This window comes from Mercenaria mercenaria, chromosome 15, assembly GCF_021730395.1.
Source record: "Mercenaria mercenaria strain notata chromosome 15, MADL_Memer_1, whole genome shotgun sequence".
Taxonomy (NCBI): Eukaryota; Metazoa; Mollusca; class Bivalvia; order Venerida; family Veneridae; genus Mercenaria; species Mercenaria mercenaria.
In genome coordinates, this window is record NC_069375.1 from 26,132,271 (window position 1) to 26,276,449 (window position 144,179).

General features: G+C 35.5%; 5 protein-coding genes and 1 long non-coding RNA gene across 8 annotated transcripts; 4 read left to right on the forward strand and 2 right to left on the reverse strand.

Annotated features, from left to right (window-relative positions):
* Positions 1–16,424: 16,424 nt before the first annotated feature.
* LOC123549312 (exonuclease mut-7 homolog) lies at positions 16,425–45,801 on the forward strand. Of its 2 annotated transcripts, none has more exons than XM_045337290.2 (15): positions 16,425–16,935; positions 18,656–18,853; positions 20,231–21,592; positions 23,477–23,550; positions 25,211–25,407; positions 26,378–26,641; positions 28,806–28,942; positions 32,059–32,168; positions 33,300–33,402; positions 33,863–33,994; positions 36,106–36,284; positions 40,449–40,607; positions 41,499–41,552; positions 42,128–42,256; positions 45,101–45,801. In XM_045337290.2, exons 1-15 carry the CDS (start codon positions 16,806–16,808, stop codon positions 45,524–45,526), a joined length of 3,654 nt encoding a protein of 1,217 aa, XP_045193225.2. In that variant the 5' UTR covers positions 16,425–16,805; the 3' UTR covers positions 45,527–45,801. The 2 variants fall into 2 exon arrangements, with proteins under 2 accessions (XP_045193225.2, XP_053380810.1); XM_053524835.1 differs by lacking the exon at positions 16,425–16,935 and adding an exon at positions 17,513–17,602.
* A 14,851-nt stretch (positions 45,802–60,652) lies between these two features.
* LOC123549329 (dolichol phosphate-mannose biosynthesis regulatory protein-like) lies at positions 60,653–61,959 on the forward strand. Its single transcript, XM_045337342.2, has 3 exons — positions 60,653–60,799; positions 61,416–61,521; positions 61,854–61,959. The coding sequence occupies exons 1-3, from the start codon at positions 60,698–60,700 to the stop codon at positions 61,907–61,909; spliced, it is 264 nt and encodes an 87-aa protein (XP_045193277.2). The 5' UTR covers positions 60,653–60,697; the 3' UTR covers positions 61,910–61,959.
* Positions 61,913–86,857, reverse strand: LOC123549316 (uncharacterized). 2 transcript variants are annotated; one of them, XM_045337305.2, is made up of 10 exons: positions 86,690–86,857; positions 80,126–80,242; positions 79,233–79,306; positions 78,305–78,368; positions 77,288–77,366; positions 74,023–74,091; positions 73,576–73,647; positions 65,291–65,432; positions 64,378–64,468; positions 61,913–62,908 (listed from the first exon to the last, which is right to left on the reverse strand). In XM_045337305.2, exons 2-10 carry the CDS (start codon positions 80,202–80,204, stop codon positions 62,820–62,822), a joined length of 759 nt encoding a protein of 252 aa, XP_045193240.1. In that variant the 5' UTR covers positions 80,205–80,242; positions 86,690–86,857; the 3' UTR covers positions 61,913–62,819. The 2 variants fall into 2 exon arrangements, with proteins under 2 accessions (XP_045193240.1, XP_045193249.1); XM_045337314.2 differs by lacking the exon at positions 86,690–86,857 and adding an exon at positions 86,576–86,597.
* A 104-nt stretch (positions 86,858–86,961) lies between these two features.
* LOC123549324 (ubiquitin-related modifier 1-like) lies at positions 86,962–98,300 on the forward strand. Its single transcript, XM_053524836.1, has 5 exons — positions 86,962–87,035; positions 91,730–91,800; positions 92,789–92,870; positions 95,929–95,977; positions 96,700–98,300. Exons 1-5 carry the CDS (start codon positions 87,007–87,009, stop codon positions 96,766–96,768), a joined length of 300 nt encoding a protein of 99 aa, XP_053380811.1. The 5' UTR covers positions 86,962–87,006; the 3' UTR covers positions 96,769–98,300.
* Positions 98,301–111,299: 12,999 nt separating this feature from the next.
* Positions 111,300–119,369, reverse strand: LOC128548739 (uncharacterized). The gene is made up of 4 exons (XM_053524136.1): positions 119,359–119,369; positions 114,346–114,515; positions 111,903–112,791; positions 111,300–111,540 (listed from the first exon to the last, which is right to left on the reverse strand). The coding sequence occupies exons 1-4, from the start codon at positions 119,367–119,369 to the stop codon at positions 111,300–111,302; spliced, it is 1,311 nt and encodes a 436-aa protein (XP_053380111.1).
* Positions 119,370–121,091: 1,722 nt separating this feature from the next.
* LOC128548682 (uncharacterized) lies at positions 121,092–123,612 on the forward strand. The gene is made up of 3 exons (XR_008367228.1): positions 121,092–121,173; positions 121,791–122,043; positions 122,462–123,612. It is a non-coding gene; the product is annotated as an uncharacterized LOC128548682 (long non-coding RNA).
* The last annotated feature ends 20,567 nt before the right edge of the window (positions 123,613–144,179 follow it).

Sequence of the window (144,179 nt, forward strand, 5' to 3'; positions counted from 1 at the left end):
ATAGAACGTTCTAGCAATGCGGAAGTTCTCTCGAGTGGATAAATATGTGTCTCTACTTCCTGATTTAAACGTAGTAGCTGATGTGTTTACATTGTATTAAGAGGTTATGAAAAAGGCTACTTGTTTTTTCAGTATGGGTTTTAAAGTTTCTTATGACTTTTTAATGAAATATATTTTGTATAAAATTTATATAAAATATATGGGTTTTTTGGTTTGTTAATACCTTTGCAAGTTAAATCAGAGGTATTTACAAAGTTTAGTCAAACCTGTGGTTTTTGAATCGTCCGGCATTGACCAGTCCTGACCAAGGGTCAAAAGGTCAAGTGGGATCGAATGCTCGCACAAACAATTACTATACTACTGATTATAAAGAAAACCCTGACTTACCATGAAGTATACACCCTGAATTACCAATAAAGCCATATTCGACTTTTCCAATAACGTTTTCGTTATTGTTTTCTGTTTATACATATTCATTTAAATATTTTAGTATAATTATGCTGGGCTTCATTTATTCGAGTAGAAATGAACCGGACGCCATGCGGCAATTTGACGTCATAATTTACTTCATAATACTCTGTTATTGGTCCGCGCGTTAACTGTTGTTTATCGTGGAATATTCAGAGCTTGAATTTCTTCTTTGTTTAACTGGCAATCAAATGAAGCCATGTTAGAATGTTGCGTATATTACACCCCATACTTCTCTCAGCAGACTTAAAAATATAGTTTTACTAAATCGCATAAAATATACTCTTTTATTATGCTGTTTTTATACGCCAGAAGGGATGTGTTTTGTTATACCCTTAGTGTCTGTCTGTCCATCCGTCCGTTAGCAATTTCGTGTCCACTCTGTAATACTTGAACCCCTTGAAGGATTTCAAAGAAACTTGACACAAATGTTCACCACATCGAGACAACGTGCAGAGCGCATGTTCTACATGGCTCGCTTCAAGGTCAAGGTCACACTTATGGGTCAAAAGTTATATGACTTTGTGCCGTGTCCGCTCTGTAACTCTTGAACTGCTTGAAGGATTTTAAAGAAACTTGGCACAAATATTCATCACATCAAGACAACATGCAGAGTGCATGTTTCAGATGGCTCGCTTTAAGGTCAAGGTTATACTTAGGGGTCAAAGGTCATACCTGAACCCCTTGAATGATTTCGAAGAAACCTGACACAAATATTCCCCACATCGAGACAACGTGCAAAGCGCATGTTCTGGATGGCTCGCTTTAAAGTCAAGGTCACACTTAGGGGTCAAAAGTCATATGACTATGTTTCGTGTCCGCTCTGTAACTCTTGAACTGCTTGAAGGATTAAAAACAAAACTTGGCACAAATGTTCATCACATCGAGACGACGTGCAGAGTGCATGTTCTGGCTCGCTTCAAGGTCAAGGTCACACTTAGGGAGTAAAGGTCTTACCTTCGGGCGTTGCGCATTGCGGTGCTTTTGTTTTATATATTTTTACCCGCCCATGCAAAAACATGCAGAAATGGCAAGTTGGTTTTACAGACGGGTGACAAAACGTGACATCTGCGATGTGACAGGGTACAGCTATGTGTTATTACTGAAGAAATGAACATGAGGAAGATTAGTGCGAGACCGATATGACGATCACAGGCGGAAACGGGTCACTGCCTACATCGCTATAGTCGCAAGGGCACCAATTTTCTGGATCGTGTCGTGACCATTGACGAAACGTGGCCATATCCGTTCGATCCCAGAACTAAAGAGCAGTCGCGACAGTGGAAAACTCCGAGCTCCCCAACTCCGAAGAAAGGGACAAATTTCAAAGACGTTCAACTTCTTTGCCGACCGTAAGGACATGATTTTGTAGTATGCCGTTCCAGTTGAACAGACCGTCATCGCTGCGTACTGCGGAAATGTAGTTTGATTTACTTATCATCAAAACTTATTATTTTAAATATTATTAACTATTCTTTTTATCTTACAGATGCTTTGTTGGTTTTTAGAAATGCAGGATATAAAGATAAAGAACAAAATTTTACAATTATATTATGTGGAAATGATACAATGGGTTACATGTCCTCAAAGAGCGTTACTAAAAAAAGAGCGCCGTAGATAATCTTGAAGATGTTCTTCTCCATCAGGACAACGCGCCTATGCACATTGCTCAGACCACTTTGCTAAAGATAGGAAATCTCGGATTCAAGCTCACTGAGCATCCAGTGTTTTCCTTTCACCCAATGGATTTTCGGGTATTTCCCGCTGTCAAGTCGGCTCTGAAGGGCTACAGGTTTGATTCCTTTCTGAAACTGTCCCGCGCTGTGCACGGTGTAGTCTCTAGGTTTGAGTGTATTTTAATACTGACATGTTCGACCAGTGGTTTGTTAGATGTGAGAAATGCGTTTCTTGTAAGGACGTTTACTTGGAAAAGTGACTCGAGCACTTGTTGAACTGTTATTACACGACGTTACCTTATGCAAGGTGCCCTGATAACTAATCTGATACTAGCTTTGTGTTTATGTAAATATGTTCAATGTTTGATGTACTATTGTCATGAAATTTCCAGGAACAGTGCAATTAAGATTGGACAACTAAACATATAAATTCTACGATGTTGTGGAAAGTTATCAACTACCTGACGCAAGAAAATCTAATTGCACGAAACAACAAAATTTAATGTACTTAGCCAGTTCTTTATTAAATGATCATATTAACTTTCTTTTAATACAAAAAGAAATTCGTTATTATTTCTGACATCCTGTGACAATCAAACTGCATACAAACTGATAATGATATATCCAGGGCCTTCTGAAAGGCTACCTTTCTATATATAGCACAAACTTGTTTTAAAATAACAACCTTTTACAACTTTCATTTACCACACTTGTTTGTAAGTAGTATTCTGTTTTTGAAATATCTATGAAAAAAATCGTAATTGCATACAAATAAATCCACGCTTGTCTGAAAATGTTAGCCTTTATTTTGTCAGTATTCACTATATATATTGGCCTTCATAACCTTTAACCGTTGAATAGAATGCTGATATATATATTTTAGCCGACAACCCCAAGCATTCAGAGAAGTATTTATTGCTATTTTTAATCAAATCTACATTTCTTAAAACGTAATATTATGCGGATGTTATTAAAATGGATAATATATATGCCCTAAATTCTAATCAAATGACTCTGACATTTAGGTAATCAAAAAGTAAGAAAACACGTCTAAATGTTACGGATCAGAAATCCAGTAAAGGAATTCCATCTGTGAGGGTCTTGAGATACACTGTAAATACCACCACTCATATACCTCACGTTAACAGTATCACCAATACTCAATTTTACAACTGCTTCAGTATTTCCACATGCATTACTGCCGAACCCAAGACCTTTCATATATAATTGATTGTTCAAAAATATACCGTAAACGAGACTGTACGAAGAAGAAGTTGTGCATAAATGAACATTGAAATGGTAGACGCCATTAACTGGGGTGTAGAATGTTTCGTTAGAAGAGTGGTAGGCTGCGCCCTCATTCAGTACGGTTGCAGAAAATATAATCGCTTCATTGTCACGTCCGGACGTTTTTGTGACAGTTCGGGCCATGAAACTAATGACAGGTCCATAATCTGCAAATACACATAAAACAAGCCTTCATTATCACTATATAACTGTTGTTTTCACGCCAACATTAAATCGCCCCCATTGGATGACGCACGTATTGAGTGTAAAATGTACTCACTAAAGGTTAGGGTTAGGTTTAACATAGATTTAATAGTGTAAATTCTATGCGTGCGTGCACTCAATGCGGGAGGTTTAATGCCGACCGTTGTTTTCATCATCATCATCATAATCATCATCATTACTATCATCAACAACAACATCATCACATCATCATCGGAATGTCCACTTTCACCACCACCACCAAATACACCATTTTCGTTATCATCCAACCTAATTATCATTATTTGCAACAGCGGTATCGTAATATTCAATCTGTAGGTTCTAGCGAAAAGATATTTCTTGCGAACAAGTAAGTATTGTAGGGCGGTGTCGGGTTTGCATAACTAAAATAAACCCTATTATCGAACTGACCTTGTGGGCATATATATTTGATTTCAGTTTCGTGACGACTGCTCAAGAAATGTAGCTCCAAATATGGAAAGAATGAGAACTATATAGCAGGTTTTATTTAATCAAAGGCCATTTCAGTAATCTTGTATACTTAATATCTAACATGTCTGTGTTCCTGTAGTTATTCTATGTGACTTTCACGAAGACTACTCAAGATATGAGACCTCTAATTTTGTTAACATGTGAAATATGGTCACAACTCTGGAGCTATTAATGTATTTTGTTTGAACTCTTGAACATTTAATTTCTTTGTATGTCCCTTATATGCTAGTACTTGTTAAATCCATCAGTTTTGACAATTTCAATGGTACAAACTCTGTTTTAATTACAATACAATACAATTTTTATTTAAAGTCGGCAAGATATCATAGCAAGAAACATAATCTCGAGAAGAGCTTTTACGAGGGGCGTTCAATATGTAATGTTACTCCGTATGTAGTTCCGTAACCGCTGGTTATTTTTTGATGCGGTTTTCGGCACATTATAGAGCAATTTATTGGGAACACAATGCTATATAAATTAAAAAAATCGGCAGATTCAAAGTAAAAATGTAGTCATTTTAGTGAGGTGTACTCGGGTATACTGGACCATAATTGTAATTTAGGTTTGTCCTGGGCATCTAGAGTCTCAGAAAAATAGAATAACTTGTAAAATCACAAAATTCTATCATTTTTCTACGAGGTACAGCAATTTGTGATGCGCTTGCGTTTGTTTTAAACTATTTATTGCATTTTTAATTTTACAACACAACTAAAAAATCTAAATTCGAGGTTGATTCCATCTGGAATGGGTGTTGAGAGCGAATAATCAAAGTTGTAAGAACCAGTTTCGCAATCGAGAATTAAGATACTAGTATCAACTTAAAATACAAGTATTTTTTAAACGATGATTACCGCGCCTAACAAAATTGCAGAGGCTTATTTTACTCACCTTATCATTTTTCGAGTAAAAATATACACACTGAATTTAAAACTGTTATAAACTTTTTAATTTTAGTTTTTGTGAAGATCATGATTTGTTTTATCTGTTTAAACTGAAAATTGAACTATAGTTCTAGTTGTTGAATAGTATAATCAAGGAATTGCATATTACAATCTCAGTATTTTGGACATAAAATTGTCCAGTATACCCGAGTATACCTCACTCAAATGATTATACTTTTACTTTGAATCTACCAATTTTTATAGTTTATATAACATTGTGCTGCCACTAAATTGCTCTATAATGTGCTGAAAACCGCATCTGAAAATAACAAGCGGTTACGGAACTACACAAGGAGTAACAATACATATTGAACGCCCCTCGTATAACGTCTGCTATAACATATATTAAATGAACATATAAAAAGAGCTGAAAAACACACACAAATATAAAGGATATACAGCACACAAATGCAAAGCAAAGCATAGTATTATACAAGCAAAGCAAAAGTAAAAACTGATTGGATTATGCTAATCATTTCCAGAGGTCTAAAAATCAATTAAGAACCTAAGGTTAAGAAACTGAAAAGGAAAAACTGACACAAATGTGTAGACTAAAAAAGTGCTAAGAACGTGTATCCCTTCAAACCAGGTTTGAGGAGAACAGATTAGCATGATCTTCTCAGATTTGGACTAAAACAAGCATATATAATTTTAAAATTACATTTTGATCGAATTCTATATTTTCATGGTCAGTTTCTGTGTCGTACAATGTTTTAAAATGTTCATACAAATCGTTGGCTGTTAGGGTTTCGGCTTGTTTTGATTTTTTTCGCATACTGACGTCTAATTTTATTCAAAATATTCGAGGCTGCGGTTTAGGTATATTGGAATACAACAAGTAGTGTAGCACATGGAGACTGGGTGATTTCACGTGACTTTTACCGATATGCGATTGGCTTATCGCATTTATGGAACGCCGTTTTTGCAATATAGCTGGCACTTTATATGATATATAGAGAAATGTTTGTTACCTGAATTCCTCATTCATTATTTCATATATTTTATTCAAACTTTCAGCAATGATCAATATTGATACCTAGTTGTGCATAAGGGTTTTTGTGTTAATTGCTCTTCAATTTCCTGGATTATGGTCCTGTGTTGTCAACAAAGTCCAGGTGAAGGCATGAATCACATTTGTGAAAGCTCTAGTAAAGACTGTCAATATAGTCAAGGAATGTGGCCAGTCGAGCTAAAAGTTATGTTATACATGAAAGGGAAATATAGTTATTTTTGCTCAAAACAACAACTTTCAGAATTAAGAAATACACATTTCATAGATCTACTTGTAAATCATGTAGAATGGAGTAATATTTCCTACATTAAAGCGTAATGGTATAAGAATAAAAAACAAGTATGTTATTCACCCATAAGTTACTTTTTAGGCTGAGTAGTCACACAAACATCCATAACAATTTCTGGTCTATATAACTTGTGGCCGCAGGAAATCTTTTGGCTTGTTTTATTGAGATTACTTCTTTCTTGACAACTATATATTTTTTCTTTTTCATACGTCTTGTTTTATTACATTGATTTTTATAGTCACATGCTCTCTGCGATATTCATCATTGTTTTTATTTTTAATAAATCTATTTCTAGCTTTTTTTTTGCATTTGCTTTAGCAGAATAGCATTCTTCGTTAAACCAACGTTTTCTTTTTATTTATTTTAAATTTTCTTGCATTTTTACTCGGTATGTAGGTTTTCCCAAACACATCATAAGAACAATCGTGTAGTATACTGAAAAACGATTCAGATATATCAATGTCTTCGCATTGGTTAATTTTATCATGAAGATTTTTAATGTTATCTCTTTTTGTTACTAAAAGTTGGTTACATTTTGTATCATCCCATTTTATAGTTATTTTCAGGAGAGTATGGTGTATTTCTTTTACTCGGGAATTTAAAGTGTATCCCACTATGATCAGAAAACTCATTCGGGGAGACTATTTCAAAATAAGATATACAATCAAAATCATTTACATGTAACAATAAATGGTTGAAAGAAAATCAGCCTAGAGGGAATACAGCGTAGTATAAATCGTATAAAGATTCCAATAGCAAGTTTAGGTCTGCTCACAGAATCTGTGTTATGAAATATATGTAAGAGCAAGAACATGAAATAGATACGGCTGCAGAAATTGACAGTTGTGAGTTTTGGAAATTAATTAATAAACGCAGGAATAAACCCAAACGCAACTCTTCGCTTGAGATGGTTTTCAAGGATGTCCGTTATACAGATCCGCAAGCAATTAACTCATGCTGGAGAGACTATTTTGCAGATCTTTATTCCCCTACGGAAAGCGAAGATTTTAACGAGACGTACAGACAGAAAATTACCAGTGACATCTCTTCTTTACTCCAAAACTTAAAAAATAAATACGGTAATCATTATATAATAGACAGAGACATTGTATTAAAGGCTCTTAATTCGTGCAAGAAAGGCAAAGCCTGCGGCAACGACAAAATATACTATGAAAATGTTATCCATGGCGGAGAACTTCAGTTAAGTGTTATAGTAAAACTATATAATTGCATGCTTAAATTTTCGCATACACCTATGGAAATGAAAAGGGACGTTATCATCACATTATTTAAAGGTGGGAACAAGAAGAAGAACGACCCAAATAACTACAGGGCAATCACATTTTGTTCTATCCTTCTCAGACTATATGGAAAAGTTGTTGTCCTGCTCTTGAATAGTGACGATAAACTTCCCTTTAATCCTTCACAAGGGGGTTTCAGCGTAACGTTAGCTGTGTGATGGCGTCACTAATGCTGCGTGAGAATATTAGTTTTTCTGCAGAGAACCACTCTACACTATATGCTTGTTTTCTGGACGCTAAACAAGCATTTGATCGTTGTTGGATTGACCTTCTCATGTTAAACATGTATAAAATGGATATTGGCATAACACTCTACAAGTCTATATTATCGTTGTATGAAAACAGTTACAGCAGTGTACGATCAAACGGATACCAATCTGACTGGTTCCCAGTCTTAAAAGGCACCAGACAAGGCCAGTGTTCAAGTCCACACATGTACTTGGTTTTCATAAATAAATTAATGAACAAAATTGATTCTAGCGGTTTCAGTTTTAAAATGAACGCAATAAATTGTGGTTGTCCTACTTCAGCAGACGACATGGTGATCCTGTCATATACCAAAAATGGATTAGATAAACTCCTCGAATTATGTTTTCAAAATTCGTTAAATGAACGTTTTATTTACAACCCATTTAAATGTAAAGTAGTTGTATTTAATGAAACTACACCAAGAAATCGCAATTGTATACTTGGAAATAATGTAATAGAAGAAACAGAAAACTACATCCACCTTGGAAAAAACTGTGAAAAGAACTTGTCATTAGACCATAATGTACGTGAATGCTGCAATAAGTTGCGAAAATCATTCTTTAGTCTTGTGGATTGTGGAGTTAATAGCAATCGCTTTAACCCGCTTACGTCAAAGAAAATATATTAATCAGTTGCCTTTCCCAAAGCTCTCTACAGCAGCGAGGTATGGAATACTTTAACAGAATCACATATCACAATGTTGGAAAGAGCCAACGCGCAGTGCGTCAAATTCATACAAGGACTACCTAAATATACTCGCACTGATATAGCTTTGAGCTGTCTTGGTATTTTACATATAACAATTCTTACAGACAAAAGCAAACTTTTACTTTTCGGTCAGTTATGCTTACTTAACTCTAAGTATAACATTAAAAAAGTATTTAGCCAAAGACTTATATCGTACATAAATAACCCATGAAAAAGTAAAGGGTTCATGCCAGACATATATAGAGTCTTAGGGAAATATGGCTTATGTAATGTGTTGTCTAATTATGTACATGATGGCTCTTTCCTTAATGATAATAGATGGAAAACAACTGTTAAAAGGCAGTTAAAATGAACAATGATTTCGAATGGAAATCAAGAATATGTAGTGATAATGTACTATACAGATTTTTTAACAATACACTACGAATATATTCCTTGTAATCTATGGAAATTCTGTCAGATTTACAGAAACTACCACTATGAAAGGGATAACGACAGCAGGCCGCGCATGGTTGCAAAATGCGCATGCGTCAATTGGTTACTTTTTATAGATGTCGGAAATTCCAACATTTATACATATCATTTAAGTTCCATATTGTGACGTATCCTACCGTACAATATGACTTAGTAGGATTGTCAACGTTATGTAACATACAACAAAATGATTATTAGCCTGATTTGTCTCTTTTTTCCGTTTATGTGGCCTTGAAAACTATCAAGTGGACACGTCTGCGGATGAAATAACGATGTAGTAGTTTCATTTAACTGGAACTGGTTAGTGCAATCTGAATTCGTATATTTTTTCTTATATACATAGGTTACACTTACACCAGGAAACTGCAACGTTTAATGCAATTTTGTTCAAAATAATTAATTACCTTGAAATAGAAAGTTTTGAAGTATGGTTCAAAATATTTAATTCATGTAAAGCAAGTAGACAAACATACAAATAAACAAAAATCGCCAGCAGAACATTTAAAATAATGTTTCAATATAAAACATATGCAACAAAACTCCCTGTAACTTAGTGTTTCCTTTTGTAGACATCATTGCTTTCAAGTTAAAATTGTTAGTTAGACATGCACTTCAATGGAAGCAAAACAGCATGTATTTCCTGAACCAAATTATGATGTTTATTTGATTAAAATTCTAATCTTACATATCTCTTTTAAAGTTATTTTAGCCTTTAAATTCACAGTCATTGCCCTTATGATAACTAACGAGAAAAATGAATGCCGTTCTCTAAAATTCAAACTTTGTTTGAAGTGGATAAAATGTGTAAGGGACCGGGTAGTTCTGTCAAAAGAGTTCGTCCAGTAAGCGAAAGGCCCCGGGTTCGAATCTCCTACTTTTGTGATTGATCAGTAAGCACCATGACACACATCAAAAAAATGCTTCATGGTCCAGGGGATTTGACAACATTATATACAATATTACAATCTAATTAACATGTAGAAAACATATTTCTAACCCGCCTATTTTTGTGATTGGTCAGTAAGCAGCATGACATACATCAAAAAAGGCTCCATGGCCTAGGAGATTTGACAAATACAAATATACATATTTCACTCAGGTCAAGGTATTGACACCATGAGGCAAACAATTGTTAACAAATTTCAAGCTCATAGTGTACAAAAAGCAGACACGGGAGAGTACCGAAAAATCATATTCCAAAACAATTTAAAAACTAAAACTTTGCACATGTACATACACACACACATATACATATACATACATGCACATGAATACATGCGCACATGCACACACCTATACATATAAAGACATTTGGTCGTTATATAAATGTCTCAATAATTTCCTTAATAAACAAACATATTTTGTTATACTCTGACTGGGATACATGTAAAGGCATTTGGTCATTACATAAATGTCTCAACAATTTCCTTAATAAACAAACATATTTTGTTATACTCTGGGATACATGTAAAGGCATTTGGTCATTACATAAATGTCTCAACAATTTCCTTAATAAACAAACATATGTTGTTATACTCTGGTCATTACATAAATGTCTCAACATTTTCCTTAATAAAAAAAACATTTTGTTATACTCTGGGTGGGATCGCAGTTTATGTTCATAAGCATATCAATACAGTGAATATATAATATAATATAATTAACACGTAGACAAAGGGATTATATTCTAGCACATTGACTGTAGGTGTTAATTGGTCACACAATCGTCCAGTTTACTATTCAAAATTAATTGAACAGGATAGGACAGTTGAATTAGAGTAGACAAATCAGTGTCTGTCAAGTTTTAAATATGTATTTTTTATACGCCCGTTTGAAAAACGGGACGTATAACGGGAACGCCCCTGGCGGGCGGGCGGCGTCCACAGACTTTGTCCGGAGCATATCTTCTTCATGCATGTAGGGATTTTCATTAAACTTGGCACAATTGTTCACCATCATGAGACGGAGTGTCATGCGCAAGAACCTTGTCCTTTGGTCTAAGGTCAAGGTCACACTTAGAGGTCAAAGTTCAGATTCAAGAATGACTTTGTCCATAGCATTTCTTCTTCATGCATGGAGGGATTTTGTGTAACTTGACAAAATTGTACACCATCATGAGACGGAGTGTCATGCGCAAGAACCAGGTCCCTAGGTCTAAGGTCAAGGTCACACTTAGAGGCCAAAGGTCAGATACAAGAATGGCTTTGTCCAGAGCATTTCTTCTTCATGCATGGAGGGATTTTGATGTAACTTGGCACAATTGAACACCATCATGAGACGGAGTGTCATGCGCAGGTTCCTTCTTTAGAATTACTTCCCTTTGTTGTTACTATAAATAGCTTATATTGTAACTTTTTCATTACTAGTCGTAAGGAAAAATCGAGACCCCTTTTTTGTAGTACAACATGCATGTTACATCCAATTTTAAGGTGCATTTCTCTATCTATTAAGGATTTTTTGTGTGGACTTAGAATTTTTTTTTGTGGGTTGGGGGGGGATTTTTTTTTTCTTTTTAGATTAACTTCCCTTAGTTGTTACTATAAAGAACTTATATTTTAACATTTTTATAATTGACCGTAGGGAAAACCCAAGACCACTTTTCTGTGGTACAACATAAATGTTACTTTCAAATGTTAGGTGTATTTTAAGGTATCTCTACCTGGTAAGGAATTTTTGTGGACTTAAAAAAACAAAAGAATTACAATAATTACTACACAACCACAAAATTAAAATTTCATTTGCAAATACAGGTGCAAGTGTAATGAAATTTGCTGTGACGGACGTATATTGTGACATTTTGGCACTCTTGTTATGTATTAGAGCCTCATATGTACATGTGTGCATACTATATTGTACAAGTATGAGTAAAACCAAATAAAAAGTGCATCAAGAGTTTATATGAGGCTATTACACATGTAAATATACTGAATGGTCATAATAATCCTACTATAGTATCAATGGAACAGTATCAAAATATACTCAGGAAAGTTAAGACGTACCCAAGTAATAAGTTAAAATGTACCCAAAATGTTATAATTTATGAATATAGCTGCATTATATAGCTACAAAGATAAAACTTTCACAAAATACTGGTGTATTTCTTTTATAACTAAACTTGATAGCCAAAATGTATCATTCAGTAAACTCCTTGGATTAAACATCCGATAATGAATAAATGAGAATTAGCACCTCTAATCAATTAGTAGATTAGATAATCCGTTTATTTTGTATTTGTTTATTCGAACATTTTATGACAACTAAGACTTAAGATAATATAAAAAGATGCAATTAATATGTCTATAAATTAAAGCCTTTTAAGTTCAAATCCTTTTTTAATGTACTTTATTTATCAAATTTTATCATGTTATATTCAGCCAATACTAAGTAATATAAATGCAATCATTTTAATATGTTGATGCAGCTTTAAAACTTTGACATTTTTCTCAATTAACCATAAATTTAAAACAAGTATGTTGACAGCAGACTATATAAATACCCAAGTTTCTGTCAATTAACCACGAAACAGATCAACAATTACAATTTACTACTGAGTTCATAAGAACTATGAGCTGAGCCATGCGAAGATGTGTCTTCAGACAAAATATACTAGAATATTCAGCTTCAAAGAGTTCTGTGCTGATGTCGTTGCCATTTCCATAATATGAACAATATTTATTATTAATTTAAATACTAAATTAATATACTCACCGAGAACATTGGAGCAAATTAAAAAATAACCGAAATACAATCAAACTGAGACACATTATATCCTGGGTATGCAAAAGCACGCTCTCTATCTAAATACTGAGACAAATGTTTTGTCTGACTATATATGTCCTATCACTAAAGCCATTCTTAGGATTCCAGAAAAATATTGTAATAAATCACAGATATCAATGTATTAAAGCATACAGAGTAAAGATAAAATTTAATAAATTGCTTAAATCTTATACTTGCCTTTAAAGCTCAATTTGTAACTAAAAAAATCTGATAATAATTGATCTACTCATTTAATCTTTTAACTAAAAAGATTAAATAAGTTTTTCATTTTACTTGTTATTATCGCAGTAATCAAATATAATGAGCAAACGGTTATCAGCACTCGATTGAAATATATATATTCTGAAAAGGATAGATGATATGATAAATACGAACTATATAAAAAACAAACAAACTTTGATTTTTTAACGAGATGCAATTTTTTTTTCAATTGTCGCTTTATAACAGCAGAACATTAAATTAGTTAACTTAGAAATATTTTAATTAATTTTCACATATTTTTGAAAATAAACAATAAATAATTTGTTCTCTCTAATTGTTAAATATAATTATGATAAATTTACCATGCAAGTTTGGGTTAATTTGAAATAACTACACGAAATTTGAATCATCAGCACAGATCTATAGTCATTAATGTGCTGTTAATGAGCAACATAGTCCATGTGGTCTGCATTTTCCAATACCTAGTATATTCTTTGTGGATCCCCTATATAGCTCTACTAGCCTGCACCCCTCTTTCCCTTTGTGGTCTGCGTTTACCCTGTGCCGTTAAAGTAGCATGCCTCCAGATCGTTCAACAACAAAAAAATTTATTTTTTTGTTATCTTGAAATAAATGCTATATATTTCTTAAGAAGGCTTTAAAACTTAATTACTGACAAACTTTATGATTTAATTTAAACATATTTTATTCCTATCTTTTTATGACAACATATACAATGTACATATACAGAAAATATACAAAACATTCTAAGAAAGGCAAAAGGGTTGGACCACAAGTCCATATAACATTAGTAGTTCGGTCCGTCCCCGAAGGTATATTTAAAGGAAAATTTTATGTTATTGATTGCATTGTATTCTTATAAAAAAAAAATGTAATTGGAAGAGAACAAAGTTAAGCGAAATGAATAACAACAATGTTGGAGAAAAAGTAGAATGACTTAAATGTAGAAATTAAGAGAAAGTGAAATAGATGGAAATATAAGGAGGGAGAGTCGAGAGTCTTGGGTCGTAACTTGGAGTGAGGTACAACTGCATTAAGTTTATATAATACGGCAGCAATCAGATATCTTAACGAAAACGATTTGTATGTTTGATATATTTTGTACTTCTAAAATATTAGTGAATTTTCTTCTTCAGTATAATTTTCATCTCCAAACAAAAGAGTACGCGTATTCAGTGGATGAAAAATACGTGTGGCATTAAAAAGCTGTATTCTCTGTCAAGCATAATGTTTACATTTAATGAGAAAATGTTCAGCATCTTCAATATCTTGACCACAATCACATGCAGCATTGTCTCTCAAATGATTTCTATATAAATCAGCATTTAAATTACTGCATTTATTATACATTTGAGCATGGAAAACCGAGTACAGCCTTTCGCCAATACAAAAATATGTAGGTACAAATGGAGGTTTCTATTTTAGTTTACGTTTTGATTTAAAAATATGAATCGCGGATGACTCTCTTATATCGGATTCTAAATCGTTCCATAAAGAAGAAGCTGATGGAATAAACGAGTTAGCAAAAATTTGCGAACGACGAGCAACTGTTATATAATCATTCCTGTTTCTTAGAAGATAGGGCACATCATTGGCAACTGTATCTGGAATTAGATTTAATAGGTAATGTACGATGTTTGGCTTTATACATGGTAACAAGTTTCTGAATGTTTCGTCTATCGAACAGAGATACCCAACCAATTTCATTAAGAAGACGTTCGATAGAAACAGACCTCGTAAGACCTGTGACAATACGTGCAGCCTCATATTGGAGTTTTTCAAGAGAATGTTTTTCGTAATCTGCACAGCCATCCCAGACTATTGATGCGTATTCTAGAACAGGTCTCATGTAGGATATATAAATCTGATTTAACGTTTTTCTTTTTAGTTTGAACTTTAATGCCCTCACTGACCCTAGAATTTTTGAGGCAGATGAAAGTATATTATTGATATGATCGTGCCATTTACCCTCTGATCTAAAAGTAACTCCTAAATGTTTATGACTGTCAACATAATTAAGAAGAACATTATAAAAGTAAAGAGAAGGTTTAACTTCAGATCCGAGTGTAAAAATACCACTTCTGTTTTATTCGGATTAAAAGTTACTAACCAGCGCTTGGACCATTCAGCTATTTTATTTAAGTCGTCATTTAATGTACTTTCCATAGAAGCAATATCAGAGGTGGAAACTGCGAGAGAACTGTCGTCTGCAAAGAGCCGTGTTACACTAATTAGGTTGTCTGCAATGTCATTGACATAGTTTAAAAATGATAAGTGCCCAAGTACAGAGCCCTGTGGAACACCTGCAGTGACATACTTACAATCAGAATAAGAAGAACCTACAAATACCTTTTGATTGCGATTACTTAGATAATCTTGAATCCATTGCAAAATTTGCCCTTTAATTCCGTTTTGTTTTAGTTAAAAAAGTAATCCATCATGCCAGACACGGTCAAAAGCTTTTGAAATGTCACAAAAAAACCCATACATGTTGAAATTTTATAATCGAAAGAGTAACAGATTTGGTGATAAATGTGTAACAGCTAATATACAGTACAGTGCCCTGGTAAAAACCTGATTGCCTCTCGTAAATTAACTTATTAGCAAATAGATGGTTGTAAATGTGTTTAAACATAACTCTTTCCATAACCTTATCAACACATCTGATTAAAGATATGGGTCTATAGTTTGAAGGACTATATTTTTATTACCTTTCTTAAAAAGCGGCATAACTAGGCCAATTTCCAGATTGCGGGATATTTTCTTTCGGATAACGACCTATTAAAGAGAATACACAATGGCTTACAAATTGAGTCTTTACATTCTTTTAACATTCTGTGACTTATTTCATCGGGCCCAGATGTTTTATTTAAAACGAGAGAAGATAAGATATCAATAATTTCTTGTTCTTGAATATGAAAATCCTGTAAGACGTTATTAGTTTCTGGGAAAAAGTCTGGAAGGTTTGTTCGTGAGTCATCAACTGTAGATACAAAGTAATCATTTAAACAATTCGCTTTTTCGGTATCTGACGTATAAATTACATCATTGCCATCGGTGACACTTAATAAACTTTATGTTACGGAAACACATGAGAATTTGCTGTTTTTACTACTTTTTACTATACAAATCGAAAAACGTTTGTCACGCTTTTACTCCAGGTAAACTGTCTTGATTATAAATATCTATAGTTTGAAGTCATTATTCACTACTTCAGCTATTGGTTACGACGACGGGAAAATTTCTTTATTGCCGCGGCGGTCCGGGGTTCGATTCCCTGCGCGGTCATATTTTTTTCTTGATTTGGAACTTTTAAAATATTTTAGAAACAAAAATATTCTAATGGCCCTAATGTTCATAATATGACAAAACTTCAATTTGAAAGAAAGATTATTTTTTAGCCAAATCTGGAGGCATGCTGCTTTAAAATTGTTACAAAAACTAACATTACACGTCAGAATATAAAAATGGGGTGAAACGTCTTTTCCAAAAAAAAAAAAAAAAAAAAATAATAATAATAATAATAAAAATAAAATAAATAAATAAAAAAAAGAAATTTTAGGGTGAGATAATCCGGTGAATTGTTATGGGGTGAAATGCCATTCCGTCTCGGTCACGGGTTTTAGCCCTCGTCTTCACAAAACAACAACAACAACAACAAATCACGGGAACTTTTGGCCCGAAATGATCATTTGTTTTCACTTGCTATACGTATTCCTTAGAGATAGTGCTTCATTAAAGAAGAAGGTGTGCATAGACAAATCAGTGCAAGCGTCGGAAAGGCATTTCCTCAGAATCGAAACTGTATTGAATGGTAATTATCTGAACAATGTATTACAGAATCCGGATACACAATATTTGGATATTCATATTCATATTGTGCTGTTGAAACCGGTGATTTAATTAATTTTACTATGACTTGGTATAAATGGAGATGGCATTATTTAAAATTGCAGCACATTGGTCTGACCTTTAAATGAATATAAACCACTAAATCCAAAATTCTACTTTCATTTTAGGAATTCAAGTTGTTAGAGGTCCAGTAGTCAATATCAGGGATTGAATTTAGCGGTTGCTAACTCGCGAAATTCGAGTAAGAATAAAAAATGCAAGTAGAAAATCATGGCACTCAAATATTTTCGCAATCACATTCGAAAATCTTGGAAATCGCACAAGCTGTCCTTTTCTCTTTAAAAACTCCTTTGGGATAGTTAATGTACCAGTAATCAAATGACTGCTTGTAGACGCTTGTCGCTTTATACAAATGTAATTTTTAGATTTTCTAAGTAAGTGTCTAGACAATTTTTATTTTCGTTTTGGTCGGTGATTCGCAAAGTTCTGTAGAAATGGATAGGAAAATAAGTTTCTTGCAAAAAGGCCCGCGGAGACCGTAAATGCTAGAAACACTCTGGGCAGTGACCTGAAAAAAACCTAAAACTTCCGAGTCCAGCCAGAAATTCAAAGAATCATCGAGTACTATGGTTAGTATCGTACTTTCGAAACCAAAAAGTCCCTGGCCTGTATGGACCATGAACTTTATTTATATAAAACCAAACAACAACAAAACAAGTCAATATTTATTTATTGTCGGTAGATAAAATAACTGACCGCTTTTAAATAATTGCTAGTCGAACCCTTCATTTTGCTAGTGAAAAAAAATGGCACTAGCAAAAATTTGCTAGTGGAAAAAAGTTAAATTCGATCCCTGCAAAATACTTGTGTGTGTATTGTTATGTACTGTACTACCAGTGTATATGACAATTGCCGGGGATGAGCTGTAATTAATTGTCATAAAGTTGCCATAATTGTTGTTTGTTTTTTTTGTGTGAGAGCTCCCTGCAGATTTTATTTTTTATGGCCCGGCATCTACTGATGCGGGAGGCATACAGTGATCGTCCTGTCGGTTCGTTCGTTCGTCCATCCGTACGAGATTAACTAAATGGGACCGTTTCGTCTAGCATCAATACCCCTTACTAGAATGACTTGATACTGATGCAGACATAACCTGTGACCAATCGTCATTTTCAGACATCACTTGACCTCAGTTTGACCTTGACCTCATTTTGGACTTAGGTTGCTTCATACTGGCCATCTCTTGGTTAACCAAATGGGACCGTTCTGTCTGGCATCATTCAATACCGCTTACAAGAATGAATTGATACTAATACAGATGTAACCTGTGACCATTCCTCATCTTCAGACATCATCTGACCTCAGTTTGACCTTGACCTCATTTTGGACTTAGGTTGCTTTATATGGGCCATCTCTTGGTTAACCAAATGGGACCATTTCGTCTAGCATCAATACCCCTTACTAGAATGACTTGATACTAATGCAGATGTAACCTCATCTTCAGACATCACCTGACCTCAGTTTGACCTTGAACTTGACCCCGTTTTGGACTTAGGTTGCTTTGTATCGACAAGGATGCCACCGGGGGCGTCAAGCGGTAATTGAACGAAGCTCGTTGTTAATCAGTTAAATTCTTAATTCAAAAATTTGAAGACCATAATTATGTTTTTGTCTATTTCCAGCTGTAAACAAGCATAAAAGAAAAGACAGGCAGCGTGACAGAGGTCAACATACACGGAGAATCATGTACGAGGACCTCTACTCTGATTCAGACTCCGACACTGATGGTTTTGTGCTTTCATCAGCTGTCAATCCGGGCATGGCATATGATCATGAAGCAAGCCAGTTTGTTCCAGAACCTGTTGCTGTTCAGAAAACAGGTTAGGATTTTATCAAATTACAGCTCATTCCTGCTGTATGAACTTTTCATAGTCATCAGTTGATTTTATATACTAGGCAAAATATTAAACCATAATATAAAATACTGGAAGTAGAAAATAGAAGAAAAAATAGTTACAACAGTATGATATTGCCTATTAAAAATGATCAAACAGTAATTTGGGCATCTGAATAAGCCCATAACCTGTTGTTAACTCACCAGAGTTCAACATGCTCAAGGTGAGCTTTTGTTGTAAATCACTGTCTATCCGGTGTGATAATAATATTGTTATCTTTTGGGAGAAAAGAAATATCCCCAACCCCAGTATAGGGCCATATTTTTAACAGGTTGGGTCATTGGTGGGCTGGTGGTCTAGTGATAACATGCTTGACTGTCAATCCAGAGGTCCGGGGTTCAAATCCGGTCCAGGCACTGGAAATTTCTGAGATGCTCTTGAGTTTGTCCCACTTAACTAAGAGGCCTGTACTGGTTTATCCCAGGAAAGACTGCTTCGCGTGAATCGGTGCTATACACCGGGCACTTTAAAAGAACCAGACTATTCGCAAAGAGCTAGGCTAAGTTAGCTGGACAGGCTTGTATCTAAAAATGATTCCTCTCTATCTGTATAGGGGCTTTATCTCACTCTGTCCCTCTGGTCAGATCGCTCTGTACTTGTAGAGGATGAATTTCACACCCTGGTAGGCTGCATTTGCCATATGTAAAGCGCCTTTGAATGTGTTTATCATGAAAAGGGCACTATATAAATCTGGTATAATGATAATGTTATTTAGGTAAAGAAATGTTTAAAATCCATTTGCTGATCATTTTGCTGCTGACAGCTGTTGATCTGCTGAACAATAAAAAATCCATTTCTTTTTCTGTATAAGCAAGCAGGTTTTGTTTTTCAAAGATGAAAGTTTTGGTAACAACATGCCGAAGACCTACAAATCAATTTGGCACAGCCTAATGAAAACTTTAAAGGCTTCTTGTTAGTTACGGCTGCCCTGACTTTAAGATATTTTTACACAAAATGGTCCTATGTGAGTCTTAAACAAGATTTCATTCTATTTAGATTGTTAAAAAAAAACGTTTACTTGATTTTAAAATAATTTCACACAATTCTTCCTTGTTGAAACCTTACAAAAAAATTGTTTAACCCTTATCATGCTAGACACGGCTGATTATGCTTTTGCGACCTGTGAAGTCTGATCATGATCTGCACTTTTGGCCATTCTGTCAGTATCTTTTTGGTAAACACCCCTTTTTAACAGTTAATGGTACATTGTATTACCCAAATTGAAAGATGGATGGAGTTTTTTTAGAATACTTTTCTTTATATATACATGTAAATATACTGTACTTCATATTTATGTTACAGAGGCAGAGAGAACAACAGGTGCTCAAAAGAATGCTGTTCCAACTAATGTGAGACAGGGTTTTGAGAAACAATCACTGAGTCATCACCTTGCAGCACAGGCAACGCAGTATAAACCTGCTGGCAGAGGTTTTGGTAGAGGTCTTGCACCTGGTAAACTTCAGCAGGAAATTGGTGCTGGCAAGGTTAAAGCAACATCAGAAACTCCACAATCATTTAGTACTCATGGTAATGTTAATAAAGGACCTGCTTCATCTTACAAGTCTGGCTCATATGGTAGAGGCAGGGCTAGAAAAATTCAGGCACCTAATACTCAGGGAAATAAAAGTCCTGGACAAAGTGGTAATAAACAGTCTGATATGAATAGATTAAATGAAAATGATGAAGTTTGCAAACCTCCACAAGGTATTGGAGGCAGTTTTGATAAATTATTACCTGAATCTAGTGGTGCTCAGACAGATGAGGGACCAGGTTGGGAAGAAGAAACTGTATCAAGCACAGAACAGTATGTTGTCAAGCCGAAAACTTACGTTCCTAAACAGTTTAAATCAGAGACTGTCAACTTTCAAGATGTATGTGCAGCAAATCCTGATATATCAGCAAAGTGGTTGGCTCAGAAACTGGCACAAAAGCCGGTACAACAAAGTGAAGCAGAAATGCAGCAAATTATTACACATTTAGAACAGATGTGGACAGATGATACCAGAAAGGACAAGTCAAATAGGGATATTGCGCAATACTTGTCTAATGTGTTCTCCAAGTCAGTTAATCCATTTGCTTTAGTGGTGTTTTTAATAGACAAAGCTAAGGACACCCATACTGCTAAAACTACAACATTGTCCTTTCTGATTATGAAAGAGTTTGATAAATGGTGTAAAATGAATAGAAATAGACTGGATATTGAAAAGCTGATCTCCAAAGACATTCAGATGCAAATTTATGATATTTGTACTAGAAATCACTTGACAATGTTTGATATGGCAGTAAGATGTTTTCACCTTTGTTACCAAGGTAACGATCATTTTCTTCCAAAGATTCGTGATTTCGTAAGCAATAAGAAATTCAAGGAGGCAGCACAATGTACGGGCAAGCTCGGGCTTCAGCACCATTTTGATATGAGTGAAATAGTGCTGCCATTGATACTACAGGATAAAATTAACTTGCTTGAGACTTATGTCTGCGGGTTTCCTGAGCATCAAGAGACACTTGTCCAGTATCTGGACCATCTATGTGATAAGGAAACAGACTTGGAGCTTGTGCAGAATTCTATACCAAAGGTGACGGGCGTGAAGAGAGAAAAGTTTCAGAAGAAACCGCTCAGTAAACTGGCAGTGAGACTGCTGAAGCTTTATAAAATACCTCAAGGTAATCTATACATACTTTGACCAGTGATATATGTAAGAAATAACACTCCAGTGAATTAACCTAATTAGTGAAAAAATGCTCTGTCTGTGAATTTAATTTAAAGTCTATTGTTCATGGAATGTTGTAGTAGGTACATATTTCGGCATAGTTTGCATATCCAAAAATAGTGGCATGAGAGCAACATCCCTACCATTTGTCTTTCACAAAATTATCATCATTTTAAGAATGTAATTGTGTAACTGAATTCTTAACTGCAACAGTGGACTATTTTTATCCATGAAATGTGGGTTCACCAAATATTTGATATGCAGATTCCAATTATGAACAGAGTACTCAGATTCATAGTTTTGCTAAAATGCTGTCTTGTTGGGACAGAAATTAGTGGGTTTTAAAGACAAGATGAGTGTGTATTTATTATGCCCCCCTTCGAAGAAGGAGGGGTATATTGTTTTGCAGATGTCGGTCGGTAGGTCTGTCTGTCGGTCGGAATGTAGACCAATCCGTTTCCGGATGATAACTCAATAACGCTTATGCCTAGGATCATGAAAGTTGATAGGAAGGTTGGTCATCACTAGCAGATGACCCCTATTGATTTTGAGATCTGAATATCAAAGGTCAAGGTCACAGTGACCCTGAACAGTTAAACGGTTTCCGGATGATAACTCAAGAATGCTTGGGCTTAGGATCATGAAAGTTGATAGGGAGGCTCAGGTTGGTCATGACCAGGAGATGACCCCTATTGATTTTGAGGTCAGTATGTCAAAGATCAAGGTCACAGTGACCCGGAACAGTTAAACGATTTCCGGATGATAACTCAAGATTGCTTGGACCTAGGATCCTGAAAGTTGATAGGGAGGTTGGTTATCACCAGCAGATGACCCCTATTGATTTTGAGGTCAGTAGGTCAAAGGTCACAGTCACCAGGAACAGTAAAACGGTTTCCCGGCGATAACTCAAGAACGCTTTGATCTAGGATCAGGAAAATTGATACTGAGATTGGTCATGACCAGCAGAAGACCCTTATTGATTTTGAGGTCATTAGGTCAAAGTTCAAGGTCACATTGGCCAGGAACAGTTAAACAGTTTCTGGACGATAACTTGAGAACGCTTGAGCCAAGGGTCATGAAAGATGATGCAGAGGTTCATCATGACCAGCAGATTACCCCTATTGATTTTGAGGTCAGTAGGTCAAAGGTCAAGGTTACAGTGACTGGGAACATTTAAACCGTTTGCAGACAATTTCTTGAGTGCATACAATTTCTTGAGAACACTTGGGCCTAGGATCATGAAACTTGATAGGGAGGTTGATCATGACCAGTAGATGACCTCTATAGATTTTGAGGTCAGTAGGCCAAAGGTCAAGGTCTCATTGACCCAGAACAGTTAAACCCTTTTCGGACGATACCTTGAGAACGCTTGGGCCTAGGATCACGAAACTTAATAGGGAGGTTGATCATGACCAGCTGATGACCCCTGTTGATTTTGAGGTCAATAGGTCAAAAGTCAAGGTCACATTGAACAAGAACAGTAAAACTTTTGTTTACAGTGAGCAAATAATTTCTGTTCCTTGTGCAATTACTGAATGCATCAAAGGGGCATTTCGTGTTCGACGAGCTCTTGTTTATTGAGGTGTCTTTCTCATGGGTTGATGTTATAAGGCAACTCACAAAAATTGGTACACCTTAATTGATAATGAATTCACATTTTGTGCTGAATTATTAATGCCAATATTTAAAAACGTATTTTCTGTTTTTGTCAGTTGTGTCAATAGATGTATTTAAAAACTTATGTTAGTTTTGAATCATTGAGATAAAAAAAAACATATACCTTGGTAAAAAGAGCAGGTTTATTAGGAGATATATACATGTATAAATTATGTTTCAGAGAAGTGCCCAAATATTTCCAATGCAAGGTTAGTCGGTGCTCTCAGGTATCTGCTGCACAAACGCTATATAGAGGTAAGATGTTACAGGCAGTACAGAACTTTTTTGTTTTAATACTGTTTAATTAGAATTTTTTAGAATGTCAAATTATTTTAACTGGAACTATTTTCAGCTGTATTAATTTCATTGCACAAAAGACTCAGTTTGTGTCCAGTAGTTTAAAGCTTGTTCCTGCCTTGTTTCTGAAGAAAGACTGATACATGGAAAATCTGAAAACATGCATCAAATTGGTTTGGATCACTTTGTGTTTTAGCAACTTACCTTACCTTACCCTGCTAAATTTCTATAATGAACTTGTCCATCTTTCAATTTGGACAGTACCATTAACTGTTAAAAGGGGTGGTTACGAAAAAGATACTGACTGAATAGCGAACCGTTCAGATCTTGATCAGACTGCACAGATGTGCAGGCTAATCATGATCTACACAGGTTGCAAAAGCAGAATCAGTCTTGTCCAGCATACTAAGGGTCAAAGTGTCATTGTTTAACATTACCTTTAAGACTAGTGTCTGAAAAGTAGAAAGAATGAAATATGCTTCATAAATAAAAAGAAACCACTGTTTGATTCACCTTTTCCATAACAAGGTTTTTCCTTGATTTCTCATGAAATACAAGGCAATACCATTAATGTTATAGGTAAATTCCAAAGAACTCCGAAGGTGGTAGTAGGAATGTTTGAAATTTTCAAAATATCTTGATCAATTTTGAATTTATCGTCAATAGGTGATTTTGATGGGGGTATTTTCATTCGTAAATTTCAGCTATTTTTGACTCCAATTTTTCTGTTTTAAATAATGAATAATAATTATTAATAATAATGATAAATTAATAAAGTTTGATTTTATTTTGTGAATGGACTGATTGTTTCAAAACTTCCAGGATATTTTAGTCTGCATAAAAATAACATTTTCATTGAAAAAAAATTCTTAAAGTTTCAACTTTTTCTTGAAACATTGATTTGCCTGATTTTTACTGGGAAAGATACACTTTTGGCAATTTTGACATTATTCAAGGAATCTTAATAATCAAAAAGATCTTGCTACCACCCTCAGAGACCTTTACATTGACATATTGTTTATACCTGGATCTTGCAAAATAAAGCATCAATTCTTGAAAAATACTGTTACAAATTAGGTGTTACTGTAAGGTAGGTAATACATGCTTGCCCAAATAAGTTAATGGTAATAAAAATGTTATTTATGTATCATAATATTTGAAAAGACCATGATGCAGATTACTATTTTGTCGCGTTCTAATTTCATGTAAACTATGCCAACATTCAAAGTTTTTCTAGTTTTGCTTTTACCCTTAGCCTGCTGGCGGCAAGTGATTCTGCCTTTGCGACCAGTGCAGACCAAGATCAGCCTGCACATCCGTGCAGTCTGATCATGGTCTGCACTGTTCGCTATTCAGTCAGTAATTTTTCACTGAACACCCCTTTGAATAATAAGTGGTATGGCCCAAATTGAATGATGAACCGATCCATTTTAAATATTTAGCAGGGTAAGGGTTAAATTAAATCCTAAGTCTCTCCACGTACAATGCTACTATCCAGATGGTTCCAGTCCACTACTGTGTTTACGAAAAAAGAATTCCTTAATTGAACAACTGCTAAATCCATACTTTGGATGAATTCATGATGAATTATGTATTTACATTTGAATTATTTAATTAGAAAGGTATGGGAGCTGGCAGCTGGGAGGAGATGGTACGCGGAGCTGTTGGGGATAATGACTACATGAAGGAACAACTGATTGAGCAACTTGCTCTTTACAACGAAGTTATGGAGGCAGCTAAATGGGCAAATGTGTATAAACTAGATGACTCTGTGATACCCGAGACTGTGAGAAATGCCAGGGAAGATTTACTCAGGTATGTTATCAGATTATATGTATGAGTTTAACTATACTCAGTTCCAAAAGAAAGTGTGCACTTTTTAAGTTTAAATATTTCAAAAAATTCCCCGACGTTTTTGTTTCATTTTTTCTTACACTGACTCTCCGGTATAACTCAAAATCTAAAATGCACACCAATTTGTTTACGAACTGATTTAAATTTTGGTACCAAACATTATAAGTTTTCATGAAAATAACCGAGAAAAAATAACAGAAAACTAAGTGCACACTTTCTTTTGGAACTGAGTGTAATCACCTTTCACACAAACATGATCCCTACTATTCATCTATGATTATATTCAGCCTGATAAAGGTTAAGCAGAAACTGTTAACACAGTGAACTGTGAGGACTGAAGCATGTGTACATGAGTATATTATATTAAGGTGTTTTGAAGTGTTGATTTCGTAAAATACAGACAAAACAATTTTTGTTGCTGTAAATGGTGTAACAGTTTGGCAAACTGTTGAAACTTTTGGAATGATAATCTTTATATGTCAGTTTTGAGGAGCATAGATTGGTTTTACGTAGTACATTTTGTGTTGTATGTAATTGTTTGATGGTCGTTGAATAAATCAAAAGTTAAACCACCAGCAGTTTTCTGTTTAACTGCAACTTTTTGTTATGCACACACAGGTTGATTGATTTCATTCTGTGAAAGACTTGAAAGAGTTATGAATTTTTGATGAATTTTAAGGAATTTTGAGTTAAACATACTTTTAATTTTAAGGTGAGTTAAACATACTTTTAATTGTGGGCAGATAGTTTTGATTATTGACCAGCAAACCATTCAACAAACCTCTAAATACAATGTAGCAAATTCTTGGCTAGATCAGTCTTTCCATAAATTTAAGTCTATACAGCAACAGTCTCTGACCAACAGTGATCAGTCTTACCAGCACTATTGCTCTACATAGTTTTCCACTATAATATATATGTCTATATTTAGAAATGAAGAGAACTCTGTACAGGGGCAAGCATCTACCCCACAAGATTCAGCATTCGGTGATGGAGAGGAGGACTGGGAGAGTTCGTGCTTCACAGAAGAAGAGATCAACATTTCTTATTACCAGCTGAAACTGCCATTAGAGAGTGTAGAGATAGTAGACACAGTGGATAAATACAAATATTGTATGGCCTGTATCACACAACCAGGAAGTATTGTCGGTATTGATTCAGAGTGGAGGCCTGCCTTCTGTGGACAGATTCAAAAGTAAAACTTTAATTTTGTTATGCCCCCTTTCAAGGGAATATATTGTTTTGTTTATTGTCTGTTGGTCATTATGTCCATCGGTAGATCATTTGCAGTCTGATCAGGGACTATTGAATGCTTGGTCTCACAATGGTCAAACTTCAGAGGATGATTGCCTATGGTTAGTAGATGACCCCTATTGTTTTGGAGTTAGTATGGCAAAGTTCAAGGTCACAGTGATCTCCAGACTGAAAATGGTTTGTGATCAGTAGTTATGGGATGCTTTGGCCTACAATAATCAAACTTCATAGGATGATTGCCTGTTGTCAATAGATGGCTTCTATCTTAAAAGGTCAAGTTCATAGTGACCTTGAGACTGAAAACAGTTTCCACTCACTAACTAATGAAGGCTTAGGCTTATAGTCACAAAACTTTCTGTTATTTTGAAAGGGGGCATACTAACTTTATAGGATCATTGCCTGAGGTTGTAGATGACACCTATATTGTTTGAGGTCAGTCAGTAGGTCAAAGGTCAGTGTCACAGAGATCTCAGGACAGACAATTTGACATGCCATCATTGAGGGCATACACTCTTGTTTGAATTGTATGGGAATTTAAGGGTGCAGTTCTTTACTTTAGAATCAAACGTTATAGATTTAAAATCTGTGCCATATGTTTTATTAATAAAGTTGAAGATATGACATAGGCTTAATAAGGGTCCACTAGACTCAGAGGTCACCAGTTTGATCTCTGAAGAAACACAGTTATCTTTTTAATTATATAAGAGACTGATTCTTTAGTCATTATAATTGCTGGCTTAAAGGAAAAGTTCATAATTCAATGTTTTTTAGCCATTCTTGGTGGGTAAAATAAGCTACATTCCCCTCCTCAAAATGTATGTGATTTCACCTTTTTAGCTCACCTGAGCCAATGACCTACGGTGGGCTATTGTAATCACTCACTGTCTGGCGTTTTTCCGCTGTCCACACTTTCCTTTTAACAAAATCTCCTCCTAAACCACCTGTGTAATTTTGATGAAACTTCACAGGAATGATTCTTGGCTCCCCTTTAAAAAGAATTGAATTCCACACAGAACTCTGGTTGTCAAGGCAACCAAAAGGAAAAACTTTAAAAATATAGTCAATAACCGCAAGGCATAGAGCCTCAATATTTTGCATGTAACATCATCTAATGGTCTTCTATGAAGATTATTCAAATTAGACCCCTGGGGTGAAAAGAGGCCCGGCCCTGGGGGTATTAAATTTTACATAGACTTCTACAGGAATTTTTTTTTAAAAATCTTCTTGTCTGAAACTGCAAGGCCGATTCTTTTGATATTTGGTATGTTGCATTGTCTAGTGGTCCTCTACCAAGATTATTCAAATTATGCCTCTTTGTTGAAGAGAGGCTCCACCCAGGGGGGTTCTAAGTTTTACAGAGACTTGTATAGGAAAAAACTTTAAAACTCTTCTTGCCTGAAACTGCAAGGCCTAGGCTTTTAGTATTTGGTATTTTGCATTGCCTAGTGGTCCTCTACCAAAATTATTCAAAGTATGCCCTTGAGGTGAATAGAGGCCCTGCCCTGGGGGTCCCAAGTTTTTACATAGACTTATATAGGATTTTTTTTTTAAATCTTCTTGTCTGAAAGTTCAAGGCCTAGGCCTTTGATATGTGGTATGTAGCATTGCCTAGTGGAAATAACAAGATTGTTCAAATTATGCCCCTGGGATGAAAAGAGGCCCCAACCCGACGGTCACTTGTTATATGAGTTATATAGGAAAAAATACTTCAAAAATTATCAGATCATATTTCCAAGACTGTTTAATCATAATTACCTGATGACCCCAAGTGATTAGGGGTCACATGACTGTGAGCTTGACCTACTAACCTACTTTCTTGTTTGTTTTAAGATACAGCCTTGAAATTTTGATGACATGTACAGTTTTGCATACCTATCTTAAAACTGACGCCTTTCAGTGACCATGACTGTGACCTGTTGACCTACTGTCTTAATATTTTTGCATCAGTTTAACATCTGAAACATGTAGCTCATATTACTCAGGTAAGCGATCCAGCATCATCATGACCCTCTTGTTTTATGAAAGTTTCCTTTCAATTTTTTTTCACATTCCAACCAATACGCTTACTTAATTTGTTTTCAGAAAGGAAGGTTGCTATATTTCAGGGTAGCGTTGTTACAGCTGGCTGTGAAGGACAGGGCATTTCTGCTGGATATCTTAGCTCTAGACAAGCTCTTTACTGACAATATGTGGCAAGCTTTTGTTGAAGCATTCTTTGGTTCTGATGATGTGCTTAAATTAGGTAAGTCTTTAGCGTATCAAAAAATAGCATGATTTTATGAAGATAGTTAAATGTATTCATGAATGTCCTGCATGTTACATTTAGACTGAGGCTTCTTCAAAGGGTTGAAAATATAAAAAGAGAAACTTTGCCTTATTACTGGTCCTACAACAACGAAAGCTAGGCAGTTGTATCTTTTGAATAAGTTGCTGTAAGTTTGATTACACTGCCCCAAGTCAGTTTCTTAGACTGTACAGAGTGAATCAGATTTAAAAACTGGCTGTTAGATGTTAACAGGCTGTTACCTGGTGTCATTTTGAAAATTTCATTATGACTTCCTTTTATGTGTTAATGACAGTATTTCAGTTATCTAAGGTGACTAGATAACAAGCCAGTGTTCTTTTATTGAATGGTTCTCTACAAGTAACTGTGTCCGTTTCATTTTACTTATTATAAATGATAAAAGTTTCTACATTTTGGCACTGTTCTACTCAAGCCATCGTGTGAAGAGATGTTAAAGAGATGTATTAAAGTAAAAGTATAAACTGTCCTTTTAAATGAAGTATCATTAAGCTACCAGTCAAAAGAATGACACATTATCGCTGCATAAGGCAGGTAGCTGCTTAAAGCAGGTGACTGCATAAAGTAGGTGACTTCATAAGCCAGGTGACTGCATAAAGTAGGTGACCTCATAAGGCAGATGACTGCATAAGGTAGGTGGCTACATAAGGCAGGTGATTGCATAAGGCAGGTGACTTCATAAGGCGGGTGACTGCATAAGGCAGGTGACTGCATAAAGTAGGTGACTGCATAAGGCAGGTGACCTCATAAGGCAGGTGACTGCATAAGGCAGGTGGCTACATAAGGCAGCTGACTGCATAAGGCAGGTGACTTCATAAGGCAGGTGACTGCGTGAGGCTGGTGGCTACATCAGGCAGTTGACTGCACAAGGCAGTGGCTACATAATGCAGGTGACTCAATAAGGCAGGTGACTGCATAAGGCAGGTGACTTCATAAAGCAGGTGGCTGCATAAGGCAGATGACTGCATAAGGCAGGTGACTTCATAAGGCAGGTCGCTACCTAAGCAGTTGACTGAATAAAACTGGTGACTACATAAGGCAGGTGGCTACATAAGGCAAGTTGCTACATAAGACAAGTGACTACATAAGGCAGGTGGTTACATAAGGAATGTGGCTACATAAGGCAAGTTGCTACATAAGGTAAGTGACTACATAAGGCAGGTGGCTACATAAGGCAAGTTGCTACATAAGGCAAGTTGCTACATAAGGCAGGTGGCTGCATAAGGCTGGTGACTATATAAGGCAGGTGGCTGCATAAGGCAGGTGGCTGCATAAGGCAGGTGGCTACATAAGGCAGGTGGCTGCATAAGGCAGGTGGCTGCATAAAGCAGGTGGCTACATAAGGTAAGTGACTACATAAGGCAGGTGGCTGCATAAGGCAGGTGGCTGCATAAGGCAGGTGGCTACATAAGGCAGGTGGCTACATAAGGCAGGTGGCTACATAAGGCAGGTGGCTGCATAAAGCAGGTGGCTGCATAAGGCAGGTGGAAAAAAGAACTGAGGCTGCATAAGGCAGGTGGCTACATAAGGCAGGTGGCTACATAAGGCAGGTGGCTGCATAAGGCAGGTGGCTACATAAGGCAGGTGGCTACATAAGGCAGGTGACTGCATAAGGCAGGTGGCTGCATAAGACAGGTGGCTGCATAAGGCAGGTGGCTACATAAGGCAGGTGGCTGCATAAGGCAGGTGGAAAAAAGAACTGAGGCTGCATAAGGCAGGTGGCTACATAAGGCAGGTGGCTGCATAAGGCAGGTGGGTACATAAGGCAGGTGGCTGCATAAGGCAGGTGGCTACATAAGGCAGGTGGCTGCATAAGGCAGGTGGCTACATAAAGCAGGTGGCTACATAAGGCAGGTGGCTGCATAAGGCAGGTGGCTACATAAGGCAGGTGGCTGCATAAGGCAGGTGGAAAAAAGAACTGAGGCTGCATAAGGCAGGTGGCTACATAAGGCAGGTGGCTGCATAAGGTAGGTGGCTACATAAGGCAGGTGGCTGCATAAAGCAGGTGGCTATATAAGGCAGGTGGCTGCATAAGGCAGGTGGCTACATAAAGCAGGTGGCTACATAAGGCAGGTGGCTGCATAAGGCAGGTGGCTACATAAGGCAGGTGGCTGCATAAAGCAGGTGGCTACATAAGGCAGGTGGCTGCATAAGGCAGGTGGCTACATAAGGCAGGTGGCTGCATAAAGCAGGTGGCTGCATAAGGCAGGTGGAAAAAAGAACTGAGGCTGCATAAGGCAGGTGGCTACATAAGGCAGGTGGCTGCATAAGGCAGGTGGCTACATAAGGCAGGTGGCTGCATAAGGCAGGTGGAAAAAAGAACTGAGGCTACATAAGGCAGGTGGCTACATAAGGCAGGTGGCTACATAAGGCAGGTGGCTGCATAAGGCAGGTGGCTACATAAGGCAGGTGGAAAAAAGAACTGAGGCTGCATAAGGCAGGTGGCTACATAAGGCAGGTGGCTGCATAAGGCAGGTGGCTACATAAGGCAGGTGGCTGCATAAGGCAGGTGGAAAAAAAGAACTGAGGTCAGTTTGGGAAGATAGCTGACTGGCTGCTTGATGATAGTGGTGACATTATAGCAGATTAAACTGCATAATTTTGCAATACACAATAACGTTAAGTGAAACTTTTACATATGGTGGCTGATTTCTGCCATTTCGTGTGTTCTTGTCGGCAAGGCGAAGTGTCGGAGTAACGAAAACACGAAAGGTCGAAATAATGCTTACCTGTCATGTGTTCGCCTTTCAACATTCGAGGCGAATACACGAAGTAACAAAACATTGAAGGTTAAATAATACAAAAGTTCGTTATTTCGCCTTCAATGTTTCGTTACTTCGTGTATTCGCCTCGAATGTCAAAAGTCGAACACATGACAAGTAAGCTGTTTTCAACCTTTCATGTCTTCGACATTTCAACCCGCCGACATGAACAAATATGCATTATTTCGACCTTTTGTGTTTTCGTTTCTTCAACATTTCGCCTCACTGACACGAACACATGAAATGGCAGAAATCAGCCACCATGTTTACACAAATTTATTTAATTTTTTTCAGGTTATGGAATAGAATCAGATTTGAAGATGATTCTAAGAACATTTCCTTGTATGAAAGATGGTATGGTTAAAATGAAGAGAGTAGTTAATGTAGAACTCCTGGCGAAAAAGGTATTAATGGATTTTCTCTTATCAGCTCGCCTACAGATCTTTACGCTAAAAATGAAATTGAGTCCATAGTCTATATCTAGCATGCTTTGAGAAGCAGCATTTTATGCATTCGTGTTCATTTTTAGCTCATCTGATTTTTTGGAAAAAAAATGATGAGTTATTGTCATCACTTGAGCGGTTGTCGGCGTCGGCGTCTGCGTCGGCGTTGCCTGGTTAAGTTTTATGTTTAGGTCAGCTTTTCTCCTAAACTATCAAAGCTATTGCTTTGAAACTTGGAATACTTGTTCACCATCATAAGCTGACCCTGTATAGCAAGAAACATAACTCCATCTTGCTTTTTGCAAGATTTATGGCCCCTTTTGTACTTAGAAAATATCAGATTTCTTGGTTAAGTTTTATGTTTAGGTCAACTTTTCTCCTAAACTATCAAAGCTATTGCTTTGAAACTTGGAATACTTGTTCACCATCATAAGCAGACCCTGTACATCAAGAAACATAACTCTATCCTGCTTTTTGCAAGATTTATGGCCCCTTTTGGACTTAGAAAATATCAGATTTCTTGGTTAAGTTTTATGTTTAGGTCAACTTTTTCTCTTAAACTATCAAAGCCATTGCTTTGATACTTGCAACACTTGTTCACCATCATAAGCTGACCCTGTACAGCAATCAACATAACTCCATCCTGCTTTTTGCAATAATTATTGCCCCTTTTGGACTTAGAAAATCATTTTCTTGGTTGAGTATTATGTTTAAGTCAACTTTTCTCATAAACTATCAAAGCTATTGCTTTAAAACTTGCAACAGTTTTTCACCATCATAAGTGGACACATGTACATCAAGAAACATAACTCTATCCTGCTTTTTGCAAAAATGATGGCCCTTTTTAGACTTAGAAAATCATGGGTAGGACAATATTTCTATTATACAAAAAAAATCAGATGAGCGTCAGCACCCGCAAGGCGGTGCTCTTGTTTTTACGCGAGTTCCTCATGGGGTAAAAGTATGGCATTGTTGTAGTTTGGAAAATTGGTATTTCTTTTCCTGTTGTAACAATTTGTGATTGCTATATTTTGTTCATATTTAGCATTTAAAATCTGCAAAATTAATCAGACATTAATTCTTACTCTGCAGTTTGTGTTGAGTGATATTACACCAGTATTTGATGAAAATGATGATAATGATAAAGTTTGCAGACAGCAAGACACGGCTGATAATGACAACAATGAACTGTCAGGTTTGTTCATCTTTATATACATTTGACCTTGACAGCTGAGCATTACAAGTCTGCTGTCTTGTAATCATTATCCTTCTCAGACATTGGCAGTCTGCAGACATGTAATCATTATCCTCCATAGTCCTTGGCAGCTAAGTGTTAATGTCTGCTGACAGGTAATCATTTTCCTCAGTTCTTGCCAGCTTAGTGTTTGACTGCCAACATGTAATCATTTTTCTCCTCAGTCTTTGGCAGCTGAGTGTTTAAGTCTGCCGACATAAAATCCAGCAAAATCTAAAGAAAATTTCTATTATAAACACTAGATTGTTAACAATTTTATTGATATTAATTGATTATTGACAGTTTTGTCATGGACCATATAGGTAGGGTGTACAAAGTCCTTGAATACATATGTATTTCTCTGTAGAAGTCTTTATGACAAAAACTTATATATATAGAGTCTGAAATTTTATATTTGAAGGATTCAGTGCATCAGAAGAAAAAGGTTTGAGTGAGGTGGTTAGGAAATGTTTTGGTAAACCATTAAACAAGTCGGAACAGATGTCAGACTGGGAAAGAAGACCTCTGCGTGTGGAGCAAATTAGATATGCAGGTAGGAACAGTTAGATATTCTATGTGACTAAATTCTCTGTGAGAGAATCTCAGTAGAAGTATAACTTGGACATTGTACAGCTTGGCCTCGTGGTTAAAGCATCCACATGGGAATCTAAGGTCAACGGCTTGAGTCCCTCTTGGAGCTGTTCTGACCTGGTCAGTTACTGAGCTGCCGGCTAGGTTAAAAAATGGTTTCGAGTTAGTTACCAGTTGCCTGCCTGCCTACATAAATGGATAGGATTGGGTAGGCTAATGTCTGCTGCATTATGTGTCAAATCTGGAGCCTTTTAGATGGGGTGTCACTAAAATAGAAAAGAAAATTCACTACATATACTGTGTTAACAATTTTTAGCTCGACTATACGAAGTATAAGGAGAGCTATCCTACTCGCCCCGGCGTCGGCGTCGGCATCTTTCCGCGTCCCCACCTTGGTTAAAGTTTTGGTGCACTTTCTCTTTTTTCAACTTATCTCTGTAATTACTTGATGGATTAGATTCAAACTTGAAATACTAATTCCTCAACATCATCCACATCATCTGACATAAGGGCCATAACTCTGGCACCAATATTTCATGAATTATCCCCCCCTTATCACATAGATTTTCAGGTTAAACTTTTGATGCACTTTCACTCTATCTCTGTTATTACTGAATGGATTTGATTCAAACTTAAACTAGTTGTTAAACATCATCACCCACATCATATGACACAAGGTGCATAACTCTGGCACCATTTTTTCATGAATTATTCCCCCTTTTTACTTAGAATTTCAGGTTAAAGTTTTGGTGCACTTTAACTCTACCTCTGTTCTTACTGAATGGATTTGATTCAAACTTAAAATGTTGTTCAAAATCATCACCCACATCATATGACACAAGGTGCATAACTTTGGCACCATTTTTTCATGAATTATTCCCCTTTTTACTTAGAATGTCAGGTTAAAGTTTTATGCACTTTCACTCTATCTCTGTTATTACTGAATGGATCTGATTCAAACTTAAACAATTGTTCAACATCATTACCCTTATCATATGACACAAGGTGCATAACTCTGGGGCCAATTTTTCATGAATTATTTCCCCTTTTTACTTAGAATTTTAGGTTAAAGTTTTGATGCACTTTCACTCTGTCTCTGTTATTACTGAATGGATTTGATTCAAACTTATAATAATTGTTCAACATCATCACCCACACCATATGGTGCAAGGGGCATAACTCTGGCACCAATTTTTCATTAATTATTCCCTCTTTTTACTTAGAATTTTAGGTTAAAGTTTTGATGCACTTTCACTATGTCTCTGTTATTACTGAATGGATTTGATTCAAACTTAAAATAGTTGTTCAACATCATCACCCACACCATATGGTGCATAACTCTGGCACCAATATTTAATGAATTATGCCCCTTTTTGCTTAGGATATACTTATATAGTGTTTTGATACATTTTATCTTTACCTCTCTTATTACTTTAAGTTGATATTTTTGACATAGACTCAGGCTATTGTGCAATATCTTCATCCACAATTGGAGTCATTAAACACTCCAGTGACAGCTCTAGTTTCCTCAGATGTGCCCAGTTTCACTATCCAGCATCGAAATAGTCGAGCGCGCTGTCTCCTGTGACAGCTCTTGTTTTCTTTCTAGTATTTGCTGAAATGACTCTCTTGTGTTTTGTATTTAAAAAAAGCTGCAAGTCACCTACTGTTTAAGAAATAAAGTTCTGGTCTTTTTTGAGTACAATTATTTTTCTCTGTATGTGGTGGGCTGAGGTAGTGTTTTGTGACCAGCTTGTACTTGATTATCAATGATCATGTTTGTAATAGTCTGTTGAATAAATTGCCACTACTTGCATTTTTCCGACAAAGATACAAGGATGTAAAACAGTAGATTGGACTTTTTGCTTTATTGTATAAATAAGTTTGGATATAGGGGACCAGGAAATAAGTTTGGATATAGGGAACCAGGAAATAAATTTGGATATAGGGAACCAGGAAATAAATTTGGATATAGTGAAGCAGGAAATAAATTTAGATATTGGGAACCAGGAAGCCTTAAACTTTTTTGATGATGGATGTAAAAGCCTTATAATTACTACATTATCTTTCCAGCTTTAGATGCGTTTGTACTGCTGGAATTGTATGATTTACTGCTGAAGTTGGCACGGCAACAGAATTCAGATATTGACATGGAGCCTATGATCTCAATGAAATGGTTGAAACCAAGCAAAAATGAGAAACGTAGAGCGAAGCAGAGGGGTGAACATAAACAGAAAGCTCATAAGAAACTGGTAAATGCTAATACAGAGGTGGTAGTGTGAACTGGATGTTTTGCTGCAGAAACTCCATAGATGTTTTGTGTTAAAATCAGCAAGCACCCTTGTAGTCTGTAATATGTGTATGAAAACTCTTTATTTTGATTGAAAGTGGATATAATTACTGTCCTTTACAAGTTTCCAAAATATACTGTTCTCAGGTTTTCATTGTATCATTGGTCAGTGAAATATACAAAAGATTTTGATTGGTTGACCAGTTCATTTTATACCCCTAAAATGATGTTATTGGTGGATATATAGGGGCCATCTTATGGATGGTGAGTCAGTTGGTTGGTTGACCATGGATTTATGTGAATATTTATACCCCTGAAAATGAAGCTAAAGTGGGCATATAGGAGTCATTTTATGGTCTGTTAGTTGGTTGGTTGGTTTTGCAGTCAGTCAGTCCATTGTAAAAATATTATGGATTGAACTGCTTTCACATTTTTAAAGGATTCAAGAAATACCATGTTTATCATGAAGTGTAGAATGATGTGCATGACATGCTTTGTTCTGGGATGGGCAAAGGTTGGGGCCTTGAAGACCTCCATCCCTCAGCAGAATGTATGTTTAGCAAACAACTTGCAGATTTTTTTAAAGAGATTCCAATGAAACTTTATACACATGATCACCATGAAGTGTAGATGTATATGATGCATGCTAAGTTCTTGAAAACTCCTTGTAAATGGCTAAAACCCGAAAAAAATGAAAAAGTGTAATAATTTTAAAGAAAACTGCCTGAATTTCATCTAAAACTACTTGAAAAACATTCTTTCAGCAACTTATTGTGTGAAAAGAAGAGATTCAAAACAGAAAAAAATGAAGATAATTTGAAAGCAAATGTGGTATTGTGTCACTTATATATATATTTGCTAGGCACCAGTGCTTGAAAAGTACCTGAATCTTGTGTCAGATGTTCTTTATGAACCATGGATTCCAATGAAACTTCATACATATGATCACAATGAAGTGAAGATGTGCATGACATATTTATACCCTAGATAAAAGGTATATAAGAGTCATACAGAGTCATGCATGTCTGTCTGTTTGTCTGTTTGTCCATCCATCCATCGTGTCCGCTTCATATCTTCTTAACCACTAGGATGACTTTCATTAAACTAGCACTTGAACATAAATGGTCAAATAGCTTATATTTATGTTTGTTCCATATCTTCTTAACCACAGGAAGGATTTTCATTAAAAAGTTTGTGGCACAAGCTACTTCCATATTTTATTTTCTGGAGTGGAGGAAGATGGGGTTTGGGGCAGTCTTTTCCCAAAGCTGTCATCCTGCAAAGTCGTGATTGTGGATATTAATCACATTTAGTGATAGCTTTTTAGCTCCACTATTCGGAGAATAGGGGGGCTATTCTACTTGCCCCAGCGTCGGCATTGGTGTCGGCGTCAGCGTGAGCTTTCTTGGTTAAATATTTTTGGCAACCTTTGTTTTTCTGTCATATCTTTGTTAATATTGCTTATATCTTACTGTAAGTTCACATAAACATTGTCCAGCATACAAACAAAATATGTGCAGGGGCTGAGCCCTTTATACCTAAGGCCAAGGTCACCAAGGTATTATACTTAGGTTATTTTTAAGGTTAAAGTTTTTCAGCAACCTTTGTTTTTCTGTCATATCTTTGTTAATCCCCCGCCACGAGTGGAGGGGGGTTGTAGGAATGGTCTCCGTCTGTCCTTCCGTCTCGTCCTTCCGTAACATTTTTTGTCCGCTCTGTATCTCCTAAACCCCGTGAAGGATTTCCATGAAACTTGGGTCAAATGATCACCTCATCAAGACGATGTGCAGAACTCATGAGTCAGCCATGTCGGTTCAAGGTCAAGGTCACAACTCAAGGTCAAAGGCTTGAGACTTCCATTTCGTGTCCTCTCTGTATCTCCTAAACCCCTTGAAGGATAATCATGAAACTTGGGTCAAATGATCACCTCATCAAGACGATGTGCAGAACCCATGAGTCAGCCATGTCGGCTCAAGGTCAAGGTCACAACTCAAGGTCAAATGTCATGTTTTTATTTCAATGTAAATGAGATGTGAAACCCAAATTTGTAGTACTGTTTGGCGCCATATAACCTATACAGTGTTGGTGCGCCGTAAAACCCAAATAAATAAATAAAATAAACAAGGTCAAATGTTTGAGCCTTCCATTTTGTGTCTGCTCTGTATCTCCTAAACCTTGCAAAGGATAATCATGAAACTTGGATCAAATGATCACCTCATCAAGACGATGTGCAGAACTCATGAGTCAGCCATGTCGGTTCAAGGTCAAGGTCACAACTCAAGGTCAAAGGTTTGAGCCTTCCATTTCGTGTCCGCTCTGTATCTCCTAAACCCCTTGAAGGATAATCAAGAAACTTGGGTCAAATGATCACCTCATCAAGACCATATGCAGAACCCATGAGTCAGCCATGTCGGCTCAAGGTCAAGGTCACAACTCAAGGTCAAATGTCATGTTTTTATTTCAATGTAAATGAGATGTGAAACCCAAATTTGTAGTCCTGTTTGGCGCCATATAACCTATACTGTGTTGGTGCACCGTAAAACCCAAATAAAATAAATAAAAAAAACAAGGTCAAATGTTTGAGCCTTCCATTTTGTGTCCGCTCTGTATCTCCTAAACCTTGCAAAGGATAATCATGAAACTTGGATCAAATGATCACCTCATCAAGACGATGTGCAGAACTGATGAGTCAGCCATGTCGGCTCAAGCTCAAGGTCACAACTCAAGGTCAAAGGTTTGAGCCTTCCATTTCGTGTCCGCTCTGTATCTTCTAAACCCATTGAAGGATAATCATGAAACTTGGATCAAATGATCAGCTCATCAAGAGGATATGCAGAACCGATGAGTCAGCCATGTCGGCTCAAGGTCAAGGTCACAAGTCACAGTCAAAGGTTTGAGCCTTCTATTTCATGTCTGCTTTGTATCTCCTAAACCCCTTGAAGAATAATCATGAAACTTGGATCAAATGATCACCTCATCAAGAGGATGTGCAGAACCCATGAGTCAGCCATGTCAGCTCAAGGTCAAGGTCACAACTCAAGGTCAAAGGTTTGAGCCACAATCCGTAACAGCGGCGGGTGATATAGCTGTCTTTTAGACTGCCTTGTTACTATTGCTTATATCTTACTGTAAGTTCACATAAACATTGTCCAGCATACAAAAAAAATATGTGCAGGGGCTGGGTCCATTATACCCAAGGTCAAGGTCACAAAGTTGTTATACTTGGAATTATTTTCATGTTAAATTTTTTCAAAAGCTTCGTTTATAGACATATCTTTGGTACTTTAAAAGATAATGGCTTGAAATTAAAAAGATTTCTGTACCATCATCATCTGCATGTGTGGTAACAATCCCAATAACTCTATATTGTGTTCTTGACAGAATTATGCCCCTTGGTGTATCTTCCTTTTAAGTAGAGGTCTCTTATTGAGACATATATTCATTTTACTGTCAAATCGCCGAATAGTGGAGCACACTGTCTTACGGACAGCTCTTGTTATTACCATTCTCACTCGGGACAATGGTCATATTTACCAATTTACACCCAAAGTCTTAGATATATCATACCCACCAAGTCTCATCAGAAAAAAGCATTTTATCTCAAGAATCCTGAAAACAACAAAAGAATTTCATTACATTTGGAAATAACTCGATTTGCTAGACACATATTTAAATAATGTGAAGATTTTTTTGGCAAGGAGGTTAAGTTTGCTATTTTCAAGTCACTTGCTCGTAACTGCTGAGGATTCAAACCCAACAAGAGGGCAGACTTTTTCTGTGTGAGAAAGCCTTTTATCTGACTTGCAGAAGTTAACCCTTACCCTGCTAAATTTCTATAAGGAACTTGTCCATCTTTCAATTTGGACAGTACCATTAACTGTTAAAAGGAGTGCTTACCAAAAAGATACTGACTGAATAATGAACAGTGTAGATTTTGATCAGACTGCATGGATGTGCTGGCAGATCATAATCTACACTGGTCGCAAAGGCAGAATCACTTGTGTCCAGCATGATAAGGGTTAAGTTTGTTTTCGAGAGGTGCCTGCCATTCACAGAAATAAAAACCAGAGATACACCTGGGGTCTTTTAGAATAAACTGGAATAAAAATCTTGTGTTTTTCTTCAGCCTTCAAGACAGAATCCAATAGAAGGTGAGCCAGGATCTCCAAAGTCACTTCGGGTGGTTGTAGACACGATGTTACAAGGACTGGGGAAGCAGTTGAGAAGTTGTGGTGTAGATGTATTCATTACAGAGCCTTATGCTGACCATGATAGAGCTGTACAGGTAAATACCATGGTTCAAAATTTATTGAGTTTGGGCACAAATTTCAAAACTCCAGAAGCCTGCCCATTAGTGCAGTAAGTAAAGTATGAAAATTCCAATTGGGATGTCGTAGGTTTGAATCACAGACACTATGCATGTTTTTTTTATGATGATTGACTGAAGACATTACATCTAAGGTCATTAGGCCTCTACCTCGTGTTTATGTGGGGAAGTTATCAGTTTGTTGCATAGAACAGCTATTTTAATGAAAACATTTCTATATCAGATTTGCTAGGTGTATTTTCCAGCTCTGAAATGAAACAGGTTGAAAATAGAACTAAAAGAGTTCTGAATAGGAACTGCTGACCCTTTATGTTAAATTGTGTTAGCAGATAGAGGATATTACATGAGTGTCTTTTCATATTGAATTTATTAAACGAGTTGAATAAAAGATAAAATGCGAGGCTCTGCCGAGCATTTTATCAATTTTATTCGACGAGTTTAATAAATTCAATGTGGAAAGACAGAAATGCAACATTCTTTTTATCAGATGTGAGCTTTTCCTGCTGAAACATCAAAATTTCTTCTTTCTTTGCCTATTATAGACCATGTAAATTCAACCAAGTAACATTTCAGACAAGTTCTAAACTGGGTCATCTGGGATCAAAAATAGGTCACTTGGTCTAATTATCGAAAAACTTTGTAAACACTTTAATGGCCACATTTTTTACCTGATCTTTATAAACTTTATAAGACTATTTGGCTCTGTGAAGTCTAGATCAAGTGAACTATGCAAGGCTTTCAGGTGAACGATACAGGGTCTTCATGTCTGTCTTGTTTAGATAACTGCCACACACTAACTGATTAAACTTGAAAATGTTTTATATTGTCACTTTAAATAAATATTTACAGATATCCAGGAAGGAAAACAGGATTGTACTAACAAGTGGAATGCCTTATGATATGGTAAGGCATTAATTGACTTGTGCTTAAGATGACAAGACATTACATTTGAAATCTAGCAAAATGTTACTGCTGCATCTGTGCCAGAAATTGAATTTTACCAGTTGATATCTGTTGTGCTGCATAAATCACATGTCTGCTCTGAACACTAATCAATCAAACCCACATTTGGTCTAGGGCCATTGCAGAATTTACAAAGGCAGATCAAACAAGAGTAGAGCAGTTTAAATGTAATTATTGAATAATATATGGTTATTGTGGTCATAACTTGGACAGTAAAATTTCAAATAGACTGGTCATACCTTGTGTGTTATTTGTTTATGCTGAATAGTGTATATTCAAATATTTACTAGGCTAATAATCAAGAGATTTGGGGAGTTGTGGGCTAGCGGGTAAGGTATTGGTCGCTCAACTTTTGAAATCATGAATTTGAGCTCTGCTGGTATCACAGCCAATTCATATGACATGATTTGTTTTTCCAGGAAGCAAAATCTAGAGTGATTCAAATAAGTTTCATACTTCCATTACAATGGAACTTAAATAGATAAAATAAAATAATATATTTAAAAACATTACAGATAGTGGGTCAGGTTGGTTATGACATGTGTTACAATGTGATGTGTGATACAGCTAGGGACCAGGTTGTCGAAGTTCTCAACCATTTCAACATCAGAGTACAACAGCAAGATACCTTTAGCAGGTGTCAGGTAAAATAATAAAATTCAATCAGAGAGTTGTTGATATTAAGTAAAGCTTCATCAACAGTAAAGGTTGACTGCTGGCCTTATAGTGAAGTAAGACTATCATACCAGCATTTTTATACACCCTGGAAATTTTAAGGGGAGTATACAGTTGCTACTTTGCCTGTCAGTCTGTCCCAACATTCTGGTCTGGGCTGTTGCTTAGAAACACCTGGCTGGAATACAGCAAGCTTCACAACCAAGAAGTGATATGCACATGGTCAGAAATGGCCCTTCACTGGTATTTTTTGAGTAATATTTGTCCACACTACTCCTATACCATTGATGCATTTTGAAAGAAACTATAGGAATGATTGGTATGAAGCTTTGCCATGCTAAATTTAGGGTTTTCTGGTGGAATGACTTTCTCTGAGTTATGACCCTTTGACATTTAGACATAAAGCCTATATAGAGATTTTTGCGCAGACTTCATCTCTTTGCCGTCCACAGTTTCAAAGAAATTTCATAGTAAGCTTCTCTACCAATTGGAGATGTGCATATTATCAGCCTGTTCTGGCTTTATCAGTTTTCAGGGAGTTATAAACCTTTGATTTTGCTACATATAGTATACTGTAGCACTTTTCTTGTTTTTCCTTGTCTGGAGAATAACTCAAAGGGTACTGAATGGCTTTCATTGACACTAACATTCAATAGAAACCAGTTACATGAAGTGCTGGGTTTATATTTCTGTCACAAGTTCTCAAAGAAATAAATCTCAGTTGGTACATTACTTAAACAACCTGTGTTACACTTATGTATAGGAAGCACTATTTGGGAGCATCCATTAGTTACACCAGTCTTGCTGTGCATGTTGTAAGGGGTTTGCAGTTGGGCAGGATATCGACCAGAGTGAAAAATATGTGCATGAGTTGAAAAAAAGGCAGAGTAGCAAATCAAGTGTTGATGTGTATTTCAAGCTGTAAAGTATATTAGATTGAAATATGTGTTTAGCCCACCAACTTAAACAATAGGGAGAGTTTTGGACTAATATTCGACAGATTGCAAGTTCAGTTATATATAGTTTTGGCATTGTCTGTCCGTCTTTCCTTCCGTCCATCCGTAGCCATATCTAGGAAATGGTTGGGAATATTTATATAAAACTTAATGTACATGTTCACCACTATGAGTTCTTGCGGCCCGTCAAATTTCAGTCAGATTGCCCTAGTAACACCAGAGTTATGGCCCTTAGAAGTTTCTAGCGTTAACTATATAGGGTACTATAAATATGGCAATTTCTGCATCATAACTTTTGATATATTTGACCTAGAACTATGAAACTTAAACAGAATTTAGATCACCATAATGTGGTTATGTACACACAATTTCGTCCGGATTTATGTGTAAATTAAGAGTTATTGCCCTTTAATTGTCTAAAAATCCACATATTTGTACATAACAAACTTACCATTTGGCAGAATTTCATTAAATTTCTTTCATTCTTTTCCATGAACATTTATTGTAAACATGTGAAGTTGTGTACCCACACCTGGTCACCCCCTTACCTTGATCACACCCCTCCCGCTCCCCACCCAAAAAAAAAATTCCTTATTTTAGATTTTTTTCAAACGAACTTCATATACATGTTCACCACTATGAGGTTATGGGGCCCATCAAGTTTCAGTCAGATTGCCCAAGTTACACCAGAGTTATGGCCCTTAGAAGTTTCTAGTGTTAACTATATAGGGTAATATAGATCTATAGATATGGCATATGAAACTTAAACAGAATTTAGAGCACTATAATGTGGTTGTGCACACACAATTTCATACGGATTTCTTTTGTAACTTCAGAGTTATTGCCCTTTAATTGTCTAAAAATCCACATATTTGTACATAACAAACTTACTATTTGGCAGAATTTCATTAAATTTCTTTCATTCTTTTCTATGAACATTTATTATAAACATGTGAAGTTGTGCACCCACACCTACTCACCCACTTGCCTTGGTGATACCCCCTCCCCCTACCTCCCTCCTCCAAAAAAAAAAAATATATTTTTTTTTTCATTCCTAATTTTAGATTTTTTCAAACCTTCCATGAATATTTATCAACATACAAGTTGTACCATTCCCCCACCTCGCTCCTCCACCCAGTCATGCCCACCATTGACCCCCCACCCCCAACTTCACCCATTTTTTTTTTTTTAATTTTTAATTTTCCATCAATATTTATAATCAACATGTGAAATTTTGTTTCCTCACCCGTTCCCCCGCAGCCCCATCCCCTAAAAAAATATATATACATATATCTATATATATATACATATATATATTTCCATTCCTTTTTTGTTTTTTTTTTAAATGTTCAAACCTTCAACATGTTAAGTTGTGACTGCACAAACCTTGCCCTCAGCCATGTTCAATATATCTTACTTGATTGTGTTCTCTTAAGGACATCTGCTCTTTTAAGTTCAAGTGTACATGTTAAACAGCAACACCTAGTGCTAAACCACTCAAAGACAATATTTCGTTCCAGTTAAACTTCAAGCTCACATATAAATTCACTGCATTTAATTTTAAAAGCAAAGCTTATTACAGTAAGCATATCCCATTCAAAATAAATTCTTTAGTCAGAATCAAAGTATCATACATTTATTATGTACTCTTTAATTAAACATTTGTTTTCTGTTAAATTGATTTTGACTAATGGAATTATTTGCTTCTTATTAACATCCTTAACTTTTTGCCAGATATATTTTTTTGCCATTCCTCAACACAAACCCTTTCATCGGGGGTTACCAATTCATCGAATTTGCTTGTTTCCCTTAAAAATTGTTGCAATATAGTATACAATCAAACAATTACGTTTTCAGGTCTGTAATGGAGATGTGTACTTGACGATTCCCTCCAAGGATATGGAGCTGCTATCTCAGCAGAAAATTCACTTGATTTATAGTCAGTCCACTGCAAGTCCTGGCCAGCCGTTACACGAAAATGCCCCGCTACCAGAACTTGTGACTAATTTGCCTAGTAAGTCAGAGATGGAAGCAAAGTTTACTGAATATGGAATAGACTGGTTATCTGCCACAGTGCTTGGAAATGGTGCTGCAGTACAAACCGAAACTGTGCCACAGTCTATTTATAGTAAAGTGAACACATTTTATTGTTGTGCAACATGCGGAAAAGTATTCTGGGAAGGGACACATTTTGAACGTGTTTGTGAACAGTTCTCTCATGTTCTAGGAATGCAGTCCAGTGGTCCAACAGTTTATGAGATGTTAAATGAGAATTTTACTTGATGGATGAAAGGAAGTTCTTAGAGGTAGACCGTGAATGCTTAGTGTTTGATCTTAACTTTTTTGATTACTTTTGAATTTATTGTCAAAAAAATATTTTTATTAAAAAATCTTCTCATTTTGGACATCAGAAAGTCCAAAAATTTCAAGTTTTACTTTATTTTATGACAGGTTATTGTAAAATTTTCATGATTTCTTTAACATTTCCTTTAAAAATTCTGTAAAAGTTTGGGGGAAAAGCATTTTCTGTTCTTCAAGGGTTTGACTTTGAAAAAATTAAAAAAGATTTGGCATTAAATTATTTTATCAAATAATTTTAAAAACCCAAAACGTTCTTATTACCATTGTAGAAAGATGTAAAGTTTTAAATGAAGATAAATTTTGAAGAAATACCTTAGGATCAAATTTGATCAAGCACTAGCCCTAGTGAAAATTATTTTTTTTTATTTTGTAAACTATAAACAGAAACTTTGATTTTTTTTTTTTTTAAAATTTTTTTTATTCCCTTAATTATTTTTAGGGAGACTTCAAGCAGTTTCTCACCAGGTGTACGCTTCTTTCACGTTGTAAAAGCACTTAAAGATGCAATGAAATTTTTCATCTTCATATTTGATGTACATTTCTATCTTGTTCAGAACATTAAAATTGAATTTATTTTGTTATTAACTTCTCTCTGAATTTAAATTACCTTATTGTCCCGATTTGTTTGATTTTACCTTGCACTGTCAAAGTTAAGGTCGTATGGCAACTTTCTAGTTTCTAAATTCAAAGAGGACCATTTTGTGTCTCATTCAAAAATTATTGCACCTGGGTAGAACCACCAGCTTTCCTACAGTCATCTGAAGAGCTTTTTTTCAGGTAAAAGCAGGATCTTGAACCTACAGAACTGAATGGCAAAGGATTCAATGTCAGTGACTGAATCTTGGTCGTGGAGGACTCTCATTGTCATATAGGAAAAACAGCATTATTACCTATTGTTACTAGACTTGATGTACAGCAAGATTATTTGGAAATATAGCTTGGACATTTTTATGCCCCGAAAGGGAGGCATATTAGTTTTCAACGTCCGTCCGTTCGTCACAATTTTAAAATTTTTTGCTAAAAGGCACTTACTCTCAAACCACTGCACCCAGGACCTTCAGACTTCACAGTGTGTACTTATTGAGTACACGACCCCTCTGACTTTGGGGTTTCACCAGGGAAAGGCAAGGCACTGTGGGGGCATTTTCACCTTTATGACGCTCTTGTTCATTCAATAATGTTGTAGAGGGAGATATGCTCTCAAACTTTGTAGGTAATAACAACGGAAAAAATTCTGCTTACTTTTGGGGTGTTTGTCAGGGTTTACTTCTTTTTAAAATGGACAAACCCCATCAAAAAAAACCCATAAGATCAGAATTGCATATTTTGACTGAAATTGGTGTAAAGCAAGCTTGTTCGGAAACCTAGCTTTTGGATTGCGTTTGGATCTGCTAGGCAGGTCAAAGTCAAAAATAAAATAAAAAAAAACCTGTTTGGGAATGAAAAAAAAAAAGTTTTTGCCCAAACTTGGTGTAAAGAAGTTTTTTGTCGGAACCTAATTTTGGTTTGCATTTGGGCAATTAGTAAGGTTTAACTCACAGTTACAAAAAAAGAAAGTATTTTCCAGCCAATAAATTTAGTTCGGATTTACATATCACCACTGTAGGTGTATAACAAACTTGTATTGAATGTACATGTAGTTTGAGCTTCTAGGGTCAACTTCATTGTCACTAAGCATAGCAAAAAATTTCAGATTGGAATGATCTGTTCTGACCAAACTTGGTGTATATCAAGTTTATACAGAGACACACTTTTGGGGGCAGTGTTTAGGGGCAAGGTCAACAGATCCCGGTCAAAAGAAAAGTATTTCCTTCTTACTTTTGCATGGGGAAAAAGCACCAGAGATTTATATTTTTTTTTTTTTTTTTGTGAAAAAAACCCTTTTAAATAACCAAAAAAAGAAATGGCCATTATTAGGGGTCAATGTTTTTTACAAAATTTGTAAAGTTGGTGGACGGTGTTGTTGTCTGCTGTCTTTGTCTTATCCCCAAATTTCATAAACATCCTAAAGCTATTGTCAGAATTTACCTGGCTTGGTCTGTAGCATCCTGGCAAGGTTCTCTCTCAGGTTTGATAATATGGTTCTTCTCTTGACATCTAGGGGTTGCTAGAAGCTAAAAGTAGTAAAACTATAAAAACAACATTTTTTTCTGATATACTTAATGCTCTTCTCAAAATTTTTCTGTTTATAAAAGGTTTTTCTCCAAAATGTTGGGGGCATTTGACTTTAGAGGGCATTGGGAAAAAAAAGAAATACATGTACTTTTTTAAAAACCTTCTACTCAAAGAAAAAAGATTGATAGATCCTTTTCCCGTAGCAGTTATAAGATCCTTTTTAAAATTTTGTTTTCAAATTAGAGCACTGACCCCTTTTAGGAGTTGTGGAGCTATAAAATTTAGAAACCTTAAACATCTTTACTTGCGAAGGGTTTTATGGGTTTCACAACGTGGTCGTTGCATCTGTAAGGTCCATTTTGAAAATTTGTTTTAAATGAATGCACTTGGTATTTCTTGGGCAGAAAGAGCTAATTTAAAAATTAAAACTTTTAAACAACTTCTCCTCTTGAACCGCCTGAAAAGTCTTCATCAGACATGGTCCGTAGCATCAATATATGGTTTTTCAAATTTGTTTATTTGGGGTCACTTGGCCGCTTGAAGGGCTGCTTTAAGTAAAAAAAAAAAAAAACCCCCTTTTCATTAACTGCTAATGGATCTTAAACTTCTTTAGACCTGGGGGAGAAAGGGTCTCTCCAAATTTGTTTTTAATTAGGGGCACTCAATGGCTCCTTTAAGGGGCTGTTATAGGTAAAAATAAACAGTCAAGTATTTTCATGCAATACAAAATTTCCTACTGGAAGGCAACTAATTTTCACAAAATGCAGTTTTAAAAAATAATGATTGGGACATGTATTTGTCAATGTTATAATATTATTGCCTATATATAGTTTTGTAAAAAAAAAACTTATAACACAATGTTTGGATTAAAATTTGCATGTACAAGAATCTCCAGATGTTAAATGCTGTATAACATCTTTAAAATTTAAAAAAAAGAAATTGGAAATTCCACGAAAAACAGGTTTTTCAAACCCTTGGGATAAGCCAGCAGGGTTTTGTTTAAAAAAGGGTCTGTTTTGTAGGGGGAAGAAAAGATTATTCAAATAATACTGAAAATCTGTAGAAAAAATTATCAAGGTCCAGATATCTTCCGTTGCTTCCAAAAAAAAAAGAAAGTGGGTAGGGGAGGTAGAGTTACGAATATTAAAAAAGAGTTTTAAAAATTATCAAAAGTAAAAAAGTGGTCAAATTTCTATTCTGATTTTTAAAAACAAGCGTTAGTCGTAGGCCATGATTAAAAACGCTCCACCAAAAAAAATGTTATTTTGTATTTCATGTGGTATTTATAATGATTTTGCATAAAAAAATGAGAAATCTATTAGTTGAAAAAGACAGTAAATATATAGGCCAAGACAAAATTTTAAAGTAGGGAGTTGCACGAATTGATATATTGGTTTAGACCACAATTGTTTCAATGAGCATGATAGTTATTTATTATGTTTTAAAACCTATATGAAAAGCGTTTGTCTAAATAAATATGCAGATGAAATTGCCTAAAAACATTAATTCAAGGATGGCCCCAAAAAGTCCACTTTTCCTCTTGTAGTAAGCTGTTTTTCAGAATGTTTTTTTCACGAAGTTCATTGGGAAAAAAAAAAAAGTAGGACTCGTTGTGGTTGGTCTTTAAGACTATTCAAGACGAGTGGTATAATCTGTATCAAAAATTATACATATGGTAAAACTTCAAAAACGAAAAGTAGGTCATTAGGTCACGATTAAGATAATCAGTGCCAACATGGCTACTCAAAGGATGACAGTTTCTACTTATGTACGGTAAACAGTTTTTTTCTTCACCTAGAGCTGTTCAACAAGCCTTTATTAAACTTTTGAACTAAAATTGATTGCTAAGCTGATACAGGGTTTACAAGTTAGCATTATTCCGAACCACATTTTTAAGACACTCAATCTGCAATATCCCTTAGCTCCTTCAAAAACATCATACACAGGAAATACACTGCCCATTCTTGGCGCGACCCAATTACAGTGCAAATACAAGGATAGGTCATTAAATGCTGAAATTTTGGTCGCTTATTGGTAGTGTTTGCAGTAATGTGTGTACGTGTACGTCAGGTCCCTCGACTAAATCTTTAACAAGAATACGTGTAGCTGTAAAAGATTTTCTTTGAAACCTTGGACATGGCAAAAAGTGGCCTTTTTCGTTATCGCTCCCTGGGCAAATGGTTCGATTTCGCCACAGTGTGTTTCCCTTTAATTTTTTGCAACCCAAACACAGTTCCCAAGCATTTCCTTTTCAATCTGTGCAATAAGCTTGCTCTGTTTCATTAAGGTCTTTGATGCAAAAGCTAGGGGGTTTTCCGTCTTCTAGACTAAAATGCCTAAGCCTTTGGAATGGCTTTAAAACTTGTAACCTTATTGTTCATTTTGGGTCATAGTAAGCCAGTACAGGTGATTTTTGTAATCATTTTTTTTAAACCCTTTTTTAAAATGGCCCCCTCTGTGCACGTCACAGGGGAAATTTTTAACGTTTTTTTTCCTTAATAGAACACGCAAAATACTTGTAGCTTCGCTAAATTTTGGCGCAAATTTTGGGAAAAGTAGGTGCCCATTCCTAAGAATTTTTTTTTAGCCCGGCCCACAAAATTGCAGGGGGTTTGCAAATCCAAAATTTTGCGGCCGTCTTATCTGGGTCGCTTTCTGTCCGTCAGGGGAAAAAATCATGTGCCCAAAAGCGAAAATTTTACACTTGTTGGTTTAAACCTAAACCCCATAGGTTTTAAACCCGTAACAAAACTTTTGTTAGGTTTTCTTATGTTCCCCCCAAATAAGTATATCGTCCAAAAACCCGGGGTTTTCATCCTTGTAGGCCTTCAAATGCTCGTCTATTTTTTTTTAAAAAAGGGGTTTGGAGTTTTTAATTTTTCCATAGGCATTTGGGAAAAATTCGGTACCGCCCAAAAAGGTGTGTTCAATGTCGTAAAGAAGGGATGAGGTTACCCAAGAAATCACAGGGCAGTTATACCCTTTTTGTTGCATAAAAAAACCCCTTTAAAAGTATTTTGGCATTGTGGTTTTGCTGTTTTTGTCATCGGGGGTTTACGCAGGGGCAATGTGGTTACGTATACTAATGCAAACAATTTTTCGGGGTTTGGGCCTGAAAACAGAAAAGGACGGGCCAATACTGTAATCATAGGGCCCAAACTATCCTGTGATAAAGACATCGTTTATAGGGGACACAAGTTAGTAATCCCAGTTTCAATGCGAAATGAAATGACAAAAGCTGTTCATATTGGCCACATGGGTGTCGACATGACAGCACGACGTGCTAGAGATACTAGCATCATGTTTTGGCAAGGGATGACTACACAAGTTACAGAACATGTGCAATCATGCGCCCTTTTTGCAAAGCACAGGCCTTAATACAAGGGAACCCCTTTTCATCCCCCCGAAGTACCCCGAAACCCCCGGCCAAAACGTGTTTATGTGCTCTTTATATGGAACGGTCAAGAGTTTGTTTTAGTTGATGGTTTCAGCGACATTTCGAAATAGTAGACTTGCTGACGGACACGAAAAGCATTACGGTTGTCAGAAAAATGGAAGTTCATTTCAGTAAATTTGGTATTCCTGAGAAATTTAAAAACAGACCCAAAACAGGACAAATCAACCCGGGAAAAATTTTTAAATCATTCCTGAAAGAAGGAAAATTTTTTTCATGAAGCACCGAGTCCCCCTTTATTAAAATCCCATGGTTTGAGTTGGGAAAATTTTCGTTAAAATAGCTAAAAGTTTTCTTCAAAAAATTTAAAAAATGTTTTTTTCCCCCTTAGGGGTATGGGGGAAAAAAAACCACTTTTGTGTGCCTACTCCCACAGCGCAACGTTAAAGGATAGAAAACAAAAATATTTCTGCCTTCCACAAATGAAAGAAAACCCAAAAAAAATCAAAAGATTATCATGATAAAATCGCATAAACCCCCTTTCCCGGCTCAAGTCGGCCAAGGGGGCACTATTCAAAAGAGAAGGTGGGAGGGGCCCGCCGGGGGAAAAGGGCATTTCCCAGCCCTAACTGCCATTCATTTTAATGTTGAAAAAATCTGATTGGGGGGTATTTTACCGTCGTAACCCCCAAATAAAAAAATATAGAAAAAAGTTTTGAGCAAAAAAAATCCAGAAACTTTGATTCGGTGTCCAAACTTTGCAAGGAAAAAAGTGCGCATGCAAACCCCTTTTGAACCCCCAAAAGTTAATAGAATTTTCCCGGGGAAAAAACCCCAAAAAAACTCCCCCATAAAAGAACACCAGTCCTGTAGTAAAAAAGGGAAGGGGCGTGAGGGGCAAAACCGTCGAGATAAATGTTCGGCAGCCAGAAAAATATTGGCTAGGACGTAAAAAGGTGTCTTTTTGGTGGTTTTTAAATGAGAAAAAAAATGTCTTTCGGGTAAGTTGACAAATTTACCCTAGGGCGGATATTTTTTCAAGTAAAATATGGAGTTTTCCTTTTTAATTGTAAACATTTTATGGCTGCATTCGGGGACCCAAAACTTTTTATTTCCTCCGGACAAATTTTCCCCCAGCTGGTTTCCTGGCGCCCTAAAAAAATTATTGAAAAGCTTTATACGGAGAAAAAAAGTTTGTCGCTCAAGGCCTTTTTCAAGATTTTTGTTTAAAAAAACTGTACAAGTTCAATCAAATTTAGGATAGCCATGCAAGGCTTTAGAATTATAACTTCTTTCTAACGACTGTACAACACAAGTGCAGAAACATTTTATTGTCGGTTTTTTTCTTGTTTAAGCCGATTTCAGTAGGCCTACCTTAAATTACGGAGAACTTTAAAACAATCTGGTCTCTATTCGGGTCACTCTGTACTGTGTAGGAGTTACTAGCATGATACCATTCCAATGTACAAGGAAAGTCACCACAAAACATTTGGATAGCCGAACCGTTTTCAGTTGTGACGTGCAAGCTGGCAGTTCATAAGTAATAGTTATAGTATGTGTGAGAGTGTTACCAGGATATATCAGAGCTAGGGGTAATCGAGGGTATTTTTCTCTGCACATATCGTCGAGGCCGGTAGGCCGAGACAGATATGTGCAGAGAAAAATACCGAGATGTACCCCTAGCTCTGATATATCCTCGTAGCACACGAGCATTACATATTATAACTGTTTTATCGCATAGTTTTATCATTAAAATTTATATATTATTTTCATTTAACTTTGTTTATTATTATTTTTACACTTTCCCTTTCTGCGCCTCGATGACTGAAACACTAAAACTTTTGTATTACAAAATGTGTTCCCCAGATAAAAGTATCCAAAAGATTTCTGCATTGGTTTTAAATTTTTGCATTTCATTGGCCAAACATATATTGTAAAACTTGCTGTTTTGTTTGTAAAAAAAAACAAAGAAAAAGAAACATTTGAGAAAACATATATTTCATGTATTTCTGAATTTGGCAATAACTATTGAGTCTTTGAAATATTCTAGTTACATTTACGCACACTTTATTTAAGGAAGTGTCTAGGGGTACGGATCCGTACCTCTAGAATCTGATTCTAGAGGTACGGATCCGTACCTCTAGACAATCCTGTTAGGGATTTTCTAGGGGTACGGACCTCCTTTTTCTAGAGATTTAGGGGTATATATATCTTAAATTTTGTTGAAAATGAAATAAAATATAAGACTTAACCAGTGTTCACTTAAAACTTGGATCTAAATGGTTTACCAGCGTTCACCCGATTGTTTACCTTCTCTTTCAAAAACTAAATAACCGAGGAACTCCAAATGAATACACTGTTCCGTGCCGATTACTTACAAAATATTAAGTGCGCATGCGTGGAGCGCGAACTGAAAAAAAAATACGATCACAAAGAAAATTTTAATTTGGCATTTTTAGTACTTTTTAGAAAACAAATTTTTGACTCTTATGGATATATTTTGAACTTTTAAACATTTATTCATTCACGACTTTATACATAAAAGAAGGAAAAGCGTTATTTGAAAATTTATCAGCTGTGATCTGGATAACGAGACGCTTGGTTTATATATCACAGGCACCTAACTGACAGAGATCGAATCTACCCGGTGTCGAAGTAAACATTAACCGGTGTCTGAAATAAACAAATCATCCAGCATGATGAACCTTCGAATAGTTTTTACAGTATTACTGTACCTATGGTTAGTGTCATCGCCAAGCAACATCGGCAACAAACCAACACGAATATGTATAATACATCAGGTTACGTTCCATACCCAAATTCAAAAACTATCCAAACCGGAAAAGATATATTTACAAAACAAGAACACAATTTAAGCTTCATACGGGAACTGGACTTGTCGACTAGAAATATGCTCTACTATCACATCAAACACAGTAGAAATATTCCATCCTCAATCCCTATTGAATTTAAACAAAAACATCACAAACTTTTGACCCTAATATTACTGAGTGGTGATATTTCTCTTAATCCAGGACCTATCCGCTTTCCATGTGGAGGATGTTATCGACCTGTGGCTTCGAACCATCGTGCTGTACAATGTGAGGCTTGTCTATACTGGTGGCATATAAAATGTGAAAATCTCACTCCATCAGAATACTCAAATCTATGTCAAAGTGATGAACCTTGGACTTGTAAAAACTGTACAAATTTTCATTTTACAGACTCCTTCTTTGATTCTTCTGCCATTTCCGAGGACATAAGTCATACCAGTCATCTTGATGATTCTACTCGGATTCACAAAGAAAACCCATTTCAAGAACTTTATGAACTCAGAAAGAAACACCCCAATAAATTCATTACTGCACATTTAAATATTAATAGTTTGAAATATAAATTTTCAGAAATTCATGATATTCTATTAGATAAAATTGTTGACCTCTTTTTTATATCAGAAACTAAACTTGATTCTACCTTCAGAGATAACCTTTTCCAAGCTGAGGGGTACAGACTTGAAAGAAGAGATCGAAATGCTTATGGTGGCGGATTAGTTTCCTACATACGTAGTGACATCCCAGCCAGACGCAGAAAAGATCTAGAATCAAACAATTTAGAAAACATTTCTTATGAGGTAACTTTGAATCGTTCTAAATGGCTTATTTTATGTGTTTATAGACCACCAAATATGCATGAAGATGATTTTATACAAAATATTTCAATCTCACTAGACAAGTGTATATCTTTATATGACAATTATATGTTAATTGGTGATTTGAACTTTGACCTTTTGAATGAAAACAAAGGAAACCCACTTGTAAATCTAATGGAAATGTTTGACTTAACAAACTTGATAAAAAAAGCTACTTGTTTTATGAAAAATTGTACTCCATCTCTTTTAGATGTAATTATTACAAATTCCAAGATGCTATGTTTGAAAACCTTAAATTTTCCAACAGGTGTAAGTGATTGTCACAACCTAGTATGTACAGTTATAAACAACAATACTCCAAAGAATGAAAAGCAAAAAATTGAGTACAGAAGTTTTAAAAACTTGAATATTGAAGCACTTAATAATGATCTTTCAAACATTAATATACAACCTTTTGATCCAAACAAAAATGAACAATCTTGTATAGACAGTATTTATGAGAAATTTGAATCAGATGTTACAGATGTTTTCAATAACCATGTTCCTATTAAAGAAATGTACAGAAGAAGTAAACAACTCCCATATATGAATAGAGAGTTAAGGAAGGCTATTTACAGCAAAAAAATGCATTACCATAAATTTTTGAATTACAGAACTTCCAAAAACTGGGAAAAATATAGAAAACAGAGAAATTACGTAAATAAACTTAAAAAGAAATCGATAAATAATTATTTTCAAGAACGTTGTATAGGTGGTTGTAAGGAAAATGATTTTTGGGATACAATTAAACCTTACTTGTCAAATAAATCAAGTACTTCGCAGTCGAAAATAATTTTAACTGAAAATGAAAAAATTGTGTCCGAAAATAGTGAAGTTGCAGAAATTTTTAATGACTTTTTTGTAAATGTAGCAGATAGTATAGGGAAGGAATATATTTTTGATAAGAATAACCATCCAAGTTTAAACAAAATAAAACAACAAAATATAGATACTAATTTTAGTTTTAAGAGTACTGACTCTGTGACAGTTTCTAAAATTATTGACAAGTTTAATGTTAAAAAAGCCACAGGAGCAGACAAAATATCAGTCAAACTATTAAAATTAGGTAAGCAATCACTTGTTGAACCAATAACTAGCCTGGTCAATCTTTCAATCTCAACACAGGTATTTCCAGATAAACTTAAGCAAGCCCAGGTTACTCCCCTACATAAGAAAAATGATACAATGACAAAATCAAATTATAGACCAGTAAGCATCTTACCAATTCCATCTAAAATATTTGAGAAAGTTATGTCTGTTCAGTTATCAAATTATTTTGACAAAATCTTTGATAATTTTTTATGTGCATTTAGGAAAGGCCATGGATGCCAAACTACTCTTTTAAAATTACTAGAAGATTGGAAACACGCTTTAGACCAAAATTTGTATTTAGCTGCTATCCTAATGGACTTATCAAAAGCATTTGATTGCCTACCCCATAACATTTTATTAAGTAAATTATCCGCTTATGGCTTATCCGAATCAGCAACAACTCTCCTTCAGTCATATCTTACTGGTCGTAAACAACAAATCAAAATTGGTAATGTGGTCAGTACATGGAAAAACATAAATAAAGGTGTCCCTCAAGGTTCTATTTTAGGCCCCTTACTTTTTAACGTTTTTATTAATGACATTTTCTATTTTATACAGAAAGGAACACTTTACAACTATGCAGATGATAATACATTATCTTTTAGTTCACCTGATTTTACTGAAGTTAAAAATGTATTAGAACAAGAAAGTCAAATTCTTATTGAATGGTTTAATTTTAATTGCATGCAAGCAAACCCGGATAAATTTCAGGCTATAGCCGTTGGAAAAAGAACTTTCGAAAAAAAAAACAATTTTTAACATAGGTCCAGCTGATATTACCTGTGAGGAGGTTGTTAGACTGCTGGGTGTAGATATAGACTACCAGTTAAATTTTGATTTTCATATAAGCAACATCTGTAAAAAGGCAGCAAGACAACTAAATGTTCTAAAAAGAATTGGCTGTAACTTAAGTAAATTAAATAAGCTTACTATCTTCCATACTTTTATACTTTCAAATTTTAACTTTTGTCCAATGTCCTGGCATTTTTGTTCAGAAAATAATACCAAAAAAATGGAAAAAATTCAAGAAAGAGCGCTAAGATTTGTCTATAACGACTACGCCTCCTCATATAATGACCTACTTGCTAAAGTTAATTTACCAAGCTTACACATCAGAAGAATGAAAACCATGGCAATTGAAACTTTCAGAATATTAAATAACTTGGCTCCTCCAGTTTTATCAGAATTAGTACAAAAAAGAAAATCCAAATATAATTTCAGATACACCAAAATTTTAGAAATCCCTAGAGTGAAAACAACTAAATTTGGTAAGAATTCATTTAGGTATGCTGCCCCTGTGCTGTGGAACTCACTACCGGAAAGCTATAGAACTTGTTCAAACTTTAATCAATTTAAATCTCTTATGTCTTGTTGGAATGGTCAAAACTGTAATTGTATTGCCTGTAACTCCTCATCAAACTAAATTATTTTTTTCCTTTTCTAATTTAATCACAGCACAGGTGCGTATACCTAAATAATATTAAGTGTTGCCCTGTGCCTTAGTATGCTTTATTTTTAGTTTGCTTCTCCTTTTGCTTGTTTCATTTGCATATGATTTGTGTTTATTACTCTGAGCTTAGTGTTTGCTTTTGTAATAGTTTTGCATATCATTTTGTGCTTATTATTTTTGTATTGTGCTTGCTTTTGTGATAGTTAGAGCAACTTTGCAGTCAGCAACTACATTTATTTTATGCATGGTAACTTATTGCATGTCCTCATAATATCCTTTCTGTTTTTATATGTGTCGTATTGTTTTATATGATTTCACTGATTGTTTAACCATGTTCCTTAATATTATATTCAATGTGTTTGCTCTCTGTGAGAAAGTTGCTGATCAGTTCCTTTCAAATCTGATTTGAGGGGATAATTGATTTTTTAAAACCATTTTTCTTTTCTGTCGCACTTTTGTGCTCGTTTTGCTAATTCAGTTTTTTATTTACATGAAGTTCTTATAGAAGTTTTTAGGCCTATGGTCAGGATCAGCAGCTTTTCCACAGCTTTAGATGGGCTTAATTTGTGTGCTTTTTAGATATATAACATTTTCTTTTACAGCTATTTATATTCTTGTTGACCTCATATATATTTGTTAATGGTCGGTTAAAAAGCTCATCAGAGCTTATGTTTCATATGTTTGTGTCTTGCCGACTTGAAATAAAACTTATTGTATTGTATTGTATTGTATTACTTTGTTGTAAAATAAACTGTTGATAACAGATAAATGAGTGCATGTAACCCTTAAATGAATTCTATTTGAAATTCAGCAGAAAAAATAAATTGAGCATAATAATATGCACCTGTTTATTTAACAAGATATAATGATAATCGGCACGGAACTGATTGTTTAATAATCAATTAACCGACATTAAGTAAAGAAAACTGTTTGTGAAAACGTCCCTTGTATCTCGTAACGGCTACCAAATGTGTGGAAAACATAAATACCCTAAGGGTTAATTATCATTAAAAATAGTTTTTCCCCAACATATTTAACATTATTTTGTTTAATCTTGATATTTTTTCTGCCAGTTCATGATTTATTTGGTGTTCCTCGGTTATTTACGTTTCGAAAGAAAATGTAACAAATCGGGTGAACGGTGTTTTCTGTAAACCATTTAGGTCCAAGTTTAAGGTGAATTCTGATGAAGTCTTGTTTGTTTTTTTCATTTTCAACAAAATTTGAAATGTAAATGACCCTTAATCTGTAGAAAATCGGAGGTCCGTACCCCTAGAAAACCCCTTACAGGCTTGTCTAGAGGTACGAATCCGTACATCTAGAATCAGATTCTAGAGGTACGGATCCGTACCCCTAGACACTGGTTATACACATTAACTACAAGTACGTAGCACAATAAAATAAATTTCATAACCATATACTTCATTAAATTTGTTGTATCAAATTCTTTTAGCTTACTGCTATAAAAGACAGGATTACGGAGAGCAAGTAGTCTCGAGTGGATGGATGGATGGATGACGACAGAGATTCCGATGACAAATTCTACCCAACCATTTTAGACAAAAAGCTGAAAAAAATGTTTACGAGCGAAAGGTATATAGGCCTTTTACCCCGTAAAAGATATAAAACAGTTGTAGTTTTATCTAATTAAAGATATAATCTCATTCTGCTATTTATGTATCTGTATCTAGTCTGTTTTGATTAACCTAAACGGGAAAATGTACAAGTGCATTATTTTCGGATAGGAAGTGTCTAGGGGGTAAAGGTAAATTTTATTTACCGTCGCTTTGTGAAACAATTAACATAAGCTCTGTAGAGCTTTTGAGCGACCCTATTTAAGAACAGTTAAAACCATCCTATTTAAGAACAGTTAAAACCATTTATACCTTACCCCCAGCAATTTGCTGGTACCCATTTACATCTGGGTTGACTGAGGCTATCATGATAAACTTTCAACATCGTAAAGTGCCTTGCCCAAGGAAACACCGCAATGTGAGTAGCCAGGATTCGAACCAGGGGCCTTCACCTCCATAGGAAAGCGTCTTAGCCTTCTCGACCAATGGTAATCAAATAAATTAATTAAATTTATCAGTTTTTGTTTGCCTTAGATAGCATCAATATTTACCTGTAAACAAAATTTATGCTATGCTAAATTCAAACCTTAGTCTCTCCAGTTTATTTCAACAAGTAAAAACAAGTGACAAATATTATAATGACCAACTGCTGAAAACGAAGAAATAAGTTACCAAAGTTTACAAAATTAATATGTATACCCGACAATATTTCAAAAATTCCGGTGAATATAACTCACTTCGAAAACTTCATATTACTGGAAATAACAAATAATCAAGGTTACAATTAATAGATTGCAAAAGACTTTAGACTTGGTTACTGCAAACCTCGTAGGATTGTTGATTAGCATGTGAATTAAATTTTGTTACAACAGCATGTAAGAAAATAATTACATGTACAAATGAAACATGACAGAGTAATATCCTTTGTGGGCTGTTTTTGGTCAGCATGCATGTACGTGTGTAGGATGTGTCGACTGCTATAAATTCACACAATTTATATTTAAACCAGTAGAATTAATTAACAGAGTTACAGAATTACATAACATCTCCTACAAACCCTTACTACTATACCAGCAAATGCCTATCATCTATCATCTTTGGACCAGGTAGCCCGCCAGCTTAGCTCAATAGGTAAGAGCGTTGGTCTACGGATCTCGGGGTCGCGAGTTAGATCCTCAGGCGGGGCGTATGTTCTCCGTGACTATTTGATGAACGACATTGTGTCTGATATCATTAGTCCTCCACCTCTGATTCATGTGAGGAAGTTGGCAGTTACTTGCGGAGGACAGGTTTGTACTGGTACAGAATCCAGGAACATTAGTTAGGTTAACTGCCCGCCGTTACATGACTGAAATACTGTTAAAAAATGGCGTTAAACCCAAAACAAACAAACAAACTTTGGACCAGGTTGCCTACTCATTTGGATTATTTTGTATGCATTGTAGGATACAGTCTACTGAAATCAAATTGGTATTTATTTATTGCCAGTAATCATATATACCATTACAACCTGTATGGGTTTTTAAGCCCTTCCCCCCCCCCCCCACCCTTTCACTCCCAAATATCGAGAGGCGCACTTGCATGTAGGTTCATCTTTTAGTCTGTCCACACAATTTTTTGTCTTGCATACCACAAAAAGTGTTTGACCTACATACTGCAAACCTCATAGGATTGTTGATCAGCATGTAAAGCTGTGCTCCTGGGGTTTTGTTTTGGATTTCACTCAGCTAGACCAATGTCCAGGGTTATGGCTCTTTGACTAAATAGGCATAAAAGAAATATGCTCTATGTATTTCAGATGACAGACCAGCTGTTTGGAGCTTGTCTCCTGGCAGCGACTGGATTGGCTTTTACTTACTATACTTTACTGGTTGTTGTTATGGTAAGCATGCAGCTTATTGTTAAATGAACTGTTTTGTTATTTTATAACTACAAAGTTTTCAAAGATAGCAATACTTGCCAACTTAGATAGTATTCAACCATTATTTCAGCCGCAAGGAAAGCATTATACACTTCTGTACTATATACTTATTAAACAGCAGTGACGAGCCTGAGGTGGTCATTAGCACGAGTCAACCTACATGCATGTTGCACGAGGTTTTAGTCTGACTGCAAGTATAGGCTTAGATAAGGAATGTTATTGCCATTTAATGAGTTTTGTTATCTACCTAAACATAATCACTTGATTGCTTCATTCAGCAAATCATATCAAATGTAGACATTAACATTTCTATTTCCCCAATGACATATCACTCATCCCCGGCTCGATAAAAGCAAGTTCACATGCCTACTTACAGTTCTATTATTCACTTCCAGTTATTTGGACTGGGTTACAGGAATCTGTCCTATGCAGTTTTGTTTACTATTTATAGCAAAGTGTATAAGAAAGATACATATTGATAACTTTTAAATTTGACATCAGTTTTGGTTAGAATTAGAAGCACAAACTTTAATGTCAATTGTGATGTAATTAAAGCTGGTACTGTATCTTTTAACAGCCTTTTGTGGACGAGGACCAAGACTATATACATGCCTTGTTTCCAGACAGAAAGTTTGCAGTTGCTCTTCCACTACTAGCTGGTGTCATTGGACTTCTTGCCATAGGTAACTTGTAGAAGATTCACTATTTGGAATTAAAAAAGATATGGTCATTTACTTGGTTTTTAAAATTGACCCCAGCCCCTGAAACAAGTTTTTATCATGGGAGTCTTCAGGAAAACACAGTAGAGAATGGAAAATATTTTACAATATAGATTTTAATGAAACATCTTAGTTTTATATTCAAGTATTTTTCTACCTTGTGGTCACAATACAATTTCTGTAGCATGAGATAGTATATTTTGTTTTTGTACATGTATGTACTTTGATTGTCCTTTCACTGTAATTTTGGACCCGCTGCAATGTTGCTGATATTGTGACGTTCTATTTATTTTCAGGCTGTTTTGTGTCAGTTGTTCTCCTGAAATCAGGGTCCAAACAGAAGACAAGCTAACAGTGTTTTTCATTGTTTACTTTGTATAATAATAAAGTCTAATATGCAAATCTGATTTGTTGTAATCACACCAATACAGTTAATCAAGACATAACACAAGCGCGTTACTGCTCACATTCCTTTATTCCAGTCAAAGAATGTAGACAATCCAGTTTTGAAGGTTTTGACAAGAGGAAAAATAAAATTCTCTGACCAGATCAAGATTGTCAGTGAAACGTTCCCTCGTCTCTTACTACCGACATAACTCATTTACTGTGTGTTCTTTTGTTATTTACAAGGCTCCTACTGGCAACCGTATTTGTGCCCTCCAAAAAAAAGTTATGCAATTATTTTACTCTGCAGATATTGTTACAATGTCATTTAAGAAAATTTAACATACGTTAATGTACCTTCCCAAGGACATAAATTTTCTTATCACTGTCTCAAAATAGACATGTTATCGGAAGCCACAAATTTTCTGCAATGAAATAGAGCCCATTTCACAATATCTTAAGCTGTTACTCTGCAGATATTGTTACAATGTCATAAATTTAAGAAAATTTAACATACAATAATGTACCTTCCCAAGGACTTATAAATTTTCTTATCACTGTCTCAAAAAAGACATGTTATCGGAAGCCACAAATTTTCTGCAATGGAACAGAGTCCATTTCACAATATCTTAAGCTGAAGGACTAGGTAACACAGTCAATACTCTTACCACTTGTGTATCCAATAATCACTTTATTCATGCAGTTTTCATCTGTCAGAAAGTGTGCAGTTTTTTTTAACTTCCACTGATCTTGAAAGAGAAATACATCATTCCATCCTCACTTAAAAAACAATGATATTCTAGTGCAGATATCTGTCTGAAAGTCTAGTATTTTGTTGTCAGATCTATAGCTGAGAAATATCCCATTCTTCCTCACTTTTATCCTAACGGTTCAGCAGGTGGAGTAGGGAACTCAGAGAGATGTTGAACAGTAGCTCTTGGACTGCCCATATTTGGAAATGTTTTCTCTAAAAATATAATCATTAATATGAAGTAAAGGCAACCAGACTGAAACGATCATAATGGTACCTATTACCTAACACTTTATATGAAAAGAAACATTTTCTTCAAATACATTCACAAATAATGTACAAATACTTGAATCAGACAATGAGTAAATGGATTGCCATGCATTACAAAGTCCCCTACTGGATGGTGACTAAGTTTCTCAACTCCAGCATAACCTAATGACGTGATATCTGTCAATCATGTATATACAATATTAAATTATATTCACAATATGCTCATGTTTATCAATATAAATTAATACATTCTAATAATTTTTTGCTCCATTTTCCCACTAATTCAACAAGAGTGTCAGACTGTCGCAAAATACGCCTGTCATCGAACTTAAGCCCACAGACTTTGTCAGCAAGTCTGGTGAAAATCAAAAGAAAACTGTTCGACTTAAGAGTGCGGACAAGGCTAAATTCACAGCTTTTTCGATTATTTCAAGGGCCATAATCCAAGTGCCTGGGGCAATTTGGCTGGTTATCAAACTTGACTGAGATATTATGCTCACAAACATTGTCAACAAGTTTGGTGAAGATTGGATGAAAACTGTTTGACCTAGAGAGTGGACATGCTTTGGATGCCGCTGCCGCCATGGGTGTTCACATAATTACGCCCGCTCTTTCATAGACGGGCGTGTAAAAATGAAATGTTAAGGGTTTGGAAGCTGTGCAGGGCACATAATCTTCAAATTGGGAACACCTCCAATGTAACTTTTACCTTTGAGCTAGGGGTCTGGGTTTTGTGCATGACATGTCTTTCCAAGCAATTTTGAAATTTGAACAAGGATGACAGTTACTGACTGGCACGAAAGTGCAGACAAAATGAAATCATAATCCTTTAATAGTCCCTGGGGACTTAAAATATAGTAGAAGTAATGTGGTGTGGGAGATATATTGATTTACTCCTGTCTGTGTGTGTCCGTCCCTCAGTCAGTCAGTCTGCCACATATCTTGTCCACGCTCTAAGTCGAACATTTCTCATCTGATCTTCACCAAAATGAACAGAGTATGTTTGCCAGTAAGTCCTCAGCCAAGTTCGATAACTAGCCAAATCAGCCTTGGCACTTTGGAATTATGGCCCTTGAATTACCGAAAATATTGATGCCAGCAATACAGGTCTTGGTGCATGGTTGACTCGGATACATACATGTAATGGAGAAGAAATGCCAAACTAGATGATAACGCAGTTGTGGGAGACATGCGCTTTTCTCTAGTTTCTATTTGGTTTTTGACATTAAAAAGTTAATTTTGCATTCATATGGAGGATATGTCTGAAATAAAATTCCAAGGTTTAAATACAAGCAGCCAGGTTTTCTGCAATACTTCATACTGGGAAGAATTATTTCAAAAGCGAGAAACCTAATTGGCATTCAGTAAATAATAAATATGTATACAGTTTATCAATGTAATACAAACTACTATACCATGTAATTTTTTCAAAGCCACATCTAGCTGTTTATTGACTTTCATCAGTAACTGTTGCTGAGTATGAAGATTTTTCTCGTGTTCACAAACCTGAAAGTTTATACCAGTAATGATATAATGTGTGCCCTCACATTGTAAAACACAATCATGCAGAAAAATCATACTTTGCTGAATAACAATGTACAAAGTTGTAAATGTAATTCCTATGGAGGTTTTTTTTTTTTTGGGGGGGGGGGGGGGGGGTAGGGGATGGGGGTAATTCAAATACAGTTACATATTAAGGTTCAAGTGAGGTTTCTGTAACTTTACAATCTATGGACCATTGCTCTTCAATTTTTTTTATAGCAAATCGTTCAAAAGAAGTAGGAGTACTTTGTAGAAAAGGTGCCATGTTCAGATACATAAACATTCTTTGACCGCTGCTCTTCCAAATTTTTATACACGATTGTATGTACTTTGTTGTTTGTTTGTTTGTTTTGGGTTTAAGGCCGTTTTTCAACAGTATTTCAGTCATGTAACGGCAGGCAGTTAGCCTAACCAGTGTTCCTGGATTCTGTACCAGTACAAACCTGTTCTCTGCAAGTAACTGCCAACTTCCCCACATGAATCAGAGGTGGAGGACTAATGATTTTAGACACAATGTCGTTTATCAAATAGTCGCGGAGAACATACGCCCCACCCGAGGATCGAACTCACGACCCCGCAATCCATAGACCAACGCTCTTACCTACTGAGCTAAGCGGGCGGGTTACGTACTTTGTTGAGAAGTGGCTGTGGGTGGATTACAATATTATGAACTTGCCGTTCATAGGAGATATGATCAATGTCATGGTCTATTTTGATGAGAAAATGACACTGACTAAAATAGACAACACACTTCATTATAAATACTTTGTCAAAACAGTAACATACCAGCATAAATATTTTATTAACAGCTGTATCTGTCTGTTGTTTGACGAGACTGAGGTCAGCAAGGTCTGGAAGGTATCCTTTTGCTAACAACTTCTGCTCCTCAGATAAATCTGACGGCAACAACGTCAGGTTCTGTGTTTTACTGAAATATGATATCTTGATGTTTGAATTTTTTTTCCCACATGGATTCAATGCTATTTCTGCAACTGCTCAAGCTCATATTTTAGTTTGGTTTTAGTTAGGTTTAAAGTCACAATGACACAATTTAAGGTCATACGACAACATTCAAGCTTTTGCAGGTAGAGGAAGACCATAGGTAGTGTTTCCTGCAGGCCTTTTTAACATGGCGCAGCGCCATGCCCCGTTTGAAGTGCCGCCAAGGTGCCCTTCAAGCTGCCCGTTTGCGCCATGTGCCCTTTTATTTTATCAGGCTTTTGTATTTATCTTGAAAAGTGCCCTTTCAAAACCAGCCTGGATAGCCAATGTCCGCGGGGCATGTTCCGTGTATTGTATCGTCAATTAGCGGCTTTGATCAACAGGTCGACACGTGGGTGCATCAACCGTGAATGACCCTGATTAAGAACTGACAGGATTATGCAATCAATTACTGTTTTATGATTCTTTAATTGGAAACAGTAGATGAAAATTTGTTGTTTTTAGCACGTCGGCGGAGAAGCTACATTTAGCCTTTTTACGGAAGAGATGATTGAAAACGGTCAGTTAACACATGATTAAAGGATAATTATTTTAAAAGGTTGTAATCAATTAAAATGTAGATTGATTGTCGCACATTTTTGATGCGCTCATTAGGCCTTTAAAAATAAGATGTTGAATGTTTGCCCTTTGCCGATCGCCGACCAACCCATGAAAAATGACCAGACTCAAAATGTTTTACATCGATTTTATCTACAAGATATATTTTATTCCTTCACGGGTATCATTTATAAAAATAATACAAGATAAACATTTAAGCTTCAGAATGATAACAAATTCATTAAAATCGACAAATGTCTTGTTTAATAATTACGAAGTAGTACTTTCAAAAGCACATTCATGACGCGCCGACGCAGAAGTCGCCACCATCTTGAAAATTTGAAAACGTACATCGGTATGAAAATAACCGATAACATGCAATTAAGTTATAAAACCTGATCGAGATTTAAATGAATAAACTAAAAATGCAAGGCCTTAGTTTTGTTTTAGTAAATAATTTGTCAAAATAATTTTATAAGGCTGAAATTTAAGTTGAAAGTGCACGGCCGCATTCAAGCAAGCCGAAATTTTGAATTATTATTCGCAATGAACCATAGGTATTCACACGTATGTTTATTTTACTTAATACTGTATGATTAGATAGAAAAAAAAAACCAGATTCTTAGTCAATCATTGATTCAAACTATTGTCACAGACACTTGGGGTTCGGACCCCCACCCACCCCCACTCTCCTCCGCCCTTGGTTAAGTTTAGCCAATAGTTTTTAGCATTTTGCCATGTATTGAGCTTAGATGACGATCATAAAACGCATTTTGTAACATTTCAGCGTGTTTTAAAAAAAATGTATTTTTTACCATCAATGCTCTCAATACTACAAGATATGAAACATAGGACGAACAATGGGAACACTTGCTTGCGCTGGACCCCCGCTTTGTTTAGCGCATGTCATAAACCGGGTACCAAAATTAATACGCTTACGACTATGTCAAACCAGATTATCACTACTTACTGTCGCCGATAGTCCAATTTTGTGTACGACGATAAACGGGCAGAAAATGTGGAAAGCACGTAACTGCATATCTTGGTAAGTACTTTATAATGTGTTAAAAATCTTAATTGTTTTCCTAGTTATAAAATATATATTGCTTCATATTTGTGCAATTAAGCTGTACTTTTACGTTGCATGAATATAAAACGTGGATTGCACACAGGCCTTGAGGTTTATGTATATATGGAGATACCTGTCCTGTCGTACCGTTTAACCCTTTTCAGAGGCGTTAACATGTTAGTTTGGCAGCAAAATTATATATGATTTTAGACGGTAGTGCCAGGGTATATTTTACAACTTAAAACATTTGAAGGGATTGAATTGCATATGCATGTGTACATTGTGCAGTTGTAAGTTTTAAGTAATTCGGTTAATTTTTAAGTGTTTTTATTGTTTAATATAAGCGGCATGTATATTGTAGTATCATCTTCCATAAAGAGATATATATGCACTGAACATTTTGGCCCAAGCATGAACCTTGCCGAACACCCTGATCAGTATGAAATCCCCTTTGCGTCATCAAAGCATATTAAGCCACTATTTTTAATGACACCTCCTGAGGATGGTGTATATTGTGAAAGAAACATAACTGAAACTGATCCCACTTTTAGGTCACCTGTCACATAGTGCTTTTGTGATTGTCGTCCGTCCGTCCGTCGTCCGTCCACAATTTCTTTGTGAACACGATGGTGACCACGTTTTGTATTTGATTTTTATCAAACTTGCACTCAACTTGTATGGATATAGTATCTCGGTTCCTTTCGAAAACCGGCCAGATCCTATCATGGGTTCCAGAGTTATGCCCCCTTAAAGGGCCAGAATTTGCTAAGCTGTTTTTTGCTTGAGATCTCGATCGAGACAACATTTTGAAATCAACTTTAATCAAACTTGTACAAAATCTGTATCGGCTTAATAGCTCGATTCCTTCGAAAACTGGCCAGATCCCATCATGGGTTCAAGGGTTATGGCCTCTTAAAGTGCCAGAATTTGCAATTTTTGGCTATTAACACGATAGAGACCACGGTTTGCAATAAACTTTAATAAACTTGCACACAATTTGTATTTGGCATAATATCTAGGTCCCTTTTGAAAACTGGTCAGATCACATCATGGGTTTCAGACTTATGGTCCCTTAATGGGCCAAAATTTGCTATTGTTTGCTTGTGAACATGATAGAGACCACATTTTGAGATCAACTTTAATCAAACATGCACACAACTTGTATTGGCATAATATCTCGATTCTTTTCGAAAACTGGCCAGATCCCACAATGGGTTCCAGAGTTATGGCCCCTTAAAGGTGCAAAATTTGCCATTTTGGCCTTTCTATCCCTATAGAGACTTCATTAATGGTTAGATAACTATGGACTGATTTTATGTCAAATTACCTTCCCTTATTTCAAATTAAAATGTATATTTCTCCGTAACTAATGAAAATACTGATCTGAAATTTCATTTATGATATCAGATTGACTTGGACAATCAGTAAAGATACATATTGACTGAATTTATGATAAATTACCCCCCTTTATTTTTGTATGTAAAAGAATATACCTAGCAGCTTCTAATGGGATTGGTTTGAAACGTTAGTTATGTCTTCCATGATAAGACATTTCTATTTTACTTACTTTTCTAATATATTGTTGTAAAGGCATGTACTCTGTATGATTACCTCCCCTGGTTAAAAAAAATGAATTTATCTCAGTAAGTATTTATAGGACTCATTTGAAATTTCATTATTGTCATAAGTTGGACTTAGACTATCAGGGTAGATAACTATGGACTGATTATATCAAATTATCTCCCTTGGTTTCAAATTAAAATGGGTCTTTCTCAGTAACCAATGAAGGTATTGGTTTGAAATGTCATTTATGCCATTAGACGGACTCGGACAATCAGGGTAGATGGCTTTTGACTGAATTTATGACAAATTCTTTCCCTTTATTTTATGTAAATTAATATACCTAAGTAGCATCTAATGAGACTGGTTTTAAATGTTATTTAAGTGTTCCGGGGTAATGAATTGTCATGCTAGTACAAAAAAATGCAACATTTTAGCCTAGGACCCTCAAACTTGGTACGGAGATTGGCCCTGACTAGTATACCTATAGGTCAATAGTGACTGTTGCAAGAAAATATTTTATTCTTACGATATTTAAAGTGTATGCCTATGTGATCTATGTCAGAACATGATGTTATAATGAAGAGCAATGGTACTCAGGTGAGCGATATAGGGCCCTCTTGTTGACTTGTCTCCCCTTATGTGCAAAGCATTTCAGGGATTAACATAATACTTTTAAATTACATACTGATATAAATCAGTGAGACGGAGCGCAGTTGTATTACGTCAAAGTATATCAGTAATATAGAGGGGGTTTGGGGGGTGGGGGGTCATTGGTGCAGTGGATAAGATGTCGGTTGTTCATTCCAGGGTTCATGGTTCGAGCCCCACTGGGTCGCGACCATGGCCTTTCATATTAAACCGGTACTGCTTTTTCCAGCAAGCGGACTCGAGAGTGGTTCCAATAAGCTTGAAGCGTGAAGCTTTCATCACAATCGAGCTAAAACATAATAGTATGAACTAAGTATATAAAGTATTGACTCAATACTTTATTCATTTATGAATACAGTGAGTTTAAATTGTTGTAGAACACATTGAGGTCAAGTGCAGTAACTAATAACCATAAATATATATGACCCTGCTTTTAACTGCTTCCCAACCTTTCTGGGATAATTGCTGAGGGAAGCATCGATCCGTATTATAAGTTGCTTTGTCATTAATAGTTTGCGTATATTATCTGTCATGTTGTAGGGAACTTTATATTTTGTGGCATCATGGACTTTAGCTCACCTGAGTTATGACTTTGTGCTGCAGCAATGCCTGTACTGCATGTAATGGTAATTACCTTTTCTTTCTTGGCTATATGTTCTGCAAACTTAGACAGGGCGTATGATTTCCCCGTCCCACCTTGTCCAGTTAAAATATTATTGTGACCATTTATTGCAGCCGAGTAAAATAAACCTTGGCTAGCACTTAACATAATTGAAAACTTTTAAAAATACGTTTTTACCTGCGGCCTGAATGCCGCAGGTATATTGGAATGCAACAAGTAGTGTAGTACATGGGGACTGGGTGATTTCACGTGACTTTTTACCGATATGCGATTGGCTTATCGCATTTATGGAACGCCGTTTTTGCAATATAGCTAGCACTCTATATGATATTTAGAGAAATGTTTGTGACCTGAATTCCTCATTCATTATTTCATATAATTTATTCAAACTTTCAACAATGATCAATATTGATACCTTGTTGTGCGTAAGGGTTTTTATGTTAATTGCTCTTCAATTTCCTAGATCATTATGGCCCTGTGTTGTCAAGCAAGTCCATGTGAAGGAATGAATCACATTTGTGAAAGCTCTACGCTAGTAAAGTATTTCAATAGTCAAGGAATGCGACCAGTTGAGCTAACAGTTGTGTTATACATGAAAGGGAAATATAGTTATTTTTGCTCAAAACAATAACTTTCAGAATTAAGAAATACATAGTTCATATATCTACTTGTAAATCATGTAGAATGGAGTAATATTTCTTACATTAAAGAGTAATGGTATAATAAAAAACAAAACAAGTACGTTATTCACCCATAAGTTACTATCAAGAAATTCTGGTCTGTATAACTTCTGGCCGCAGGAAATCTTTCGACTTGTTACTTACTCTGGAGTGCTCCGATAGAAATACCTGTCCAAGGTGCAAACAAACCAGTTTTTCCGCTATGTAAACAAACCTCGTGTAACACTTGATGAAGCGATAATCCGGTATAATGTAGTCGCAACGGTATTAATTTTGGTACCCGGTAACGATATGCGCTGTACAAAGCAGGGATCAATTCGCAAGGAAGTGTTCCATAAAATTTAGATTAAATTCATTTATAGTATTTATTGATTTCTCGTCAGAAAAGAAATGATATTTGTCAGGACCGGTGTCATTTGACAGAATGGTAACACACACTTCGAATGATACCACTTATTCATTGGTAGGGGTTTATTCAAAAGTTTAATTGGCTATTGTTTCCATAGTGTCTGTGCCATGTTTCATATCTTGTAGTATTGAGAGCATTGATGGTAAAAAATACATTTTTTTAAAACACGCTGAAATGTTACAAAATGCGTTTTATGATCGTCATCTAAGCTCAATACATGGCAAAATGCTAAAAACTATTGGCTAAACTTAACCAAGGGCGGAGGAGAGTGGGGGTGGGTGGGGGTCCGAACCCCAAGTGTCTGTGACTATTGTATGTATCGCAGAAACTTGATAAAAATAGTGGCAGACGATCTAATCTAGCAAATTTCACAGCATGTACTTTTTACGTAGCATTCTACTTTCGTTTTCGTATGCCCAAAACAAAAGAAAAATGTAACTTTCCATGTAGATTTGTCTTCTAAATCTTACTGACAACGAAGAACAATGGGTTTAATCAGCGATATAGGTACACAGTCATTGATTACATGTAGATTTGACGAACTGCCTATGCTCTTAACGTAATTCAATGGTGAAATGGTATGTGATGATTGACAAAATAAAGTTGGGCATTGATAGTTGTTCAATAAAACTTGTTGCTTATTAAATTATCACCAGATATCTGTCTCTGAAAATGCAAGCCAGCACTTCATGTTGGTAACAAAATAAAAATGTTTGAAAGTATGGTAAACATTATCTAAGGAATAATACAAAATATCTACCCCATATCTGAGATATGAAAAATTCTCAAATGCAATGTGAAAATAGTATGTAAAATGGTGTCTGTAAAATGATGCCAGCAAGTGTACTTGGACGAATGCCCTTTCAGTGCCAAACCGCGCATTAAAAGTGCCCTTTTTCAAGGGAAGCACCATGCCCCTTTTAGAGTCTGCAGGAAACACTAATAGGAACACCTGTTTCAGGCATGGGCAAGCGCCTGGATAAGTCATCAACCTGCTTAAGTAAGCTGGATGGCTTTCTCTCGAGCAAATTTCTACGAAGTAATGTTTCAAACCCGTATCAGAAATCAGCGACCTTAACCACTTGGCCATGGAGGTTCCTATGCAAAAGCAGTCAACTACCTCCACAACAGTTCAAACTGGTTATCTACAAGTAACTGACAACATCCAATCAAGAAGCAGAGATGAAAGACAATTCACTACAGATGTGGTTTCTGTCAAATTGTCACCAAACATTTCCCCCACCCCTAGATCAAACTCACAACCTGGTAGCTACGTGTTCACTTCACTTAAACCAGTATCCTTTTGGTAACTTCTAAAGCCAGTAAAAATTTTAGGGCCAAAAGTTCTGACTAGCTGTCACCTTGACCTTGGGCTGGTGCAACTTGAACATACTTTTGCACGTAGCCTTGACTGGTGGAACATTTGACAGGAGTTTTACAAATATCCTTCAATGGGACAAGAATATACAGACCAGACATGAATCCAAGACTTGAAATGTCTGACCTTCAGCTGCGACCTTGATCTTGTGGATGTGAAACCAAAACATAAATTCATTAAAGAAATATTCAACTAAAGTTTCATATTAAAATATCCTTCAATGGCCCTGGGTTTGGAAGACATGTATCAGACACGAAATTTAAGGCTCAAACATTTTTCACCTTCGCTTTAATAAAACATTCTAGTTTGGAAGGTATGACCCAGACATGGAATCAGACTGATGGCCAGACAACGTAATGTGAAAACTAAATCTCTTCCATAAGAATATAAACAATGAAGCAAATTACACTGTTCAAAACCTCCAAAAAATGTGTAAATTTTTTCATGACTGATGAAAGACTTGTTCTTCTGTTGACTCCTATCTTATGTGACCTTGAAGCTGAAATAATTTCCCTGAAGTGTCTCATTCAAAGAAGGGGAGAACACTGTCAGTATTTCAAAATCCATATTATACACAACTTTCATTTTTGAAACAACATGTACAACAAGATATATTAAACTAATAAACACTGGTACCGACAATATATAAATATCCATGCAAAATATTTTTGTTCGCAATGAAAAAATCTCTTTACTGCACTGGAGCCTTTCAGAAACGTACTTAACAGTGAAAAAAGTACTTCTACAGAGGTAGTTTGGAAAAGTTGTATAAGTGTTACATGTCAAAGAATATTTTTAATTCAAACATTTAGGAATAATTTCATTTTCTTAAAAAAATCTATGACCCCCCTTTAACATTAAGTCTAAAATATAACGATATATTTATTTTGTTGGGTTAATGTCGCACCTACACAATTATAGGTCATATGGCAACTTTCCAGCTTTGATGGTGGAGGAAAACCCCCGGTGCCCCTCCGTGCATTATTTCATCAAGAGCGGGCACCTGGGTAGAACCACCGACCTTCCGTAAGCCAGCTGAATGGCTTTCTCATATGAAGAATTCAATGCCCGGAGTGAGGCTCAAACCCAAATCCATGAGGGGCAAGTGAATTGAAGTCAGCAACCTAAATATATGATATAATATCAATGTAAGTCTACAGTACCTTTCAGCTTCCTGTGTCTGTCTGTCAAGCTCTGCAAAATATTCATGCCAGTCTTGCTCTTCTTTGTGAAGGCTGAAATATCAAGTGGTTCTGAATGATCAATATTTCTAATAGACCGATGTATTTCTTCATTCTGACAGGTTCCTTTACACTTTAGAAATACTTCCAATTTGAGAGAGAGAGAGAGAGAGAGAGGAGAGGAGAGAGAGAGAGAGAGAGAGAGAGAGAGCTGAAATGGAAAACTACCATCATTTATTTACAACAATTTAACCATTCACCCACTGATGTACAAGATTGCTACACCATACTGTGCTTCCAAGCAAAGTCATCTACAACAGACTTGCCAGTAACAAGAAAGAATAATTAATCAAAAGTACTAAACTCTAAGAAAACTTAACATGGGTACAAATGTATTTAACAGTTTTACTACAGAACTAACAAAGATACCTATTTATTCTTCTTTCCATCATCTCAATGGTTTCATCCATATCTACATTGGCAGGGTTTGGTAATAATCTGAAATATGTTGCAAATTTCATATTAAAGAGAAAAAAATTGACGAAATATATATTAACAATGTCGTCAAGAATTGCCAGAAGGACAGTGCACTTGACTGTTTGAAAATAATTTCAAAGCACGCTGTGACTTGATAACCTGAAAATGTTTACCAAGTGTACTTGACTATATGAGAATATGAACCAAGCGTACTCAATGATTCGAAAATGTTTATCAATAGAAAACTGAAAATGATAGATAACGGTGACTGCAATAGAAGATTTCAGATCTTTTTTCACCTTCATTAGTGTGCAAATAAGGGGGAGTACTGTGAAATGGGAGTGTACTAAGAAACATTATGAAACACAACAGAAAAAGAAAGGCAGAAGTATGTGTGGGTCAGGGGGTGTATGAAAGCTACTAAGAAACAATGGGATATGGATGTTAGTGACGGAAATGTAAAAAAATGTAATTTTGCGAGAGGATGGTGTACAAGAGACACTTGAAAACAATATGCAACAATTTTATGCACTCTCTAAGTTCATGTAATGATCAATTGTCTGGAAAAGTACCTCTGGTAAAAGGAGGCAATCTTAAAACCAAGAACTTCAAGTATGATTTGCTTCCAAATTCTAAATTCAAAATTGCCAAATGGTGTACAATTTTTAGGTTTTTGCTATTGTATTATAGTTTTTCTACTTTGTAAGTGTTCATATGTATTTAAGCAAACAACAGCTACTTATAAATAGTTATTAAGCCTCAGCCAGCTGGCGACAAGTGATTCTGCCTTTGCGACCAGTGCAGACCAAGATCAGCCTGCACATCCGTGCAGTCTGATCATGGTCTGCACTGTTCGCTATTCAGTCAGTAATTTTTCAGTGAACACCCCTTTGAATAATAAGTGGTATGGCCCAAATTGAATGATGGACTGGTCCATTTTAGATATTTAGCAGGGTAAGGGTTAAGCTGCCGTCTGATATTTCCATATATATTATTCAACAAAATTCTTCATATCATCTTAATTTTCAACTTTTCCTTCCAATTTAGACAGATGTTGATGCTGTAACTAAGGTTACTTTTAAGTGATTAAGTTATTTGAGTTGTTTCCCTTTGGCCTTAGACCACTTTATTTCACATGACCAGAACTTGTTTTCAAAAGTTTTGTTGGTGGGCAGTTTAACTGCAGTTGTTTAGAACTGAATTTTGAACGAGTTGTAAACCACAAATGATAGGTTTCAAATTTAGTTTTATCTTTGATGATACATGTAGATGGTTTTGAAATGCCAAGGTCTCTGCTTATCTCAAATGATTCTGTTTATTTCACCATTAATCATATGCATTTTTTCCTAACTTTACAGTACACAATATAACTGAGTGGTTGAATGTTTATAGCAGAGGGCAGGACTGTTGAAAAAACACTTAATTCCATAAATTAAGTCTTCTGTTTATCTGTTATTTTATAGTACAGTCGACATTGTACTTGCGTCCACCTCTATTAAGTGATTTTTGTATTAAACAACCAGTCAGAATCCCTCCCGAACGTTTTCAGTATATAAATTCATTCCATTAAACGTCTTTTTTTATTAAACGACTAGCAACCACATTAATGTAGTCCCGACAGATAAAATATATTGACAAAAGTATCTATTAAGCGACTGGGTACCAAAATTCTACAGGGCATTTCTTCATCTGTGTAATTAGCGAGTACGTTTTGCACGTGACTGAATGCAATTAACCTTTGTATCAGTCAAACTGACAAACAATCTAGCCATAATTTTCATGGTTTGTGGACTTGGAAAAGTGTTCAGAGACTACTTCTTAGCAGTCCCTTGGGTGGTCTCTTAATACTATGTCGACTGTACTGATATGTACAATTTTAACAATTGTACAATTTGACTTTACGCCATTACACACATAACTCTTACAGAATGTTGACCAACCGTTTAGATTGTAAATGGTTTAGATATCTTTGACAGACTGATTCCATAAATCGGTTAGTTTTCTGTTTATCTACTGATATGTGCATTTGTAATGTTTTGATTTTAAGCCATTAGACACATAACTCTTTAAAAATACATAATGTTGACCAACCATTTAAGATTGTAAATGGTTACTGTGTTTGGGTATCTTAGACAGACTGATATCCCTTGAACTGTGTTTAGATATCTTTTCGATATCTTTGTTTAGATATCTTTGACAGACTGATATCTTTTGAATTGAGCTGAGATATCTTTGACAGACAGATATCTCTTTAACAGACTGATATCTTTTGAATTGAGTTGAGATATCTTTGACAGACTCATATCCCTTGAACTGTGTTTAGATATCTTTGACAGACTGATATCTTTTGAACTGAGCTGAGATATCTTGACAGAGTGACATCCCTTGAACTGTGTTTAGATATCTTTTATATATCTTTGTTTAGATATCTTTTGAACTGAGCTGAGATATCTTTGACAGTCTGACCTCTCTTGAATTGTGTGCAGGCATCTTTTGAACGACAGAACAGTCTTGAACTGAGTTAAGATATCTTTGACAGACTGATATCTCTTGAACTGGCTACAGATATCTTTGACAGATTGGTATCTCCTGAATTGAGTTAGTTATCTTTCACATACTGACCTTTCTTGAATAGATATCTCTGAAAAACAGAACTATCTTGAACCGAGTTTAGATATCTTTCACAGACTAATATCTCTTGAACTGACTTTAGCTATCGCTGACAGAGTTATATCTCTTGAACTGAGTTTAGATATATTTGAAAGACTGGTATCTCTTGAATTATGTTTAGATATCATCGAAAGACTAATCTCTCTTTAAAGTGATATTTATAATTAAGATATTTAATATGCTATACATATTCATTTCAGAGTGGTCTCGCATACAGTCATCCTCAAATGACAAGTTGATCTGGTTAGGATAAATTTTATCTAAGAAAGAGTTGTAGAAGTAGAGCATAGTCTTGGATATTTATCATCTTGAACTTATCCTGAAACTGAAAATGAAAAAAGGCCTACTTGCTTACATGGTACTGTGCCCTCACATTCAGATCGATAACATAAATATTACAGACATGAAAGGGTCTGCTGATGTCTTAAATTCCATGGAACTATTTTGAACACATCATTACAGCTACTAGGTATACACATCATACTGACAGCTCCTGCAAATTATGCAGAACTGAAGTTTAATTGTCGCAACTTTGAATTGTACTTACTTATCTGGTTGATGACATGCAAAATGAACTGCTTCCTTGTGTTCTTTGCTATCAACAACTTTCAATATTTCTTCTTTTACTGCAATTATAAATGCAATTAAAATGCTAACTAATTATTTTATTATAAACTTTTATTATATAGTCCAAATGTGTTTCTTTCAATATAACTTTACAGCTATTATACATTTTCTTCATTTCCTAGAAATCTAGTGCTGCTTTTCAACTGAATTTCAGCTACGTAACTGCAAGCAGTTGATCTAACCAGTGTTCCTTGATTCTGTACCAGTACTTAGTTGTTCTCCACAAGTAACTGCCAACTTCTCTACATGAATCAGAGGTAAAGTATGAATGATTTCAGACATGTCTGTTATCAATCATCACAGAGAACATATGCCTTGTCTGGGGATCGGACTTACCATGGGATCTGTAGATCTGCCCTTTCCCTACTGAGTTAAGCAGGCTGACTCCTAGAAACCTACTGACATGGAAAGCTGAACAATCAAATGGTCAGAGTGTTAGATTGTTCAAGCTCAATAACAAGTTATGTTGTACAAATATAAACTACAGGCCATTGCCCAAGGAAAGCTTATATTACGAATCCCTGTTGGTTTGGGACTAACAAGTTTGAATACACTTGTAAAATGAAACAAATATCAAGGTAAGTATTAAAAATATTGTTTGTGATCACAGTATATATGGCACTTTAAACATACAAGCCCATTGGTGTATTCCATATCCAAATTTATTATATACCTACATAAATTCTGTTAAGAAAACGGCTGAATTTCACAAGTAAATATGAACAGGCAAAAAATAAAAAACCCATATATTGTACTACCTTTTGTATTGTAGGTTGCCGGACTACTTTCATATATGCAATATGACTCTGTCTAGCACAACACATGTTGAATATAATTATTATAACAATCAAGCTCTTTAAATGGAACACAATTTAAATGAATGCCTTTATAACATTTTTTTTTTTTGAAAATCAAATCTAATTTCTTGACAACTTGCCATTTTCAAGATGATCTCTGACCTCCAGTGACTCCGCCTCTTTACATGCTTTATCCACTGCAAACTGGAAATATATCAAACCTCACCAATTCAAGCATAGCATATACAAGATAAAAGTATGCTAACTCCATCCAAATGAAATATCCTGCCTCCACAATGAGGTATTAAACCTACAGCCAACATATACCAAACCGAGTTTAAAGTCTAGTCTTCCATGGGTAAATTTCATAGCTATTCTTAGAAACAACCAATCTGAAACTTGAAAGCTGCAGTTTACATACAAGAAAAAATGCTTTTGTAGCATATATGAGCAACTTAATTGACTATCACAAATTAGTTTAAAGCAAAACTGATTTTCACTTTTTTCAACTTTTTTATTATCAATCACAAAATTTAAATCTTCTGCACATATTTTACAAACACAATAAACTTGTCTGTCATAGCATCCAGATATTTCCTTGAATTCTACAATTTTGTAAATCTGTCAATTTTCTACCAGTTTTCATCCAGATATTGACAGTCAAAAAATGAAATTTCCCATCTTTGTCAGAGGCGTTTTTTTCAAAACCTATAAATAAACCACCAGCAACTTAGATCTATACATTTCTTGCAGTCGATATAACACGGAGTACTACCAGCACACTGGTCACGTATTGTTCTCTAGACCTTCTGCACATAACAAAGCTGACTGCAATGTCTGTCTTTACAGACTCATTAAGAAAGAGAACTCTATAATGCATGTATGTTAATACAAACTTTCCTGTGATGATAAAACACTTTTAGGAAAAGCTGAATTTTATTTCAATCTTCATGATCTTGATACCTTACTTCTTTAAGACAACACAGTTTTGCAAAATTTATTCTACCAAAACTGCTTGTCAAACACAGTCATTTTCTATCTGCTAAAAACAAGAGAAATTCAAAATACCTTTAAACAAAGAGAAGATAACTCCTGCAATCTCTCTTCCGGTGATAAGCTTTGCTCAACCTGTCTATGCAAGCCTGAAAGTGATAAAATGTTTACACAATAACATTTCTTAACATTCATGTAACATTCATCAGATTTCTACTGTGTAAATTTACCTTCTGACATCACAAATTTAATAACCAGAGATTCACACAACAATACAATAGACTTAACTCCTATATTTCTTCTTTGATCAATACAAGATATAACAAAACATTTTTTTTTTAAATCAACAGTTAAGAGTTACTTTGCAAAGTCTCAGCTGTAATTTTGAAAACAACTTTTTTTTCCCCAGAATTTTTATACCAAGCAATACCAGCATTAGAAACCACTGCATGGCAAATATTATAAATGAAACTGAGAAAATGGTCAATCGAAGGTATATTTTAATCCAGAAACAAGAGAATCACAGTCATTTTTCAAATCTGTCATTGTATTCCAATTACAATAAAAAACAAAATGAAGTGTACTACTGTAACTGATGCTGGCAAATGTAATACTTGGACAATTTGTTTATATTTGTATACTCACTGATCATGTAAGTGCCAAATGTATACCCCATTGTTCATTTCAAGGATGTTACAACATTTTGTACATTATTAAAAAATCCTTTCTAATTACTGCAATGGGTGAAATGTTTCGTTTTTATTTCATCTGAACTAGGCATGATATTTCTAAACTGCAAATGTGTCTCTTAGTTAAAACGTTAATAATTTTCCTTCCTGTTGAAAATAGTCAAATAAATATAATTTCTCAGAAAAACCACCTCCGTACAACAAACACATTTTACTTCTCTCAGTGGTGCTTGCTTTCAAGAGCTTGCACTATGGTGTGTAATGAGAAAATAATCCTACCTAGTCCTGGTGAGAGAGATACTCTTATTCTTGATGAAGCCAAACTTGACCTCCTCCTCTTCTTTCTACAACTTGACATGATTTATAATAGTGAACTTGGTCTCAACATTAACCAAACTGAAAAAAAGAATCATTTACGTGAAAAAATTATAATATATCAATTCTATAGATACAAATAAATTTATGCCTGACCAAAATATGTTCTATTTATATATGACTTTTACTTGACTGTCTCCTTGACAACAGACCGGTGGCTTTATTAGCAGCTCTAAGCAACAGTTTGTACATTAATCAAGTAGCTTTTTTCATTATTAAACAGGTTCTGCTGGGAACTGAAGTACTGATGTATAGTCAAATATTGCAGAAAACTGACTGATTTGAAATAAACACTTAACCATGTTAACACTAATTTAAAATGTAATTTTCATTCGTTGAAATTCAATGTCTATACAACTCATTATTTTATTAAATTTTTGTTTAGAATACATCTCAATTGTAACTCATAAATCACATATAGATCATCAAAATAGGCATTTACATGTATTAACATAAAAGACATCGTTGAAGTTTACCTTAAATTTTAAAATTTTTAAATGTATATTTAGAAATGATTTCTTCTGTGGCTTTTATTTTGGCAGTATTTATATGATATCACTGTAAAATGTTCTAAATGAGAAACAACAGATAATGTATGTACAGTGAATGCAGTAAAAAATCTATTTTTTACCTTGTGTGTATATGGGAGGGGGAAGCCGAAGGGGTATAAAGGGTGTTATTAGGAGCTATGAAGAAACACAAAGAACTGGAAAGGAATGGTAGGTGTATGTCACAGTGTGCATGTGTGGAGTGGGGAAGAAGGATGATCACAGATACTAATAACAAAAAGAGAAATGTAAGAAAATAATTATGAAAAAAATATTTTTGTTAGAACTGGCCTAGGCTATATCCACATGACAGTCATGCCAATAACTTTCCTTATCATGTCATGCCAACTGCTTTCCATTTCGTTATTCGCATGTCGGTCGTGCCGATAATTTTCATTAATCGCACGAAGATCAGGCCTGGAAATTCATATTGTCAGATTACTTTTGTTATTCATATGACTGAAAATATACAAATGTAAACTCTAGTTAAGCTTTTCTGAAGTTTTCCCTGCTTATCAGATTTCCATAGTGCCGATTATTGGACAATTTTAGCATGCAAACGTTTGATAAGTTAACAACCTGTGGCAGCATGCTATTTATCATTATGATGCCTATAATTATTATGTTGAATAACTTACGCATGATTTATTGAGTTAAAAACATAACATTAAAAGTAAGAAACATGGCACTAAGGTATGACAACTTACAAATTAATATTATATAATAAATTATATGCAAGTATAAATTTTCTGTGCTTTCTTTTGATTTATATATATTTGCCTTTCAAGTTGCCTATCTATTTGATTTAAAAAATGTCTCAAAAATTAAGTTATACAAGATTAGTGGTAACTTCACATTTAGACAAGTGTGTTTGGTGGCTGTTGCCCTGGGCTCCGAACCCCACGCTTTGCCCTACACCTCAACTTGCTACATATGCCCATTGTAAACTTCCGGGTGGACCACTGACCCAGTAATTTGAATGGAGTGCAATATTGAATAGTATAACGTCCATAATGCCAACGTAGAACTTTGTCTTGTTGATAAATTTATCATTGCAGCGAGAACCCTTCTCAGTTCTTAAACAGGTAAGAGTTTTAATTATTATAAATAGCTGAATGACGTGTTTTGGTTTAAAATGTAGGAAACAACTTTGATAAATGCACTGAAAAATTGTTTTTCATGTGTTTTCTGCTTTTCACGACCCTTGTGGGCAAGCCTATATGGGACCTTTATGGGCTATAACTGGGCATGGTCTGGAAAAATGTACCATGTATTGTCCAAAGTCTAAAAAGCATATCTTTATACTTTCATGGCATGCTAATACAAATGTACCCTTTGTCTTGGTCTGTACAAATCTATCTCTCAGATGCGTACTTGGTTATCTTTCTAATCTTGTAGATTTGTCATTTATTTTCTTAGAAACATGTAAAATGCTTGCAAATATAGTCATAATTGTTATAGACATGTACTTAGACTGATTACTTTTCCACTTTACAGAATATGTCTATACAAAGTATCTGTGAAGAAGTGTCATGGAGGTGCAATACATCAAGACAAAGAGCTACAAATGTATAACAAGAGGGCCATGATGGCCCTATATCGCTCACCTGTTATCATTGCACTTGAGGACAAGAAGGTCCTCAGAAAAAATATCTAAGTCCAAAGGACAGTAACAACAAAGGGAAGAAATTTAATCAAAAAGAAAAAAAAAATTCTTACAAGGTAAAGATATGTCAAAATACACCTACAAATTGGAGGTACCATCCATGTTGTACCACAGAAAAGTGGTCTCGGTTTTTCCCTACGGCCAATAATAAACAAGAGCTGTCTCCATAGGATGACACATGCCCCCGATGGCACTTTGAATGAATAGTTATGGCCGATGTTAGAGTTTAGGACCTTTGACCTACGGACCTGGGTCTTGCGCGCGACACGTCGTCTTACTGTGGTACACATTCATGCCCAATAATTTTAAAATCCATGCATGAATGACAAAGATATGGACCGGACACGCCCATCAATGCACTATCATGAAATATGACCTTTAACGTCTAAGTGTGACCTTGACCTTTGAGCTACGGACCTGGGTCTTGCGTGTGACACGTCGTCTTACTGTGGTACACATTCATGCCCAATAATTTTAAAATCCATGCATGAATGACAAAGATATGGACCGGACACGCCCATCAATGCACTATCATGAAATATGACCTTTAACGTCTAAGTGTGACCTTGACCTTTGAGCTACGGACCTGGGTCTTGCGTGTGACACGTCGTCTTACTGTGGTACACATTCATGCCAAGTTATTTGAAAATCCATCCATGGATGACAAAGATATGGACCGGACACGAATGCACTATCATGAAAAATGACCTTTAACGTCTAAGTGTGACCTTGACCTTTGAGCTACAGACCTTGGTCTTGCGCCCGACACGTCGTCTTACTGTGGTACACATTAATGCCAAGTTATTTGAAAATCCATCCATGGATGACAAAGATATGGACCGGACACGAATGCACTATCATGAAAAATGAGCTTTAACGTCTAATTGTGACCTTGACCTTTGAGCTACGGACCTGGGTCTTGCGCGCGACACGTCGTCTTACTGTGGTACACATTCATGCCAAGTTATTTGAAAATCCATCCACCGATGACAAAGATATGGACCGGACACGAAAATTGCAGACAGACTGACAGACGGTTCAAAAACTATATGCCTCCCTTCGGGGGGCATAAAAAGTTTTTCAAAAATAAGCTATTTATAGTAACGTAAAAGGGAAGTAATTAAAAAAAAAAAAAAAAATTGTAAGTGAAGAAAAGAAGGATCTGCCAAATAAATCTGTTGACATAAATGAAATTTCAGATCAGTATCTTCATTAGTTACGGTGATATACCCATTTTAATTTGAAATAAAGGGAGGTAATTTGACATAAAATCAGTCCATAGTTATCTACCCTGATTGGCTCAGTCCAACTAATGACAATAATGAAATTTCAAATACGTACTATAAGTACTTACTGGTATAAATCCATTTTGATTACAATCAGGGAGGTAATCAGATATAAAATAACACTGAACCTACGCTTGGATCTGATTTGTCATGGAATCCAAGAATTATTATTGTTGAAGTTATTTTGGAAGTTGTATCAAATAAAACCATAAATGAAGTCTCTATATGGCTGCAAAAGCCAAAATAGCCAATTTTGGACCTTTAAGGGGCCATAACTCTGGAACCCATGAAGAAATCTGGCCAGTTCAAGAAAGGAACCAAGATCTTGTGGTGATACAAGTTGTGTGCAAGTTTGGTTAAAATCAAATAATAAACAAAGCTGCTATTGTGCAGACAAGGTCAAAATAGCTAATTTTGGCCCTTTCAGGGGCCATAACTCTGGAACCCATAATGGGATCTGGCCAGTTCAAGAAACGAACTGAGATCTTATGGTGATACAAGTTGTGTGCAAGTTTGGTAAAAATCAAATCATAAATAAAGCTGCTATTGTGCAGACCAGGTCAAAATAGCTAATTTTGGCTCTTTCAGGGGCCATAACTCTGGAACCCATAATGGAATCTCGCCAGTTCAAGAAAGGAACCAAGATCTTATGGTGATACAAGTAGTATGCCAGTTTGGTTAAAATCAAATCATAAATGAAGTTGCTATTGTGCAGACAAGGTCAAAATAGCTAATTTTGGCCCTTTCAGGGGCCATAACTCTAGAACCCATAAAGGAATCTGGCCAGTTCAAGAAAGGAACCGAGATCTTATGGTGATACAAGTTGTGTGCAAGTTTGGTAAAAATCAAATCATAAATAAAGTTGCTATTGTGCAGACAAGGTCAAAATAGCTAATTTTGGCCCTTTCAGGGGCCATAACTCTGGAACCCATAATGGGATCTGGCCAGTTCAAGAAAGGAATCGAGATCTTATGGTGATACAAGTTGTGTGCAAGTTTGGTTAAAATAAAATCATAAATGAAACCTCTATCGTGCAGACAAGAAATTGTGGACGAACGACGGACGAAGGGCGATCACAAAAGCTCACCCTGTCACTATGTGACAGGTGAGCTAAAAATAAATAGATCGGCAACTTGAAAGGCATATAGAGCAAATCTCGCCAACATCACGTGGCAACTGAAGAGAATAAAACTACTACCGTCTTAATATCTGACCTAGAGGGGTTTAAGCGTAGCCTTAGCCCCTCTCTCATTTCAAACTGCCCTCAGTACTGGAGACAGTTGTTTTTACCAGCTTTTAACCTATAAATACCTTTACCTTGTATTAACGCTATCAAGCTTTTATTTCATTCTCACTATTTTTACTTTGAAGTCTTCTTTCAATGCTTTTTAAACTACTTTTATTTTTGCCCTTGACTAGTTTACCCAAAAGGGGCTTAAGCAGTATGAAAATATAGATAGATAAAACTGTCCACAGTGATCCGAAAACAACTACATGCCAGGGCGGAACCTGTGGACAATATCAACTAAAAGTAAGACCCACACAATCCCAGAATGCCCCTAAACATTCCATACTATATATATGATATGGGACCCAGAAAGGTCCCATATGGGCTGTAAGATCTGGGACCCATACACATTGGTCCTGCATATTGTACATACCCTATGGGACCCATGCCAAAATGGTTTGCAAAACCCATCTGGGTCCTATGTGGGTAGCCCATGTAGGTCCATATGGGAGACCACATGGGTCCCATGTACGCTTGTGTGCTGGGAAAGAGCATTCCAGTCTACCCACAGGTGGAAGTAACGTATCTAGGATACAGTATGGGTCCATGAGCCATATACACTTAAATTTATTACAACATTTACTGTGTACACCCCAACAATCAATTCTGATTATATTGGGAGGCGCTTTGTCTGGGACAGGCTGTTAAAAGATGAGCAAGTTCATTAGGTGCAAAGTTAAAATGAACCACAATTACTAAGATAAAAACATAGATATAGATTAGAAGGTTACAGTTGCCAACCTCTCAGTGAATAGAATCAAACTGGGGCTGGACTCAATCTGACTAAAGTACTTGATCTTCTAAACGAAGATCTGAGAACGACCCATTCACACACGTCTTCTGTATATTTTGGATTTCCAGTTTTGCTGTTTTTATTTTAACCAATCAGACGACTTGTTCGAATGTCAAAGAGTAAGAAAAATGTGCAGTCATTCCAGGGCTCGAACCCGGGACCCCGCACTTTCAAAGCAAGTGAGCTACCGACTGAGCTAACCGGCTGTCTGACACAATATGACATAAGAATTGTAAATATCAAAAGTCAAGGCTACAGGTAGATTTGCAAAATGTTGTAAGTTAAGCTCTGATTGGCTAGCGAAAGGGTCGTCAGAACGAGGCTATGAATAGGTCGTTCTCAGATCTTATGCGTAGCGTAATAGGAGATGTACTTTAGTCAGATTGGGGCTGGACTGTATATGTAGGGGAAGACCATCCCTGGAATGAATTGTTCTTGGAAAAAAGGAGTTTGAATGGTATTGCGTGCGAGATTGTGGGATAAAGTAGTTAAGGTTCCTTGTAGGTGTGAGGTGGTTATGGTCAATAAAAGACTCAACTGCAATAAGACTGTACCTTATTTTAAAAAATATAATAAGGGAATTTTTAATGCGGCATTGTTCAAGGGATTGCCAGTGATACAATGATTATGTTTTCTGAGAAAAAAATGCCAAAAAGTCCTACTGAAATGCTTTTTCCCCTGTGCCTAAATTGGCCAGAAAAAAACACTAACTTTTCTATACTCGGACATGTATTTCATTCGGATAGTGTTTATTATTAATATTATAAAGTAACCTTCAGATACGATCACAATTTGAAACAGATGCACGTCAAGTGCACTATCAATCTCAATTATAAAATGTGTACTCTGAACTATTCATTTCCATCAGGAAAGAACTTAAAACCAACCTGGCATTTGTACGAAACTTGTTTTTCCCGCGTTCTAAGCTAAAGTCGAATACTTTATCGCTTTCGTCCGATTTTATTTTCAGAATATTTTCTGTCCTTTTTTCTTGTACTGAACTGCAGTAATGTATTTCTGTTAAGAAGAGGTCATTTCCAATGTTAACACAATTTTGATTGTTTGTTTTTGTAAATGTTGAAGAAAAAGCAAAATTTTACTCGAAGCTATCCGTATAGATTATGTACGTAAAGGTACGGGATATATACAATACTATTTTTTGGGTTTTACCCATGTCTAAAAATAGAATACACACAGGAGCATCATGTCGGTGAAAATTTTGGTTGAATTTGGGTAATTTCTGTTATTTCTAAGTTCTAGTTAAGGTCATATACTGATATGAATGATTTCTACAATTTTCAAATGATTACTATACGATACAGTAGCCGCAGTAAAACATGAAAATCATGCTCATGCAATGATGATGTTTAGGTATCAAGTCAACTCGTCCCCCAGTCAACTCGTCCCCATTTTGGTCATTTCGTCCCCCAAATTTGGTAATTTCGTCCCCTCTCCTGAAATATTTGGTCAACTCGTCCCGTTTTAGTAATTTCTCGCTCTAATTACTTTGAAATCCTTTAATTATTTTTTCGCTTAAAAATTATTTCAGAAACTGATATTGGAATCGCTTGTACATGTATTAGATATATTGTAGTGGTTCTCGTATCGGGTGGCCTCAGTAGCTCAATTGGTAGAGCATTGGCATGGTAAGCCGAAGGTCTGAGGTTCGAATCCCGATCGAGGCTGCACATTTTTCCTGAGACTGTTACATTTGGGGGCTCGTCCGAGATGCTCACCCTTGGAGCCCATGTGGGGCGAAGCAGTTTGGCTGGGGTGTGCATCTGAATTCGGTTAACAGTCTGCGGCAGACATTGGCCAGGAGTGCAAATGTCTCGCAATAAGAGAGGTGTGTAGTGGTTCTCGTATCGGGTGGCCTCGGTAGCTCAATTGGTAGAGCGTTGGCACGTTAAGCCGAAGGTCCGAGGTTCGAATCCTGATCAAGGCTGCACATTTTTCCTGAGAATGTTACAATATAAATATAATTAAGTCTTTATAAAATTTGAGTATAATCTGTGGAAATGGTGGGATAATGTATAAAAATAAAGATAAATTAACTTGTAAATTAAAACTTTAGAAAATAGCTGAAGAGGTAAGCGAGCTATAAAAATAAAATATTTCTTTGGGTAAATACAGTGTTACAGATTTATAAATAAGAGTTATAAAATAGCATATAGACACGACTCTGACTGATTTTCTTCTTTTACTTATTATAGTCGTGCCAATAGCAAAATATTTACCTGTCAATCACGATATACCTGCTTTAACACTCATTTAATTATACAAAGGGACAGGGTATTTGAAAAGGTGTTAATGATTATTATCACCTTTTCTGACTGATTGAAAGGTGTTAAAAATTGATAGTGACTTATCAGCTGAAAGTTGATAATTTTTAGTTGATTGGCTGATGAAGGGAATGATCAGTTTTAATAAAATGATCTTTTCAGAGGTTTATGAAAACGAAAATACATGAAGATAATTGCTAGAAAGAACTTATATAACACAAGTTGTATATTTTTTTGTGTATGAGAATCTTCTTGTAAAGACAAAACAGTAAGGGTACACATTCTGTAATTTCACATAAAACCGGACATTTTTTATGTAAAAAATTTTTTTTTTTCTCATATAAAACTTGTGTTAAATATTAATTTGTATTTCAAAACAATCGCGATCAGAATAATAACATTGCAGCAAACTATACACTTTGAGCTACGAAACGAGCATGCACTCTGCAGTTTACATACAATCAGGTATTCATAAAACAAAAAACAAAGTTTTTATTAATCAAAAATTCATTTCAGCTGGGAATTATTTCTTATGACTCGGAGCTTTTTGCTTCAAATTGGTAAAAAATGGAGCTTAATTGGCATTGAGAATGGGTCGATATTTGGCCCCGTGAGACAGGTGGAAAAGGCCCTGCTTGTCTTATCCCTTATCAAAACAATTAATCATGTTTTCAATTTAATTCACCTGTGAAAAACAACTCTTTCCTCCAGCTACATGTGTGTCAAACATGTATAATACACACCAGTCGGTAACACTTTGATTTACTGTGTTAACAATTGTTTGGCACTCCTCAGTAATTATCATCCCAGTCATAAGCGGAAAAGCGTGAGATTTATGGTTTTGGTCTGGAGACGGGAGGCAAGGAGAAAAAATCGGGATTTTGACCCTCCCGCACAGGAGATCAAATGTATGAAATTTTTAAGGTAAATTTTCATATTGTTATGCAGAACTATTTTACAGAAAACATATTTTACTATTTATTATATTATATTAATTATTTTCTAGCAAAGTTCGACAAAAATAAGTATAAAAAAGAGGGGCCAAAAAATGGGGGACGGAATGACCAATTTGAAATCGTAAAGGGAGATGAAATGACCAAAATAGGGACAAGTTGAATGGGGGACGAGTTGACTAGGGGACGAGTTGACTGTAAATCGAATGTTTATCTATATATCTATTACATGCAGATGCGCCAGTCTGTGCGAGAGATTTAAAAGAAGAAATGTACAGGAGGGTGAAAGTTACATTAAAATACAAATGTATTTGTGAAGTGTTGAAAATCAAGATGACAGTGTTATTAAAAAGAGGAGTATGCACAGTTAAAAGAGATTAAAAGCAGCATATTTCACATGTAGATCGTGTGAAAACATTTGGTCACTCCCTGTCTGAATTATTATTATTATTATTATTATACCAGATTTATATACTAGCGCCCGTTTCATGATAAACACGTTCAAAGGCGCTTTACATATAGCAAACGCAGCCACACAGGGCGCATAATTCATCCTATACTAGTACAACACAGAGCGATCTGACCAGAGGGACAGAGTGAGATAAAGCCCCCAGAACAGACAGAGAGAACGTTTTAGAATTAGATATAGAATTGTCCCAGGGTAGGGACCTGCACAACCTCGGTTGGAAGAGAGTTCCATAGAACTATAGTAGCTGGAAAGAAAGAGAATTTGTAATAATTACAGGGTGTAAGGATCTGCTTGTAAGACAAGGGTTGCATGCAGGGTTCGAATTTAAGCTCGCATATACTCGCAAAAGAGCTATAAAAATAAATCTCGCTAACATAACATGGGAACTGAATGAGATCTTGTTTTACCGGTGTATGTGTAACAGGGTTTAGAAATCACTGAAATGCTTTCATTGTAAAAAGTCAAAATTAGTTTATTCTTAAAGTCATATTCTCACTTTTTGTATTTGAAAGGAAGTTAAGTTGATTTCTTCATTTTTGTCTCAATTCAATTAATTTGATTATTTATAATTTAAGATGGTTTGTTTAGATATTACTATATCCTTTGGCTTCTGTTTTGACACTTCCATGTAGTCCTTAAGCCATAAGCTTAATTGTTGTATTATTTACAGCGTCAATCTAGAATCTTTTGTAGAAAGATTTTCCTTTGACCAGTTAATATTTTATATGTTAAGATAACAGCTTTATTTGATAGCTAGAAGCAAAATATGTCATCTCAAGATGATATGATTATTTCCTGTCAGACTTTACTGAAAGCTTAAAATTTTATCTATATCTGTATTAGATATGAAACAATTTTCATTGGTTGAAAAAGTTTTTACAATTTAAACTTCTGGAATATATTAAATATAATTCTGCCAGACTTTTAGTTAGACGACAAAAAAAGAGGATGAGTTAAGTTTTCAACCATGTAGGACATGAAACTCTATGAAATTAAGGCACAGCCTTGAAGGCTGGTGCAACAGCTACTTAATTTTAATAAAATGATTTGAAAGTATTAAATAAACATTTACTTATAATGGAAATTAGGAGTTACTTTACAAAGTGTGCTTTTATGGAACTCTGATAGTTAATCTGTTATTCGCTGGACATAATATTCTGTTACAAAATGGACTTATAATAAAACAATGGAAAACTTAATAATGTGTCTTGATGATTTTGGACTTGCAATTAACTGTTAGCCAAGGGTATACTATTGAATCGAAAATACAAAATTCGTAAACCAACAATATGATCCGCAACAACCTGGGAGACCCCAAAGAGACAAAGAGAGCTAATTTCCCCGCAGTTGCATGAAAAACTTCCTTTCTGTACCATACATGCAGTGTGACATATGAAACAGACAGCAAAAGGATAAAGATTTGTATCGTGAAAAACTTTCTATCAGATCGTTTTGTTTATAATTATAATGGTGTTTTTTTTAATGTTATTAATTTTTTCAACATGTTCTACATTTTCTACTCCTGTTGCCATTCTGTGTATTTTATACTTCTTTGGTCGAATTAATCCGCATATACAGTTTGTTTTATAGTGACACATGACAGGTCAAACTGCAAAAGTCAGAAATTAAATAGCATTCACTCAGCGACAGTAAGCTTGTCTACACAGTCGATTAACTGGAATTGACAACATAACATCATTTATCCAGAAAACCTAGCATAATGCCTTGTAGCCATTATATGGATAGCCTTAATGTTGCCAGGAATCTATTATATCCTCTGGTATTAAGTGTTATACAGACAGTGTCACTGTCTCAGATTTTGACTATTCTAAGATAGGTTTTGATATAAAATAATTCTAAATAATAAAGTGAAATAAGCTAGTCCAAATAATAGGACATTTCGGGACAGCGTGATAGCTATTGACTATCGCTGTCCTGTTAGAAGGATGAAAACTATGAAATATCAGATCATAAAGTAAGTCATCCTGATAAACCAAATGAATAAGGCTAGAAATAAGCATGCAGCAATGTAAAGGACTCCAGACCTATTGATAATGAGCTCTGGAGTTATGGCCATTGAATTACTCAGTATACTGAGAAAACTGACAAATAGTCTGCTCAGTAAGTAGAGTATTTTAAAAGTGAAATAAAATTTGCTGTGATGGGCATATACTGTGTTAGTTTGGTCTTGTTATTAATACATTTTTCATGCATTTTTTGCAGAGGTGGAGCTGAACTGTTGTTTGATAAAGTGAAGAAGCATGAAGTGGCGCTTCCTTGTAAAGAAACACCCTGTAAGTTTTTCACATAACTGTTAGAACTATAGTCTGTTGTTTATAAAGGTAAACTGTGTGTTTATAAAAGTGTCACCACTTTTGATAGAGTTAGTCCTTTTGACTAATGAAACACTTTTGCCATAATTCTCATCTTCCTCAAAAAGCTATCCTGTAATGCCAAGCACCAGACTGGAAGGTATTTGGTAAGCATTAATTTTGTCAAGAGGACACAGACACCTGAACTTTCAAATCATTAGTTAATTAACTACCTTCTTAAAGTTAAGCTCAGTCACACTGAAGTTGAAATTTTATAATATAAATAATTTCTTTAACACCTAGCTTCAAATAGATTTTAGTTGTGTTTATCTGGAATTGAGAAATGACAAAAGAAGTTAAAATCCAGTATTAAACAGAACTTTTTTTACAAAAACCATCACTTAGAAAGTTGATTAGGTTCATCATTCCAAAAGCATCTCCAGAAATGATATTCCTTTCGAAACAGTTGAGCCGCGCCATGAGAAAACCAACATAGTGGATTTGCGACCAGCATGGATCCAGACCAGCCTGCACATCCACGCAGTCTGGTCAGGATCCATGCTGTTTGCTTTCAAAGCCTATTGCAATTAGAGAAACCGTTAGCGAACAGCATGGATCCTGACCAGACTGCGCGGATGCTAAAAGTGGCTATTTTGTGTGTGTGCTAGTATGCATTAGTGTGTGCATCCATCTGTCCATGTTTGCCTTAACAGTTTTAAGTGTGGGTGCATATGTATTAAAACATTATTAGAATTGTATTGGTATTTATAGATTAGGTTTTCTTAGAATAATATTGTACTCTGAAAGTCACATTTCTTGATACAAATCTAATAACTTATTAATACGGTAACTGGACATACAATGCATTTCTTTTTTATTAAAACAAAGTATTTTGGGCAAGGAGTATAAAAGACTTGCACAGACAATTATAGATAAACATGCAGAGAGGATAATTCTGGATATATTTCAGGGACAGTTCGTGAACTTCTGCCATGGATGAAGGACCACATGCTCAAAGAACGACCAGAACTGTTTCTACAAGGAGAGACAGTGTAAGATATGTTCTAGTTGTCATTTCTTTCATTCAACAACACACAAGGTGGCACACAGGCTCAAAAGACTTAGTGTTTAGCAAAAGTAACACAATTAGAATTTAAGAAAAAACAATAAAAAAAATTAAAAAAACTTAATTTAGAATAAGAAAGCTGAATTTAAAAATGAAGTGAAAAAAGTTCGAGGTTCAGGTGGGGAGTGACCTCTGAGGGTTACCTTGTATCTTTAGCCCTTTATTGTCTTGTTATTTCAGTAGGTGAGTGCATGAATACGCAAGACGTCACAAATTCATTCCTCACATCGGACAAATATCCACCACTAGGATTTCACCTCTTCCTATGAAAACATGTTTGAAAGAAAAAGATATCTAATTGTGACATCATTAATATTCATTGGAAACTTATAATTGTTATTTTGAATGGTTGTTTCAATCAAAGAAGTTAAAAGATTTCCCAATTATTTTATCTTCATAAGTTGAGATTAATGAATTCACATCCCCATGAAATAGCTATCTGGGCAAAACAAGGACATTTCATGTCAGCAAAATCTTGCAAGACTAATTTGAAAAATTTTGATCTTCAAGACATTTTTGTTAAAATGGGAGCCGATTGAAAAAGTCATGATGTTGACACATGTAAGAACATTTGCTTTAAGAAATTTCTGACAGTCATCCCTTTTGCAAAGACAGTAAATACATATACCATATTTACACAGTTGAGTTTTATTTAGAATGCCTGAACTTTGATCAGGGTGAGCTGTTAGTATAGGTGGGTGGTACAGCTTCCATCATCCGCAGTTTACATAAAAACCTTCTTCTTTGAAACTGCTTGTCAGAATTATACCAAATTTGGTCTGTAGCATCCTTGCAAAGTTCTCCCTCAAGTTTGTTCAAATGGTTCCACTTGACTCCCTTCTAGGTGCAACTAGAGCCAAAAATGAAAAAAGTTCTAACAAATTCTTCTCATAAACAACTTTATAGATCTCCATCAAACTTGGTCTGTAGTATTATTATAGGATTCTTTCCCAAATTTGTCGAAACGGGGGTGGGGGCAGCTAGAACTTAAGATGGAAGAATATTAAACAACTTCTTCTCATGAATCACTTTATAGATCTTCGTCAAACTTGGTCTGTAGCATCATTATATGGTTCTCCCCAAAATTTGTTCAGATGGAGGCAGCCGACCATTTTTGGGGGCCGCTGGATATAGAAATAGAAATATCTTTAAACAAAATCTTCTCATGAAGTGCTTGAGATCTTCATCAAGCTTGGTATGTAACATAATTATAAGAAACTTTACAAACTTCTTTACATGAAATTTGGTCTGTAGCAATATTATAAGGTTCTCTCCCAGAGTTTTTGAATGAGGGCAGCCGGCCTTTTATTGTGGATGCTAGAGGTAGAAATAGAAATACCTTTAAACAACCTGTTTTTGTGAACCACTTGATTGATCTGCATCAAAATTGGTCTGTAGGATTCTATAAAGCCCCCTTCAAGTGGTGGCAGTTGGCCTCTTGAAGGGCCACTTATAGAACTAGAAATAAAAGTATCTTTTAAATGACTTTTTCCTTTGGCTTGGCAGATATTCATTAAGATTGGTCTGTAGCATCATCTTTTTGAAATTGTGGCTCTTAACATACAGTATCTTATGTTTCTATACTAACAAAATTGTTACCTTTCATGATTTATTATGTTCTACATATATCCATGGTGAAGCAGTCAAGGTCAAGTGAGCAACCTAGGGCCATTATGGCCAGCTTGTTTTGTCATGTCAAAAACCTGAATACTGTTCATAAATATAATTAGGTGATTATTAATAATATTCAGTTTATTATGTTACATTGGCACTACAGTGAAATACCAAAGTCTGTACATACATACCGGTAAAATCATGAAAATGAAGAAATGATAAAATATTCTCTAAAATGATTATAGTCAGGCCCATTAAAATGTGTTGCAGGTGTACAAAGGATATACCAAATATTTTATGATTTTTTTAGCTTGACTGTTTGAAAATCAAGTTTTGCATGGGTGCAAGTTTCTCAAATCTTCTGGACAGATGCTTTCAGACTTCACAAATGTCTTTGATATCACAAGAAGACCTTATAATAGGACAAGTTACATAACTTAAGTTTGTATTTTGTCAAATTTTGCCCCATTTTAACTTGGAAATTTTGATGGAAAGTCTAGTCCAAGGTCAAGGTCACACTTGGAAGTGAATGATCAAATAACTTAAATATTTGCCGGTACAGTATTTCTCAACAACTGCAAGGGTTTTCATAAAACTAACATCAGTTGTTTACCTCATCAAAATGACATTCAGAGTGTACAGTCCATTAGAGACTATCTCCAAGGTTAAGGTCAAAAGGTCTTAAATGTCAAAGGCTATGGACACAGCATTTTACTTTCCATGTTATAATGTGCTGATTAGGGATATTAGTGATAGCTCTAGTTTACATTTTGTCAAATTGTAATACATTGTACTATTTTTGGGAGGTGAAAGATTTGCATTTAAGCAGGTTTGTCTGAAACTACTTGGCCATTTTGAGGGTTGAAGGCAATACTGTCGTAAGTCCTTCTTTATTTAATAGGAGTTACTACAGTATTGCGTTCAGCCCTCGATTTGCTCTCAAACTCCATACAAGTCTTTAGTATATTGAGATGATTTCACATATCAGATTAAACCGAATTACCTCAGATTTGAACTGAAAATCTTGGTAAGTCCTTGGGATCATGAAATGACTGCTTTGGGCCAGGTTCTATATCTCTGTCTTGCACTTTACATTTTTAAAACATTTGTGTTTGCTAGTGTTATAAAGAAGGGTTTAAGATATGTACATTGATATTAGACAGCGCTTGTTCACTTTATGAATTGCCACATGTATATTTGTGGTTCCTCCAACACTGCTGTTATCTTTTTCTAGGTGATAGTGTTATCATAATTTATAGAATAGTGTGATATGTATATTGTATTGACAGTACAATAATTATCTACAATACTCTTATCCACGAAAGAGGGAACATTCTGTTCTCCAATTTATACTTGTTTATTTTTTTCAGGCGACCTGGTATCCTTGTGTTAATCAATGATGCTGATTGGGAACTTATGGTAAGAAATAAGTTTTGATTTAAAAAAAAATGTAGCTTACCCTTGAAAAAAACACAGCATCTGTCTGTTTGCATCTACCTATGTAATCATGTAAGAAAGCTATCTAGATGGCTTTCAGAAGGTCAGTGGTTCTACCAATGTGTTTTACCCGTGTCCAGAGGTGCACCAAGGGTCTTCATTTGCCGTGAAAAGATTTAAAGTCGCCTAGGACCTGTAATTCTATCAGTGTGACGTTAAAAAAAAATTTTTTTTTTAAAAAAGGTCATACATGCATATTTCTGATTGTTGTGGCAACCAAATGGAAAGACTTTAAAAAATCTTCTCAGAAATCACTGGCCAAATTTTGAAATAGTTTTGCAGAAATAATCCTTTGGTGACGTTTTAATAAATTCCTTCAAATCATTCTGTTTTGTTAAAAAAAGTATTGCTGCCATCTTCTGTTCAGAAAACATTGGCCTATATCAAAATAATGTCAAAGATATTTTCCTGGGCATGACCATGTACCAAAACTGTTCATGCAAGCTGTGAAGCTCAGGTTATCAATCCAGAGTCATCATGGCCTTCTTGTTCTAGTAGAATTTTCTAAAATGTGTCTTATCTTTGCTCATACTATGAAACAAATCTGGTATGCTGTGACAAAATCTTGGTACAGTCAGTTGATAATGTTGAAAGTAGATATTAAAATTGCTTTTTAATAAACATGTATATTTTGTATTTTCCAGGGCGAGTTGGATTATGCAATAGAGGAAAATGATAAAATAGTGTTTATATCAACTTTACATGGAGGGTAATGAAGTGAACAGTGTTGTGATATTATTTAAGTACAGAAATATTCCGAATGATTTATCTGAATGAACTGCGTACCAAGTTTATAAAACTGAATTTGAAGACCAGGTACAATACCACACCATTTGACTGGCTGTCTCTGGGAGCAAATATTCAAGGTTCCTCAAGCAGTACTGATAAAACGATGAACTATATGAGATCACTTCAGTAATCATTGGAAACAGTTCAAGAAGAATATTTAATAATTTGATACAAGTTGAGACATTTTTAGCTGGACTATTTGAAATTTTTCGAATTATAAAGCTTTTGTTGTCAGCCTTTTGTTCACACCCTTGTCACATAAGATTATTATTATTATTTATTATTTACCAGATTTTTATAGCGCTCTTTTCATCTATAAAATAAACGTGCAAAAGCGCTGTACAAACTACATCACAGAATGATATGGACACACAATACAACACAAAAAAGATATATTTAAAAATAGTTCAACATTAAATCTGCATATTAATTATACTAGTAAATAACTTCTATTGCACAGTCATACAACAGCTTGTTTTCCAGTGCAAAGTTAGTTTCAGTAGATCTTGAAGAAAAAGTGTGTTTTTAACCCTTACCCTGCTAAATTTATATAATGAACTTGTCCATCTTTCAATTTGGACAGTACCACTAACAGTTAAAAGGGGTGCTTACCAAAATGATACTGACTTAATGGCGAACAGTGCAGACAATGATCAGCCTGCACGGATGTGCAAGCTGATCTTAGTCTGCCCTGGTCGCAAAGGCAAAACCACTTGCCACCAGCAGGCTAAGGGTTAATGATCTTTTGAAAGCATCCAGACTTTTAGCATCTGTAATGGTAGCCGGAAGAGTATTCCATAACTTCGGTGCAGCTGATGAAAAACTACGATCACCGTAACTCACAGTTTTGCTTTTTGGAACAACTAAGATCTGCAAATAAGCAAGTTTCTCTAAAACCACTTTGCATAATGCTTCCAAACTTCACAGATGTATTAAGCATCATGAAATGACTTCACAGGACAAGTTACATAAATCAAGCTTATGTTTTGTCAAAATTATGCCCCCTTTTAACTTAGAATTACAGGCTAAACTTTTGCATGTAAGCAATTTTCTGACAAAATTGCTACTAGCAGTCAAAATGTTTTGAAGCTGCACATAAGTCTTTGAGATCATTAGATGACCTTACAAGGCAAGTTACGTAACTCTAGCTTCAATTTTGTCAAAATTTTGTCCCTTTTAAACAAAGAATTTTTGGTAGAAATTTTGCATATAAGCAGGTTTCTTGAAAACTTTAAACATCAGCATCATGAGATGGTCTGGCATAGCAAGTTACATGATTCTAGCTTTTTTTTGTTGTAAAACTTATGCCTGTTGTGGAAGGGCTTCAGGTAGTCCAGTGTGCTTTGATAAAACAGCTCGTGTTTGTATTTCTGATTACCTCAGTTCAAAATCTAAAGATACATGCACATGCACTTTCTGACAGTGTAATAACTGAAATAAAGCATATGTAAAGAAACTGTATCTTACTTGATCTCTAACCAGCACCTGTAGGAGAGAGAGAATGAAGTTATCACATGTTTGATAAGAAATGAAAAGAGATATTCAGATTTAGCAATATCAATCAGTTTCCATATAATTGTCGTGTTAAGTTATAGTTGATGATACATAACATACTGACATGGTTCGAAAACTGGTTCCCTGACTAGGGGAGATAATTTGTGTTTGTCTTATATGTTTGTCTGGAGTAACTGTGTATATCTGCCTAAACCATAAATTATGTTACGTTTAAGCAAAACTTTACAGCTTTGAAAGGTAAAAACTAAAGTTGTGTATATCGTGTGCATGTGTCGCATGTTTCAAAGAAGGAAGAGTATAATGTTTTGCAGATGTCGGTTAGTCAGTCTGTAGACCAATCGGTTTCCGGAAGATAACTCAAAAACGATTCAGCCTAGGACCATGAAAGCTGATAGGGAGGTTGTTCATGACCAGCAGATGACCCCTATTGATTTTGAGATCAGTAGATCGAAGATCATAGTCACAGTGACCTGGAACAGTTAAACCATTTCCAGACAATAACTTGAGAACCCTTGGGCCTAGGACCACGGAACTTAATAGGGAGTTTGATCATGACCAGCAGATTTGAGATCAGTAGGTCAAAGCAAACTTCATTTTAAAGCCAAACAATTAACTGACAAACAAAAGGACTCATAAATGTAAAGAACAGGATGTTTCCCATTTTTAGCTCACCCTTGAGCACTTTGTGCTCAGGTCAGTGGCTGTCCGTCATCCATCAACATTTTCCTTTAAACAACATCTCCTCCTAAACCACCAGGCCAATTTTGACGAAACTTCACAGGGATGTTCCTTGGATGGTCTTCTTTAAATTTTTTTTTAAAGAATTGAATTCCATACAGAACTCCAGTTGCTATGGCAACTGAAAGGAAAAACTTTAAAAATCTTCTTGTCCAAAACCACAGACCTAGTGCTTTGATATTTGGTATGTAGCATCATCTAATGGTCCTCTACCAATGTTGTTCAAATTAATCCCCCTAGGATGGTTTATATAGACTTATATAGGGAAAAACTTTGAAAATCCTTTTGTCCAAACCCACAGGACCTAGGGCTGTATGTAGCATCATCTAGTGGTCCTCTATCAATATTGTTCAAATCATTCCCGTTGTATTAAATATGGCTCCGCCCTGGGGTCACATGGTTTATATAGACTTGTATAGGGAAAACTTTGAAAATCTTCTTGTACAAAACCACATGGCATAGGGCTTTGATATTTGGTATATAGCATTGTGTAGTAGTCCTTTACCAAGATTGTTCAAATTATCCCCTGGGGTTAAAACTGGCTCCACCCCGGAAGCATGGTTTAAATAGATTTGTATAGGGAAAAAAACTTAAAAAAATTCTTGTCTTAAACCATATGGCCCAGAGCTTTGATATTTAGTACGTGTTATGCTCTAGTGGTTCTCTACCAAAATTGTTCAAATCATGACCTTAGGCCCAATATATGCCACGCCCGGAGAGTCTCTTGTTTTACACTGACTTATATAGGAAAAATCTTTAAAAAATCTTCTTGTCCAGAACCATAAATTATTGTCTAGCAGTCAACTATCAAGTTTGTTCAAAACTGACTGTGCCCTGGAGTCAACAGTTTTTACATTGGCTTGTATAGGGAAAAACCTTTACAAAATTTCTTCCCTGAAACCATAAGGCCCAGAGATTAGGTATTTGGTATGTGGCATGCTCTAGTAGTTTTCTACCAAGACTGTTCAAATTATGACCCTGGGGTCAATATAGGTCACGCCCAGGTGGTCCCTTGTTTTACATAAACTTGTTTGTTTTTGTATCAATGGCAAAGAAATTTGGACCGCTAGTATAATGTTTGATACAGATTTCAATACTCATCTTGCATAGTCTTAATTGTGACCTACTGACCTACCTTCTCGTTTTTGAAGTTACAGCATAGAAACTTGGACTGCATATATAATTTTTGATACAGATTTCAATACCCGTCTTTAGTATTTTTGACCCTGACCTACTGACCTACTTTCTTGTTTTTGTAGCTACAGCAAAGAAATTTGGACCACATGTATGTTTGATACAGATTTCAATACTCATCTTGAATAGTCTTAATCTTGACCTACCAACATACTTTCTTGTTTTTGAAGGTACAGCATAGAAATTTGGACCACATGTATAATTTTGATACAGATTTCAATACTCGTCTTTAGTATTCTTAACCCTGACCTACTGACCTTCTGTCTTGTTTTTGAAGCTACAGCAATGAGATTTGGACCACCTGTATCATTTTTAACAGAGTTCAGTAGTTATCTTGAATAATCTTTACCATGTCCTACTAGCCTAGTGTTTAGCTCACCTGTCACGAAGTGACAAGGTGAGCTATTGTGACCGCTTGATGTCCGTCGTGCGTCAACAATTTGTAAAAAAATCTTCTTTTTGAAAACCACTGGGCAGAATTACACCAAACTTCACAGGAATGATCCTTGGGTGGCCCCCTTTCAAAATTATTCAAAGAATTGAATTCCATGGAGAACTCTGGTTGCCATGGCAACCGAAAGGAAAAACTTTTAAAATCTTCTTCTCAAAAACCAGAAGTCCTAGAGCTTAGATATTTGGTGTGAAGCATTGCCTAGTGAACCTCTACCAATATTGTTCAAATCATGACCCCGGGGTCAAAATTGACCCCGCCCCAGGGGTCACTTGATTTTACATAGGAAAATATTAAAAAGTCTTCTTCTCAAAAACCAGAAGCCCTAGAGCTTACCTAGAGCTAACCTCTACTAAAGTTGTTCAAATCATGACCCCGGGGTCAAAATTGACCCCGCCCCACTGGGGTCACTTGATTTTACATATGAAAATCTTCAAAAAAATTCTAAAAATAAACCAGAAGGCCTAGAGCTTAGATATTTGACATGTAGCATTGCCTAGTGGACCTCTACAAAACTTATTTAAATCGTGACCCCCAGGGTCAAAATTGACCCCGCCCCAGGGGTCACTTGATTTTACATAGGAAAATCTTAAAAAATCTTCTTCTCAAAAACCAGAAGCCCTAGAGCTTAGATATATGGTGTGAAGCATTGCCTAGTGGACCTCTACCAAGTTTGTTCAAATCATGACCCCGGGGTCAAAATTGACCCTGCCCCAGGGGTTATACTTGATTGTACATAGGAAAATCTTAAAAAATCTTCTTCTCAAAAAGCATAAGCCCTGGAGCTTAGATATTTGACATGTAGCATTGCCTAGTGGACCTCTACTAAAGTTGTTCAAATCATGACCCCGGGGTCAAAATTGACCCTGCCCCAGGGGTCACTTGATTTTACATATGAAAATCTTCAAAAAAATTCTAAAAATAAACCAGAAGGCCTAGAGCTTAGATATTTCACATGTAGCATTGCCTAGTGGACCTCTACAAAATTTATTTAAATCATGACCTTAGGCGTCAAAATTGGCCCCGCCGCCGGGGTCACTTGATTTTACATAGGAAAATCTTAAAAAGTCTTCTTCTCAAAAACCAGAAGCCCTAGAGCTTAGATATTTGACATGTAGCATTGCCTAGTGGACCTCTACTAAAGTTTTTCAAATCATGACCCCGGGGTCAAAATTGACCCCGCCCCAGGGGTCACTTGATTTTACATATGAAAATCTTCAAAAAAATTCTAAAAATAAACCAGAAGGCCTAGAGCTTAGATATTTCACATGTAGCATTGCCTAGTGGACCTCTACAAAATTTATTTAAATCAGTGACCCGGTCAAAATTGGCCCCGCCGCCAGGGGTCACTTGATTTTACATAGGAAAATCTTAAAAAAGTCTTCTTCTCAAAAACCAGAAGCCCTAGAGCTTAGATATTTGACATGTAGCATTGCCTAGTGGACCTCTACTAAAGTTGTTCAAATCATGACCCCGGGGTCAAAATTGACCCTGCCCCAGGGGTCACTTGATTTTACATATGAAAATCTTCAAAAAAATTCTAAAAATAAACCAGAAGGCCTAGAGCTTAGATATTTGACATGCAGCATTGCCTAGTGGACCTCTACAAAATTTATTTAAATCGTGACCCCCGGGGTCAAAATTGACCCCGCCCCAGGGATCACTTGATTTTACATAGGAAAATCTTAAAATAATCTTCTCAAAAACCAGAAGCCCTAGAGCTTAGATATATTTGAAGTAGCATTGCCTAGTGGACCTCTACCAAGTTTGTTGAAATCATGACCCCGGGGTCAAAATTGACCCGCCCCAGGGGTTACTTGATTTACATAGGAAAATTTAAAAATCTTCTTCTCAAAAAGCAAAGCCCTGGAGCTTAGATATTTGACATGTAGCATTGCCTAGTGGACCTCTACTAAAGTTGTTCAAATCATGACCCCGGGGTCAAAATTGACCCTGCCCCAGGGGTCACTTGATTTTACATATGAAAATCTTCAAAAAAATTCTAAAAATAAACCAGAAGGCCTAGAGCTTAGATATTTCACATGTAGCATTGCCTAGTGGACTCTACAAAATTTTTTAAATCATGACCCGGGTCAAAATTGGCCCGCCCCGGGGTCACTTGATTTTACATAGGAAAATCTTCAAAAAGTCTTCTTTAAAAAACCAGAAGCCTAGAGCTTAGATATTTGACATGTAGCATTGCCTAGTGACCTCTACATAAAGTTGTTCAAATCATGACCCCGGGGTCAAATTGACCCCCCCTAGGGGTCACTTGATTGTACATAGAAAATCTTCAAAAAAATTCTAAAAATAAACCAGAAGGCCTAGAGCTTAGATATTTGACATGTAGCATTGCCTAGTGGACCTCTACAAAATTTTTTAAATCGTGACCCCCGGGGTCAAAATTGGCCCAGCCCCAGGGTCACTTGATTTTCATAGGAAATCTTAAAAAATTTCTTCAAAAACCAGAAGCCTAGACTTAATATTGGTTGAAGCATTGCCAGTAGTTGGCCTCTCCCTGTTTGTTCAAACATGAGCACCCGGGTCAAAATTGACCATCAGCCCCAGGGGTTATATTGATTTACATAGGAAATTCTAAAAAATCTTGCTCAGAGAACATAAGCCTGTGAGCTTAATGTCGTTCATGCTGAAGATGGCCTCAGTGGACCTCTACTAAAGTTGTTCAAATCATGACCCGGGTCAAAATTGACCCTGCCCAGGGGTCACTTTGATTTTACATATGAAAATCTTCAAAAAATCTTAAAATAAACCAGAAGGCCTAGAGCTTAGATATTTCACATGTAGCATTGCCTAGTGGACCTCTACAAAATTTATTTAAATCATGACCTTCGGCGTCAAAATTGGCCCCGCCGCCGGGGTCACTTGATTTTACATAGGAAAATCTTAAAAAGTCTTCTTCTCAAAAACCAGAAGCCCTAGAGCTTAGATATTTGACATGTAGCATTGCCTAGTGGACCTCTACTAAAGTTGTTCAAATCATGACCCCGGGGTCAAAATTGACCCCGCCCTAGGGGTCACTTGATTTTACATATGAAAATCTTCAAAATTTTTCTAAAAATAAACCAGAAGGCTTAGAGCTTAGATATTTCACATGTAGCATGGCCTAGTGGACCTCTACAACATTTGTTCAAATCATGACCCCCGGGGTCAAAATTGACCACGCCCCAGGGGTCACTTGATTTTACATAGGAAAATCTTCAAAAAATTTCTAAAAATAAACCGGAAGGCCTAGATCTTAGATATTTGACATGTAGCATTGTCTAGTAGACTTCTACAAAATTTGTTCAAATCAAGACCCCCGGGATCATATTGGCTCCGCCCCATGGGGTTACTTGATTGTACATATGAAAATCTTCAAAATTTTCTTTAAAAAACCCCAGAAGACCTAGAGCTTAGATATTTGACATGTAGCATTGCCTAGTAGACCTCTACAAAATTTGTTCAAATCTTGATCCCCCCCCCCCCCCCAGGGTCAAATTGACCCAGCCCCAGGGTTACTTGATTGTGCATAGGGAAATCTTCATAAATTTGCTAAAAATAAACCAGAAGGCCTAGATCTTAAAGCTTTAGCTAAGAAATTTGTTCAAGCAAGCAACTCTACTCAGGTGAGCGATATAGGGCCATCATGGCCCTCTTGTTTTGTTTTTGAAGCTTTAGCAAAGACATTTGTTCAAGCAAGCAACTAAACTCGGGTAAACTCAGGTGAGCGATATAGGGCCATCATGGCCCTCTTGTGTAATAATTGCCTAATTAAATAGTTGTTTCTCTAGCATTTCCTGCAAAATAGCAAAATGTTTGACAGCAGAGTCAAAGTTACACATCGGGTTGGAAGCAGATGTCGGTCTGTCATGAAGGTGGCAGGTCAGCGGATTTATATTAGTTTTAGTTTGTGTTCTATTTCGTATGCTCCTGGCATAGAATCTGTTTTTAAGTCAGTCAATCTACGAAATGAGATGGACTGTTCAGTTTGTTACCCACTTCAAACTGCTTTTAAAGAACTGCACACCTATGTAGAGCACATCACGGAAATAGCTTTGTGATGGTACTTACTACTTTCACTAACTATAAGCTCCTGTTTTACTTGTTGTATCCAATTAAAAGCAAAGAACAAGGTAAAACGCATTAAAAAGTTACAGATGACAGCGAAAATACCATCGTCCATCACCGCTTATAAACGTTTTGTGCGATGAATGCACATTAAATCGCCACTATTGGATGTACGCACGTATTGAGTGTACAATATACTGACTAAAGGTTAGGTTTAGGTTTAAAGTTCAATAATGCTGAAATGCATACTTACATAGGAAGGGAGGAATAAAAACAGTAGATTCAGTCAAACATTCTAGTATATTCAGCATATTCAAACCTTTGACAAATGTTAATGGAAATAATGATCAAAAGTAGCTTTTAACAAGAAATTAATGTATTATATGTTCATAACGGAAAATGGGGCTGCCACATTTTAAACAAATACATTATGAGCCATTAACATAGGGTTAATAGTGTACATTTAATGCTGACACTCCACCGACACAGTCTTGGAAACATCTCTTTTGTGACAGCTATGGCCAGTGTGCATTTCATGCTTTCATAATTTCGTAGCTTATTTTGTACACAATAGAAGAACTTAAATTAAAATCAGTTTACTATAAAGACCTCTTTTTAAAAGAACGGATTTTTCTTCTATATTTCAATAGCCGCAAACACAGCAGACCAGTCCACTATTCCCCTTTTATGAGTCGCCAGAGCTAAGAAAAACAAAAACAATAAAACAACTTATTTTTATTTACAAGATGATGGATGTTCATCAAACTTGGTATTTAGCATCGTTGAACTGACCTTTCTCATTGAAATCTTTGTCTTTGAAAAGATCCTTTGGAAGCATGGAACGCAGTTAAGCAAAATGATAACAGAATCTGTTCTTGAGAGGTATTGGAATGTGCATCAACCTTCACATCCACAATCAGCCGTAATTCTATAACATTAAAAGTGAATGTTCTCCATGATCCCAAAAGACCAGAAAATATAAAAATACTGAGTCAATGTACAGGAAGACTTCTCAGCCGCCCGGTTTGTTCTACTGCTTATGTTTGGTCCCTTTTATGGGCTACCAAAGCTAAAAATAGGAAATATGAAAAACTTCTCCTTATTAACCACTATAATATTATGGATTTTCACAAAACTTGGTCTGTACCATCCTTTTATTACCCACCCTCAAGTTTGTTTAGAATGACTCTGATTGTCCCCTGTTAGGAGCCGAAACATGTAAAGATCTTTAAACAATTTCGTCTTTGTAAACCACTAAATGGACCTAAGCCAAACTTGATCAGAAGCATTCTGGTATTGTCCTCCTAAACTTTGTTTAAACGGTTATGCCTGAAGATGAACGTGATCTTGACCTTGACATATTGACTCTCCTCATAACATCATCTACTTGCAACATGCAAGCATTCTATGAAGTCTGAAGGTGGTAAGCCGTTGAATGCTCAAGGTATTGACTGGGAACCGTTCTCAGATTCAGTCACAGCGACCTTGACCTTTGAAACAAAATCAATTATGATCATCTACTTACTGCAGGGAATCTTTACACGAAGTTAATTGGCTACAGGACCAAGCGTTCTCTAGTTACTAAACGGAGACACTTCTCAGTCTTAAGGTCAGTGTGACCTTGAGTTTTGACACACAGGTTCCCAAAGCAACAGAGGTTATATTAATCTGCTGATTACAGGCAATCCTCCAAAGAAGTATCAAGGCAGTATGCCATGTTTGACCTTAGCTCTTGACTAACTGTCCATAAAACAATAGAGGTCATATACTGATCATAGTCTACGACTCTGTGAAGTTTGATGTGAACGTAAGTCACGCGTACCATTCTTTGAACAGTTACTAAAAAGAAGTAAAATGGATGAGACAGATTGTTGAACGGGCTAATCGATATGAGCGAAACAAAATACCTGAAAAGGCGGGTGGGAGCATAAACAGTATGAAAGTAGAATCACGAAACTACGATGACATGAGTGAAAGTCGAAACAACGACAATGAGGGTGGTATAATTTCAACTTCCTTTCACGATAGTGATTTCGTGTTATCATAGTCATTTTGTCAACCTTCGACATTCGTCTTTACAGTTTCGACTTTCACCATCTTGGTTTCGACTTAATTGTTGTTGTTTCAACTTTAACCATCATGGTTTCGACTTTCGAGTTCCTGTTGCACGTGTCATTTGCTTCAGATCAACACCATTTGATACATGACGAAGGGTGTTCAAATATGAATGCAACTATGCCAATATTTCGCTTTTAACCACGATTTGCACAAAATAGGTACATGCATCGCATGGAGGGTTGTGTAAGCTCTCCATTGATACAATACCTGTTTAAATCCATTCAGTCTAGCTTTGACAATAGCTCGATTAACACTATCTACTCATGTACACTAAAGCTAAAATGGTTGGGAAAAGGTCTCCATTCACTAACCAAATACGGTCCTATATCAAGAACCGTTGTATTCTTGGTATACAGGCGAAAGATATATTTAATGAAATATGTCGTGTTTATGGGAACAATGAACTTTCTTTTTCATCTGTCACACGGTGGTGTAAGAAATTTAAAAGTGGTGTAGATTAACTAAAAGATGCGCCTCATGCACGCCGTCCGAAAACTGCAACTTCGCCAAAAATAGTTGAAAAAGTAAAGGATTTGATTTCTACCGATGCAAGATTTACAACTAGGCATATAGCTAAATGCGTTGGTATCTCAGTAGGAGCTTCTCATACAATTCTCAGACGTGATTTAAAAATTAGAAGGATAAGTGCCAGATGGATACCCTATCTTACAAAAGAGCAAAAACTTGCTCGGGTAAGAATCACCAAACAATTGTTGAAACAGTTCCCTAAATACAACAATCGATCTTTAGCAAATATCATCACTGGCGATGAGACGTGAGTTCACTTTTATGAGCCCAAGCGAAAGATACAGAACAAAATATGGGCAACCAAAGGAAGCCAAAGACCTTGCATAGCAAAACGCACCATGCACGTCAAAAAGAAAAATGTATGTAATTTTATATAACAAATCAAGGTCCTGCTATTCAAATTGCCGTACGAAAGGGTAAATCTGTAAATACCAAGTTTTACAAAGGCAAGGTCCTTCATAAATTAAAGAAATATTTCGCAAACCGTCGACCAGCAACTGGTCTCCGTGGTGTCAGGTTGTTGCATGACAATGCTTCGTCACACAAAGCGGCCATTGTACGCGAATATCTGAAACAGGTAAAGGTTGTCGAGCTTCCTCACCATCCTTATTCGCCAGATCTTGCCCCTTGTGACTTTTTCCTATTTCTGAGGCTCAAAAAACACCTTGCTGGAAGAAAATATCAAACGCGCAAAAATCTCAGTTCGGTTATTTTCAAGTGTCTGAACAGTATACCTCGAAAAGATTATGAAAACGCCTTTAAAAACTGGATTAAAAGACTGAAATTTTGTATATCACATGGTGGTGAGTATTTTGAAGGGTTGAGATAATTATTTTGGAACTTCTGTAAATTGGCCTAGTTTAGATGCGTATTTGATTATATCACTCGGGCTGCACCTTCATGATATAATTCCATAGCATCTAAACACCAAACAATGATTTTATTCAACGACAAATCATGAAATGAAATATATTATTTCTTAAAGAGATTTATTTCTGCCATGATTTTAAACTTTTAGCTCTACTTATTTTAGCCCACTTGATCACAAAGTGATCGAGGTTAGCTATTGTGATCGCTCACCGTCCGGCGTCCGTCCGTCCGTTCGTCGTTCGTGTACACTTTCTTTTAAACAACATCTCCTCTGAAACCATTTGGTGGAAGTTGATGAAACTTGGTCTGGATGTTCCTAGGGTGGTCTTCCAAAATTGTTCAAATGGTTCAGCTTGGTTGCACGTAGGGGGCACCAGGGCTAAAAATCTTTAAACGACATCTTCTCTTAAACAGCTGGTCCGATTTTGAAATAAATTCACACAAGTAGTCCTTGTGTGATCCTCTACTAAGTTTGTTCAAAATATTCCGATTCGTCAAAAAACATGGCGGCCAGGGGGCGTGATCACTTTCCCCTATTTGTATATATATAGTGGAAACTTTAAAAATCTTCTTGTATGAAACTGCTGGTCCGATTTGAAAGAAAAATCAAATAAATGGCCCTTGTGTGACCCTCTACCTAGATTGTTCAAATTATTTTGATTCGTCAAAAAACATGGCCGCCAGGGTGTGCGGTCATTTTCCCCCTATATGTATATATTGGAAACTTATAAAATGAGCCATGCCATGGGAAAACCAACATAGTGGCTTTGCGACCAGCATGGATCCAGACCAGCCTGCGCATCCGCGCAGTCTGGTCAGGATCCATGCTGTTCGCTAACAGTTTCTCTAATTGCAATAGGCTTTGAAAGCGAACAGCATGGATCCTGACCAGACTGCGCGGATGCGCAGGCTGGTCTGGATCCATGCTGGTCGCAAACCCACTATGTTGGTTTTGTCATGGCACGGCTCAAATATTCTTGTGAGTAACAGCAGGTCCAATACTAAAATAAATAAAAAAGCTTTGCCTTTAGGAGGTGTGCTCACTTTACCTCTTATTTATTTAGTGCAAACTGTGAAAAATCTTCATGTTTGATATTGTCATTTCACAACATTCCCCCAATGTTTTACCCCACCTCTACCCTCCCCCTTCCCCCCTCAACACACACATACACAGTACCTGCCTGTATTTATTTAGTAGAAACTTTTAAATGTTCCAGGAAACAAATTAACTCAGTTGAGCGATATAGGGCCATCATGACCCTCTTGTTTTTAATAACTTGTCATATTTCAAATCAAATAGGAAATAATCTAATTAGGCCCAGATAAGAAAACGATTGCTTAAGCGTTCGTTCAGAAAAAAAGAAGCGTTGTTGCTGTATTTCAAGTTTTACTGCTGTCATACAGAATGTTAACAAGGAATTTATGAAAATATAAACTTCTCGGCTTAAACAATCAAAATGTTTTAATTCTTAAAACTACAACACATTATTTTCTCATTCAAACATTTACCAGTTTGAAAGTCAGTCGCACTAACAATTTACCAACAATACCCTCAAGCAGGCAATACTAAATACAGAATAGGTAGCGGGAAAAAGTTTGTAAAGCTGAAGAAAGTGATAAAGGTTCCGAACTGGTAATAGATTATAAGCAGTCTCTATCAAGCTATAGGCTGCAGCAACTCACCAGCTTTTCTGACAATAGCCTTTTCTTTTGGGTCTAAATGGAAGCGGGAGCTTCAAAACGAATGAGGCTCTGTCTTAGAATCATTTTTTGCCCTATTCAAGGTATTTATTTGAAAATTACTAGTTTTCGTCTTACAAGTTGTATATGGCATTGTTTCTCTAACCTCCGTTTGAGGGTAGATTGCAAATGGTAAGCTTGATACTGGAAGCTAAGACCATGTACAACTCAAATCTGTTGACTGGCCAAGTGGGGCCCGAATAAACAACGAATCTAACAATGCAAACGAAGATAATTATTCATTATGTAGTAAAAGCCGCCTATTGCAATAAGATATTGACTGCTGTTGCCGAAACAGGTTCACAAAACAATACATAATTATTCATGTAAACGTAAAATTTACTAGCAAAATATAATTTAGGTTAAATTAAGAAATGATATATTCAAGAGGGATTCAAAGTTTGAGATATATTACTTTTACTCTGACAAGATGTCGGAGGATGATTATCTACATCCCTGACGATATTTGTCCTTTTCCACGTGCCGCTGTGACGTTATAACGTAATGACTGTGGTGTACTGACAATGTTTTGTTGCAATCAGATTCAGTATTCTTTGTTTAATAGGAAAATATAAATCGGGTCGTCTTAGAACTGGCGTTATAAATTGTGTGGCAACTTAATGGGTATATGAAAAATGTATATATTACGTTAATTTTCGTTAACAGATAAATTCATACGGAAAAATACAACTAACATTCATTAAATATGGAAACAATTACATGTATTGACAGTGGTTGACTATACAAGTACATGTATATAAAACAATATTAAAAACTAGGAAGTTGCATCTGAGAAAATTATAATTTACGTTTCCAGTTTAGAAGTTATAAAATACATGTGCATATACGTAAGAAGAACATAAATGACTTGGATGCCAAATTCAGCTTTTCCACTGATGCAGTCGTCGAAAACATAATGGAACATAGACCTAAATTTGTTACAGTGCGCCAGGATACAATAGGCATTACATATTCTTGGTCTGGCCGTCCTTCCCTTGCATAAGAATACTGTGCAAAGTGGGGCCGAATGAACAACGAATTTGACAATTTGTGCGCTGTTACGCCGACAAATTACTGGTGCACACGTTGCCTGGCTATGATACGCACATTTATCATCTGAACAAAGGACAGGATCTAGACTTAGAGTATCTGGCTCCATAGTGACCTTGCAGATAAACATATGTTGGAAGGTGAGCGGGTTCTAACTTCACAACTTGATTTTCACATGCATGGTCATCTCATCACAAAGAACGTACTTCTGGAGACATAAAGGTCCATTGCATTGGAGAATTCTGCCTTTATACTAGATATTCTGGCGGCACATGCATTTTCTGGCGTGATACCATGAATTGCCACTTTGTGTTTATGTTCTGCGATCTGGTAGGTACTTCTAACTAGTGTCGGGAATGGCAATGCTGACTTTGAATTTGTGGTGAAATTTTCAGTCTGCTTTGAAGATCGCATATACGTACGCCTGAAAGCATATCTTACTAGTAGCAGTATGTCAACGCGTTTGGATGTCTTAACTGAATTTCATTACCTTTTACACGCACAGGCACATTCTGCCAGGTATCCATTTAGTAGAGGTCTATATTCACATTATCTTCATACTGTTAATGCCTTTAGTTATTTATATGTTGCAAGTGCGTGCTATACTCGAAGAAAGAAAAGTCTAGAGCGAATTTTTGCTGTATTTTTAGTTTAGTTTTTTTACTAACTTTAGAATATGCATTAAATAAAACTTTAGTTCTTTGCTTAACCATTTGTTCATGTGTCAATGGATGTTTCTTGGTTTCACTTAAAATTAAATGAATTAAATATTTTGAATTTCTGTACGTTCTTCTGGTTGGAAATTTCTGGCGTGGGAATTTTGATTTTTCATCTATATATCCCTGAAGTTGAAATGACCTCCATAATCTTTTAGCGATATTACGCCAAGATAAACACTTTTCAGGACGTTGTTGTCTAAAATGTAAGTGCCTGTGCATGGCTGACATCTTTTTATAAACAGTTTTTACAATACCAACAATAGTCGATTGAACTTTTTTCTCGTGCATTGCTGCATAAATTATGTCAAACTTCTTGTTTTCAACACCAGCCAGTCTTAAAGCATATTCTATATCTTCCGAAAAACTTTCTTGTTTAACTATTACAATATTTGGAAGCCCGCAAATTTTGTGGCATTCTTGTTTTGATAGAATAGGACCATAATGTCCACTTAAAGTATGATCTATGTTTCCATCACAAACGTAATTAAGAAAATCATCGAATGTATTAGTACAGAATTTGCTTTTTGGTTGGATACCCATCTTTGTCGCCTTTCTTGAAGAAATTGACCGACCAAGCTTTAAACTGTTTGGCAAATAAACTTTGTCAATATATCCCGACAAAAGTCGGGAATATGGATTTCTACCCGTTATTAACACTGTGTAGTTTTTCACCGTGTGGAAGTTAGCATTATTTTTATATTTTGCATATTTGTTAGGCGTATGGATGTTATCTCTAGCTTTACCAAATACTGCGGCCTTTGCTGCACCATTAAGTATATTGAATACCTGTATAAGAAATGTAGAACCAATCTTTGCAACGCTTTTCCATGCCAGTTCATATTTACTTGATTGGAATAACAGTATCTTCTTTGGTAAAGTCGTCCGGTTATATCCAAAGGCTTCACAAGTTTGTTTAAAATGCTTAATTCTTTGGCCTTGTTTGTCATTGTCTTTGACTGTAAATAGAAAAAATACAATTTAAAAATTGAATGCAATTGCCTTAATAATTCGCCATTCGTAAACTATTTCACACCATTCGACGCCGTTGATTGAATAGTATATTACTAGGATAAATTTGTCTCGCTTATGAATTGTCTTTTTTTGCGATTTAGATCATCATACAGCGAATTTAATATGTTAACATTTTAGGTATTTGACACATTGTTTTGGTGTTATAAATCAAGCAAAGATGAAGTCTAAATATTTTCGTCTTGTATTAGGTACATGGAACATAAATTTAGTGTTTTATATCAAGAAAACACGACGCTTCGTATTTTAAGCACATTACGTAGTTGGTGCATTCGCCTGGTGTTAATGTCAAACATCAAGTCCAATCAGATATGCTTGCATAAGATATTTTGCGCTGTTGCTTTGGTGTTTTAGGCAAACATATTGTTACTAGATAGGCCTATGCTTGCCTTGAAATATTTAGCATTGTTTAAGATAAAAATAGTTACATTTAACATTTAAATATCTTGAACAAAATGTACCGTTTTGGTTGTTAAAAATTGTGCATCACATTTATTTGATATCTCTTTCACAATTGTCTTATCTAATTTGGAGCGATATTTCAATCTGGATTTGTTGAACATCGGCCATACTTTTTATCTGGATTTGTCCAATTTACCAGCTTTCTTGGACTGGTGGTTTAACTTGGTTCTACAATACCGGCTTGGGAACTTACCAGCTTTTTGGGATTGGTGTTTTACTTTGGTTCAGTCAGACATCGACTTCGGAACTTACTAGCTTTTTTGGACTAGCAGTTAAACATTGGCATCAGTTTTTACTAACTTTTTGGACTGGTTGTTTAATTTGGTTCATCCGATCGGGAACTTACTAGCTTTCTTTGACAGGTGTTTCACTTTGGTATATGAAACGCATGTTCTGGTAAACCCCAGCTTTCCTGGACAGGTAGTTTAATTCGGTTCTGTCAAACATCGGCTCCCGTACTTACCAACCTTTTTGAAATGGTGGTTTAATTTTGTTGTCAAACAGCGGCTACATAACTTACCAGCTTTCTGGAAATGGTGTTTCACTTTGGATCTGTCAAACATCGGCTCTGGTATTTACCACTTTATTGGAACCGTTGTTTATTTTGAACAACGGCTCTGGAACTTAACAGGCTACCTGGGTTGGTAGCTTAACGTTGTTCTGTATAACACCGGCTCCGGTACTTGCTAGCTTTTTTGGACTGGTAGTTTAATTTTGTTCTTCCAAACACTGAATCCGGAACTAACTTACCAGCCGTCTTGGACTGGCAATTTCATTTAATTCGTTCTGTCAAACATCAGCCCCGGTACTTACCAGCCGTCTTGGACTGGCAATTTCATTTGATTCGTTCTGTCAAACATCGGCCCCGGTACTTACCAGCTTTCTTGGACTGGTTGTTTAATTTGGTTCTATCAAACATCAACTCGGTTCTGTCAAACATCGGCCCCGGTACTTACCAGCCGTCTTGGACTGGCAATTTCATTTGATTCGTTCTGTCAAACATCGGCCCCTGTACTTACCAGCTTTCTTGGACTGGTTGTTTAATTTGGTTCTATCAAACATCAACTCGGTTCTGTCAAACATAGACTGTGAAATCGGTTTGTTGGTTTCTTCGTGTGTATAGTAATTACTTATCAGATGAAATCCAATCACGCCAACTATACAAACAACGAATGTTCGTGACACACACCTGGAACCAATGAACACAAGTCAAGTAATATTACTGAAATTATTAATTTAACGTACTACCCAATCATTGAGTTTAATCTGCAATATGAGACAGAAAAAATAAGAGTGAATGAACTTGCCAAATAACCAAACATGCATGGTTACTGAATCAACTAGTCTTCTACTTTGGTAGTTTAATTTAAGTTGGTAATTGTATAGAGTCATCGCCTCGAAAACATCGAAACGTCCCCACCAATAGGCGTTTTACAGTCAACATATTGGAACTGTATACAAAGTCGGTTGTCAGGTGTGGAAACCTTAGACTTACATATGGGCTACTTATATGGTTGATTTTCTGTGGTTAGTAAATAATTTTACCAGTTCGTCCACGGTAGATTGAAAATTTTCCATAGTTTGAAAAGGTTTTGGCTTCGTATGATGTTTAACCCCAGTCATAAAATGAACTGTGTAAATATTTTACTTTTAATGTTTTAAGTCGTGATGAAAATAATTTTGGTCAGTACCGTCAGGTGGCTTTGATTTTCAGAAATAAAAACTGCGTATTGTAATAGACCTTTGTCAGTAGATACCCGATACTGATGTTGGTTTCTTGAAGCTTGAGAATGCAAAACAAAGAACCTCATTCAAATATTTGCAGGAACCACTATATTCTAGGTAAGTAAATTAAAAGTCAATGTTACTATGCCGAAGAAACCGTTTCTGATATCAATAACTGAAGACCATCTGCACTGCAGAACAAGGAACTGCTGCCTTTTATTGTTTCGTGAGTCAGTAGGCCAAAAGACAAACTTCCCCCTTCAACCCCCCTCCCCTACCCCCTTTCTACCCCCCCCCCCCCCCCCCCCCCACACACACACACACATCTCTATCTATATTTAATCTCTATCTATAATATGAAAAAGAATAATATTTCATGACGAGTGCATGGCGTCATTTTAATGTCAGTCGTTGCTTTTTTTTTTTAATTTACGTCAGTATTGCCTATTGAAGAATAATTATATCTGTTTAATATTAATATGTTGTGATAAAAAAGATTATTAGTGTAGCATCGAAAAATATGCACTAGTTCTTTTTCCTCTGCATAGTTCTCGATACAAAGCTAAATAGCCTTTAAATGTCGTATATTTTAGTCTTTATTATAGTCTAGAGCCAGATATTTCCATCCGTACCTTCAACCAGCGTCGCACCTAATGACACAGGTCATTGACATCTCTTATAACTCAAATTTATGAGTGGCAACACATGTATTTTATATATGTTTTATCTACCATCTATTTGTATTGTGTTGATGAGATGTAAATAAACTAAATAAATAAATAAATAACACGAAGTGGTGACACAAGCGTTTGAACTATCTTAGGTAAAATCAAAAGATCACGTTTTCTGTCAAATATCATTGATTTTATTTTACTCGTGTCAGTTACAATAAAATTTTGTATTTACGAGTAAATTACTGTTTACCTGTCACTTTATTTTAAAACAAGGTATTATTGCTAAGAAAGTATATTTTCATCTTGTATAAACAGGTAACTTAAACGATTTCAACTTAGATAAAACATTCTTCGTTTGAATTTTCGGACTCTTGTCCACCAAGAATGCTACAAGTGTTAAAATATGCCACATCCGAGACAGGAAAATTCAACACACTTAAAATATTAGTTGTACAATTACGTTTTACATTATGCATTTTAATAAATATTCAAAAAGTTTAAAAAAAAAATACGGAATATCTAATGTTTTGCATACAGATAATGTATTGAATATAACAAAAATCTACGTCTAAATATACGGCGTACAGACTATCAACATTTAACGTAAATAATTAATTTTAATTTTGTTTAAAATTATGACAGAATAGGCTTTGTACACTAACCCTAAGCTTTTTGATGTAAGCTTTTCCATTTATTGTTTTAAGTTTGACTGCATCATTGCAAAACAATAGTGCTTAAATCCAACACTTGAATATCACTACTATAATACATAAACACAGCGTCTAACAATATTTTTTTCAAAGTCACCATTTTTTATTAGATTTTATTGGATTTCAATTGCACGAAATGTACATAAAACATAGCCCCAAGTTCTTTATGATTATATAATAATTTTATTGCATTTTCAAATGTATGTATTTGTTCGCCCATTAGTTAATTGATTATCTAAAATATTGCATATTCTTATTTATTTATTTATTTAATTATTTTCTTTGAAATACGTAAAAGCGTACTGAGCCCATAACTGATGTTGTTCTTTAATAATCATAATGTCTTTCTCGTTCAATTTATTGTCTGTATTGTATGGATGTTTGTTATGTATATATAACTGAGCCGCGCCATGAGTAAACCAACATAACGCAGTTGCGACCAGTTGCGACACATCCGAGCAGTCTGGTCAGGATCCATGCTGTTCGCTAACAGTTTCTCTTATTGCAACAGGGTTTGAAAGCGAACAGCATGGATCCTTACCAGACTGTGCAGGCTGGTCTGGATCCATGCTGGTCGCAAATACGCTATGTTGGTTTTCTCATGGTGCGGCTCATATGTATACGTATGATGAGGTCAATAAGCTCAAGCCTTCTTACAACAACAACACTCCGACAGAAAAATGTCCAAAATGCGGAGAAAAGCTTCACTAGCAGCACAGCACTCCTTAACCATGACCAATATGTTCAAAGTAATATTATATAATGTATACGAGCAATTCCATTCCCCATGATATTTGTTTTGTCAATTATTTCTCCATAAGCAGGATTTGAGGCCAATATTCATCACGATATTCCCTACTGTATTACAGTTGGTTTATCATTGCAAACGTCGGATGTCATCAGACTATCCAAATGAATTTGTGTCGATTTCAGTCTTTTGTTTATCATGATTCGTGTCAAGAAAGTTTCTGTGCTAATGATTAACCGAATCATAAATTACAATCCAGATATTTTACACACGCCAGTTTGTCACATGTGTTTCGAAAAACATTTTCCGTTTTCGCTGGAATATTTGTAATTGTGTTATACTGACCAAAAACTGTTGGATGACTTGCGAGAAGTGCTAATGAAATAGCATTGAATTCTTATATTTACATGTTACAGTAGCTCTCTACACAAATGAGTTTTTTTTCTTTCAATGAGTATCAGCAAAATCAAAAAGCCTTTAAAGCCTTTTGTTTTGGACGTTTTCTGTAGCCTTGGCCAGTTTCAAAAGATAGTTGGGATATCTTATTCGTGATTGGAGTTATCACTTTGCAAATCTGTTCGAGAAATCTTAAAGAAATTCCATCAGAATCAGATGCTTTATTTTGATTTTAACTGAGCACATTTAGTAATTTTGCCATGCATAATACATGAGGACCATTGGTATCATCTCTGATACTTTCTTACTATGATATTTTAGGATAGGGGGCTGGGGCTTCCAGAAACCCAATTAAATCATTTATTCAAGATATTTGTCTTTGCAACTGGACCGGTGTGGGTAAGACATGCTTCAAATGCAACCCTGTGTTGTTATGTTTAGTATATAAGTAGAACATTTTCGTATTGACCAAAGGGTTTACCAACACTTATTCATAAAATAGAGAACTTTGTGTTAAAATTTGTTTAAGTAGACGACGAAATGAAATTATAGATCCTTAACAATTGTTCTCAAGCGCAAAGAACTTGCTAGTGTATACGATCTAACGTAAGAAAAACCAAAAAACGTTTATGTAAAGACCTTGAAGAAGCATGGAAGAGATATTAATGTATGGATCCTCCGTAACGGAAATTGCCGTCCAAAAATTACCATTTGCTTTCATTTATTGTTAACGTATATAACGGCGAATCGACAAAAAAAGATTATAAATCACCGAGAAGGACATCATAAAAATATCGTTCTATCAAAAAAAATATCAGGTGTAATCACAACATTACAACAAAAATAATGTAAGTAAAAAGTATTTCATATTTAGATTTTATAATGGCCACATTACTGTTATATTTGCATCTAATTTTCTTTGACAGGGAAACCATCAAATTCCGTTCAGTTATCATTTCGTTACTGGTACTGGATTTCCGTAACATATACTCATCCTATTTATATACTTCTATAAAAAACTTTCGGACACACACCTTCCTTACAGATTTTTTTTTCTACAAATGTCAGTGTATGACGATAATTGTGACATCACAAAATATGTTAAAAATATTATCTAGATGCCCACGGTCAACATGTCGAGCCCGCCAGCTGTCAAAAGGACTTGCATTGATACTATTTGGCAGAGACAGAACTGAATGCGGCAAACATTTCTGCCAAGTTATTTAAGAACATCTCCACCCAGGGCTAAGTTTCAGTACAGACAAGAGAAACTGCATCAAGTTTTGACCTTTGACCCCTAAGTGTGACCTTGATCTTTCAACTACTTATGCCTGACAGCCTGTCTCATTGAGGCAAACATATGCTAAGTCATTTAAGAAACCCTCAATCCATGGCTGAGTAACAGCTGGGACAAGGAAAACTGCACTTAGTTTGACCATTGACCGCTAAGTATGACCTTGAAATTCAAGCTACTAATCTGGTTGTTACACGTGACACATCATCTTATCAAGGCAAACATTTCTACCAAAGTATTTACGAATCTCTCAATCCATGGCCGAGTTACCACCCGGACAAACAAAGCAGCACTGAGTTTTGACCTTTGACCTCAAAGTGTGACCTTGACCTTTAAGCTAGCAATCTGGTTCTTGCATGCGACACATCGTGTCATTGAGGCAAACATATGTGCCAAGTTATTTAAGAATCCCTTGATCCATGGATAAGTTACAGCCCGGACAAACTCGGACGGACGCAGGCAGGCACGCGCGCACGCACGCACACCGAACCGCCATTGTGACAACAATGTCGAGCACACCACCAGCGGGCTCGACAAATGGTATCTTTAAGTTTGTGGACTCCTCGTTTATTATAAAAATTGAAAACAGCTGCATTTTGTCGGAATATTCTTATGTCAGAAACCTATATGTCTAGTGAGAAAAATCATCCAAATTATTAAAGCTGAAAAAGTCAGATAAAGTTTATAATTTTGCTTTATATAAAATTAAAAATATTTTATCTGAAAAGGAGTGGTTTACGTGAAACATTACGCATGTACATAGTATCAATATAGGTAGAAATTGCTTACAGGCAAATTTTTAATTAAATCAATTATAACACGCCTTCAGTTGACCAGTGATACTATTGCCTTGCTGAAAAATAATTCCGATATCATCATTAAAATTTTCTTTTCCTTAAGACTTAGTAGAACATCACACACTGTTATGTTGGAGAAAACGTTTCTATGCTTGGCGTTCGGTAAGTATTCAATTAATATTGCATGAATTATAGAATAATTGTTTAATTGTAAGATATTGACAATTTTTATTTAAATCCGAATACAAATTGTTTGACAATATAAAGCTAGTTCGTATCAAAATAATGAAATTTCCAAATTGTACAAAATTATTAAATAGCACCAGTTGTTGATAAAATGCAACTCTTAATATATAACGCTAAAAAATATAGAAAAGAAATCATAGAAACGGCAAAATTGTTAAAAATTCGATCAGCCATAGCAATATTTCCAATGGTAGTGAAGGATTTCAAAACTACTGGATAGAATATATAAGAAAACAACAAAAGTTGAATTACATAAAATATTTTATGAAATTTAAGAGCAACTTTTATTGTTGTTATGTGTTTAATGTGAACAAACTAACTGTAGCATTTGTCAAATATGTGAGTTAAAGTGCATAGATGCGCATAGATGTCAGACAAACATGGTACAAATGAGTTGCATTTTATCAACAACTGATGTTATTGAATAATTTTGTTCAAACACATTTACTGTAAAGGTCTAATGAATCCTTTAGTCCAGCTTAAGCTCATAGACCCGTACTGACAATCGGCAATATACGCGCGGTACCGGTTACATATTCTCCGTATGCAATATCGCTATTCTCCGGTTATTAATGAAGCGTAATTTTCTGTCGAAGAATGCCGAAATCGTACGGAGGATATAGAGAATCCATCATTGGTCTTCGGTTAAGATCAGAAAATCCCAACCCGAGGGCGCACCGCTCAAGTCTTAAACGAGGCTGAGCCGAGTTTAAGACTTGAGCGGTGCGCCCGAGGGTTGGGATTTCCGATCTTCACCGAACACCAATGATGGATTCTATTTCTCACTTACCACAACAGAAACAATAAAAACAAGCATAAAAATATGAAACTACTTAAAACGCGGGAAATTGGCGTACGTAAGCAGAAGTGACGTCGTGATATTTCAGTGACGCACAATAACAAAGTTCCGCTTTAGTTTTATCGTTTGTAACGTAACGGTACGTTCTAATCATAAAGTAATGAATTTTGAATCGAGAAATACACTATAAGGAACGGAGAGAAAAGATAAAGGTACCTGATTTTTAATTTTTTTACATAAATAATATGTATATTCAGCGCATGAAGGAGTCCGTCACAGGAGTGTGGGATAACCCATGTGAGATAAGATTTTCCAGCACTTCTAAAAATAGAGATTTTTCTGTCCGATAAGTGAGAAATAGAGAATAATAGGTAAGTCAGGGGTGGTATAGTACGTCATCAACAGGTGCGCGCAACACTTCCCGATGCGGCTTTTTTGTGTCAAAACATCTCGATTCGGTGAGTAAACTTGCGATTATTACATTGATAACTAATAGATTCGGAAATGACATATAGTCGAAAGTACCCGCACATGCGTCTAGTTTATCATTTACGTTTGCATTTTTCAAGAAAGCCTTCCGTTTAAGAGAACATTCGTGCACAATGCACTTCATGGAAACACTTCCCTATTCACCACACCATATTATATCGCATAACAAGAGTTTACATGCATTTCTGATAAATCCAAGCATTGACGGGTGTTCTTTTATGGTAAACAGCTGTCAGTGATACCTTGATTACTCATTGGAATCTAAATTTTCCGAAAAATCAGTAAACAAAAATTTCGCCTTCCCGATTCACCAACTGAATTGATGTCCTTCCCGGCTCACCGATTTCCAGCATGACTAACATCGGGCTGGTGCTCATGTAAATGTGATCACACTTGCCTGGAAGTTCTATTAATTCGAATAACTAATTGTTAGAGTGCTTGCACTAGATGGTCTGTAAACTTTATTTAAGCATTTGAAGATAATATTGAAAGAACGAGGCATATCTTGAACATATGTTGTATACTATAAACATGCATATGTATGATATAATTATGTTCTATCATGTCCTTATATTTGTTATTTTAGGTACATGAAAGATGAAAAAGGAAACAAAACTTCTAGTCTGCATCAATGGAATTGTCAATATATGTTAAAAAGGATTGCTGAGTGATCGGCATGCAAGACATTATTGACATATTATATTTTCCAAAAGCTGTACGACATAATATTTGAAAAGTGGAGAACATCCTCTAACGGAATTACCCCAGACAAGGATTTCAACGCTCAACTAGGTCTCCGTACCAAACTTTGTCACGACTATGTCGGTTGCTGTTTGAAGGTATGGATATAAATAACCGATTTAATTTCAATAATGTTACAGTAGATAAACCTTAATAAGGGGTATAGTTAGATAGGCACTTCGACACATGATAATATAAATAGAAAGTATTTTGGAAACCATTAGTTAACTTGTTACTCTAATTATTTTTTCATGATAACTATTTATGGCGTGTCATCGAAAATAGTCGAGTATGATGGCTTTGATTCCGAACTTGAGTTCAAGGCAAGACTCGATGAGACAAATAAGAATATGCATTGATAATATGCTAAGTAAAGCAAATTATATAGTTAAATTCTTATCATTTGCTGATTTTTAAAGTAGCAACCTTTTAATATATTTTTAAAGGTATAAAGTCGCACCAGTGCAGTTTAGTTTTTAATGATATGCTACTATTTAGTTTTGTTTAACGTTTCAGGGCCACGTGGTCATCACAATTGCTCGGGAAAAAATGAGAAATTACTGTATCGCGCCAACGAAATGTTCTTATTAAGGAGTTTTAGATGTGCGCAGGGAAAGACCAAGAGTGACTACAACCGAATTATAATTACCACGTAGTAGAATGGGACATTGAATCTACACTAGAAAGCGGTTGAGGATTTAACATTTTACTAATGTTCAGATTTTGCTTGCAAATCTTAGTGCACCCAATTACATGTTAAAACTCGAAGTGAGCTTGAACAGTGGTAGAACAATTTTACTTGCAATGTAAATTACTTTGCTTTTCTTAAACTGTTTAGTTGTTGAAAATTTTGTTGTATAAAAGATTATTTAAAATAGGAAATTTTACTGATTTTTTTATTTAAACCCTTACGCAGTGGAAGCCGTTGTGACATAAACATACGCACATACACTTTAAGACATAGCAACATCTTCCTTTTATCAGCTAATGTTATATATTTACACAAATCAACAAAGTAGATTTATTACTTGATTGTAGCAATTCTAAATTTTATACACACTTATAAATACGAGTATAATGAAAACGTTTCTTTAACTTTGGACGTAATTCTTTATAACTCAGCATTTAAAAAAATGAAATTCACCTTAAGTTTCATTAAGATCGCATATATGACAAATTCTGTCCACATTGTATGCTTTATTTTTTTGTTCGATCAAGAAGCAGTGTACATCTCTATGTCACATATTCTCAACAACTGGAAACATTCAGACACGACAGAAAGACGCGAAGTGAAGATGCACTGCCTAAACTTCAAAATCAACAAAAATCAGAATATAATAACTCGTGAAACTATTTAACTGGAAAATGTTGAGGTTTTGCGCAATTACACTAATTATAACTCAGAAATTTCATTAGAAACACACAAAACTTGATAAAGTGACAAATGTAGTATAATCTGTGAACGTTTATTGACCGAAACATAGAGATAACAAGAATTTTTACATTGTTGTGTTTTACCCGTTTTGCGCATCAGTGTCAACTACATTTCATACAAAGTTTAATACTACTGTTGCCTTTCATCAAAATCTGTCAAATGTTATTTAGAAGAAAGGAGAGACTATGACAAGACTCTGTGACACAGACAAACAAAACAAAACATGTTTCAATAAAAAATCACAATTGTTTGAAGTCACGCAAAATCACATTAAATTCCGTCTACAAAAGCTGTTCATGGCTAAATATTGTACGGTAGTGGTCACACGTAACAGTGAGCTGTTTCAAACGGTGTCTGCACATATTGCCAGTGAGTGAACCTCAAACAACGACTACTTTTGTGGTCTTCATTTCTGACTTTTTCACAAACATCCTCAACAAGCGGGTATTGTTCTTTCTACAATTCTGATTTTTTTGGCGTGTCATTTTATTCCCGTGAAATGCATGAATTACTATATGCAGTTAATGTTCATCTGTCTACGGATATCATACTGCTGAACCCCTAGTGTTTAGCTTCATAATTTAATTCTGATAAACAGAATATCTCAGGTGTTTCTGTTGTGATCTGAAAAAGAAAGAGTAAATCTGTCATAATATAGCCCTTGAAAGTAAATTAAACACTGTTTTTACTGACATAAACGTTCATTGCTAAATACTAGTTTTACTGGTATGACAACCGAAGTACCATGCGTCAAAATAAATTGAAAGGCTACATATAATTAAGTCAAACACGATGCCACACGGGCGGTGAGCCGGGAAGTGCATCGTTTTACCTGGTGAACCGGGAAGGCGAAATTTTATATTACTGATTTCTTTGAAACTATAGATTCCAATAGTTAATTAAGGTATCACTGACCTCTGTTTGCCATAAAAGAACACCCGTCAAGGCATTTAGTCATGAGAAATGCATGAAAACTCTTTTTATGCGATATAATATGGTGTGGTGAATGGGGAAGTGTTTCCATGAATTGCATTGTGCTCGAATGTTCACTTAAACGTAAGACTTTCTTGAAAAATGCAAACGTCAGTGATAAACTAGAGACACATGCGGGTACTTTAGACTATATGTCATTTCCAAATCTATTTGTTACCAATGAAATAATCGCAAGTTTACTCACCGAATCGAGGTGTTTTGACATAAAAAAGCTGCATCGGGAAGTGTTGCGCGCACCTGTTGATGACGTACTATACCACCCCTGTAAGTGCCGTAGATGAGAAAGTTTATCTGGCGAGGTGGAGGAGGTTATCGGGTGAGCCGAAGGCGAACCTGATAACGTCCGGAGCCGAGCCAGATAAACTTTCTCCATCTTAGGCACTAACCTATTATTCTATTTATCTTGTCATTACTTCATTTTCCGATATTTGGCAATTTATTTTACAAAAATAAGTGTGCGACAACCGCTTTAATGACGTCATATTCGTAATGACGTCACTTATATAATGACGTGATTACCGGCAAAATCGCAATAACTTCTTCGTTTTTGAATAAAAACTCATTATTTGACCTCTCATTTTCTTAGTTCGGACATTTCCAACACAATGATGATGGTTTCGTTGCAAAATTTCTTATGACAACAATATCGACCATAAGGTCACATGATCAACTGACCGTATATCACTGGTCACATGATCAACTGACGGTATATCAAGAAAGATATACGGCACCCTGATATCGGGTCGAAAATACTGCAAGTGACAGGATAAAGGGTAATCTCTCGGGGAAAAAGCCGATTATCACTACGGGTGTATTACCTTAACCAAACTGTACAACGGCTCATAAAAGTATTTCAAAAATCATAAAATTAGTTTTCAGTGATGAATTACACAAAATTTTATTGAAAAAAAAAACAATAAAAAATATTTAATCTGTCTTATAAATTGTATAAAATACTTAATAATATAAATCCAACATTTCAAACTCTTTTTTCATGTTTAATCATCGCACAATAGTGTAAGAGATATCATTTAAACTGCTTCTTTTTCCTTGACACATCCTCGTTTCTACAATTGTCCGTTTTGCAGATATTGCGTAAAAACGTTTGTGCTACAGTTTATCTTAAAATTATCAAATCGTTTAGATATTAATTTAGAGACAGAATTATGTTTTCTATTCATATTCATAAAAAACAATCATTTAAGACGATAATTATTTGGTGGTAAGCCTCAAGTGTGCTTATTAAAAATACAATCTAGAAGATAAGATCATTTGGAAGCGTAGATTGCAATCATCAAAATAATAGTAAATCCTGCTTCTGTCAGTCTGATCAAATGAGGTAATGTATAACCCCACTCACGCCCTAGCAACGGTTTAAGCGGAATGATTTTATAGTAACATGGTATGTATAATTCCTGACCCCAAAGGCAGTCCTTTTTTCGGAATTCAATGTTTTTATTAGTATACTGACACTTGTTTTGTTGTTTTTGTAATGATAGCGTGTATATTACTTATATTACTCTACAAAACATTTGTCAGTATACTGATATAAGCATTGAATTCAGAAAAAAAGAACTGTTTAAACAGGCCCCACTTCCAGACAGTCAAGCGCTTTTAAAGACTCACCATTTTCAAGGAACCGTTACACATATTTGTTTTGATGCATTTGTAATAGCATGCGAGTGTTGAAATTTCACATAACTAGGTGGAACACAGTTTTCAACGATTGTTTATTTTTATTTCTTTACAAATGGCATTCATTTTCAAAGGGGGACAACTTTTTCAGAATATTTTCAGTAATGGACAGTACGGCAGAACATGTAATGGTCAGGTAAAATATTGGTAACGATGTTGTTCGTTTATAAAATATTTCTGTGGTTTGGTGATATACTTCTAAACCTTAACACATTACGATGAAAGCGAAAGTGTATATGTTGACTGGGTATAATAAGTAGATGACTGGGTATAATAAGTAGATATAATTTTATTTTTACAATTAGTGAATACTACAGATATGACTAACATAATAATGATATTATGATAATGATCACCACTATTTGCATTATTATATTTTTAATCAATTAATTAATTACTCGTGAGTATACTCATAATACAGTGTGGCAGTCACTTCCGAAGATAATGATGATGATGGTTATAAAAAAAATAAAATAATATTAGAGGCAACGACTATTTCAGAAATGTGTTTGAGTTTGGTTTTACTTTTCGCGTGGCATCTACGTAAAATCAGAGCGATGTCAACACAGAAAGGTTGAAACCCGCATTTTATTGCAATAAACCACTCCGCTGTAATAGTTCAAGGCACTTCCATGAAACAGTATAACACCCAAACCATGTGCATCTATGTAACATTATATACTAAAAATTCTGCTCTGACTAAAACCATCAAGGATCTTGAAACAAACTAACGAGCTGGGCATCGGCTTAATTAAAGTTTACTGTAATGATACCAATGAGAAATACAGTGTCTGTTTCATTAAAAACACAAATATTCACAAAGAGAATAAAGATAATAGAAACAATAGATCCATGTCTTAATTTTTTATTCAAATTAATATTTAAAAGTTAACAGTTTGAAAGATATAAACGTTACTCTGTAGAAAATGCTATTTTTAGACTGCCAGTGTGTCATAATTTCTCTTTCGATTTTTTAAAGATATAACCATTAGAAAGTTTGCGATCTAAACTTTTCAAAGATGTATAATTTGATATATTTTCACTTATCAATTGTGCATTGAAACGATTGTTAAAGGAAAGCTTACCAGGAACTTTTATTTAGAAATTATGTAGAGAGATAAGCGGTCGGTATACTCGTAAATAATAAAAGTTGTGCGGAAATGGAATGGCGGATTAATCTGCTTCAGTGCAAGCTGTCATCATGGAATTATTGCAGTCTCCAGATTACGACAGTAATAGACTGAACACGCTTCGCGGTTCAAACCTAAATACTATTTATAGACACAAAACTATACCATTACCATGACATTGTTCTATACCATTCTGCAACAATCATGAACAATTATAAGGTTAAAAGACAATACCATTACTTCTGGGATTATTTTATAGTAGTCATCTTTACCTTGTTCTATGACAGGCAACATTACTATTAGAGTAACCGTCTCTTTAGCAAAAGTTTTATTTGTATATTATAATATGAGGCTTGGGTGTTTAATGCTGGGGCTGGATGGTAAAGGTCGCTGACTTAAAATCACTTGCCTTATCACCACTATGTATTTTATACCATACCAGGTCCATCCAGCTGGCATGCAGTTGTTCAAATAATAGAATGATTCCCTGAGGTGCACCTTAGTTCCTCTACCAACATCAAAAGCTTGAATTTGCCACATGACCTAAAAGTTTGCCTTCGTGTCTTAGAATCGAATAAAATAACACTACCTATTCCTCATAGTATTTCTTCCGTAAAGGATCCTTGTGTTTTCCTTTGTTTTATTAGTTTACACCTAGCCTTCTCAACCACGAAAGAAAATGCCTCTGTACATGTTATATCCTACCCCTAGGTATTCTATAAGAACCATGGCCATGAACGGGAAAATATACTATCCCATTTCAATCGCGCATTTCATACCAAAAACGCGCAGTTCGGTAAAGTGTACTATGGATATTGAACAAGTGGTAATTTATCTTCCATTGTGTACCGGTCACATTTCTTCAATATGTCAGTCGTCGTTTAATTCCACGTGTACGCCAAAATGTGTAGGCTATATGCAGCACAAATGTGCAATATGAATTAAATAAACTGTACGTTGTAAACCGATAAATGACTTAAAATTCAAAATCATAACTTTGATGAATTTATCATTTCGAGTTTTATTGTAAAGCTGTGAATATTTTGCAGTCTGTTTTTGTTTGTTTACATTTCGCCAAACATGTGCACACTGCTGTGACCTCTACACCGGATGTTCATTAGGATAATTCACGCAAGTCTTTTCTGTAACGTGGACGAAAGCATAAAATATGTGAATCTCTGCAATATGAAATATTGAGACAATGTGACTTGTGCACGATGGAAGACAAATTACCTCTTGTTCAATATACTGGGTACCCATTCACCGAACTGCGCGTTTTAGGTGAGAAATGTACGATTGAAATGAGTTAGTGCACTTTCCCGTTCATGACCATGGTTCTTATAGAATACCTAGGGGTAGGGTAGGCCTATAATATGTACAGAGGTATTTTCTTTCTGGTCTGGTGCACCAGTTGTTTCCTTATAATTGCAATAGTTCATCGTAAAGACAAATATTTGAGAAATTTTGAAAACATAATTATTATACGTATTTCAGTCTTCTTTTTCTTCAGTTGAAACTTCAGTTCAGATAGGCTATTATAGAATATCGTACTAAATAGTGTTTTTATCAAATTTAACTTAAATGTATTTCATAAACATGGCCAAAGGCTGTTTTAAATGTATTCCAATATATCCTAATTATAAAATAAACAAAGTGTTAATATCACAGATGCTCTCTGGATAGATTGGTTTTTATAATTTGTAGAATTTTCAATTCTCTTTATCTCTATTAAATTTAAATATCTAATTTTGAAAATAATTTTTACAATATACCTGTTAATATATTCAATAAGCTACATCAATATCAAACAACGGAGTTGTCCGAATCGCAGGGTAAAACAGGTACCGGTAACAAGGGGAAAATGGAACCAATCTGAAATGGTAATTTTCTTTCCCCGCCCCCCACCCCCTTTTGACCTAGTGAACTACAAACTTGCGTGAAAGAAATTGGAACATCTGAAATTGTTTATAATGTCTTTTCAGGGCTTGGGCTTGCAAACTACTGTATCTTTAAGGTTATGCACCCGTAATGACATTCGGCTGTTTCCGTGAAATTACGAATCCTCTGCATACGATTTCGGCATCCTTCGGCCATAACAGAAGATTACTTTTCACAATAACCGGAGAATGTCGAAGTTGTATACGGAGAATGCCGAAGTTGCATACGGATAATACGTAAAAGAACGGATACTGTCGATTGTCATAACGAGCCATTACCTTAATATAGCAAACGGAATATTGTTTCGATCTAGCAAAATGTGGACAGATTTTAATTTTGCAAAATCAGAACCTCTTCTGAAGTAATTTAATCATTTGTTAGGACTGCAGTAGTCTGGTCAGACCGGCTTTTCTGATTGCAATCCAGATTATAAAAATACTAGTTTTTAGTCAGTGATTCGTAAAAGTTACGCGACATTGACATATTAGTGAACATACCTTTTTAGCAAAACTAAAAATAAAACGTATTAACAAGCAATATTTTGCAAGAGTCATTTTCAATTCGGCGTATTTCCAATGAAATTTGGGATATATGCTGATATTTCCTATTTCCTATTAACATTCCTGATAAATACTTCTTTGAATACGATATTTTACATTATCGCATCAGTTTTGGTCTATGTCGCTTACACTGTTACAAAAATATACAAGTTTAATCTTTCAAATAACGATGACTGGCAACTGATTGAAGGTAGAAAAGAAGTTTTTGCGTTAATGAAATGTAGTTCTTGTTAGAACGGGAATTGAACCTGGACGGCCGCAGAAATACGTTCCGAATCTCTGCTGAGTTTGCTACCGAACCGTTTATAAAAATTGCCCCAAAATTAAGTTAACTTTTAGTCATGAAACCATTGATCTATCTGTAATGGCAATTTTTTCCCACTTATATCAAGTTATATGTTATCTTGAATTGACAAGAGACATAATTTTTGTGTTATCAATCCGATTTGCCCCCTTGTTGAATTCTTCATTGAGTCTTTGGCTACAAATTATCTAAAAAAGTTTCGTTAAGATCGCCGAAGAAACGAAGTCCTTGCCAATGATTCAATTAAAATTACATTATTATTGATAAGAAAATTTTATCTAAATTTACCGTTTAACTCTGTATTTCTCCAGTCGCCATTGTGGCGTTATGTCAATCAGTGGTGGAAAGACTGAAAGGTGGCCAGGATGTAAGCAATGGTGACTTTTCCTTTACAGTGAAGATAAAGAAAAACGGAAAAGATGTATGTAATGGTATACTTGTCGACAGAAAGTGGATACTGACTTTAAGAAACTGCATAGAGGAGAGGTAAATTTCTAAAACAGGGCTGTATGCGTCCTATGAAATAAGCTAACTAAGCCGCCTAGAGTATAAGACAATAATAGTTATATAGACAAAGCAGTCTGAAAGACAGCTAAATCCCCCGCCAATGCTATGGATAGTGAAAGGGTAAACCTTTGACCTTTAGCTGTGACCTTGACCTTGAACTGACATGGCTGACTCATGAATTCTGCACAACGTCTTAATGAAGTGATCATTTGACCCAAGTTTCATGAAAATCAAGGGGTTTAGGAGATACAGAGCTCAAACCTTTGACCTTGAGTTGTGACCTTGACCTTGAGTTGACATAGCTGACTCATGAGTTCTTGATGCGGTGATCATTTGACCCAAGTTTGATGAAAATCCTTCAAGGGGATTAGAAGATACAGAGTGGACACAAAATGGAAGGCTCAAACCTTTCACCCTAAGTTGTGACCTTGACCTTGAGCCGGCATGGCTGACTCATAAGTTCTGCACATCGTTTTGATAAGGTGATCATTTTGACCAAAGTTTTATAAAATTCCTTCAAGGGGTTTAGGAGATATAGAGCAGACACGAAATGAAAGGCTAAAACCTTTGACCTTGAGTTTTGACCTTGAGCTGGCATGGCTGATTCATGAGTTCTGCACATCGCCTTGATGAGGTGATCATTTGACCCAAGTTTCATATGAATCCTTCAACGGAATGAGGAGATACAGACCAGACACAAAATGGAAGGCTCAAACCTTTGACCTTCAGTTGTGACCTTGACCTTGAGCCAGCATGGCTGACTCATGAGTTCTGCACATTGCCTTCATGAGGTGATCATTTGACCCAAGTTTGATGAAATTCCTTCAAGGGGTTTAGGAGATATAGAGCGGACACAAAATAGAAGGCTCAAATCTTTCACCCTAAGTTGTGACCTTGACCTTGAGCCGGCATGGTCGACTCATGGGTTCTGCAAATCGTCTTGATAAGGTGATCATTTGACCCAAGTTTTTATAAAATTCCTTCAAGGGGTTTAGGAGATATGTAGAGCGGACACAAAATGAAAGGCTCAAACCTTTCACCCTAAGTTGTGACCTTGACCTTGAGCTGACATGGCTGACTCATGGGTTCTGCACATTGCCTTGATGAGGTGATCATTTGACCCAAGTTTTATAAAATTCCTTCAAGGGGTTTAGGAGATATAGTGCGGACACAAAATGGAAGGCTCAAACCTTTGACCTTGATTTTTGACCTTGACCTTGAGCTGACAAGACTGACTCATGGGTTCTGCACATTGCCTTGATGAGGTGATCATTTGACCCAAGTTTTATAAAATTCCTTCAAGGGGTTTAGGAGATATAGTGCGGACACAAAATGGAAGGCTCAAACCTTTGACCTTGATTTTTGACCTTGACCTTGAGCTGACAAGACTGACTCATGGGTTCTTCACATCGTCTTGATGAGGTGATCATTTGACCAAAGTTTCATAAAAATCCTTCAAGGTGTTTAGGAGATATGGAGCGGACACGTAAGTGTTACGGACAGACGGACGGAAGGAGGATTAAAAATATAGACCGACTACTGCGTTTCAATTTATACAAGTGCATTTATTGCAAAACGCTTTGCCAACCCCCTGCTGTATTGAGCTGAGTATCTTTATTAAATGTTTGCTCCCCGAAATGAAAGAACATCGTATAAATAATATATAGGGTCTAAAAAGACATTAAAATAAACCTTTTCTGGCACGTCGTTCAAAAATTGGTAATTTATCTCAATTGATAGTTTCAAAATTGCATAAGTAGTAAAAAACAGGTAATCACCAGAAAATTTCTATATAACACCAACGAAAGTTTATATTTGGAATTTTTACTTTTTAAATTACATAACTGAACCACCACAAATTTGATAGAACATCAACATCTTTCCTGTCTGTCCTTAGTTTATTGAATCGCGGAAGAAATAGTTACTGTAATGACATAATTACAGTTTGAATTTTCATAACTGCTGTCTTCAAAGTAATCAGTAAAATAGGCAGGTACTAGCTAATCTCAGAAGAAAATATTACATAAAAAATATATTAATAATGCATTAAAACGTGTTTTTTTTAATATTAATTCTAAAACATAGCGCAAACTGTTTGTGATATAAAGTTTAAAGTGTTTTTCTATGAAACTATTTTAAAGTACCACAGATAAACACTCATAAAACATAAAGTTGATGCTCAAAAAGAATTTTTAAAGGATATCTCCGTTTTGTCTTGACATAAGATGAGTTTTTATTTAAGAACCATTGTAAACACATTTTGTTGTATTTATTTTGAGATATTTATTCGATACGCAATACAATTAATTTGGTTTTAATAAGTTAAATGTTGTCACTTAAAGGTGGATAATCAGATTTTGGCCATGTAACGGATTTGTTCGAAACTTTAGCATCTGATCATTTACACTCATTTATGTTCACTTGACACTTAATACAAATTAGATTTTCACTGGAGGTATTTTTAAAATTTCATTTTCCTATCCTAGTTGCCCAACCAAGATAGAGTTATATTTATATCAAGTATAAATTTGATAAACATACTTTGCCTAAGGAAATGTATAAATATTAGACATATTGTAATATATTTGTAAAATATTTGCATTAAAAATTATGTATTTAGATGGAATTCATTAGAAACGCAAGTTTGAAAAATTATTATTACCTCCCTTTGCCTATCTTGGTTGCGCAACCAAGATTGATTGGAAATAAATGAATTCAGAAGCTACACACAGCTTTTAAACTTGCATTTTGGTTCAGATTGTTCAATAGTTGATATGTCTATCAAATGCAAATGTAAAACTAGACATTGTATCGAAATAAAAAGAAATACCCAGCTTTTTATATACTTTCATATTAAAGGGGAGTAATTACAAAATTTTATAAAAATTATAAAATATACATTTCAAATAGAAATCTAACTCATGTAATCGGTTTTTTTCTTCCTTAAATAATTCTCTACCAGAATATACAAAAAGTAAAAAATGTCATTAAATGTTGTTTAAATGTGATTGACCACCTTTAAACGTTGTGTTCTTTATCACGGAATACTAATTTGAGCCGCGCCATGAGAAAACCAACATAGTGCGTTTGCGACCAGCATGGATCCAGATCAGCCTGCGCATCTGCACAGTCTGGTCAGGATCCATGCTGTTCGCTAACGGTTTCTCTAATTGCAACAGGCTTTGAAAGCAATCAGCATGGATCCTGACCGATTGCGCGGATTATATATAATCCCTAAAGGGGAGTAATTACAAAATTTTATAAAAATTATAAAATATATATTTCAAATAGGAATCTAAATCTATGTAATCGGTCTTTTTCTTCCTTAAATAATTCTCTACCAGAATATACAAAAAGTAAAAAATGTCATTAAATGTTGTTTAAATGTGATTGACCACCTTTAAACGTTGTGTTCTTTATCACGGAATACTAATTTGAGCCGCGCCATGAGAAAACCAACATAGTGCGTTTGCAACCAGTATGGATCCAGACCAGTCTGCGCATCCGCGCAGTCTGGTCAAGCTCCATGCTGTTCGCTTTCGAAGCCTGTTGCAATTAGAGAAACCGTTAGCGAACAGCATGGATCCTGACCAGACTGTGCAGATGCGCAGGCTGATCTGGATCCATGCTGGTTGCAAACGCACTATGTTGGTTTTCTCATGGCGCGGCTCATTGTATAATTCATGTATAAGACATTTAGTTCTTGCAAAATTAGGTATATGTTGGTGTAAAGTGTGGCAAAGACCTTTGCAATAAATACAACTGTAGACAAATGAAACACTCTATGACATTACAGCCAAATATGGGTACTTTCTCTTAACGTCCTGCCCTGCTGATGGCACCTTCAGAACTATTAAAAATATTCAGGTAAAATTTTTCAAATCCGTTTCACATATACATGGAAAGAAATCTGAGATAAGCGTACTTTCCTTTTTTTTATTCTCAATAAAATCTGGTAACGTAATACACATTCTGTTTTATATCCTTTTTTCAAAGGATGAAATTTAAAGGTTTAGTATGTAAATTTGTCTGTCATTTACCGTTTTGAACAGAATAAAACCTTTTAGTTTATTAATTTGAGAATCAGCAAAAGGGGATCTATTTTTACAGCCCTATTGTAAATAATACGATATATAACATAGTTTATCTCGAGCATTGACAACTAACCGGATCCACAATTAATATTAACCAATGAGCAGGGTTGTTAATAATCACTTACTAAAGTAATGCATTAAATTAACATTACTTAGAACAAATCCGCATTAAATTAGCATTAGCATTACTCATTTTTGTCAAAATAATGCATTAAATTAGCATTACATAGGGTGCATTAGCATTAGCATTAGCATTACTTTTTGTGAATCATTGCATGTTATAATCGAATCACTATTTGTTTGTTGTTTGTTTTTCATTTAATTATTTTAGTTGTTTATTTCATAGCAGCAACACATGACAATCATTTGTAATGAATCAAATCTACCAACTAGGGATTATTTTGTATGAAATACTTGAAATGATCCAACAGCACCATAAGAAACACAGCATTTAAATTCTTCAGTATTTTTGTATCTGTCTATGTCTCCAGTGCTTGATATTGTTCACCTTTACCCTGCTAAATTTCTTAAATGGACTGGTCCATCATTCAATTTGGGCAATACTGTTTATTATTCAAAGGGGTGTTTGCTAAAAGTTTACTGACTGAACAGCGAACAGTGCAGACGATGATCAGACTGCACGGATGTGCAGGCTGATCTTATTCTGCACTGGTCGCAAAGGCAGAAATATTCGCCGCCAGCAGGCTAAAGGTTAATGTATTATAGTTTATCACTGTTGCATTTTATGAACATGAGCTGCTCAAAGATTTGAGCCTTTAGTCTGCTTTACAGTATTTACCTAGGTAATCTATAGTTAAATACATGCATAACTTTCTTATAGTATATCTGAATTTTTCTTTTACCATTACCATTACTTTATAAAAACACTCAATATAAAACTTCAACTTTCAACTTTATATTTTATTAAAGTGTCACATGTAAAACATTCATATCATTTTACATAATATATAAAACAGTCACGTTAAAACAGTTTTACATCCAGCCATTACTGACCTATGAGACACTAAAACAGTATAAAACATGAATTTGTACATCAAGATGTTTAGTTTGGAAGTTTCAATATTGTTGACCATCATTTACCCCAAGGCGCCCATGCCACCACCGCAAAAGCAGTGACGTAACCAAAGCATCGACGGGCAAATCAAACTCAACAGCATCGAAACTATCCATTGATCTAACAGCGATCTTCCAATATAAAAAAGTAAAATGTTTTCTATATGTAAGTTAAAAGGGACTGACTGTCTGATAAGCACAGACGAAAAATTATCATAAAACTTTAAGTGTCTGTAACTTTTACTCATGGAATAAAGAATTGGACTAATTTTTCTCTACAAAATCAAAAACATACTAAAAAAAACAACAAAAAAAACAAAAAACTTCTTAATGATATAAGTGTACTAATTAAATGTTAAGCATATATAAACTACTGAATATTATTTAATGTCTTATTTGCATTTCCTTTAAACCAGAAAAGGGTGTATTATCTGACAACCAGTCTCCTCAGATCACATAGCTTTCACATCAATATCGTTTTTCTACAATTTAGTACCATAAAACAAGATAAAATGACTTATTAAAACTAAAAATAACCATTTAAGATTGTTTGCGAGAAAACTAATAATTGGGGCACAACAACCTGGATTAAGAAGGGCCAACATTTTCAATGGCCAAACAGACATAGGCTAGCACCAGATGAAAAGACCCACAAGTTAGTTTTCATCTAGCTTGGTTAGTGTAGTTGTATGTTACAAGACATTCACATATTTCATATTGTCCTGATGGATTCACTTAACACTGGCAATCTGATCTACATAGTGAAAAACATTCCATGCCTCTGCCTGTAAATCAGTGGGATATGTATTAAATTAATATGATGGTAAGATAGACAAACTGCCGAGCGAGTTGCAAATCCAAGGACTAAAATGCAATTAAAACTAAAAGTTATATGTATCCTAAGTTAACATAAAGCGTAAGTAATGCTACAAACTACTGTGTTAGTAGCACATCAATGGATTAAAATTCAGGTACAACTTAAAAAATCAAGAACTGTCCGTAAGACAGCACGCTCGACTTTTCTAAGTGTTTAACTCTGAATTAGAGCCTAGCCTAGCAAAAGGGGCATAAATCTGTCAAAATTCTGAACAGAGTTATGTGGATTGTTTCTTATTGTGCAGCCTTAGACAGTTAATAACCACTTCAAATTTCAGGTCAATAGCTTTGATAGCAACAGAGAGATTGGACATTAAGTAAAACTATAACCAAAAATTCTAAGTGAAAAAGGGGCATAACTCTGTCAAAATTCAAATCAGAGTTATGGGTATTGTTTCTCAAGATATAAACTTTGACTGTAACTAACTGTTTTAAATTTCAAGTCAAAAGCTACGACAGCAACTGAAATATTTGACTTAATCGAAAACTTTAACCAAACAATTCTAAGTTAAAAAGGGGCATAAATCTGTCAAAATTCAAACAGAGTTATGTAGATTGTTTCTCCTGGCGTAGACTGCGATAATAAAGATCTGTTTCAAGTTTCAACTCAAAAGCTTTGATAATAACAGAAATATTTGGTTTTATCACAATTTTTAACCAAAAGAATTCTAAGCTAAAAAGGGACATTAATCTGTCAAAATTCAAGTCTGAGCTATTGAAGTTGTCTCTCTTGGTGTAGACTGTGCTAATAAATAACTATTTTAAGTTTAAAGTCAATAGCTATAATAGTAACAGAGATATTTGACTTTATCACGAGCTTTAACCAGCGGTAGCACCGACGCCGACGCTGGGGCGAGTGCAATAGCTCAACATTTTCTTCAAAAAATATCGAGCTAATTATATGTATCTTAATTTAAAACAAAGTGTTGCTACATTTTAACATGTTTTCTTCTTCTACACATTGATAAAAGAGTACTTGCTAAGGTAAACTGTAGCTCTCTAGTATTCATGAGCTTTACTAGCTTACTTTCAGAGTTTAGGTTATTGAAATCAGGAAGCAGTGATTGTGCCTTCATAAATAAGTTGTATCTAAGGTCACTATAAAATTCACAATAAACAAGGAAGTGAGTTTCATCTTCTACACAATTATTATCACAGTATTTACAAAGTCTTTCATTTACAGGAGTTTTAGGTTTGGTGTAGCGGCCAGTTTCAATGGCAAGTGGTAGATTACATGCCCTAAATTTAGCTAGAACACGGCGTTGGTCCCTTTATTTAGCAATACATAATTCTCAGTACAATAATCTGCCTTATACACCCTGTAAGTTCTAAGTTTTTTACCATTTTCAACTGTAACCTGACTTTGCAAATTAGTACTCCAAGAAGTCATATCATTGTTAAACAATTTATCTTTAGCTTTTTTAATACCACTAGTCTTACAAGGCTTATCGACCATGATGATATCACTTATACCTAATACATTAAACATTTTTTGAGCCTGTTTCTCCCATGATTTTGGTTTATTAACATACAGAAAATGCATTTGTCTAACTAGTCTATCTTCTGGAAGATTTTTCAGCCGACACCACAGGCGTACAACTTCAATCTTCTGTTTAGTATCTACAGATGCCCAGCCTAGATCTCCACTAACGGCAAGGTTTGGGGCGTTTTTCGTTAAATATATATTGGTCCAAGAGCCCTGCTTGCAGATTTTGCAACCTCCTTCACAGACTTTTCCAAGTCTAAATTTCGTTAAACCAAAAACCAAGATATTTATATTCAGATGCTGTACCTATATTAAGTTCACCCATCATGAACTGAAAGTTGGATACAGTTTTGTACTGTTGTCTAAAATGCACAACTTTAGTTTTGCTTTCATTTACAGTGAGCCCCCATTTACGGCACCAGGCAGACACAGTGTTAAGCATACTTTGCATATCAATTTCATTTTCAGCCAACAGTACTATGTCATCGGCATAGAGCAGGATTGAGATCATAACGTCGTCAACATTAATTCCTGATTTCTATTGCCAAATCATTAATATATATAGAAAACATTGCCGACGAAAGAACACAACCCTGCTTTACACCAACATTAACATTAAACCAATCTTTTAAGTTGTTATTGACACGTACCGCACACGATACAGATGCATAAAGAGACTGTTTTGCATTTAAAAATTTACCGTGTATAGCAGTTTGCATAAGTTTATACCATAAGCAACTTCTATTCACTGTATCGAAAGCCTTTCGTGCATCAACAAAACAGGCAAATGACTCTTTTTTCATTGATTTACGGTTATTCAGCAATGAATGAAACAAATATACATGATCTAAGCAACTTCTCTGACTACGGAAACCATTCTGTTCCTCACATAATATTTTATTTTCTTCAACCCAAGACATAAGTCTTTTGTTCAAAATATGTGCATACACTTTGTAAGGAATAGACAACAAAGTTATTGAATGGTCTGTATTCTAAAGGATCAAGTGGATTTGTGTTTCCCTTAGGAATAGGGTTTATTATACCTTTGGACCAGTCATTAGGGACAATACCATTTTCAAAAGCATAACTAACAATTTTGAACAGCACGTCTACATGTTCCATTACGGATAACCTCAGCTGGAATCTCGTCAAAGCCGGTTGCTTTGCCAAGTTTTAGATGAAATATCGCTTTATAAACATCGTCCCTACTGACTGGTTCATTTAAAGCATAACAGCCACGTTTCGGAAACATATTGTTATCATTTAAACAATTTTCAACATACTGCAAATGCGCATCATCATATACATTTGTATCATTACAATTAAACAGATTTTTATAGTCTAACATCCATTTGTTCAAAACGTCTGGTTTGTCCGTAATAATACGCCCTTCGCTGTCTATCACTTCCTGGGGAACTCTGGTTTTACGCTCGTTGGCCATCCCAATCTTTCCTATCTTCCGCCAGAAGTTCCGAGGATTGTTTTTATCTACCAATGAGTTTCCAAGGCGTTCTTGCTTCTCGCATTGATATGCCCTTTTGAATTTCCTATTTAAAACATCAAACTGCTTTCTAATAGAAACAAACACAGATTTCAACCTTTTCTTTTCACAAGGCATTCTACATTTTAACCATATATGTTGAAAGTCAAGTACCTGTTTAATGACTCCCTAACAGCCTATTTGACATGACATGTAAAAGCTAGCTGCCTTAAGGTCTTTAACATTACTATCAGTGACATAATGTTAATTGATAAAAAGGTGTCAAAAGATAACAATAGGTTCTGTTTGATATTTTGGTTGACAAAACTAATTATGTCACACTTTAATTGTTATTATGAATATGCGCTTGACGATATATTTGTTTATTACTGTCTCATCCATTTACATACATTACATAAAACAATACATAAAACATTACATAAAATTGACTAACAAGACATGTAAATGGCCGTTCTAACATAGAACTACAAGAGACATATCACAGAAATTTTTAACTTATCACATTTGTCAAAGCACATACTCTATCACAACTGGGAGCATTCCACAGTGGAGCAAGGGAGACAATCATAAACCTTTAGATCATGATCCTCATCCCCACTCCAGAGTAAAGTACCACATTACCAAGAGACTCTATTTAGCCGTGATTTAGCCTGTGCTTAAGATCAAGCATCAATGAACTTTCACTGTGCTATTTACATTTATACAATTAAAAGTTAAAATATCTTTGCTAATCATAGTCTAAAATCTGCCATAAAAGTAGAAGATATTAAGATACTGAAAATTGTATTAGGGTACTAATGCACTTCAAAATAGGAAATGGAGCTAAAATAATGAATCTACATATGATCAGATCATCTGTAGTTGGATTAGCAAAAATATTTTACATGTATACACATAGATAATTGTACCCTTGCAACGCGACAGAAGGCCATCACAACAGCCGTACGCACAATCTCCCATCAGGCAATGAGGGGATACAATCAGTTTAAGTCACAGCCACTCATCGACCAACACAAGACGATGCACAAAACCACGTAAAGCCCCCGCCCGCGCGGCAACACTACAATTATCAGTGATACTGTGTATAAGAATTCTTCATTTTAAAACAATAATAATGTTACAACTATTAGATATCTATACAATCAACTACATGTATTATTTTTACTATATAGTTGATTATTTCTGAGTCTTAAAATGTTATAACAGGTTTTTGCTAAAATCCTTATCATATCTGGGTGGGTGAATATAAACTGTAACTTATCAGTATCACATAAAGTATGAAAACTAGCACTGACAGAGTTAGCTTTTTCAAACAGCAATTGCCTATCTAGCACATACATTGGACATTCAAATAAAACATGCATTTCCGTTTAAACCTTGTCCGCACAAAATGGGCATTTTCTTTCAATTACTGGCAAATTTACATAGCGCCCAGTTTCTATCCGAAGTGGTGCCACACCACACCGGAATTTAGCAAACGCAGACCTATGCCCAAATGACATGTTTAATTTACAATATTGTTCGACAGTATATGTAGTCTTAAAGAGCTTATATGTTCTTAGCTTATTGCCACCTGTACCATTTACAGCTGTCACTCTTTCTAAATCAGTCTTCCAATTTTGGACATGATTTTGCATCAAAACATCAGATACATCTTTAAGAAACTGTTTGCAAGAAAATGGTAAATGAACATATCTGTCTAAACCAATCGACTTTAGTTTTTCTGTAACAATAAAAGACCAATTCTTACATCTACTACTACCTTTGCTTAATGTCCAATTAAAAATTTTCTTATTCACTCTTGTACTATCATAATTCAAACACCTAGACCAGTGATTACAGATCACTTTCCACTGCTCATGCAAAATAGGCTTCCAGCCCATTTCACCCTGTACAGCTGCGTTTGGGGTGTACTTGCTTTGGAGCTGTCCCAGATTTTAAATGTATAGTTCAATGCATTAATTTGCATTAGATACACTGTGAATGTTATTGAAAATTTAATTGGTTACAAACAAATAGTGATAGTGTTTTAAGTAAAATTGTATGTTCAAAAATGTTTCATAACTAGATAGCCCATAATTTATATGATTTAAATTTTATCAGTATTTAGGCAGAATATTGTGCATACCTGAACATTTGGATTGTGTTTCATGTCCTTCAGATTGAGGTTTGTGGTATATCTCTGGATCTGATCTGGTTCACACCAAGTTAACTCGAACCTGGGATTTCCAGTGATACAGAAAATAATGCTTAAGTAATGCTAAGCATTAGCATTAGCATTACTAACTTTGGCATTACATTAGCATTATTTGTAATGCTAATATTGTGGCATTAATCATTACTTGGCATTATTTGAAAACAAATAATGCATTATTAATGCATTAGCATTAGCGTTACTACAACCCTGCCAATGAGTTTATTAATTTTGGTAGGAATTTAGATAAATACAAAGTGTTCTTCACATCCATGGATTCAAAATCAAGAAAATCAGACATCGTGCGCACTGTAAGATCGACTGTGGTATGTACTGTAAATATAGTATCTGCTGTTAACAATTCAATTAATATAGAAAGACAAATTTCAATTAACAACAAACATGAACAATTATGATAGTTTTTCTCTTTAGTTTGTCAAGAAACTTTGACTTACGAGTACAAACAACTCCGTTACCTGTAGCCCTGTGTAAGTAGGTTGATGTTGTAGATCCGTAATGGAAATGCTATTGCAGGTTTTGGCGTTTCGGAATTATTCAGCCAATAACATAGCTCTAAAGGTAATAAACCCGTATTGAATATCGGTAATTTCCGTGCAGTTACGAACTCTCCGTATAGAACTTCGGCATTCTCCGTCTGGTGACTTGTACGTGCTTCGTTAGCAGCCGGAGAAAGACGAAGTATCATATGGAGATTTCGCAGGCTCACGTAAATTGCCGACTGGCATTACATGTTCATTACTTTAAGAGCACATAGCTTTCATAGCTGAAATCGCATAAGGACAATACGTTATCGAGCGGAAATTTCATAAAAAGAGCCGCATCATGAGAAAAGCAATATAGTGCATTTGCGACCAGCATGGATCCAGACCAGCCTGCGCATCCGCGCAGTCTGGTCAAGATCCATGCTGTTCGCTTTCAAAGTCTATTGCAATTAGAGAAACCGTTAGCGAACGTCATGGATCCTCACCAGACTACGCGGATGCGCAAGCTGCTCTGGACCCATGCTGGTCGCAAATGCACTGTGTTGGTTTTCTCATGGTGTGGCTCAAATGTACTTGCAAAATAATAACCAAGCGAAGTGAGATTAAATAAGCTCTTCGACGTTCTAAGATATAAACCATTAAACCCTTCCAACAATTCAGAACAACTTGCAAAAATGTAATCAAAAACCTTTTATCATAACTTAACCTATTATTACACTATCTGTATTTATATTTGATCATAATTCTTAACTGCACACTTTTATCCTATAAATATTTAATCAGTGATGTACTAATGTCTATCTTCATTAATACAGATTTGTTATGACTTTGTTTTTGTCGGAAAATAGCCCATAGCCAATTCATTACCGACTTTAAATAAGTTATCTTGTATTTAATATCAAGAACATTAGCATAAAGAAATATTTTATTGTAAACAGGCAGACGATGCTCATGACCATATAATTCTTGCGAGGCTTAACAAGAAGCTTCGAAGACGAAGAGATGGAGTACGACCTTTTGACAGATACATTTCCGGAAAGAAAGAAGGACAATTGTCAAAATGTAAAGCTGTAGGATTCTCCTGTAAGTTGAAAACATTGAGCTTCGTGCATTTAGATTTTCTGATTTCATTTGGTATTAGAGACTCTCGTAAATTATGTTAATTATTCCTTTGAAACAATAAAACTGCTTGTTTAATCTAAAAGGTTGATGAATCTGTAAAATATAAAAGCTTCATAAATCTGTAAGATCTAGAAGGAGTAGAAAAAACATCAAATTGTGCATACAATAGACTCTACAAATACAATAACTTGGCGCAAAACCACTTTGGCAACCTTTCTATTTCTAACAATATTTAATATCCCGCAGCCAATGGCAGAGCTTACAAGACAGTTGACATTACCATACAGTCGACCAGCAGATGCCGTGGTTCTAGCAAAATTTGCGAGGTATATTTAGTATTTATATTTCTAAAAAGATCACCTGTTAATTTTTATTTTCTTTGAAAATGACTTCTTATGTGTATTATTTCCAAATGACCGTAATCCGTGAGTGTTTGCCGCTGAAAATAATGTACTTGATTTGCCATAGGAAGAAATAAAGGTTAAAAGGAAAATTGAAAAAAAAAATACTAGGACATTTTCAACAACTTTTCAGGAAGACGATGGGTCTCCAATAGTGTGCAAATTGGACACTACAGCAAATAAAAAATGGTACCTGGTCGGCCTCTCGTCAGTGGGAAATGGTTGTAAAGCAAACGGCATCAAGGACTTGCGACTATCTTACTACGAAGAATATATAATCTCTGTAAATAATTTACGTCTTTCCCTTTCCCATTTACTGTACTAAAGTTAGAAATATTCAACGCTTGTTTATACATTGTTGAAAACTGACTTTCAATATGTATTGTTATTAATCTTCACTTATGCATTTAAGTATCTGTCT

Bases quoted from the DNA above. Each gene is read 5' to 3' on its own strand.
- LOC123549312 (XM_045337290.2), top strand. From the start codon at position 16,806: ATGATCATTTGTTTTCACTTGCTATACGTATTCCTTAGAGATAGTGCT. The intron at 41,553-42,127 runs GTAAGGCATTAA...AAAACATTACAG, and splicing joins GTGGAATGCCTTATGATATG to ATAGTGGGTCAGGTTGGTTA. The intron at 42,257-45,100 runs GTAAAATAATAA...TTACGTTTTCAG, and splicing joins ATACCTTTAGCAGGTGTCAG to GTCTGTAATGGAGATGTGTA.
- LOC123549329 (XM_045337342.2), top strand. From the start codon at position 60,698: ATGCTCTATGTATTTCAGATGACAGACCAGCTGTTTGGAGCTTGTCTC. The intron at 60,800-61,415 runs GTAAGCATGCAG...ATCTTTTAACAG, and splicing joins CTTTACTGGTTGTTGTTATG to CCTTTTGTGGACGAGGACCA. The intron at 61,522-61,853 runs GTAACTTGTAGA...ATTTATTTTCAG, and splicing joins CATTGGACTTCTTGCCATAG to GCTGTTTTGTGTCAGTTGTT.
- LOC123549316 (XM_045337305.2), bottom strand. From the start codon at position 80,204: ATGTCAAGTTGTAGAAAGAAGAGGAGGAGGTCAAGTTTGGCTTCATCA. The intron at 73,648-74,022 runs GTATCTTTGTTA...TTGATATTTCAG, and splicing joins ATGGAAAGAAGAATAAATAG to CCTTCACAAAGAAGAGCAAG. The intron at 65,433-73,575 runs GTACTGTAGACT...ATCATATTTCAG, and splicing joins CAGACACAGGAAGCTGAAAG to TAAAACACAGAACCTGACGT.
- LOC123549324 (XM_053524836.1), top strand. From the start codon at position 87,007: ATGTCGGTGAAAATTTTGGTTGAATTTGG. The intron at 92,871-95,928 runs GTAAGATATGTT...TATTTTTTTCAG, and splicing joins TTTCTACAAGGAGAGACAGT to GCGACCTGGTATCCTTGTGT. The intron at 95,978-96,699 runs GTAAGAAATAAG...TGTATTTTCCAG, and splicing joins ATGCTGATTGGGAACTTATG to GGCGAGTTGGATTATGCAAT.
- LOC128548739 (XM_053524136.1), bottom strand. The intron at 112,792-114,345 runs GTAAGTACAGGG...TTCTATTTACAG, and splicing joins CAACCAGTCCAAGAAAGCTG to TCAAAGACAATGACAAACAA. The intron at 111,541-111,902 runs GTACAGAAATTC...ATATGCTTTCAG, and splicing joins AAATTTCCAACCAGAAGAAC to GCGTACGTATATGCGATCTT.